Genomic DNA, 144179 nt, shown 5'->3' with positions numbered 1-144179 from the left:
GTTGGGAGTTTTTCCGAGTTTTGATCGTCATTTTTAGGAAAACCGTAAGTCCGATCAGTCTGAAAAGATATAGCAACTAACTTCAGATCAGTTTGAGTGTCTGAGCCGAGTTTGGAGTATGTAGAGTTAAAGCTCTAGGACGAGTTTGAGTCAACAGTTTTTAACAGAAGAATAATAATAAGAACTAGATGCGAAAGTTCGTCGAGACAAACTTTAAGTTGGCTTGAGAAAAATTTGGAGCAGAACGTTTTTTGCTAGGCAGTTGCTAGGATGTTATGGGTGGTTGCTATGGTGTTGCTATGGTATTTTGGGCGGTTTCTAGGGTGTTCTGGGTGGTTGCTAGGGTATTTTGGGTGGTTGCTAGGGTATTCTGGGTGGTTGCTAGGCGGTTGCTAGGGTTTTCTGGTTGGTTGCTAGGCTGTTTTGGGTGGTTGCTAGGGTATTCTGGGTGGTTGCTAGGCGGTTGCTAGGATATTTCTGATGGTTGCTAGGGTCTTTTGGGTGGTTGCTAGGCGGTTGCTAGGATATTTTAGGTGGTTGCTAGGGTCTTTTGGGTGGTTGCTAGGTGGTTGCTAGGGTCTTTTGGGTGGTTGCTAGGTGGTTGCTAGGATGTTTTGGGTGGTTGCTAGGGTCTTTTGGGTGGTTGCTAGGCGGTTGCTAGGGTGGTTTGGGTGGTTGCTAGGATATTTTGGGTGGTTGCTAGGGTCTTTTGGGTGGTTGCTAGGTGTTTTGGGTGGTTGCTAGGGTCTTTTGGGTGGTTGCTAGGGTATTTTGGGTGGTTGCTAGGGTGTTCTCGGTGGTTGCTAGGGTCTTTTGGGTGGTTGCTAGGCGTTGCTAGGGTGTTTTGGGTGGTTGCTAGGGTCTTTTGGGTGGTTGCTAGGGTGTTCTGGGTGGTTGCTAGGGTGTTCTGGGTGGTTGCTAGGGTCTTTTGGGTAGTTGCTAGGCAGTTGCTAGGATATTTTGGGTAGTTGCTAGGGTCTTTTGGATGGTTGCTAGGCAGTTGCTAGGATATTTCGGTGGTTGCTAGGGTCTTTTGGGTGGTTGCTAGGCGGTTGCTAGGGTATTTTGGGTGGTTGCTAGGGTCTTTTGGGTGGTTGCTAGGCGGTTGCTAGGGTCTTTTGGGTGGTTGCTAGGGTGGTTGCTAGGTGGTTGCTAGGGTGTTATGGGTGGTTGCTAGGCTGTTCTGGGTGGTTGCTAGGCGGTTGCTAAGGTATTCAGGGCGGTTGATATGGTGTTACTAGGTGGCTGGTAGTTGTCACAGATGGTTACTATGGAGTTTTTATAGAGTTCTTAGCATGATCTTGGCATTATTTAACACTTAACTAATCACTACTAGCATGTAGCTATTCACTGCTAGCATGTGTAGTATGTTGGAAGTGCTGTTTGCTAGCATGAGTCAAAAGAGCCAAACCTCATCTCTATACGATGTTCTGATACAGAGATATAGGTCTTACAAAACGGTTGCTAGGGTACTCGAGTTTGGTTGCTATGGAGTTGCTTGGGAGCTGGAAGATTTAAACTTAAGAAGTTTATAGTGGTTTGAAGTTTACAGTAGTTTACAGTAGTTTGAAGTTTGACAGATAGATAAATAAGTTAGATAAACACACACACACACACACACACACACACACACTCTAACTCGCTCACACACTCACTCATAAACTCAGTGTGTGTGTCTGAGTTTAGAGTTTATAAGTGTATAAATTGATGAGTTTATAAGTGTATGAGTTCTTGAGTTTTGAGTTTATAAGTTTAAATCAGTTTAGAGTTTATAAGTTTAAATGAGATTAAGAGTTCAGAGTTTATTAATTTTATGAGTTTGAGTTCATAAGTTTATGAATTCATGAGTTTATAAGTTAATTAGTTTATAAGTGTTTATAGTTTAGAGTTTTTTAGTTTAAATTAGTCTCAATGGCTCATATAGTATATAGAACGGCAGTTTGGTTTAGTCTTCAAGGTGTTTAGATTTAAATTTTTGTCGGTTTGAATTTTTTAGAACTCCCCAATGTAAGTCAATGGAGTTTTTGAATGAGTTTTTTCGAGTTTTGATCGTCATTTTTAGGAAAACCGTAAGTCCGATCAGTCTGAAAAGATATAGCATACCGAGTCAGATCAGTCTGAGTGTCCGAGCCGAGTTTGGAGTATGTAGAGTTAAAGCTCTAGGAGGAGTTTGATATAGATTTTTTTAGGGTCAGAAGAATAATAATAACTAGATGCGAAAGTTCGTCGAGACAAACTTTAAGTTGGCTTGAGAAAGTTTGGACCAGAAAGTTTTTTGCTAAGCGGTTGCTAGGGTATTCTGAGTGGTTGCTAGGCGGTTGCTAGGATATTTCTGGTGGTTGCTAGGGTCTTTTGGGTGGTTGCTAGGCGGTTGCTAGGGTATTTTGGGTGGTTGCTAAGGTGTTCTGGGTGGTTGCTAGGCGGTTGCTAGGGTGTTCTGGGTGGTTACTAGGGTGTTCTGGGTGGTTGCTAGGCGGTTGCTAGGATATTTTGGGTGGTTGCTAGGCGGTTGCTAGGGTATTTTGGGTGGTTGCTAGGGTGTTCTGGGTGGTTGCTAGGCGGTTGCTAGGGTGTTCTGCGTGGTTACTAGGGTGTTCTGGGTGGTTGCTAGGCGGTTGCTAGGATATTTTGGGTGGTTGCTAGGGTCTTTTGGGTGGTTGATAGGCGGTTGCTAGGGTATTTTAGGTGGTTGCTAGGGTATTTTAGGTGGTTGATAGGGTATTCTGGGTGGTTGCTAGGCGGTTGCTAGGGCATTTTGGGTGGTTGCTAGGGTCTTTTGGGTAGTTGCTAGGCGGTTTCTAAGATATTTTCGGTGGTTGCTAGGGTCTTTTGGGTGGTTGCTAGGCGGTTGCTAGGGTATTTTGGGTGGTTGCTAGGGTGTTCTGGGTGGTTGCTAGGGTGTTCTGGGTGGTTGCTAGGCGGTTGTAGGGTGTTCTGGGTGGTTGCTAGGCGGTTGCTAGGATATTTTGGGTGGTTGCTAGGGTGTTCTGGGTGGTTGTTAGGCAGTTGCTAGGGTGTTCTGAGTGGTTGCTATGGTGTTGCTAGGCGGTTGCTAAGGTATTCTGGGTGGTTGCTAGGCGGTTGCTAGGGTGTTCTGGGTGGTTGCTATGGTGTTGCTAGGCGGTTGCTAAGGTATTCTGGGTGGTTGCTAGGCGGTTGCTAGGGTGTTCTGGGTGGTTGCTATGGTGTTGCTAGGCGGTTGCTAGTGTGTTCTGGGTTGTTGCTAGGCAGTTGCTAGGTGTTCTGGGTGGTTGCTAGGCAGTTGCTAGGGTGTTCTGGCTGTTTGCTAGGTGTTCTGGGTGGTTGCTAGGCAGTTGCTAGGTGTTCTGGGGGGTTGCTAGGCAGTTGCTAGGGTGTTCTGGGTGGTTGCTAGGGTATATTTGGTGGTTACTAGAGCATTTCTAGATGTTGCTAGGGTGTTCAAGATGGTTGCTAAGGTATTTTTGGTAGTTGCTATGGTGTTACTAGGTGGTTGGTAGTTGTCAAAGATGGTTACTATGGAGTTTTTATAGAGTTCTTAAAATCTTTAATAACGAGTGCCTTCAGTACGGCACTCGGCCTGCGGCCTCGTGCCTATGGCCGAATAGGCACAAGCATGGAGCAATATCGCAAGGCCACGAGTGTAATATTGCGTTAAAAAATACAAAAAAATGTAAAAAAAAATTTTTTTTGGTTTAGGGTGGTTGCTAGGGAGCTCTTAGTGGTTGCTAGGGTGCTGAAACTGGTTGCTATGGTGTGGCTATGAAGATTTTAGGCCATTACTTATTGGTTGCTTGATAATATAAATCCTCTGAGGGAGAGAGAGAGGGAGAGACGCAGGGCTGTCAGGCCCTTTGGAGTCTGTGTGTGTGAAAACGGCAGTTTGGATTCAAATGTTTTTAGAACTCCCCAATGTAAGTCAATGGGAGTTTTTCCGAGTTTTGATCGTCATTTTTAGGAAAACCGTAAGTCCGATCAGTCTGAAAAGATATAGCAACGCGAGTCAGATCAGTTTGAGTGTCTGAGCCGAGTTTGGAGTATGTAGAGTTAAAGCTCTAGGAGGAGTTTCATATAGAAATTTTAGTCTCGGAATAATAATAATAATAATAATAAGTTTAAATAGGATTTCAATATGTTGGCTTTCTCAAGCCAACTTAATAAGTTTAAATAGGATTTCAATATGTTGGCTTTCTCAAGCCAACTTAATAATAAGTTTAAATTGGATTTCAATATGTTGGCTCTCTCAAGCCAACTTAACTAGAATGTACATTTCCTGAAGAAAATGTGAAGTGGTGCTTGCAGTGGCAAAACTCGCCACTGGGCAGATGCTAACACAATTAACATGTTGTGATACCATGATATACCACGTTTTAGCATTATTTACCAAGATTTACCATGTTTCTAAGATGATTTACTACGATTTACCACATTCCAGCATGATTTTCTATGATTATCATGTCGTTATAATGATGCTAGCAGGATTAGCATGTTGTTAGCATGATTAGCATGTTGGTTGGATGATGCTAGCATGATTAGCATGTTGCTAGCATGCTTTTAACAAGATGCTAGCATGATTAGCATTTTGATAGCATGTTTTTAGCTAGATGCTAACATGATTAGCATGTTGCTAGCATTATGCTAGCTTGATTAGCATGTTGCTAGCATAATGCTAGCATGAATAGCATGTTGCTAGCATGATGCTAGCATTATGCTAGCTTGATTAGCATGTTGGTAGCATGATGCTAGCATGATTAGCATGTTGCTAGCATGATGCTAGCTTGATTAGCATGTTGCTAGCATGATGCTAGCATGATGCTAGCATGATTAGCATGTTGCTAGCATGATGCTAGCTTGATTAGCATGTTGCTAGCATGATGCTAGCTTGATTAGCATGATGCTAGCTTGATTAGCATGTTGCTAGCATGATGATAGCATGATTAGCATGTTGCTAGCATGATGCTAACATTATGTTAGCTTGATTAGCATGTTGCTAGCATGATGCTAGCTTTATTAGCATGTTGGTAGCATGATGCTAGCTTGATTAGCATGATGCTAGCTTGATTAGCATGATGCTAGCATGATGCTAGCATGATAAGCATGTTGCTAGCATGTTTTTAGCAAGATGCTGTTGCCAGGTGGTTGCTAGGGTGTTCTGGGTGGTTGCTATGGTGTTGCTAGGCAGTTGCTAAGGTGTTCTGGGTGGTTGCTAGGCAGTTGCTAGGGTATTCTTGGTTGTTGCTAGGGCGTTGCTAGGGTGTTCTGGGTGGTTGCTATGGTGTTGCTAGGCAGTTGCTATGGTATTCTGGGTGGATGCTAGGGTGTTGCTAGGCAGTTGCTATGGTATTCTGGGTGGTTGCTATGGTGTTGCTAAGCAGTTGCTAAGGTGTTCTGGGTGGTTGCTAGGCAGTTGCTAGGGTATTATTGGTGGTTGCTAGGCAGTTGCTAGGGTATTCTTGGTGGTTGCTAGGGCGTTGCTAGGTGGTTGCTAGGGTGTTCTGGGTGCTTGCTAGAGTTTTTTGTGGTTACTAGAGCATTTCTAGACGTTGGTAGGGTGTTCAGGGTGGTTGCTAAGGTGTTTTTGTTAGTTGCTATGGTGTTACTAGGTGGTTGGTAGTTGTCAAATATGGTTACTATGGAGTTTTTATAGAGTTCTTAAAATCTTTAATAACGAGTGCCTTCAGTACGGCACTCGGCCTGCGGCCTCGTGCCTATGGCCGAATAGGCACAAGCATGGAGCGATATCGCAAGGCCACGAGAGTAAAATTGCTTTAAAAAATATAAAAAAAATAAAAAAATGTTTTTTTTTGGTTTAGGGTGGTTGCTAGGGAGCTCTTAGTGGTTGCTAGGGTGCTGAAACTGGTTGCTAGGGTGTGGCTATGAAGATTTTAGGCCATAACTTATTGGCTGCTTGATAATATAAATCCTCTGAGGGAGAGAGAGAGGGAGAGACGCAGGGGTGTCAGGCCCTTTGGAGTCTGTGTGTGTGAAAACGTCGGTTGGGATTCAAATATTTTTAGAACTCCCCATGTAAAGTCAATGGGACTTTTTTGGCCGCTTTTTCGTCCGCTGTGCGAACATCGTACACCCGATCGCTTAGAAAAGTCATAGCACACCTCTCCTCAATGAGGCGGTCGATTTGACACCTCACTCAGGGGTCTGAGACAAACGATGCGGGGCGCATTACGCGCCAAACTTTGTCCAGAATAATAATAAGAAGAACTAGAATGTACATTTCCTGAAGAAAATGTGAAGTGGTGCTTGCAGTGGCAAAACTCGCCACTCGGTTGCTAGGGTGTTATACATGATTGCATACGAGCCAACAACCATGTCTGTACGATGTTCTGGTGCTGAGATATGGCTTATTCATGTTGTTCTGGGTGGTTGCTATGGTGTTGCTAGGCGGTTGCTAGGGTATTCTGGGTGGTTGCTAGGCGGTTGCTAGGGTATTCTGGGTGGTTGCTAGGCGGTTGCTAGGGTGTTCTGGGTGGTTGCTATGGTGTTGCTAGGCGGTTGCTAGGGTATTCTGGGTGGTTGCTATGATGTTGCTAGGCGGTTGCTAGGGTATTATGGGTGGTTGCTAGGCGGTTGCTAGGGTATTCTTGGTGGTTGCTAGGCAGTTGCTAGGGTGTTCTGGGTGGTTGCTATGGTGTTGCTAGGCGGGTGCTAGGGTATTCTGGGCGGTTGCTATGGTGTTGCTAGGTGGTTGCTAGGGTGTTCTGGGTGGTTGCTAGGCAGTTGCTAGGGTATTCTTGGTGGTTGCTAGGCAGTTGCTAGGGTGTTCTGGGTGGTTGCTAGGTCGTTGCTAGGAAGTTGCTAGGGTGTTCTGGGTGGTTGCTATGGTGTTGCTAGGCAGTTGCTATGGTATTCTGGGTGGATGCTAGGGCGTTGCTAGGGTGTTCTGGGTGGTTGCTAGGGCGTTGCTAGGGTGTTCTGGGTGGTTACTAGGCAGTTGATAGGTGTTCTGGGTGGTTGCTAGGCAGTTGCTAGGATGTTCTGGGTGGTTGCTAGAGTTTTTTGGTGGTTACTAGAGCATTTCTAGACGTTGCTAGGGTGTTCAGGGTGGTTGCTAAGGTATTTTTGTTAGTTGCTATGGTGTTACTAGGTGGTTGGTAGTTGTCAAATATGGTTACTATGGAGTTTTTATAGAGTTGTTAAAATCTTGAATAACGAATGCCTTCAGTACGGCACTCGGCCTGCGGCCTCGTGCCTATGGCCGAATAGGCACAAGCATGGAGCGATATCGCAAGGCCACGAGAGTAAAATTGCTTTAAAAAATAAAAAAAATGTAAAAAAATGTTTTTTTTTGGTTTAGGGTGGTTGCTAGGGAGCTCTTAGTGGTTGCTAGGGTGCTGAAACTGGTTGCTAGGGTGTGGCTATGAAGATTTTAGGCCATTACTTATTGTCTGCTTGATAATATAAATCCTCTGAGGGAGAGAGAGAGGGAGAGACGCAGGGCTGTCAGGCCCTTTGGAGTCTGTGTGTGTGAAAACGTCGGTTGGGATTCAAATATTTTTAGAACTCCCAATGTAAAGTCAATGGGACTTTTTTGGCCGCTTTTTCGTCCGCTGTGCGAACATCGTACACCCGATCGCTTAGAAAAGTCATAGCACACCTCTCCTCAATGAGCCGGTCGATTTGACACCTCACTCAGGGGTCTGTGACAAACGGTGCGGGGCGAGTTACGCGCCAAACTTTTGTCCGGAATAATAAGAAAAAGAAGAAGAATAATAAGTATGAGCAATAACAATAGTGATGCTTTTAAAAAAGCACCACTAACTAGAATGTACATTTCCTGAAGAAAATGTGAAGTGGTGCTTGCAGTGGCAAAACTCGCCACTCGGTTGCTAGGGTGTTGTACTTGATTGCATACGAGCCAACAACCACGTCTGTACGATGTTGTGGAGCTGAAATATGGCTTCTATATGTTGCAATATGGTTGCTAGGTGGCTCTAAATGGTTGCTAGGGTGTGAATACACAGTTACCATGGTGATATTTACAGACTGTTTTCCAACCGAAACTAATGAGCCAACCCCCATCTCTATACAATATTCTGATGCAGAGATGTAGGTCTTGTAAAATGGTTGCTAGGGTACTCTGTTTGGTTGCTATGGAGGTGCTTGGCAGCTGCTAATGATGAAACTACAAAGGCTTCTTGTCAGTATGAATGATATAAACCAACTCCCATCTCTATACGATGTTCTGATGCAGAGATATACGTTTTGCTAAACGGTTGCTAGGGTACTCTATTTGGTTGCTAGCGAGTGGCTTGTCAGCTGCCAATCATGAAACTCTAAAGGCTTCTTGTCACTATGAATGATATAAACCAACTCCCATGTCTCTGCGACATTCAGAATGGAAGATATGCCTCTTTGGATTTTGGTTGCTAGGGTACTCTGTTTGGTTGCTATGTAGTTACTTGGCAGCTGCCAATGATGCAATTCCAAAGGCTTCTTGTCACTATGAATGATATAAACCAACTCCCATGCCTCTGTGACATTCAGAATGGAAGATATCCCTCTTTGGATTTTGGTTGCTAGGGTACTCTATTTGGTTGCTATGGAGTTGCTTGACAGCTGCCAATGATGAAACTGCAAAGGCTTCTTGTTATTATGAATGATATAAACCAACTCCCATGCTTCTGTGACATTCAGAATGGAAGATATCCCTCTTTGGATTTTGGTTGCTAGGGTACTCTGTTTGGTTGCTAGGGAGTGGCTTGGCAGCTGCTAATCATGAAACTCCAAAGGCTGCTTGTCAGTATGAATGATATAAACCAACTCCCATGTCTCTGTGACATTCAGAATGGAAGATATGCCTCTTTGGATTTTGGTTGCTAGGGTACTCTGTTTGGTTGCTATGGAGTTACTTGGCAGCTGCAAATGATGAAATTCCAAAGGCTTCTTGTCAGTATGAATGATATAAACCAACTCCCATGCCTCTGTGACATTCAGAATGGAAGATATCCCTCTTTGGATTTTGGTTGCTAGGGTACTCTGTTTGTTTGCTAGGGAGTGTCTTGTAAGCTGCCAATCATGAAACTCCAAAGGCTGCTTGTCAGTATGAATGATATAAACCAACTCCCATGCCTCTGCGACATTCAGAATGAAAGATATACCTCTTTGGATTTTGGTTGCTAGGGTACTCTGTTTGGTTGCTATGGGGTTACTTGGCAGCTGCTAATGATGAAACTGCAAAGGCTTCTTGTTAGTATAAATGATATAAACCAACTCCCATCTCTATACGATGTTCTGATACAGAGATATACGTTTTGCTAAACGGTTGCTAGGGTACTCTGTTTGGTTGCTAGGGAGTGGCTTGGCAGCTGCCAATGATGAAACTGCAAAGGCTTCTTGTCACTATGAATTATATAAACCAACTCCCATTTCTCTGTGACATTCAGAATGGAAGATATACCTCTTTGGATTTTGGTTGCTAGTGTACTCTGTTTGGTTGCTATGGAGTAGCTTGGCAGACACCAATCATGAAACTCCAAATGCTGCTTGTCAGTATGAATGAAATAAACCAACTCCCATGCCTCTGAGACATTCAGAATGGAAGATATGCCTCTTTGGATTTTGGTTGCTAGCGTAATCTGTTTGGTTGCTATGGAGTTGCTTGACAGCTGCCAATGATGAAACTGCAAAGGCTTCTTGTCACTATGAATGATATAAACCAACTCCCATGCCTCTGTGACATTCAGAATGGAAGATATCCCTCTTTGGATTTTGGTTGTTAAGGTGCTCGACATTGGTTGCTAGGGAGGGGCTAGGAAGTGTTGAGGTGATTCATGATTGGCTGTTTGCTGCCCCGAGTCAACTGAGACCACCCCCATGTTTCTATGACAATTCAGTCCGGAGATATCCCTTTGATCTCTTTCAATGGAAGTCTATGGGACTTGTTGCTAAGGTGCTCTAAATGGTTGCTAGGGCGTGGCTTGATAGCTTCACCATGATCCTGAGAGACTGATTGGTCGTCTGAGTAAAATGAGCCCGCCCCCTTGTCTCTATGACACTGTGATCCAGAGCTACGTTCAATACAAAATCCCTATGCAATGTGTAGGACGGCCCATGAAATGTACATGGGCCTACACCATTGTAAGTCAATGGGAAACTTTGGGACGCTCCTGCCCCCCAGGGGTGCAACTTTTACCCCATTGTGAGGTATGTTTTTACAGAGCCTGTCAGCCTCTTCAATTGTGGCAAATCACACGTTTCTCCGAAATCCTCGCTCAGAGCTACGAGTGGTCAAAGTTCGTTGCAATGTTAAGTCAATGGGACTTTTTTGGCTTTTCGTTCGCACCTGGGGCGAACACTGTACCCCCGATCTCTTAGAAAAGTCAGTGGACACTTCTCCTCAATAGGCCGCACGATTTGACGCCTCATTCATGGGTCTGTGACAAAAGCTGCGGGAGGAGGAGTGCCCCAAAATTTTTCCCGGAATAGTAAGAATGTAATACTAGAAAAATTTCAATGGGGAACCTTTGGGACGCTCCTGCCCCCCAGGGGTGCAACTTTTACCCCAATTGTGAGGTATGTTCTTACAGAGCCTGTCAGCCTCTTCAAATGTGGCAAATCACACGTTTCTCCGAAATCCTCGCTCAGAGCTACGAGTGGTCAAAGTTCGTCGCAATGTTAAGTCAATGGGACTTTTTTGGCCGCTTTTTCGCCCCTGGGGCGAACACCGCACCCCCGATCGCTTATAAAAGTCATAGCACACCTCTCCTTAATGAGCCGGTCGATTTGACACCTCACTCAGGGGTCTGTGACAAACGGTGCGGGGCGAGTTACGCGCCAAACTTTTGTCCGGAATAATAAGAAAAATAATAATAATAAGTATGAGCAATAACAATAGTGATGCCTTGCTTTCAGCAAGCACCACTAATAATAATAAGTATGAGCAATAACAATAGTGATGCCTTGCTTTCAGCAAGCACCACTAATAATAAGTATGAGCAATAACAATAGTGATGCTTTCAAAAAAGCACCACTAATAATCTGGGGAAAAGATCTCAGAGAAAGAGCATAGGACACCGCCGTGGCCAAACTTCTATCCAAAAATCTTTCTCTATGCCTTTTAATATTTGTAATTAGTGGTGCTTGCTGAAAGCAAGGCATCACTATTGTTCTCTTGCATACTTATTAAGTTGGCTTGAGAGAGCCAACATACTGATATTGTACTTAAACTTATTATTAAGTTGGCTTGAGAGAGCCAACTTACTGAAATCCTATTTAAACTTATTATTATTAGTGGTGCTTTTTTAAAAGCATCACTATTGTTATTGCTCATACTTATTAGTGGTGCTTTTTTGAAAGCATCACTATTGTTATTGCTCATACTTATTATTCTTATTATTATTATTATTCTGGACAAAGTTTGGCGCGAAACTCGCCCCGCATCGTTTGTCACAGACCCCTGAGTGAAGTGTCAAATCGACCGGCTCATTGAGGAGAGGTGTGCTATGACTTTTCTAAGCGATCGGGTGTACGATGTTCGCACAGCGGACGAAAAAGCGGCCAAAAAAGTCCCCATTGACTTTACATTGGGCATTCTAAAAAAATTCAAATCCCAACCGACGTTTTCACACACACACCACTCCAAAGGGCCTGACACCCCTGCATCTCTCCCTCTCTCTCTCCCTCAGAGGATTTATATTATCAAGCAGCCAATAAGTAATGGCCTAAAATCTTCATAGCCACACCCTAGCAACCAGTTTCAGCACCCTAGCAACCACTAAGAGCTCCCTAGCAACCACCCTAAACCAAAAAAAAACATTTTTTTACATTTTTTTTATTTTTTAAAGCAATTTTACTCTCGTGGCCTTGCGATATCGCTCCATGCTTGTGCCTATTCGGCTTGTGCCTAAAAACTCCATAGTAACCATATTTGACAACTACCAACCACCTAGTAACACCATAGCAACTAACAAAAACACCTTAGCAACCACCCTGAACACCCTAGCAACGTCTAGAAATGCTCTAGTAACCACAAAAATCTCTAGCAAGCACCCAGAACACCCTAGCAACTGCCTAGCAACCACCTAGAACACCTAGCAACTGCCTAGCAACCACCCAGAACACCTAGCAACCACCCAGAACACCCTAGCAACTGCCTAGCAATGCCCTAGTATCCACCCAGAATACCATAGCAACTGCCTAGCAACACCATAGCAACCACCCAGAACACCCTAGCAACCACCTAGCAACGCCCTAGCAACCACCAAGAATACCCTAGCAACTGCCTAGCAACCACCCAGAACACCTTAGCAACTGCCTAGCAACCACCCAGAACACCTTAGCAACTGCCTAGCAACACCATAGCAACCACCCAGAACACCCTAGCAACCACCTGGCAACAGCATCTTGCTAAAAACATGCTGGCAACATGCTAATCAAGCTAGCATCATGCTAGCAACATGCTAATCAAGTTAGCATCATGCTAGCAACATGCTAATCGAGCTAGCAACATGCTAATCATGCTAGCATTATGCTAACAACATGCTAATAAAGCTAGCATCATGCTAACAACATGCTAATCAAGCTAGCATAATGCTGGCAACATGCTAATCAAGCTAGCATCATGCTAGCATCATGCTAATCAAGCTAGCATCATGCTAGCAACATGCTAATCAAGCTAGCATAATGCTAAAAACATGCTAATCATGTTAGCATCTAGCTAAAAACATGCTAGCAACATGCTAATCATGCTAGCATCTTGTTAAAAGCATGCTAGCAACATGCTAATCATGCTAGCATCATCCAACCAACATGCTAATCATGCTAACAACATGCTAATCCTGCTAGCATCATTCTAACAGCATGTTAATCATAGTAAATCATGCTGGAATGTAGTAAATCGTAATAAATCATCTTAGAAACATGGTAAATCGTGGTAAATAATGCTAAAATGTGGTATATCATGGTATCACAACATGTTAATTGTGTTAGCATCTGCCCAGTGGTGAATTTTGCCACTGCAAGCACCACTTCACATTTTCTTCAGGAAATGTACATTCTAGTTAGTGGTGCTTGCTGAAAGCAAGGCATCACTATTGTTATTGCTCATACTTATTATTATTATTCTTCTTTTTATTATTCCACACAAAGTTTGGCGCGTAACTCGTCCCGCACCGTTTGTCACAGATCCATGAATGAGGTGTCAAATCGACCGGCTCATTAAGGAGAGGTGTGCTATGACTTTTATAAGCGATCGGGGGTGCGGTGTTCGCCCCAGGGGCGAAAAAGCGTCCGAAAAATCCCATAGACTTAACATTTCCACAAACTTTGACGAGTCATAACTCTGAGCGACGATTTCGCACAAACGTGTGATTTGCCACATTTGAAGAGGCTGACAGCCTCTGTAAGAACATACCTCTCAATGGGGTAAAAGTTGCACCCCTGGGGGGCAGGAGATGCCCAAAGTTGCCCCTTTGACTTACTATGGGGAAGGAACGTCCCGTGAAACACACATGCTTTTCCTACTATGGTAAATTGCATAGGGACTTTGTATTGAACGTAGCTCTGGATCACAGTGTCATAGAGACAAGGGGGAGGGCTCATTTTACTCAGACGACCAATCAGTCTCTCAGGATCATTGTGAAGCTATCAAGCCACGCCCTAGCAACCATTTAGAGCCCCTTAGCAACAAGTTCCATAGACTTCCATTGAAAGAGTTCAAAGAGATATCTCCAGACTGAATTGTCATAGAAACATGGGGGTGGTCTCATTTGACTCGGGGCAGCAAACAGCCAATCATGAATCACCTAAACACTTCCAAGCCCCTCCCTAGCAACCATTGTCGAGCACCTTAGCAACCAAAATCCAAAGAGGGATATCTTCCATTCTGAATGTCACAGAGGCATGGGAGTTGGTTTATATCATTTATACTGACAAGAAGCCTTTGGAGTTTCATGATTGGCAGCTGACAAGCCACTCCCTAGCAACCAAACAGAGTACCCTAGCAACCAAAATCCAAAGAGGGTTATCTTCCATTCTGAATGTCGCAGAGGCATGGGAGTTGGTTTATATCATTCATACTGACAAGCAGCCTTTGGAGTTTCATGATTGGCAGCTGACAAGCCACTCCCTAGCAACCAAACAGAGTACCCTAGCAACCAAAATCCAAAGAGGGATATCTTCCATTCTGAATGTCACAGAGGCATGGGAGTTGGTTTATATCATTCATAGTGACAAGAAGCCTTTGGAATTTCATCATTGGCAGCTGCTAAGTAACTCCATAGCAACCAAAAAGAGTACCCTAGCAACCGTTTAGCAAAACGTATATCTCTGCATCAAAACATAGTATAGAGATGGGACTTGGCTCTTTTGACTAAATCATGGTAAACTATGGTAAATCATCCTAGAATCATAGTAAATCATACTAAAACATGGTAAATCATGGTATACTATAGTAAATCATAGTAAACTATGGTAAATCGTGGTAAATCATGGTAAACTATGGTAAATCATGCTAGAATCATAGTAAATCATACTTGAACATGGTAAATCATGGTATACTATAGTAAATCATGGTAAACTATGGTAAATCATGGTAAACTATGGTAAATCATGGTAAACTATGATAAATCATGGTAAACTATGATAAATCATGCTAAAATCAGTAAATCATACTTGAACATGGTATATCATGGTATACTATAGTAAATCATGGTAAACTATGGTAAATCGTGGTAAATCATGGTAAACTATGGTAAATCATGGTAAACTATGGTAAATCATGCTAGAATCAGTAAATCATACTTCAACATGGTAAATCATGGTATACTATAGTAAATCATGGTAAACTATGGTAAACCATGGTAAACTATGGTAAATCATGGTAAACTATGATAAATCATGCTAGAATCAGTAAATCATACTTGAACATGGTATATCATGGTATACTATAGTAAATCATGGTAAACTATGGTAAATCGTGGTAAATCATGGTAAACTATGGTAAATCATGGTAAACTATGGTAAATCATGCTAGAATCATAGTAAATCATACTTGAACATGGTAAATCATGGTATACTATAGTAAATCATGGTAAATCATGGTAAACTATGGTAAATCATGGTAAACTATGATAAATCATGCTAAAATCAGTAAATCATACTTGAACATGGTATATCATGGTATACTATAGTAAATCATGGTAAACTATGGTAAATCGTGGTAAATCATGGTAAACTATGGTAAATCATGGTAAACTATGGTAAATCATGCTAGAATCAGTAAATCATACTTCAACATGGTAAATCATGGTATACTATAGTAAATCATGGTAAACTATGGTAAATCATGGTAAACTATGATAAATCATGCTAGAATCAGTAAATCATACTTGAACATGGTATATCATGGTATACTATAGTAAATCATGGTAAACTATGGTAAATCGTGGTAAATCATGGTAAACTATGGTAAATCATGGTAAACTATGGTAAATCATGCTAGAATCAGTAAATCATACTTCAACATGGTAAATCATGGTATACTATAGTAAATCGTGGTAAACTATGGTAAATCATGGTAAACTATGGTAAATCATGCTAGAATCAGTAAATCATACTTGAACATGGTAAATCATGGTATACTATAGTAAATCATGGTAAACTATAGTAAATTGTGGTAAATCATGTTAAACTATGGTAAATCATGGTAAACTATGGTAAATCATGCTAGAATCAGTAAATCATACTTGAACATGGTAAATCATGGTATACTATAGTAAATCTGGTAAACTATGGTAAATTGTGGTAAATCATGGTAAACTATGGTAAATCATGGTAAACCATGCTAGCAACATGGTAAAACAAGCTAGCATCATGCTAGCTACATGCTAATCATGCTAACATGATGCTAGCATGATGCTAATAATGCTAGCATGATGCTAGCAACATGCTAATAATGCTAGCATGATACTAGCTACATGCTAATCATGCTAGCTTCTTGCTACAAACATGCTAGCAAACGTGCTATTCATGTTAGCATCTTGTTAAAAAATGCTAGCATCATGCTAACAACATGCTAATCATGCTAGCTACATTCACGTTAGCTTTTGCTAAAAACATGCTAGCATGATGCTAGCAACATGCTAATCATATTAGCACCATGCTAGCAACATGCTAGCATTATGTTAGTCACATGCTTATAATGCTAGCATGATGATAATTTTGTTCTAATCTTGCTAAAAACTAGCTAAACGCACTTTAGCAACCGAGTGGTGAGTTTTGTCACTGCAAGCACCACTTCACATTTTCTTCAGGAAATGTACATTCTAGTTATTATTCTTTTTCTTATTATTATTCCGGACAAAAGTTTGGCGCGTAACTCGCCCCGCACCGTTTGTCACAGACCCCTGAGTGAAGTGTCAAATCGACCGGCTCATTGAGGAGAGGTGTGCTATGACTTTTATAAGCGATCGGGGGTGCGGTGTTCGCCCCAGGGGCGAAAAAGCGGCCAAAAAAGTCCCATTGACTTAACATTGCGACAAACTTTGAGCACTCATAGCTCTGAGCGAGGATTTCGCAGAAACATGTAATTTGCCACATTTAAAGAGGCTGACAGGCTCTGTAAGAGCATACCTCACAATGGGGTAAAAGTTGCACCCCTGGGGGGCAGGAGCGTCCCAAAGTTGCCCCATTGACTTACTATGGGGAAGGAACGTCCTGTGAAACACACATGCTTTTCCTACTATGGTAAATTGCATAGGGATTTTGTATTGAACGTAGCTCTGCATCACAGTGTCATAGAGACAAGGGGGCGGGCTCATTTTACTCAGACGACCAATCAGTCTCTCAGGATCATTGTAAAGCTATCAAGCCACGCCCTAGCAACCATTTAGAGCACCTTAGCAACAAGTCCCATAGACTTCCATTGAAAGATATCAAAGGGATATCTCCGGACTGAATTGTCATAGAAACATGGGGGTGGTCTCATTTGACTTGGGGCAGCAAACAGCCAATCATGAATCACCTCAACACTTCCTAGCCCCTCCCTAGCAACCATTGTCTAACACCTTAGAAACCAAAATCCAAAGAGGAATATCTTCCATTCTGAATGTCACAGAGGCATGGGAGTTGGTTTATATCATTCATAGTGACAAAAAGCCTTTGCAGTTTCATCATTGGCATCTGCCAAGCCACTCCATAGCAACCAAACAGAGTACCCTAGCAACCAAAATCCAAAGAGGGATATCTGCCATTCTGAATGTCACAGAGAAATGGGAGTTGGTTTATATCATTCATAGTGACAAGAATCCTTTGCAGTTTCATCATTGGCAACTGCCAAGCCACTCCATAGCAACCAAACAGAGTACCCTAGCAACCAAAATCCAAAGAGGCATATCTTCCATTCTGAATGTCACAGAGGCATGGGAGTTGGATTATATAATTCATACTGACAAGAAGCCTTTGGAATTTCATCATTGACAGCTGACAAGCCACTCCCTAGCAACCAAACAGAGTACCCTAGAAACCAAAATCCAAAGAGGCATATCTTCCATTCTGAATGTCGCAGAGGCATGGGAGTTGGTTTATATCATTCATAGTGACAAGAATCCTTTGGAGTTTCATGATTAGAAGCTGACAAGCCACTCGCTAGCAACCAAATAGAGTACCCTAGCAACTGTTTAGCAAAACGTATATCTCTGCATCAGAACATCGTATAGAGATGGGAGTTGGTTTATATCATTCATACTGACAAGAAGCCTTTGCAGTTTCATCATTAGCAGCTGACAAGCATCTCCATAGCAACCAAACAGAGTACCCTAGCAACCATTTTACAAGACCTACATCTCTGCATCAGAATATTGTATAGAGATGGGGGTTGGCTCATTAGTTTCAGTTGGAAAACAGTCTGTAAATATCACCATGGTAACTGTGTATTCACACCCTAGCAACCATTTAGAGCCACCTAGCAACCATATTGCAACATATAGAAGCCATATTTCAGCTCCACAACATCGTAGTGGCATGGTTGTTGGCTCGTATGCAATCATGTACAACACCCTAGCAACCGAGTGGCGAGTTTTGCCACTGCAAGCACCACTTCACATTTTCTTCAGGAAATGTACATTCTAGTTATTCTTCTTCTTATTATTCTGGACAAAGTTTGGCGCGTAATGCGCCCCGCATCGTTTGTCTCAGACCCCTGAGTGAGGTGTCAAATCGACCGCCTCATTGAGGAGAGGTGTGCTATGACTTTTCTAAGCGATCGGGTGTACGATGTTCGCACAGCGGACGAAAAAGCGGCCAAAAAAGTCCCATTGACTTTACATGGGGAGTTCTAAAAATATTTGAATCCCAACCGACGTTTTCACACACACAGACTCCAAAGGGCCTGACACCCCTGCGTCTCTCCCTCTCTCTCTCCCTCAGAGGATTTATATTATCAAGCAGCCAATAAGTTATGGCCTAAAATCTTCATAGCCACACCCTAGCAACCAGTTTCAGCACCCTAGCAACCACTAAGAGCTCCCTAGCAACCACCCTAAACCAAAAAAAAACATTTTTTTATTTTTTTTATATTTTTTAAAGCAATTTTACTCTCGTGGCCTTGCGATATCGCTCCATGCTTGTGCCTATTCGGCCATAGGCACGAGGCCGCAGGCCGAGTGCCGTACTGAAGGCACTCGTTATTAAAGATTTTAAGAACTCTATAAAAACTCCATAGTAACCATATTTGACAACTACCAACCACCTAGTAACACCATAGCAACTAACAAAAACACCTTAGCAACCACCCTGAACACCCTACCAACGTCTAGAAATGCTCTAGTAACCACAAAAAACTCTAGCAAGCACCCAGAACACCCTAGCAACCACCTAGCAACGCCCTAGCAACCACCAAGAATACCCTAGCAACTGCCTAGCAACCACCAATAATACCCTAGCAACTGCCTAGCAACCACCCAGAACACCTTAGCAACTGCTTAGCAACACCATAGCAACCACCCAGAATACCATAGCAACTGCCTAGCAACACCCTAGCATCCACCCAGAATACCATAGCAACTGCCTAGCAACACCATAGCAACCACCCAGAACACCCTAGCAACGCCCTAGCAACAACCAAGAATACCCTAGCAACTGCCTAGCAACCACCCAGAACACCTTAGCAACTGCCTAGCAACACCATAGCAACCACCCAGAACACCCTAGCAACCACCTGGCAACAGCATCTTGCTAAAAACATGCTAGCAACATGCTTATCATGCTAGCATCATGCTAGCATCATGCTAATCAAGCTAGCATCATGCTAATCAAGCTAGCATCATGCTACCAACATGCTAATAAAGCTAGCATCATGCTAGCAACATGCTAATCAAGCTAACATAATGTTAGCATCATGCTAGCAACATGCTAATCATGCTATCATCATGCTAGCAACATGCTAATCAAGCTAGCATCATGCTAATCAAGCTAGCATCATGCTAGCAACATGCTAATCAAGCTAGCATCATGCTAGCAACATGCTAATCATGCTAGCATCATGCTAGCATCATGCTAGCAACATGCTAATCAAGCTAGCATCATGCTAGCAACATGCTAATCATGCTAGCATCATGCTACCAACATGCTAATCAAGCTAGCATAATGCTAGCATCATGCTAGCAACATGCTATTCATGCTAGCATTATGCTAGCAACATGCTAATCAAGCTAGCATAATGCTAGCAACATGCTAATCATGTTAGCATCTAGCTAAAAACATGCTATCAAAATGCTAATCATGCTAGCATCTTGTTAAAAGCATGCTAGCAACATGCTAATCATGCTAGCATCATCCAACCAACATGCTAATCATGCTAACAACATGCTAATCCTGCTAGCATCATTATAACGACATGATAATCATAGAAAATCATGCTGGAATGTGGTAAATCGTAGTAAATCATCTTAGAAACATGGTAAATCTTGGTAAATAATGCTAAAACGTGGTATATCATGGTATCACAACATGTTAATTGTGTTAGCATCTGCCCAGTGGCGAGTTTTGCCACTGCAAGCACCACTTCACATTTTCTTCAGGAAATGTACATTCTAGTTAATGGTGCTTGCCAAAGGCAAGGCATCATTAGTGTTCTCTTGCATACTTATTATTAATGGTGCTTGCCAAAGGCAAGGCATCATTAGTGTTCTCTTGCATACTTATTAGTGGTGCTTTTTTAAAAGCATCACTATTGTTATTGCTCATACTTATTATTATTCTTTTTCTTATTATTATTCCGGACAAAAGTTTGGCGCGTAATGCGCCCCGCATCGTTTGTCACAGACCCCTGAGTGAGGTGTCAAATCGACCGGCTCATTGAGGAGAGGTGTGCTATGACTTTTCTAAGCGATCGGGTGTACGATGTTCGCACAGCGGACGAAAAAGCGGCCAAAAAAGTCCCATTGACTTTACATTGGGCATTCTAAAAAAATTCAAATCCAAACCGACGTTTTCACACACACACCACTCCAAAGGGCCTGACACCCCTGCGTCTCTCCCTCTCTCTCTCCCTCAGAGGATTTATATTATCAAGCAGCCAATAAGTTATGGCCTAAAATCTTCATAGCCACACCCTATCAACCAGTTTCAGCACCCTAGCAACCACTAAGAGCTCCCTAGCAACCACCCTAAACCAAAAAAAAACATTTTTTTTTTTTTTTTTTTTTTTTTAAAGCAATTTTACTCTCGTGGCCTTGCGATATCGCTCCATGCTTGTGCCTATTCGGCCATAGGCACGAGGCCGCAGGCCGAGTGCCGTACAGAAGGCACTCGTTATTAAATATTTTAAGAACTCTATAAAAACTCCATAGTAAACATATTTGACAACTACCAACCACCTAGTAACACCATAGCAACTAACAAAAACACCTTAGCAACCACCCTGAACACCCTAACAACATCTAGAAATGCTCTAGTAACCACAAAAAACTCTAGCAAGCACCCAGAACACCCTAGCAACTGCCTAGCAACCACCTAGAACACCTAGCAACTGCCTAGCAACCACCCAGAACACCTAGCAACCACCCAAAACACCCTAACAACTGCCTAGCAATGCCCTAGCATCCACCCAGAATACCATAGCAACTGCCTAGCAACACCATAGCAACCACCCAGAACACCCTAGCAACCACCTAGCAACGCCCTAGCAACCACCAAGAATACCCTAGCAACTGCCTAGCAACCACCAAGAATACCCTAGCAACCACCCAGAACACCTTAGCAACTGCCTAGCAACACCATAGCAACCACCCAGAACACCCTAGCAACCACCTGGCAACAGCATCTTGCTAAAAACATGCTGGCAACATGCTAATCAAGCTAGCATCATGCTAGCAACATGCTAATCATGCTAGCATTATGCTACCAACATGCTAATAAAGCTAGCATCATGCTAACAACATGCTAATCAAGCTAGCATAATGTTAGCATCATGCTAATCAAGCTAGCATCATGCTAGCAACATGCTAATCATGCTAGCATTATGATAGCAACATGCTAATCAAGCTAGCACCATGCTAGCAACACGCTAATCAAGCTAGCATCATGCTAGCAACATGCTAATCATGCTAGCATAATGCTAGCAACATGCTAATCAAGCTAGCATCATGCTAGCAACATGCTAATCATGCTAGCATAATGCTAGCAACATGCTAATAAAGCTAGCATCATGATAACGACATGCTAATCAAGCTAACATAATACTAGCATCATGCTAATCAAGCTAGCATAATGCTAGCAACATGCTAATCATGCTAGCATTATGCTAGCAACATGCTAATCAAGCTAGCATCATGCTAGCAACATGCTAATCATGTTAGCATCTAGCTAAAAACATGCTAGCAACATGCTAATCATGCTAGCATCTTGTTAAAAGCATGGTAGCAACATGCTAATCATGCTAGCATCATCCAACCAACATGTTAATAATGCTTACAACATGCTAATCCTGCTAGTATCATTCTAACAACATGTTAATCATAGTAAATCATGCTGGAATGTGGTAAATCGTAGTAAATCATCTTAGAAACATGGTAAATCGTGGTAAATAATGCTAAAACGTGGTATATCATGGTATCACAACATGTTAATTGTGTTAATTGCATGTTAATTGTGCATCTGCCCAGTGGTGAATTTTGCCACTGCAAGCACCACTTCACATTTTCTTCAGGAAATGTACATTCTAGTTATTAGTGGTGCTTGCTGAAAGCAAGGCATCACTATTGTTATTGCTCATACTTATTATTATTATTCTTCTTTTTATTATTATTCCACACAAAGTTTGGCGCGTAACTCGTCCCGCACCGTTTGTCACAGATCCATGAATGAGGTGTCAAATCGACCGGCTCATTGAGGAGAGGTGTGCTATGACTTTTATAAGCGATCGGGGGTGCGGTGTTCGCCCCAGGGGCGAAAAAGCGTCCGAAAAATCCCATAGACTTAACATTGCGACGAACTTTGAGCACTCATAGCTCTGAGCGAGGATTTCGCAGAAACATGTAATTTGCCACATTTGAAGAGGCTGACAGGCTCTGTAGGAACATACCTCACAATGGGGTAAAAGTTGCACCCCTGGGGGGCAGGAGCGTCCCAAAGTTGCCCCATTGACTTACTATGGGGAAGGAACGTCCCGTGAAAACACACATGCTTTTCCTACTATGGTAAATTGCATAGGGATTTTGTATTGAAGATAGCTCTGCATCACAGTGTCATAGAGACAAGGGGGCGGGCTCATTTTACTCAGGCGACCAATCAGTCTCTTAGGATCATTGTAAAGCTATCAAGCCACGCCCTAGCAACCATTTAGAGCACCTTAGCAACAAGTCCCATAGACTTCCATTGAAAGATATCAAAGGGATATCTCCGGACTGAATTGTCATAGAAACATGGGGGTGATCTCATTTGACTTGGGCCAGCAAACAGCCAATCATGAATCACCTCAACACTTCTTAGCCCCTCCCTAGCAACCATTGTCGAACACCTTAGCAACCAAAATCCAAAGAGGGATATCTTCCATTCTGAATGTCACAGAGGCATGGGAGTTGGTTTATATCATTCATAGTGACAAGAAGCCTTTGCAGTTTCATCATTGGCATCTGCCAAGCCACTCCATAGCAACCAAACAGAGTACCCTAGCAACCAAAATCCAAAGAGGTATATCTGCCATTCTGAATGTCACAGAGAAATGGGAGTTGGTTTATATTATTCATAGTGACAAGAAGCCTTTGCAGTTTTATCATTGGCAACTGCCAAGCCACTCCCTAGCAACCAAACAGAGTACCCTAGCAACCGTTTAGCAAAACGAATATCTCTGTATCAGAACATCGTATAGAGATGGGAGTTGGTTTATATCATTCATACTGACAAGCAGCCTTTGGAGTTTCATGATTTGCAGCTGCCAAGCCACTCCCTAGCAACCAAACAGAGTACCCTAGCAACCAAAATACAAAGAGGGATATCTTCCATTCTGAATGTCACAGAGGCATGGAAGTTGGTTTATATCATTTATAATGACAAGAAGCCTTTGCAGTTTCATCATTGGCAGCTGCCAAACCACTCCCTAGCAACCAAACAGAGTACCCTAGCAACCGTTTAGCAAGAACTATATCTCTGCATCAGAACATCGTATAGAGATGGGAGTTGGTTTATATCATTCATACTGACAAGAAGCCTTTGGAGTTTCATCATTGGCAGCTGCCTAGCAACTCCATAGCAACCAAATAGAGTACCCTAGCAACCATTTTACAAGACCTACATCTCTGCATCAGAATATTGTATAGAGATGGGGGTTGGCTCATTAGTTTCGGTTGGAAAACAGTCTGTAAATATCACCATGGTAACTGTGTATTCACACCCTAGCAACCGTTTAGACTCACCTAGCAACCCTATTGCAACATATAGAAGCCATATTTTAGCTCCACAACATCGTACAGACATGGTTGTTGGCTCGTATGCAATCATGTACAACACCCTAGCAACCGAGTGGCAAGTTTTGCCACTGCAAGCACCACTTCACATTTTCTTCAGGAAATGTACATTCTAGTTATTATTCTTATTTTTATTCTGGACAAAGTTTGGCGCGTAACTCGCCCCGCACCGTTTGTCTCAGACCCATGAATGAGGTGTCAAATCGACCGGCTCATTAAGGAGAGGTGTGCTATGACTTTTATAAGCGATCGGGGGTGCGGTGTTCACCCCAGGGGTGAAAAAGCGGCCAAAAAAGTCCCATTGACTTAACATTGCGACGAACTTTGACCACACGTAGCTCTGAGCGAGGATTTCGCAGAAACATGTGATTTGCCACATTTGAAGAGGCTGACAGGCTCTGTAACAACATACCTCACAATGGGGTAAAAGTTGCACCCCTGGGGGGCAGGAGATGCCGAAAGTTGCCCCATTGACTTACTATGGGGAAGGAACGTCCCGTGAAACACACATGCTTTTCCTACTATGGTAAATTGCATAGGGACTTTGTATTGAATGTAGCTCTGGATCACAGTGTCATAGAGACAAGGGGGAGGGCTCATTTTACTCAGACGACTAATCAGTCTCTCAGGATCATTGTGAAGCTATCAAGCCACGCCCTAGCAACCATTTAGAGCCCCTTAGCAACAAGTTCCATAGACTTCCATTGAAAGAGTTCAAAGAGATATCTCCGGACTGAATTGTCATAGAAACATGGGGGTGGTCTCATTTGACTCAGGGCAGCAAACAGCCAATCATGAATCACCTCAACACTTCCAAGCCCCTCCCTAGCAACCATTGTCGAGCACCTTAGCAACCAAAATCCAAAGAGGGATATCTTCCATTCTGAATGTCACAGAGGCATGGGAGTTGGTTTATATCATTCATAGTGACAAGAAGCCTTTGGACTTTAATGATTGGCAGCTGACAAGCCACTCCCTAGCAACCAAACAGAGTACCCTAGCAACCAAAATCCAAAGAGGGATATCTTCCATTCTGAATGTCGCAGAGGCATGGGAGTTGGTTTATATAATTCATAGTGACAAGAAGCCTTTGGAGTTTCATGATTGGGAGCTGACAAGCCACTCCCTAGCAACCAAACAGAGTACCCTAGCAACCAAAATCCAAAGAGGGATATCTTCCATTCTGAATGTCGCAGAGGCATGGGAGTTGGTTTATATCATTCATAGTGACAAGAAGCCTTTGGAGTTTCATGATTGGCAGCTGACAAGCCACTCCCTAGCAACCAAACAGAGTACCCTAGCAACCAAAATCCAAAGAGGGATATCTTCCATTCTGAATGTCGCAGAGGCATGGGAGTTGGTTTATATCATTCATACTGACAAGCAGCCTTTGGAGTTTCATGATTGGCAGCTGACAAGCCACTCCCTACCAACCAAACAGAGTACCCTAGCAACCAAAATCCAAAGAGGGATATCTTCCATTCTGAATGTCGCAGAGGCATGGGAGTTGGTTTATATCATTCATACTGACAAGCAGCCTTTGGAGTTTCATGATTGGGAGCTGACAAGCCACTCCCTAGCAACCAAACAGAGTACCCTAGCAACCAAAATCCAAAGAGGGATATCTTCCATTCTGAATGTCGCAGAGGCATGGGAGTTGGTTTATATCATTCATAGTGACAAGAAGCCTTTGGAGTTTCATGATTGGCAGCTGACAAGCCACTCCCTAGCAACCAAACAGAGTACCCTAGCAACCAAAATCCAAAGAGGGATATCTTCCATTCTGAATGTCGCAGAGGCATGGGAGTTGGTTTATATCATTCATACTGACAAGCAGCCTTTGGAGTTTCATGATTGGCAGCTGACAAGCCCTACCAACCAAACAGAGTACCCTAGCAACCAAAATCCAAAGAGGGATATCTTCCATTCTGAATGTCGCAGAGGCATGGGAGTTGGTTTATATCATTCATACTGACAAGCAGCCTTTGGAGTTTCATGATTGGCAGCTGACAAGCCACTCCCTACCAACCAAACAGAGTACCCTAGCAACCAAAATCCAAAGAGGGATATCTTCCATTCTGAACGTCACAGAGGCATGGGAGTTGGTTTATATCATTCATACTGACAAGAAGCCTTTGGACTTTCATCATTGGCAGCTGCCAAGTAACTCCATAGCAACCAAACAGACTACCCTAGCAACCAAAATCCAAAGAGGCATATCTTCCATTCTGAATGTCACAGAGACATGGGAGTTGGTTTATATCATTCACACTGACAAGCAGCCTTTGGAGTTTCATGATTGGCAGCTGCCAAGCCACTCCCTAGCAACCAAACAGAGTACCCTAGCAACTAACATCCAAAGAGGGATATCTTCCATTCTGAATGTCACAGAGGCATGGAAGTTGGTTTATATCATTCATAGTGACAAGAAGCCTTTGGAATTGCATCATTGGCAGCTGCTAAGTAACTCCATAGCAACCAAACAGAGTACCCTAGCAACCAAAATCCAAAGAGGCATATCTTCCATTCTGAATGTCGCAGAGGCATGGGAGTTGGTTTATATCATTCATAGTGACAAGAAGCCTTTGGAGTTTCATCATTGGCAGCTGACAAGCCACTCACTAGCAACCAAATAGAGTACCCTAGCAACCGTTTAGCAAAACGTATATCTCTGCATCAGAACATCGTATAGAGATGGGGGTTGGCTCATTAGTTTCAGTTGGAAAACAGTCTGTAAATATCACCATGGTAACTGTGTATTCACACCCTAGCAACCATTTAGAGCCACCTAGCAACCATATTGCAACATATAGAAGCCATATTTCAGCTCCACAACATCGTACAGACATGGTTGTTGGCTCGTATGCAATCATGTACAACACCCTAGCAACCGAGTGGCGAGTTTTGCCACTGCAAGCACCACTTCACATTTTCTTCAGGAAATGTACATTCTAGTTATTATTCTTATTTTTATTCTGGACAAAGTTTGGCGCGTAACTCGCCCCGCACCGTTTGTCTCAGACCCATGAATGAGGTGTCAAATCGACCGGCTCATTAAGGAGAGGTGTGCTATGACTTTTATAAGCGATCGGGGGTGCGGTGTTCACCCCAGGGGTGAAAAAGCGGCCAAAAAAGTCCCATTGACTTAACATTGCGACGAACTTTGACCACACGTAGCTCTGAGCGAGGATTTCGCAGAAACATGTGATTTGCCACATTTGAAGAGGCTGACAGGCTCTGTAACAACATACCTCACAATGGGGTAAAAGTTGCACCCCTGGGGGGCAGGAGATGCCGAAAGTTGCCCCATTGACTTACTATGGGGAAGGAACGTCCCGTGAAACACACATGCTTTTCCTACTATGGTAAATTGCATAGGGACTTTGTATTGAATGTAGCTCTGGATCACAGTGTCATAGAGACAAGGGGGAGGGCTCATTTTACTCAGACGACTAATCAGTCTCTCAGGATCATTGTGAAGCTATCAAGCCACGCCCTAGCAACCATTTAGAGCCCCTTAGCAACAAGTTCCATAGACTTCCATTGAAAGAGTTCAAAGAGATATCTCCGGACTGAATTGTCATAGAAACATGGGGGTGGTCTCATTTGACTCAGGGCAGCAAACAGCCAATCATGAATCACCTCAACACTTCCAAGCCCCTCCCTAGCAACCATTGTCGAGCACCTTAGCAACCAAAATCCAAAGAGGGATATCTTCCATTCTGAATGTCACAGAGGCATGGGAGTTGGTTTATATCATTCATAGTGACAAGAAGCCTTTGGACTTTAATGATTGGCAGCTGACAAGCCACTCCCTAGCAACCAAACAGAGTACCCTAGCAACCAAAATCCAAAGAGGGATATCTTCCATTCTGAATGTCGCAGAGGCATGGGAGTTGGTTTATATAATTCATAGTGACAAGAAGCCTTTGGAGTTTCATGATTGGGAGCTGACAAGCCACTCCCTAGCAACCAAACAGAGTACCCTAGCAACCAAAATCCAAAGAGGGATATCTTCCATTCTGAATGTCGCAGAGGCATGGGAGTTGGTTTATATCATTCATAGTGACAAGAAGCCTTTGGAGTTTCATGATTGGCAGCTGACAAGCCACTCCCTAGCAACCAAACAGAGTACCCTAGCAACCAAAATCCAAAGAGGGATATCTTCCATTCTGAATGTCGCAGAGGCATGGGAGTTGGTTTATATCATTCATACTGACAAGCAGCCTTTGGAGTTTCATGATTGGCAGCTGACAAGCCACTCCCTACCAACCAAACAGAGTACCCTAGCAACCAAAATCCAAAGAGGGATATCTTCCATTCTGAATGTCGCAGAGGCATGGGAGTTGGTTTATATCATTCATACTGACAAGCAGCCTTTGGAGTTTCATGATTGGGAGCTGACAAGCCACTCCCTAGCAACCAAACAGAGTACCCTAGCAACCAAAATCCAAAGAGGGATATCTTCCATTCTGAATGTCGCAGAGGCATGGGAGTTGGTTTATATCATTCATAGTGACAAGAAGCCTTTGGAGTTTCATGATTGGCAGCTGACAAGCCACTCCCTAGCAACCAAACAGAGTACCCTAGCAACCAAAATCCAAAGAGGGATATCTTCCATTCTGAATGTCGCAGAGGCATGGGAGTTGGTTTATATCATTCATACTGACAAGCAGCCTTTGGAGTTTCATGATTGGCAGCTGACAAGCCCTACCAACCAAACAGAGTACCCTAGCAACCAAAATCCAAAGAGGGATATCTTCCATTCTGAATGTCGCAGAGGCATGGGAGTTGGTTTATATCATTCATACTGACAAGCAGCCTTTGGAGTTTCATGATTGGCAGCTGACAAGCCACTCCCTACCAACCAAACAGAGTACCCTAGCAACCAAAATCCAAAGAGGGATATCTTCCATTCTGAACGTCACAGAGGCATGGGAGTTGGTTTATATCATTCATACTGACAAGAAGCCTTTGGACTTTCATCATTGGCAGCTGCCAAGTAACTCCATAGCAACCAAACAGACTACCCTAGCAACCAAAATCCAAAGAGGCATATCTTCCATTCTGAATGTCACAGAGACATGGGAGTTGGTTTATATCATTCACACTGACAAGCAGCCTTTGGAGTTTCATGATTGGCAGCTGCCAAGCCACTCCCTAGCAACCAAACAGAGTACCCTAGCAACTAACATCCAAAGAGGGATATCTTCCATTCTGAATGTCACAGAGGCATGGAAGTTGGTTTATATCATTCATAGTGACAAGAAGCCTTTGGAATTGCATCATTGGCAGCTGCTAAGTAACTCCATAGCAACCAAACAGAGTACCCTAGCAACCAAAATCCAAAGAGGCATATCTTCCATTCTGAATGTCGCAGAGGCATGGGAGTTGGTTTATATCATTCATAGTGACAAGAAGCCTTTGGAGTTTCATCATTGGCAGCTGACAAGCCACTCACTAGCAACCAAATAGAGTACCCTAGCAACCGTTTAGCAAAACGTATATCTCTGCATCAGAACATCGTATAGAGATGGGGGTTGGCTCATTAGTTTCAGTTGGAAAACAGTCTGTAAATATCACCATGGTAACTGTGTATTCACACCCTAGCAACCATTTAGAGCCACCTAGCAACCATATTGCAACATATAGAAGCCATATTTCAGCTCCACAACATCGTACAGACATGGTTGTTGGCTCGTATGCAATCATGTACAACACCCTAGCAACCGAGTGGCGAGTTTTGCCACTGCAAGCACCACTTCACATTTTCTTCAGGAAATGTACATTCTAGTTATTATTCTTATTTTTATTCTGGACAAAGTTTGGCGCGTAACTCGCCCCGCACCGTTTGTCTCAGACCCATGAATGAGGTGTCAAATCGACCGGCTCATTAAGGAGAGGTGTGCTATGACTTTTATAAGCGATCGGGGGTGCGGTGTTCACCCCAGGGGTGAAAAAGCGGCCAAAAAAGTCCCATTGACTTAACATTGCGACGAACTTTGACCACACGTAGCTCTGAGCGAGGATTTCGCAGAAACATGTGATTTGCCACATTTGAAGAGGCTGACAGGCTCTGTAACAACATACCTCACAATGGGGTAAAAGTTGCACCCCTGGGGGGCAGGAGATGCCGAAAGTTGCCCCATTGACTTACTATGGGGAAGGAACGTCCCGTGAAACACACATGCTTTTCCTACTATGGTAAATTGCATAGGGACTTTGTATTGAATGTAGCTCTGGATCACAGTGTCATAGAGACAAGGGGGAGGGCTCATTTTACTCAGACGACTAATCAGTCTCTCAGGATCATTGTGAAGCTATCAAGCCACGCCCTAGCAACCATTTAGAGCCCCTTAGCAACAAGTTCCATAGACTTCCATTGAAAGAGTTCAAAGAGATATCTCCGGACTGAATTGTCATAGAAACATGGGGGTGGTCTCATTTGACTCAGGGCAGCAAACAGCCAATCATGAATCACCTCAACACTTCCAAGCCCCTCCCTAGCAACCATTGTCGAGCACCTTAGCAACCAAAATCCAAAGAGGGATATCTTCCATTCTGAATGTCACAGAGGCATGGGAGTTGGTTTATATCATTCATAGTGACAAGAAGCCTTTGGACTTTAATGATTGGCAGCTGACAAGCCACTCCCTAGCAACCAAACAGAGTACCCTAGCAACCAAAATCCAAAGAGGGATATCTTCCATTCTGAATGTCGCAGAGGCATGGGAGTTGGTTTATATAATTCATAGTGACAAGAAGCCTTTGGAGTTTCATGATTGGGAGCTGACAAGCCACTCCCTAGCAACCAAACAGAGTACCCTAGCAACCAAAATCCAAAGAGGGATATCTTCCATTCTGAATGTCGCAGAGGCATGGGAGTTGGTTTATATCATTCATAGTGACAAGAAGCCTTTGGAGTTTCATGATTGGCAGCTGACAAGCCACTCCCTAGCAACCAAACAGAGTACCCTAGCAACCAAAATCCAAAGAGGGATATCTTCCATTCTGAATGTCGCAGAGGCATGGGAGTTGGTTTATATCATTCATACTGACAAGCAGCCTTTGGAGTTTCATGATTGGCAGCTGACAAGCCACTCCCTACCAACCAAACAGAGTACCCTAGCAACCAAAATCCAAAGAGGGATATCTTCCATTCTGAATGTCGCAGAGGCATGGGAGTTGGTTTATATCATTCATACTGACAAGCAGCCTTTGGAGTTTCATGATTGGGAGCTGACAAGCCACTCCCTAGCAACCAAACAGAGTACCCTAGCAACCAAAATCCAAAGAGGGATATCTTCCATTCTGAATGTCGCAGAGGCATGGGAGTTGGTTTATATCATTCATAGTGACAAGAAGCCTTTGGAGTTTCATGATTGGCAGCTGACAAGCCACTCCCTAGCAACCAAACAGAGTACCCTAGCAACCAAAATCCAAAGAGGGATATCTTCCATTCTGAATGTCGCAGAGGCATGGGAGTTGGTTTATATCATTCATACTGACAAGCAGCCTTTGGAGTTTCATGATTGGCAGCTGACAAGCCCTACCAACCAAACAGAGTACCCTAGCAACCAAAATCCAAAGAGGGATATCTTCCATTCTGAATGTCGCAGAGGCATGGGAGTTGGTTTATATCATTCATACTGACAAGCAGCCTTTGGAGTTTCATGATTGGCAGCTGACAAGCCACTCCCTACCAACCAAACAGAGTACCCTAGCAACCAAAATCCAAAGAGGGATATCTTCCATTCTGAACGTCACAGAGGCATGGGAGTTGGTTTATATCATTCATACTGACAAGAAGCCTTTGGACTTTCATCATTGGCAGCTGCCAAGTAACTCCATAGCAACCAAACAGACTACCCTAGCAACCAAAATCCAAAGAGGCATATCTTCCATTCTGAATGTCACAGAGACATGGGAGTTGGTTTATATCATTCACACTGACAAGCAGCCTTTGGAGTTTCATGATTGGCAGCTGCCAAGCCACTCCCTAGCAACCAAACAGAGTACCCTAGCAACTAACATCCAAAGAGGGATATCTTCCATTCTGAATGTCACAGAGGCATGGAAGTTGGTTTATATCATTCATAGTGACAAGAAGCCTTTGGAATTGCATCATTGGCAGCTGCTAAGTAACTCCATAGCAACCAAACAGAGTACCCTAGCAACCAAAATCCAAAGAGGCATATCTTCCATTCTGAATGTCGCAGAGGCATGGGAGTTGGTTTATATCATTCATAGTGACAAGAAGCCTTTGGAGTTTCATCATTGGCAGCTGACAAGCCACTCACTAGCAACCAAATAGAGTACCCTAGCAACCGTTTAGCAAAACGTATATCTCTGCATCAGAACATCGTATAGAGATGGGGGTTGGCTCATTAGTTTCAGTTGGAAAACAGTCTGTAAATATCACCATGGTAACTGTGTATTCACACCCTAGCAACCATTTAGAGCCACCTAGCAACCATATTGCAACATATAGAAGCCATATTTCAGCTCCACAACATCGTACAGACATGGTTGTTGGCTCGTATGCAATCATGTACAACACCCTAGCAACCGAGTGGCGAGTTTTGCCACTGCAAGCACCACTTCACATTTTCTTCAGGAAATGTACATTCTAGTTAGTGGTGCTTTTTTAAAAGCATCACTATTGTTATTGCTCATACTTATTATTCTTCTTCTTTTTCTTATTATTCCGGACAAAAGTTTGGCGCGTAACTCGCCCCGCACCGTTTGTCACAGACCTTTGAGTGAGGCATCAAATCGACCGGCTCATTGAGGAGAGGTGTGCTATGACTTTTCTAAGCGATCGGGTGTACGATGTTCGCACAGCGGACGAAAAAGCGGCCAAAAAAGTCCCATTGACTTTACATTGGGAGTTCTAAAAATATTTGAATCCCAACCGACGTTTTCACACACACACCACTCCAAAGGGCCTGACACCCCTGCGTCTCTCCCTCTCTCTCTCCCTCAGAGGATTTATATTATCAAGCAGCCAATAAGTTATGGCCTAAAATCTTCATAGCCACACCCTAGCAACCAGTTTCAGCACCCTAGCAACCACTAAGAGCTCCCTAGCAACCACCCTAAACCAAAAAAAAAATTTTTTTTTTTTTTTTTGTATTTTTTAATGCAATATTACACTCGTGGCCTTGCGATATTGCTCCATGCTTGTGCCTATTCGACCATAGGCACGAGGCCGCAGGCCGAGTGCCGTACAGAAGGCACTCGTTATTAAAGATTTTAATTACTCTATAAAAACTCCATAGTAACCATCTTTGACAACTACCAACCACCTAGTAACATCATAGCAACTAAAAAAATACCTTAGCAACCATCCTGAACACCCTAGCAACGTCTAGAAATGCTCTAGTAACCAGCAAAAAACTCTAGCAACCACCCAGAACATCCTAGCAACTGCCTAGCAACCACCCAGAACACCTAGCAACTGCCTAGTAACCACCCAGAACACCTAGCAACTGCCTAGCAACCACCCAGAACACCCTAGCAACGCCCTAGCATCCACCCAGAATACCATAGCAACTGCCTAACAACACCATAGCAACCACCCAGAACACCCTAGCAACTGCCTAGCAACGCCCTAGCAACCACCCAGAATACCCTAGCAACTGCCTAGCAACCACCAAGAATACCCTAGCAACCGCCTAGCAACACCATAGCAACCACCCAGAATACCCTAGCAACTGCCTAGCAACGCCCTAGCAACCACCAGAATACCCTAGCAACCGCCTAGCAACACCATAACAACCACCCAGAACACCCTAGCAACTGCCTAGCAACGCCCTAGCAACAACCCAGAATACCCTAGCAACACCATAGCAACCACCCAGAACACCCTAGCAACTGCCTAGCAACGCCCTAGCAACCACCAAGAATACCCTAGCAACCGCCTAGCAACCACCCAGAATACCCTAGCAACTGCCTAGCAACGCCCTAGCAACCACCCAGAACACCCTAGCAACCGCCTAGCAACACCATAGCAACCACCCAGAACACCCTAGCAACTGCCTAGCAACGCCGTAGCAACCACCTAGAATACCCTAGCACCCGCCTAGCAACACCATAGCAACCACCCAGAACACCCTAGCAACTGCCTAGCAACGCCCTAGCAACCACCAAGAATACCCTAGCAACCGCCTAGCAACCACCCAGAATACCCTAGCAACCGCCTAGCAACACCATAGCAACCACCCAGAATACCCTAGCAACCGCCTAGCAACACCATAGCAACCACCCAGAATACCCTAGCAACGCCCTAGCAACCACCCAGAATACCCTAGCAACCGCCTAGCAACACCATGCAACCACCCAGAACACCATAGCAACCACCCAGAATACCCTAGCAACCACACAGAACACCCTAGCAACCACCTGAACAACATGAATAAGCCATATCTCTGCACCAGAACATCGTACAGACATGGTTGTTGGCTCGTATGCAATCATGTACAACACCCTAGCAACCGAGTGGCGAGTTTTGCCACTGCAAGCACCACTTCACATTTTCTTCAGGAAATGTACATTCTAGTTCTTTTTATTATTATTCTGGACAAAGTTTGGCGCGTAACTCGCCCCGCACCGTTTGTCACAGACCCCTGAGTGAAGTGTCAAATCGAGCGGCTCATTGAGGAGAGGTGTGCTATGACATTTCTAAGCGATCGGGTGTACGATGTTCGCACAGCGGACGAAAAAGCGGCCAAAAAAGTCCCATTGACTTTACATGGGGAGTTCTAAAAACATTTGAATCCCAACTGCCGTTTTCACACACACAGACTCCAAAGGGCCTGACACCCCTGCGTCTCTCCCTCTCTCTCTCCCTCAGAGGATTTATATTATCAAGCAACCAATAAGTAATGGCCTAAAATCTTCATAGCCACACCATAGCAACCAGTTACAGCACCCTAGCAACCACTAAGAGCTCCCTAGCAACCACCTTAAACCAAAAAAAAACTTTTTTATTTTTTTTATATTTTTTAAAGCAATTTTACTCTCGTGGCCTTGCGATATCGCTCCATGCTTGTGCCTATTCGGCCATAGGCACGAGGCCGCAGGCCGAGTGCCGTACTGAAGGCACTCGCAACCACCCAAAACACCCTAGCAACTGCCTAGCAACCACCCAGAACACCCTAGCAACGTCTAGAAATGCTCTAGTAACCACCAAAAAACTCTAGCAACCAGCCAGAACACCCTAGCAACTGCCTAGCAACCACCCAGAACACCTAGCAACCACCTAGAACACCCTAGCAACTGCCTAGCAACCACCCAGAACACCTAGCAACGTCTAGAAATGCTCTAGTAACCACCCAGAACACCCTAGCAACTGCCTAGCAACCACCCAGAACACCTAGCAACCACCTAGAACACCCTAGCAACTGCCTAGCAACGCCCTAGCATCCACCCAGAATACCATAGCAACTGCCTAGCAACACCATAGCAACCACCCAGAACACCCTAGCAACCACCAAGAATACCCTAGCAACTGCCTAGCAACCACCAAGAATACCCTAGCAACTGCCTAGCAACACCATAGCAACCACCCAGAACACCCTAGCAACCACCTGGCAACAGCATCTTGCTAAAAACATGCTAGCAACATGCTAATCATGCTAGCATTATGCTACCAACATGCTAATCAAGCTAGCATCATGCTAATCAAGCTAGCATAATGCTAGCAACATGCTAATCATGTTAGCATCTAGCTAAAAACATGCTAGCAAAATGCTAATCATGCTAACATCTTGTTAAAAGCATGCTAGCAAAATGCTAATCATGTTAGCATCATGCTATCAACATGTTAATCAAGCTAGCATCATGTTAACATAATGCTAATCAAGCTAGCATCATGTTAATCATGCTAGCATCATGCTACCAACATGCTAATCAAGCTAGCATCATGCTAGCAACATGCTAATCAAGCTAGCATCATGTTAACAACATGTTATTCAAGCTAGCATAATGGTAGCAACATGCTAATCCTGTTAGCATCTAGCTAAAAACATGCTAGCAAAATGCTAATAATGCTAACATCTTGTTAAAAGCATGCTAACAATATGCTAATCATGCTAGCATCATGCTAATCATGTTAACAACATGCTAATCATGCTAGCATCATTCAAACAACATGTTAATCATAGTAAATCATGCTGGAATGTGGTAAATCGTAGTAAATCATCTTAGAAATATGGTAAATCGTGGTAAATAATGCTAAAACGTGGTATATGTGGCGTGGTGTATCACAACATGTTAATTGTGTTAGCATCTGCCCAGTGGCGAGTTTTGCCACTGCAAGCACCACTTCACATTTTCTTCAGGAAATGTACATTCTAGTTGAGTTTTATTGTTTTATTGCAGGGTGCTTGATTTCATGTTCTGTCTTAGTAGGAAAACCAATTCTAAACTCTTACAAATCTTTAACTAAAACTGCATATAATGGTTTACAAAAATCAAAAGGTGAGTTAATAAATAGTCAATGAGACTTGTGTGAGAGTTCAGAGGAAATTAATTTCATTGCTGATTTGCATGATTTGAAGACAGAAAAACTTTTATCACTGAATAATTTTTTTTTTCTCCTTTGGAATCTTTGGATAATTCAGATCAATTCTTTTCAATTGAAATACAGTAGCGATGTAAAATAAGCACTGCCAGTTTAAACTGGGAATTACATTTATGCATTTGTCAGACGCTTTTATCCTAAACGACTTACATTGCATTTCAAAGTACATATTTACATTCTTATCAGTTCTTGCTTTCCCTGGGAATCAAACCCATGACCTTGGTGTTGCAAGTGCCAGCGCTCTATTGTTTGAGCTACAGGAAAGCTTATCTTAGAAATTAAATGTTTTAGAAAAGGCTGGACTTAAATAACATGGACAATTCTGAAACAGATAATTTAATCTAAGGAGAATATTTATTTTTATAACATTAACTCTTCCAAGAAGGGAAGTTGGCAAAGAGGTCCACCTTTCAGGATTGTTTAAAAAAAATTAATTAGAGGAGAATAATTGGTGTCAAATAAGTTATTCAAATCGTGAGTGATAAAAATAGCCAAATATTTAAGACCTCTTTCTGAAACCTGAAAGGGAGATTGTATAGACAGATTACAAATATTAAAAGGCATAGAGAAAGATTTTTGGATAGACGTCTGTGGGTTCTCCAAGTACAAGAGAACATCATCTGCGAACAAAGAGATACATTTTTTTTTCAATAAATACAGTATACAATAACGGTGATAGAGGAGACCCCTGTCTACAACCTCTACATACTGGAAAACACTCAGACATCAGGCCATTTATATTGAAGTTGGGTACTGGATCTGCATAAAGATGTTTAATCACACTAATAAAGCTGAAAACTAACTCGAATTTGGTAACACTTTATTTCGATAGTCCACTTTAGACATTCTAGTAACTTTGCAGCTACATGTCAACTAACTGTTATTAGATTATTAGTAGACTGTCTGCTTTGACTATAAGTAACTTGCCAACTACAAATCAACTTATTCTCCTAACCCGAACCCTAACACCTAACCATAACCTAACAGTCTACTGACAGTCTACTACACTCTACTAATACTCTAATGACAGTTAGTTGATATGTAGATGAAAAGTTACTTATAGTTAGTAGAATGTCTGAAGTGGACTATCGAAATAAAGTGTAACCCCAAATTTTTCTAACATTGAAAACTAAAAAAAACATTCTACACTGTCAAAAGCCTTTTTGGCATCCAAAGATAAAATCATCGCTGTTTTTTTTTTTAAATATTGAAGTAATGTATAGCATTGAGAGCACGGCGTACATAATTCACACCACACCTGCAGAGATTTCATGAAACCTTCCTGATCGGAATTCATAACTTTGGAAAGGACCGTTTCAAGTCTGCAGGCCAGTACTTTTGCGACTATTTCATAGTCTGCATTGAGATGGTTAATGGATCTATAAGACGAACACTCCAAAGGATTTTTATCTTTTTTTAAAAGCAAACTAATAGAAGCATGTCTAGGATTGTCTTTCCATATGTTATTAATAGCCGGCATAAGAACTGGATGGATTTTCGACCAGAATCTTCCCAATGGAAAACCATCTGGGCCTGGACACTTCCAGTTCAGCATGGTCTGAATTGCCGCCCAAACCTCCTCCATTATAAATGGTGCATTTAAGCTAGAACGATCCTCTTCTGTAATAAAAGGTAATGAAATATCATTCAAATAGGCAGTAATATTCAAATACAATGCTTCTGAGCTATAAAGAAATTTATAAAAATCTCTGAAAATACTATTTGTAATCAAAGGGTCACTTGAGATGTCACCACCTGCATTCCAAATCATATTAATTGAACAATCATTATTTTGATTCTTTAGCTGGGGAGCAAGCAATCGACTGGATATTTTTGTTTGCAATAAAAGCAATAGCTTTTGAATATGGCCAGTGTGATCCATTTACAATTGGGACCTTGCATTAACCAACGCTTTCAGATTTTGAAACTATTTTGTGTATTTGCTCTAGCCTAGTGACTTCTTTTGGCAAGACTAAACTGCATGCACAAATTGTTTTGGAATAAAAAAATAGTCGAGCCTAGAATATGAATTATGCAGGTGTGAGTAAAATGTGTAGTCTCTCACACTAGGATACAACTGTCGCCATATATCTATCAAACCTGTATCCATGCTTAAATTATTGTCAGATATCCTTATCTGCATTATCAAAAGAAAAAACAACCTTTACAATGCCGTTCGGATTATACCAATTTATTACTCTTTCGTTTTGGGTTGTTCTGGGCCTCCGCCACTTTTCAGCGTCTCATAGACAAAATCCTCCGGCCCCCTTTCCGCAAATGACGCTGCCTACCTCAACGACATCATTATCTACTACAGTAATGATTGGCAACGGCATCTGGAACATGTGTGCACTGTCCTGAGTTCGCTGAGGGTGGCTGGACTCATGACGAACCTGCAGAAGTGTGCAATTGGGCATGTGGAGGTACAATATCTGTGTTTCCACTTGGGACATGGGCAGGTGCGTCCCCAAATTGATAAGACAGCTGCGATTGCAGCCTGCCCAAGTGCCAAGACCAAAAAGTAGGTGAGACAGTTCCTGGGGCTGGCAGGATATTATATGAGGTTTATTCCTAATTATTCGAAGCTCACCAGCCCACTTACTGATCTCACTAAAAGCAAGGAAGCAGCAGATCTGGTCCAGTGGATGGAGCTGTGCCAACAGGCCAATACCAAAGTAAAGGCTGCCCTGTGCGGTGGTACACTCCTAACTTTGATTTAAACTTTAACTTAAAACAGAGAAGCCAGATACAACACCTTTGAACAAGGGTCGTTCTTTCCCTCTGTTATTACCTCCTGGGATTGGAATTCAATCTCTGTTCGGATCATGGGCGCCTCAGTGGCTTCACCTTATGAAGGATACCAACGTGTGGATCCCCCATTGGTATTTAGCTTTACAGCCGTTTAAGTTGAAGGTGGTCCACAGATAGGGGGCGAGATGGCTGTAGCTGACTTCCTCTCTAGAAATGAGGGGGAGAGGCTGCAAGCCTTGGGCGAATCGTTACATTATGTGTCCTCAAGCCATAATAGTCAAACAGACGAGGGAGGGGGAAATATTAGATAGGAAAATATTATCTGTACCAGGAAATTACTGGAAAAAAAACATTTTCCATACTCTGGAGTTCAGGTTCATCGCCTCCACCTCCCACGTTGATATGTAAACTTTCAGAGTCCTATAAAAGAGGCTCTTCTGTCCGATCTGAGAGTTGACGGCTGCTGTGCTGCTATTGGTGAAGTCTCAGGATTTTTCAAAACTATACAAGAACAGTGAGTATATGTTTTAAACCTTCTGCAACAGGGCAAAGTTATTATATTTATAAGTGACAACAGTATATGAATGAATCCAGAATTTTTCAGTAAAGAGCTTTAATTCTTAATTAAAACTTCACCAAAACCAATGACCAGATGCAAACTAGTAAACATTATAACTTCCACTGTTAGCAACTTGCATTAAAAAACAAAAACAATGGCTTAATAATTGACATTTGAGGTAGTAGCCAATAACACATTTTTATCAAAAGATTTTATAATGATGTTCTCCATTAGTTTTGGAATGATAGATTTTAACTTTAATGTTGATCCTATTGTTTTATAGATGAGTGCATCCAAACCCCAGGAAAGGTAATTCTGCTCAGATTCCTATGAAAGCTGTGCACTTCATTATATCGCCCATAAGTACTGTACTGCATTATGTAATGTCTATTACAAACTGGATGATTCTGAAAATAATGTTCAAAATGCACTTAAGACTCATTTAAATCTATGAACAAACAAAATATATGAAATAGCAGTATGTGATGTTAAATTCATCACTGGTCTGTCTGTCTGTCTGTCTGTCTCCGCAGTGAGGTGAGAATCGAACACTCTCTGAATAAGAAGGAGAAGGAGTTTGTAGTCAAAAGGAGAAAAGATGTTCTACAAAGCCTGAAGAATCTTCAGATACACTGCTGTGAGGTAAAACGTAGCCGGTTACTAATGATAATGGGAACTAGAATTTCGTCGCTAAACACGATGGGGAAAAACTCCTTTTTCCTCGAATATTGAAGCCTTTTTATATAGTGTATGCCAGTGGCGGCTGCTGGTCTTTCAAAGAGGGGAAGCTCATTTTTGGCCTACATCATAAAAATTGTCCATTTATTTATACGTAAATTCTGCCCTACGTTCCTTTTCAAGAAAATGCTCTGTGACCCTGTCGTACTAACTAGGCATCTTTTCCATTAACTTGACCAGTGTCCTCTCAATGGCCAGCAGAGTTAAATATAATTGTATAAATGTAATAATATAATAAATGTATAAATAATAATATAATAAAGTATAATAATACTACTACTACTAATATTTTTTAAATTATTTTAATTTTTTTTTTTTTAATTATTACTAATAATAATATAAAAAATATAATAAGTTATAATATAATAAAGATATAAATGTATAATTGTGTGAAATGTATTATGAAAATTGGCTAGCAATTTCGACAAGCAAATACCAAGAAATAGGTTGCAGCAGTTTGTCTTTGAAAAATCCGCGATGGGACTGAGCTCGAACAGCTTCAACATCAGCGACTTTTTATTGTATGAAATCGCTGTCAATCAAAAGGAGACGCAGCCTTTCGACAGACCCTCCAATCATCACGCAGAAGCCCAGCGTCCAGGCCAGCCCACTTCTCATTCACCCCCAGAGACGCTGAGCGTCCGTGGGCGGGACATAATCGCAGCATTTATCCAATGACCGTCTAGTTTCGAAGCACTGAAAAAAACTGTTCGAAGCAGCCCCATTGAAGTCAATGGACGCTGGGCTTCAACAGGGAAATGCACTGTGACGCTACGGGAATGTATGAGAATCGAGTCAGCCGACCTGCTATATGCAGCTGATCCAGTGGTGTAGTCTAGTTTTTTGTAGTGAGTATACTGTAATATTTCTTTGAGTTAGACCGAACTTTTATTTTGGTGGGTTGTAGACATTTGAGTTTCTGTGTGTTTTAATAAACTATTATTATTATTATTAGGCCTACTTGAAAGTATAGCCTACTCTACTGTGCAATAGTAATATATTTCTGTTATAATTTCTTCAAGTTATACCGAACTTTTATTTTGACAGGTTGTCGTATGTTTGTATATGAAACGAATGAATGACTTTTATCAAATGAAATGGTGAAATTCTCGTGAAGTGACTCTCATAGCAGCTCTGCGATGAAGTGCACATGTAGTAGCTCATGTCTCAATACAGTGAAACGCTGAAAACACCACGAGCGTGATCACGCGTGCTTCAGTGTGTGTGTGTGTGTGTGTGTGTGTGTGTGTAGTGGAGCACACATTGAGCGCTCATTCATTCCCAGAGACGCGTAGAACAATTGCAGTCTCTTTTAACTTTAATATTCACAGACACTAGTCCATATCGAGATTTGATTCATTGTACAGCCCTACTTTTGATTTATTCATTCAAAAATAGCCAAATTCGGTGACGTTCTGCTTAGCAAGCTCCATTTGTGACTGGATTCCGCGATTCGGTGTCACTTCGCAAACACAGACGGGGTGAATTTATGAATGAAAGTGAAAGTTCTGACACAAAACGAAGTTGTTACGTATCCTCACTATTTTTTAAGTAGGTATACGGAAATCCTTGGCCTTTTCTAGTGGGTATACGGCGTATACCTGCGTATCACGTAGACTACACCACTGAGCTGATCAGGCACGTGCACACATAGACATCAAAGGGGGCTTGAGCACCTGCCCTTTTTATTCCTGGAAAGAAAGTGCCCTTTTTTCTGGGGTGCTTTTTTTTATTTTTGAAAAATAATATATATTTCTGTTTGCGCACAGCTTCCCTGTCAAACAAATATATTTATTGAAGAATAGTATATCTAAATATCAGGTCAGGAGTTCTGAAGCGCTCCCTCTCCCCCGATTGTTAAACCCGATTGTATTGCTTCCGCTAAAGAAAATAGTACGCTCCGTCTCTACGGTTAGAATCCTGTGAGTCCATAGCAACGCTCTGTTTATCATGGCAACGGTCTGTTATACTCCGCACAGCGGTCTGTTATCAAGAAATAACAGACCGCATTCTACATTGGAATTCAACCAAGCCATGTAATAAAATAAGTTAATAAAATAAGCATATATCACCACCAGGTGATATGCTTTAGTTATTTTGTTTATCCTATTTACCTGCATTGCCCTGTCAATTAGATGCAAATGTGCACATTTTAACTAGTTGACGCCTAATTTGCATACAGAACGTCCTCAGTTAATGACTTACATCAAGAGTCTTTCCCCCTGAAATTTAGAAATCAAAATTGGTGAATTTAGAAGAAATCTACAGATGCAAACAGATGGAGGATACACTCTAAAAAATTTAGTAAATCTGAGTAACTGCATCTGGTACATTAATAAATAAAACTGAGTAGAAATAAGTTAACATTAAACTTTAAAAATAACAATATTTATAAATTAACTTTTTATTTATGAGTAATTTAACTTTTTTATTTCCTCTAAACCTTTATAAAATAGTATTCCATACAACCACAAATACATACATGACATTGGCTTTTATTGAATTTTTACTCAATTATTTTGGTAAGTTTAATTTTAAAGTGTTATGTATTCTGATAACACCAAAATAATTAAAATGATGTAGTGCCTTGTGCAAAAATAAACAAATTATTAGTAAAACACACCCCTCTGCTTGATGCAGTTATTTAGGTTATTCTAAATATGAAGAGTTCAGATGAAAAAGCCTTCTGCCATCTGAAATTTCCTTCTATAATGATCATTTTTATCAAGCTTGTATGTTTATGTTCACTTATTTCACATTACTGGCAATGAAAATTACCTATTAATTGTCATTTAAGTTAAATTACTGAACTTAAATATACGAGCTTGAAAAAAAATGCTCATTTTAGAAGAAAATTTCAGATGGCACTAAGAGGCTTTTGCATCTGAACTCTTCATACTTGAAACTAGTAGCATAGAAAATGTTTTCAAAACATGCACATTGTGGAATGGTTTCCTTTGCTGCTCTATAAACCTAATGAATACTAAGGAGACCATGGTTTCTGTGTGAACTGATTATTTTGTAGACATCTTTTGAAAATGAAACAATTGCGTGAGTTTGAGGAAGATAAAATTAATTAACTTTTTTAATTATTTTTTTAAAAAGGAAGTCAGAGTTGCGTTAATATATATACTTTTTTGTTAAAAAAAAAAAAATTAATTATGAGAAGTGCCCTTTATTTCACTTGAGCCCCTGCCCCTCAAAATGTCTGTGCACGTTCCTGCAGCTGATTCTGAACGAACTCGTCTTTGAGATGAACGCATTTTTAGTTAATAAAATGTTAACACAATAGTACATATTTGACCATTAATTTTTTTGACATTATAGGGGAAGCCGAGCTTCCCTTGCAGTCTTAAAGAAATCCCCACTGGTGTATGCGTGCGAACCAATCGACAGGCTGCCCGCAAGAATGGGCGGAGCATCCCTCTATAAAACAGGGCTCATCTCGCCATAACTCGACTGAAGCAACAAACGCCTAGTCGTGTAGCATAATAGCACGGCAAGCTACGCAATACTTGTTCCCGTTATCTTAGGGAACCGAGGTTACATTAGTAACGAGTACATTCCTTATCGATACTGTATTGCTTACCTAGTGTGATTGGGATACAATTCAATCACGCCGTGCTATGATTGCAGAAACTTGAACCTTGGGCCTTGAGTGCAGGGCAGACTATTCACCCAACAGAGAAGGGGCTCGGAGCCTCCAGGGAGATATCAGCGGGTTGAGCTCACTCTGAGCCTCCTAGTCCCTTTTAGAAAGCGAACAACCAGGTTGTTCCTGCCAAAGGGGTGCGACCCGTGTCCATTATCTCTTGCAGAAAAGACAGTACTAGCGGTACGTCACAGGAGGTTGGGCCTTGGTTCCGAACTGTACACCAGTTGGAGAAAACAGACCACTTAAGAGTGTAGAGGCGTCTCGTGGATGGGGCTCTAGCCTCAGATACAGTGTTTAGGACTCCAGCTTTAGGACTCCCACTGGTACCAAATTGCCCTGGCCTTCCAAGATCAGGATCTGTGAGTATTTAACTCGGCCTCTGACTGGGCTAAGACGTGCCAGTTGTTGAGGTAATCCAGGATGCGCACTCCCTTCTGTCTCAGAAGGCTGCATCCATGCACTTGGTGAAAGTGCGCGGTGCCAGAGACAGTCCGAATGGAAGGACAGTGTACTGGTAGATCACCCCCTTGAATGCGAAATGCGGAGGAGGTGAGCAACATTGCTCCTTTCCGATGTGTTGACCATGCCCCTGAAGCGGGGGGTCAAATGTTGAGCATCAAATGTTTGCAAAATCAAACTGTGTGTGTTTCAGACTGAAGTGCCAAACATTGCATTACTGGGATCTGGAGGAGGAGAAAGAGCCATGGTGGGTTTGATGGGATCCCTGGATCAACTCCAGAAAACAGGTCTTCTGGACTGTGTGCTTTATCTGAGCGGAGTCTCTGGATCCACCTGGTACAAACAACACACACACACACACACACACACACACACACACACACACACACACACACACACACACAGAGATGGGTTGAATGTCATAAATGAGAGCTTATGTTGTTACTCTGAAGGTGCATGGCCTCCTTATATCAGGAGCAAGACTGGTCCACCAAACTAGAGACTGTGAAAGAAAAGATCATCAAGAAACTCAACAATCCTGGAGTCAGTTTGAAAGATGCATTTGCCAAACTGAAGAAATATTACTATGAGAAAGACATATTCAGCTTGACTGACATCTGGGCAGCGATGTTTGTGACGGATTATGTGAAAGAGGTCTGTACCACAGACCACAACAACCCCTCAATGATGTATACAATCTTAATGAAGTGCTCACAGTCTTAGAAAGTGCTATATTTTTAGTGGTATATTGATATGTACGCCACACTTGGTTAAAAAATATGATTTTGTAAGTCATAATAATAAGAAACTTTCTCATAATTATGAGGTGAAGTGTTTTCAACCCATACTTGTTTTGTTTTTTTCATCTGCATTTAACTCATTCAAATTAGTGCACACACATTAGGAGCAGTGAGTAGTGGAACTGCAATTGCAAACTGTGGGCACACACACATACACACACACAGCCATTCACCTCGACGCCCGGGGAGGTTAGGTGCCTTGCTCAAGGGCACCTCGGTCATTTCCTTCAGGTGTTAAGAATCAAACACACGACCTTCATATGACTGCCCTAGTTTAGTATCTCATTATAGACTTTTAGTTTCTGATTATATTGAGAAACTTCCTCATAATAATGACTGTCATAATAATGAGAAACTTTCTCGTGTAATCTGTTATTTTCTCGTAATAAAAGAAACTATATCGGAATAATGGGAAACGTTCTTGTAATTATTAGCATACTTACACACCCTGAAAGTAACCCCGTTTTTGGACCCGAAAGTTGAGGTTATCTGCTTACTTACCCTTAAACATACCTGGGTATGTCACATATCCTGCTTTCTGGAATACCCCCCAGGTCTCCCCTACACTAACATAATAAACAACAGCTGCAAAAAAATTTTCTCTTCAGATAGATGAACAAAAACTCACAGATCAGTGGGACCAGCAGAGTAAAGATCCGTTTCCCATCTATACCGTGATCGACAAGCACTGCAAACAGCACAAAGATGCAGGTCTGTGTGTGTGTGTGTGTGTGTGAGAGAGAGAGAGAGAAAGAAAGACAGACGGTTAATGTGTTTGTGTCAGCTGTTATATGGATGTGTTTCTGTCTGCAGACCCCTGGTTTGAGTTCACTCCATATGAAGCCGGTTATTCCCTCACTGGAGCGTTTGTGGAAACATCCAACTTTGGCAGCAAGTTTGTAAATGGCCGTAAGATCAAGAACCAGCCTGAGATTGACATGCTGTACCTGCAAGGTAACAAACTCTGTTTTTTTTAATTTAGGGGTTCAAGCATGTAGCGCAAAATCCGTATTATAATTGTTAGAATTTCCAAGGATCAGCATTCTCCCCTAAAAGTAATTGGGCAGACCAAACTGTATGTTGTAGAGACTTGAAACTTTCAGGGACGGCAATACTCACACAGTCTACAACGTCAATCGGACTGACGGTTGCGCCACAGCAGTCAAAAGTACGTAATGGCTCATAACTCTTAACTCCGTTTGTCGCAGGCTCGTGTCTTATATCAGAGGAATCCTTGGTTCAAGACGAACAAAACACATGTCTCAGATTCGATCGTTATCTGCAAAATTTTAGTGTATTTTAGATTTTTGAATCTTAGGTTTTTCGCCCTATCGGAACCAAACCAGTGCAGAAAGATTATCTGGAGCCTGATTGTCAATAATTGTCACAAAAAAAAATTCTAAATTTTGATAAACGTCTGTGACGGGATGCCAAAACGTTTGAAGTGGGCGGAGCCACTTTTACTAAAATGGCTAGCCCTCTTGTACGGAATCAGATAATTTCACCAAAAATTACACCTCTGTACGGGCTCGGTCTGTGGTCGCGAGAAAAAGGACGTGGCGACTGGCCACTTGGTGGCACTATAAAACGAATAAAACAAGAAAACGATTGACTTGAAAACTGGCAAGTCTATGAGGACATTCACGTATCTTGAAATAGACGGCCAATGAAGTTCGAGCAGCTATCAGACAAGGTTAAAGGAGGCCGATCGGAATGAAACTCGCTGGGCCTGTTTGACTCACGGCCCTTGAGGCCTGTGAGAAATTCAAAAGAAATAGGCCTTCGCGTTTTTCACTTGCGTAAAAGACTGGATATCACGCAGGGTTTTTTTGATGCCCACAACATTCGTATGGTGGAACTCCTCATTCTGAGCAACTTTATCTCTAGGACCGATTGGAATCCTCATCTCAAGACGAACATATATATCTCTGATTTCATTTCCATCATTAAAATTTTCTACCATTTTTCTGCCATTTTAAATTGTCCGAAAATTTTTCTTTTTCGAACTCCTCATAGGCCGTTTGTCTGATTATTTTGAAACTTCACATGCAAAATGTTGCCAAAATAATTTAGATCAGTGAATCATGCTCACGACAGGACGCCAAAACGTTCGATGTAGGCAGGACCACTTTCACTGAAATGGCTATAACTCTTCAACGCAATCAGTTATTTTTTCACCAAACTTGTTATTCTCATGTAGCTCATTCTGTGGTCACACACACAAAAAAATCCTGTGGCGATTCACCATTTGGTGGCGCTATAATATGAAAAAAAGAAACTCCCCGTAAAAACAGCTCTAACTACACAACCTTTAGTCCAATTTACTTGGAAAATTGACATGCAGTGTCTTTTTCCAAGTTGCCATGAAGTGGAGTCGACGTTTTTTAATCAGTTTTATTTTGATAAACATGACACAATACAACATTGCGACTACATGAAAAGAGTGTTTACTGTTATAAAAACCTGATTTGTGAGCTTTAGAGGAACTAAAGGTGTGAGAATAAACACGAAACACACGTGATCGTTGTCATGCGGTGAATCCGGCCAATCGTGGAACAGCTGTGTCGTCATCAGCCCTCATGCAGCCGCTCTTGAGAAGCTGCGCTGGCTGAGTTCTCCGGATACTCTCGAATCGCACTCGCGGTACTTTGATGGCATACGTCACAGTCACGTGGCGTCGGCGCTGTATCAAGTCGAACAAAATTTCTAACCAGCATGCACTGCTTCAAGTCAGCCGCCGATCGGTCTGTGCAGAGCTGCATGAAGTCGAACAAGCCTATTAGCTGCGCGTTTTGTGTGAGCACATGGCTTGTGATTTGTTTTACTGGCCATGTGCTTGTGCTCAAGTCATGTTTGGTGTGAGTACATGGCTTGTCATGTGTTTCCTTGTGCCATGTGCTCTCCTGGGCTGCGTTCAGCCCCGACAAAACATTGCACAACGTTTTTAAAACAGAAACGGTGATGCGTTGAACACACTGTTCTGATGTCGCAAGAGTTGCAACTATGGCAGCTGAGAAGGCCATTCTTTGTGTTCTTTGTGAAGAATTTTCTGAGCCTGATGAAGTCGGTATAAATATGTGTTTAATACTACAAAATATGCCCGATGTTACAGTAACTGCACTTGCTGCCCAGAACAAAAGAGAACATCCCAATCGAGTGAAGGGATTGCTGAAACTGAAATGGAAGCACACATCTTACCTAATTCAGACTAAAACACATCTATTTAGCCTCACATACTGACTTTATTTGTAGTTCATACTGTTTTAATACCCTGTATTTTCTTTCTCATTTTTAGGAAAAGCACTTAATTACCATTGTTTATTTCTATACCAAATGTCATACAGTTGCAATGAAGCTAAAAATATAAACAACTACATCATTATGTTGATATCCTATATTTTTACAATAAAACTTATGGCAAACATGTCTTCTAATATCCTCAATTGTTGCGTACCGAGCTGCATCAAACACATTTGTAAATTACTTTCCTTGAAGCCATTGTGCGAGTTCACTTTAATACCGCGTGCTTTATATACATGTTGCTGCTGATTGGACTGCAGTTCTGACACACCCACCAAACAAGAGAAAACGTATCTCAAACCCCGTTGCACACCGGTGCACGCCATTTCCAGGAAACATGACGTTCAACCCGGAAACCGTAGCAAAACGTTGCGCACCGTTTTGAACTTGAACGTGCCCCTGTTGATTGTCTAGCCCTTCCCATCTTGTTACCTGATTATTGATTAATTTGCCCCACCTTGAGTGTTTCCCTGCTCTAGTCGTGCCGTGTCAAGTCTTTCTGTCCTGTTGTCCCCCACAGGGCAGTTTTTGTTTGTATTTTCAGTTTTATTAATAAAGCCCTTTATTTCTCCTGCAATTGAGTCCTTGCTCCCTTCACTCAACCTGACACTTTTAAACTTAAATGTGTTTTCTGCAGCTCTGTGTGGCAGCGCTTTAGCTGATGGAGTCGAGATCCGTAAATTCATCTGGAACAGAATAAAAGGTGCAACTATATTGTTCTCAAGATGCAGCTCTGTCTAAAGCTGAGAGTCATTATCATGTGAACTTTACTTACATTTGATTTTTCCACCAGAGTTATTAAAACATTTACTACTAATCGAATTGGAGTTGAGGAAAGGTAAAGCTTTTTTTACAGCTTTTATAGCTTTTAAGTTGATCAGTCTTGTGTCTAATGATCTGTTCATGCTACCTGCTGATGAATAAAAAGTTAAACTCTTTAATGATGAAAAATAAAAAGTGAGCTATAATAATGATTATCACCTGAAAACACCTGGTATCTGAATGTCATAAATCTGGGGATGGAAAGACATTTTGCACTGTGTTCAGTGTGTGTTTTCAGAAGATCCACACTCCCCACCTGTAGACGAATGTCACCAGGTGCTCATGGATCTCGTGGACATGAATCTCTCGGTTTTGAATGGCAAAGATCCGTCTGCTCATGATAAATCCATCAGAACTAAGCTGAACGGTAAGATTTTCCTAAAGTGTGCTAGAAAATGTATCTTTAATGGCTTTTCAGCAACATTTAAACAGTAAGACAAACTACTGTAATACTGTAACAAAAACTGTAATTAACACAAGACACACAAACTAGTTTTATCTGCGTCAGATAAAAATAACTCAATCTGCACTTTACACTTTTTTCACAGAGATCTCTGGAGGCAAACATCAGCTGATTTTTCTGGAGAGAAAACTGAGTCTCACTGATAAAGTAGCTGCAAAACAGTATATGAAACAATACACTGAGGATGTGTGTAATGGTTTGAATCATTGCTTCAGTTTCAAGCAACATAAAGGTAGGTTGAACTGTCTTTACAATGTTGATTTGTATAATGTACTTAATTTTTTGATTTTCAAGCCAGATTAATGCATAAACCGAAATGTGCTTAAAGTCCCACTGTAGTCAATAATTGTAGGCTATCCCTTAAAACTCATCTTTGATCACCAAAATTACATATTTAAGCGTTTTCTTTAAAAAAAAAAATATTGTCATGCCTTTAAATAGCTTGAATGTAACTCGACACCCTTGCCTCATTTAGTATACACGGTTCTATGAATATGCAAATGAGCCCCGCCTCCACTCACTCACTCAGCTCAGAGATCCAATGGTTGACGATCACACGTTGATCTGATTGGTTACAAGGTAGGTTGTGACGTCAGAAACACCAGCGATTTCAAAGCGTGTTTTTGAGACTGTCTTTGGTTCACTGCAGTTTTAAGGAGAAAATACTCAGCAATGGTGTTTGACTTTTTGTGTTATGACAATGAATGGTGTTATAAATTTGCTCATGGTCTGTTTAAAGCATATTAAAAACACAGCATAGACATATAAACAACATTAAAAGCTTGATTTTCCCCACAGTGGGACTAACATTAGTACTAGGGATGCATTAAAGGCCCGATACTGAGCTCATGTACTCGTACTCATAAAAATGCTCCAATACCAGGCAGCGTGTGTACAGTGTTTGTGTCCAGACAAAGAAACACTGACAACAGAGAGTATAATGGGGATAAAAATGGAAAACCAGCGTCTCAGACAGCGCGTGAATACTGAATTGAATTGTCTTTAACGTCTTGAGCTTGTACGGACGAATTCACACAAAATTATGTAAAAACGCCTGTCTTGACGAGTATCCTAGTAAACAAAGTCGGTTATATCTCAAGTGAACGAAGACGATATATTCAAATGGGGCCGTGCGTTCGGTCTTAAAGGTGCAGCAACTTATAAACCTGCTGCTGTGTTTTAATGTTAATCAAACAAAGGACAAATAAATTACTCGCTGCTCTTGACTGAATAGGCTACCTTTTGTAACTTTACAAAAAGATCCATCTATATTTAATTTATGCAGTGTTTTTCACATTTGATTGATTACTGTAGTTTTTGTTGTAGTATCAAAATTGGAATAAAGAATTGATATTTCAGTGGTGTCTAAACATTTGAACCATTGACCCAATCCTCAACACTGAGCCCTGCTGGAGCTGCTCTAAATATGTGCTGTACTATTTAATTAAAGATAAAATATGATAGAGCAATAGAATGAACAGTAAAAGTAACAGAAGCTCATACCATGCATTTTAGCAGGCTTAATTAAGCATGAAAATAACTGAAACAAATATATAATTGATGAACAAATTGAGCCAACTAATATGATTTATATACTTTTGGTTTCACTACCAATACACATTTCTCCACAATAAAAATTACAAATGCAGTGAAAATACAGGTATTCGGTTACGGTAACGGTATCAGCGAGTGGCAAAACTGAAAGTATCGGACTCGTTCTGGAAAAAGTGGTATCGGTGCATCTCTAATTAGTACTAATAAAAAAGGTTTTAACAGACTGATGCCAATAACCTTTAGACATCCAATAAGGTACTTTAAAGATTAAAAATGAATAAACTATAATGAAACATCAAAAGCTTATTCATATTGCTAAAGAAACATATTGTCAACTAAAAATATATACAGAATATAAAACAACATAAGAATATTTACTGAATTTAAAGCTATATTTACTGAATTTAAAGCATTTACTGAATTTAAAACAACATAAGAATATTTACTGAATTTCAAGAATATTTACTGAATTTAAAGCTTATCACTGTGTGATATTTTCCCCCATCTAGCGGTGAAATTGTATATGACTACCCAGTGAATATTAGTTTCTGTTCCTTTCAATTCCGAGGGCGTTTTAACTCCTACGGTGGCCGTATTATTCCAAGATTAACATGACTTTTTTACCATTGACGCGAGGAAAAGTAACGCAAGTTATACTAGAGGTCGTTCTGGCGTTAAATCTTTGCTCCTCATGAGCTCTTTCCATCTGGGAAAAGTTACTCCAGTATTGACTTAGGTCTTGCTGATTTGCCTGTCGCGTTGACGTTTTAATTCTCTCTTACGCTTCCTTGGCAACTCTGCTACATGTCCTCAAAAATAGGCGTAATCCTCCATCTTCAGCAATCTTTCAAATCTGCCAGCTGTCGTGAGTAATCTCCCCCTCGCATTCGTCACGGTGTCACTGAGTATAAAACGCGAAAGGCGAAGCTTGAATTTCCAGGTATGTCCGTCTTTGGCGAATGTATTTTCAAGATGGAGGCGCAACATGGCTGCCGCCATTCGAGCGACTCGCTCGTATGTATTCTAAATGGCAGATTTTACGCTTACGAGAATACTTTATTAGTTGGTGGAAGTAATTACACATGAATGAGCACATATACTTTTGATAGAACAAAGTGTTTTTTGCTAAGAATCAACTTAAAAAGTTACACAGTGTAGCTTTGAGAACCACTGTATTTGTTTTACAGATCTTTGGGCAAGTATTTTTAAATGCATGGCTCAGTGGATCTGGGGCAGGAAATATGACTTTCTTCACAACATGAAAGGTGAGAACAGAAACTCATAGACAGATGCTAACTGGAAATTCATTGTGAATAATATAATAATGCTGTGATCCCTCAGATAAAGCAGTGCCCTCCACTCTTCTGAAAAGTGAGACGAGAGACTATGAAGATGCTGGACTGTTGCTGAACTCCCCCTATTTCTCAGTGCTGAGAGAAGAGAGAAACGTTGACCTCATCATTTCATTGGATTTCAGTGGAACTGAACCTTTCACGGTATTATATATACACATCATGTCATTCCAAACCAATGTCTTGTTTCTTCTGTAGAACACAACAAGAGATTTTTTTTATAATAATAATCTTGCTGCTTTTTTTCATTCTTATTGACCACCAGAATTCACACTAACCTAAAATGTACAGGATTTTAAACACATTAACAGATAATTAAAAATGCTGTACATATGTACTGGTCTTGTTCTGTTTTGATTTAATTTTCAATCATTGCCATGTTCAGTGTTGTCTGAGAAAAGAAAAGCAGCACATTCATTTCAGTGAATGGCTACCTAAATTTAAATGGTCTAACCCTTTCAAACAATAATGTGCTGCTTTTCTACTGCAGACAGTGAGGGAAGTTGCCAAGACGTGCAAGACACTAAAGATCCCTTTCCCTGAGGTCAACATTCCCAATGAAGACATAAAGAAACCGAAGGACTTCTATGTGTTCAACGGCCAAAACACTCCAACCGTGATACACATCCCTCTCTTTAATGAGGTCAACTGTGGAGGCAAGTGATGATCTTACAATGTCCTGAATAAAACTGAAATATCAACTGTGTTCTGATTTAAGTGTGTTAATGTTTCTTCAGATAAAATTGAGGCCTGGAGAAAAAAATATAAGACCTATCAAGGTCCTTACAGCGCTGAGATGATCACTGATCTTATGGAGGTCGCTGGAAAAAACATCACAAACAACAAAGACAATCTGCTGGAGCAGATTCATCTGGCCATAAAAATGCACAAATAATGAAAGATAAATATCAGAGGTGTGCAGCATTCTGAAAAAAGGCAGTCATTTCCAAAGTCCTGTTTTTTTTTTTCATGTGTAAATTAATGTTCCAATTGCACTTAATGTTGACACATTTTTGACACACGTAGAATGTGAATGAACACGAAAAGCGGGATTTATTGTGTGAACGGAGCAATAGGCCAATCATGTTACTTTTCTGCTTTATATTTTAAAAATGTTTCTGCATGTTTTAGTCAGTTCATTAAGCAATAAATTGCTGATCATTAATTATTAAATCGTCAATAACACAGATTGATTTACAACTATGTTTGCTGAATAAAATATTGTATTACTTTGCTTCTGTTCCAATTTAATGAATAAAAATTCACGACCCACCAGTTGAGAAACATGATGTAAAGTTAAAGTTCATAAAGTACAAAAATTCCCCCGTGCTGAAAATCCAGCTTTTAATATTGTTTATGTCTATGTGCTGTTTTTAATATGCTTTAAGACAAACCATGTGTAAATTCATAAGTCGACACCATTGCTGAGTATTTTCTCCTTAAAACTGCAGTGAACCAAAGACAGTCTCAAAAACACGCTTTGAAATCGCTGGTGTTTCTGACGTCACAAACTACCTTGTAACCAATCAGATCAACGTGTGATCGTCAACCAGTGGATCTCTGAGCTGAGTGAGTGAGTGGAGGCGGGGCTCATTTGCATATTCATAGAACCACGCATACTAAATGAGGCAAGGGTGTCGAGTTACATTCAAGATATTTTAAAGGGTGGTTGATTATGATTTCACTTTTCTAACTTTAGTTAGTGTGTAATGTTGCTGTTTGAGCATAAACAACATCTGCAAAGTTACAACGCTCAGAGTTCAAAGCAAAGGGAGATATTTGCTTTTAAAGAAATCGCTTTTTAAGGACTACAACAAACGGCTGGTAGAGACTACACGACATGCCTCCCGGTTAGGGTTAGTGACATCACTAACCCTAAAATTTGCATAAACCCCGCCCCTGTAACACATTTATAGATTGTCAAGACAGAATATGCTAATCAATGACTAGAAGATAACTACACATCAGCTTCATAAATTCATCAACTAACCATTCAGAAATGTCCTGTTGCTTTTACATGTTGTCACTTCTTCTTGAGTCTCTCCATCATTGTCTGACTCCAGTTTGAACATAAAAGGCTAAAAGTTTTTTAAATTTTCAGTGCATGTCTGTGTGTAATTGAAGCTCCGCCCCCTGTGCCGGGAGCAGCAGCTCATTTGCATTTAAAGGGACAGACACAAAATCGGTACGTTTTTGCTCACCCTTAAAAAGTGACAATATATATCTGTAATGGCCTTCCCCTTTAATTTGTTTTGCTTGGCGTCACCACTAGATGGCGAAATACATTTATTGGATATAAGGGAAAGGATACAGAGCAAGAGTATTTCACATTTGTTCTTGAGCTAACAAGCTTGAGAAAATGGTTCAAGCTTTAGTATCCCTTTGGCAAGCAGAGCGAGGTATGTTTAGTTTGTTTTCTATGTATTTCTTTGGTAGCATTTGTTGATTAATTTGAACAATGTTAAATATGTGTAGTGAATGTTTGTTTATATTGTGAATGTTGTTTGAGTTTATTTTGCTTTGATATTTATGTATTGTTTCTTTTATGGTTTCTTTGTAGTTTTATGGTGCCACCGTGCTGTGATGCAATTGTTATGGTGCTATGAAGTCAATGTGTAAACACAGTGTTGTGATGCATGGAGAACATTTGCAACAAAGAATTGAGACAACGAATACTTCAGCAATGAAGTTTATTGCATCTTAAAAATAAATCGAAGGCACCCGTCGAAAACTCTCTGTTTCTTTTCTTTGAAGCTGATGGGCCCCTACAGTGTGATTTATAACAGATTTATCTGATTTGCACGAGCTGTTTTCTGCAGATGTGGTTTGTTACACAATGTCTTTTCTGCAGAATGTGTGTTCACAAGGTTAAAGGCACTACTGAAAACCACAAAATAACAGCCACAGCACTGCAAAAATACTGATCCATGTGCAAAGGAATGGATTTGAGGTCATTTGACATTAGATTTATGCAGCTAATAAGAGTTATGTACGTTTTGTTCAAGGTGATAAGCATGTGTGTTTGCTGTTTGACATTAAATTACCAGGACAAAACAGTATTTTTAGAGAAGAGTTTATTTAATTGGAACAGAAGCAAAGTAATACAATATTTTAATCGACAAATATGGTTCTAATCCAATCTGAGTTATTGTTGATTTAATTGTTAATAATCAGCTATTGTGATTGCTTAATGAAATTCAAGCATGAAGGAACAAATCAAAACATACAGAAATTGTGAAGCGCAAACATAACTAACCTCTGATGACACACAAATCACATTTTGCAGTAGTAATGCTGATTGATGCTAAGTGATTAAGACAGAAAAAGAAATTAAATATTGTAAAAAGACTCAGTTTAGACTTAATTAGGTGTGTATTAAGTTTAGTCACAGTGTTGGATTTTGTCGTGCCATTGCCTGGACCAATTTAGCTTTAGTGGCCGCACGGATCTGATCCAGAAGTTTCACTCTGTTGTTTGTGATGTTTTTTCCAGCGACCTCCATCAGTTTAGTGATCATCTCAGCGCTGTAAGGACCTTGAAAAGTGGTATATTTGTTCCTCCAGGCCTCAATTTTATCTGAAGAAACATTAACACACTTAAATCAGAACACAGTTGATATTTCAGTTTTATTCAGGACATTAAGACTTTAACTTGCCTCCACAGTTGACCTCATTAAAGAGAGGGATGTGGATCACGGTTGGAGTGTTTTGGCCTTTGAACACATAGAAGTCCTTCGGTTTCTCTGAGAGTTCACTGGTTATGTTGGCCTCAGGGAAAGGGATCTTTAGTTTCCTGCACGTCTCGGCAGCTTCCCTCACTGTCTGTGGTAGAAAAGCATTAAGCAGCATCACAAAAGTGTTAGATATTTCAGTGGACATTAAAGTTGTTATTCACTCAGAACTTCCAGGGGTTCATGTGTGCCATCCAAGAAACTGCCGCTGAGATTAATGCGAATGCTCTCTCCTGTAATGATGTTACGTTTGTGAACAAATCAGTGTTTTTGAACTAACCTTTTTTTTCTGTGGTTTCCGGCATTAAACAGTTTTATTGCACACCTTCCAGCCAATCAGAATCGAGTATTCAGACAGACCATGGTTTAAAATGCATAGGTAGCTCCAAGTCAGTTTAATCACCGTTCTATATTAATGAATTAACTGCACTTCTGAATCGCTACATTATATTATTTAGAAAGGAGGTGGTCCTAAAAAACCTATGCCAAAATGTATCTAACATGCATTTATTTCATAAGTATACTACAAATCCATTAACATTTACTGACATATTGCTTGAGAATTACTGATATAAATATTATAATTAAACTTTATTTGGAGTACTTTCGATATTGCACATTTCTTAAAATTAAGCCTAAACTGTGTTTTAATATCATTATTAGTAAGGATAGTATGATTTCTGTGTAATATGAGCTTTTATGAGCTTTTATGAGAGTATGTGTGCATTATTTCGAGAGATTATATCTGATTATTATAATACCGTGAAAGGATCTTCGCCATCACTGAAATCCAGGGAAATGATGAGGTCGATGTCTCTCTCTTTTCTCAGCACTGAGAAGTAGGGTGAGTTCAGCAACAGTCCAGCGTCTATATAGTCTCTCGTCTCAATTTCCAGAAGAGTGGCGGGCACTGCTTCATCTGATAGTATTGGAGTGAGTGTGAAATGAGTCTGTTTATTATGCATATTGAAGTGCCAGAAAACAGCAGGTCTGTTCTCACCTGTCATGTTGTGGAGGAAGTTATGTTTCCTACCCCAGATCCACTGAACCAAACACCTGCAAATGCTCAAGCAAACATCTGTACAAATACACCATCCAAAATTATTATTTTTCTAATATTATTTTCGAAAGTTCTTACGTTTTTATGTCAGTAATTGATTCTTATGTTCTTATCAATGACAATTTTGGCTCTATAGACTTCTTGACGTGACTGCATGGTAGATTTAAAAATTTTCATTAAAGGATCTTCAGATCAATGTTTTTCAGCTTTAAAGAACTAGTACATATCTTGTTTTCTAAATAACTAGAATACAAAATTATTTTAATCATTATGGATATAGTGTCAAAGCACATCTCAGTTGCAGCTACTAAAAATATAAAATCCAGTGGTTTACATATTAATCTGGCTATAAGTTTAAACGTGAAGTACAATTTATCTACACTGTCCGTTACAGTGTTTTTATAGGCGCCAGCATCAAATATAAGAGGCAGTTCGACGTACCAAACGGCCAGAAATTGAACCGACCACTCAAAAAGTTGCATACATCCATTGTGTATTGCTCCATGTACAGTTTTGCTGCTTTTTTATCAGCCATTTTTTCAGCATTCAGTTTTTCCACTTGAAAAACTAGCTGACTTTTTCCTCCAGCGAGGTCTAGAAAAAGAGGAGCACATGTACATTAGTGAGTTATTCTTATTCTACAAAATATGTTGTTCACCTAACAAAAAACTACATCTTTCCTTCACAGCATCAATTCAATGAGAACAAGTCTGTTCACTGTGAAGAGACACTCTTTCTTGGACAGTAATGGTGTTAATGTTTACCTGTCAGCTTTGCTCTGATGTCTTTATCATAAGCAGAAGGATCAACGTCTTTTAACATCGCAAGATTCATGTTCACAAGGTTCAAAAGCACCTGGTGACATTCGTCTATAGGTGGGGAGTTTGGATCTTTTGTAGTAAGCACACATACAAGAACACACTGTAAAAATGTCAATCAGATTTATCATGTTCACACTGTAAAGGTGGCTCAGATTATTCAATTGTGTTCTCACTTAACTTTCAAGTATATGTAAATTTCAACAAAACCCTTTACCTTAGTAGGGTTAATGATGGGACCACTGACAGTCTTTGCAGTTGTTCATATTCTTTTCGCACAACCAAAACTATGATCTTCCGCATAATTTGTCAGCGTGTATCTTGAACATTTGCTTGGCCATGAAAGATAAATGCAACCAAAAAATAAATGCAATAAAATTCTTTACCTTGCCTCATTTTCTCACATTTCTTTTTCATTTCAGGTAGTAAAAGAGCTGAAAACAAAATCAAATGGAACTGTGAGTTCACATGATATAATGAAATAACTCGAAGCAGTCTTAAATCCTCAGAACAAGTGCAAGTTGTACCTTTTATCCATTTCCAGATCTCCTCTTCATCCGCTAAAACGCTGCTACACAGAGCTGCAGAAAACACATGATGAAGCAAACAGAACGCTAAAACTAATTTTGTCTCTGCAACTTTGTGAAAGCTCACGGCAGAGAGTCTGTACTGTATTTTTGACTATTCTTTAATTTAGGTCAATTTAAAGTACTGTTTACTAGTAAGCTGATATTACAAATAATAATAATAAACTCTCCATTGATACCTTGCAGGTACAGCATGTCAATCTCAGGCTGGTTCTTGATCTTACAGCCATTTTCAAACTTGCTGCCAAAGTTGGATGTTTCCACAAACGCTCCAGTGAGGGAATAACCGGCTTCATATGGAGTGAACTCAAACCAGGGGTCTGCAGACAGAAACACGTCCATATAACAGCTGACACAAACACATTAACTCTGTCTGTCTTTCTCTCACACAAACACAAACCTGCATCTTTGTGCTGTTTGCATTGCTTGTCGATCGCTGTGTAGATCGGAAATGGGTCTTTATTGTGCTGATCCCTCTGATCTGTTAGTGTGTGTTCATCTACCTGAAGAGAATTTGTTTTACATCATAATGTTGTTGTAGAGACTGCCAGGACAATCACAAAAAAGTTTGAGTGATGACATTTTTCGTTAGTCTGGCTATCACCAGATCAAGCTCAATCTTTTAAGATTGAACATTGGTTGGGGAGTCTGCTCTGTATTTTCGACTGCACAAGAGTTGTGAACAACGGGCATAGTTCAAATGACTCTGTACGCACTTGGATAGTCCTTAAACCAATCAGACCAATGATCCGGGTGATGTACTTTGCAGAGCGCCACGAAAAACGTGTTGGTTTGGAGCATTGATCAGCGGTTTGCAGAAGCAGCAATGGCATCAAGCAATTATTGCAGGTTGTGCAAAAAAAACATGAAAGTGAGTGGTATTTACACCCATTCGAGCGATTTGTTTGCTAAAGAAGCCATTGAGCATCATCGAGAGGTTAAAAGGAATTGGATTGACGGTCGTGTGATAGAGCTTCTCTATAGTCATCATGTTAAACCTGCCAATAGCGCCAGGTGGATAAGCCAGTTTGTGATTTACGATAGAGTTTGGTGCAAAACAAACTGAAATTTAATGTACTATTTAAAAAAATTCTCGACCTTGGCCTTTGGTCTTCTGTGCTTGACTGTGTTCATGAGTCTCTATTACTCAGTTCACTCTCACTCGCCCAGAAAAACACACAGAAAAAAGTTGTGAGAAATTAAGACGCGACATGAAATACAATCCATTTCTTCTTTGTGTTCATTGTAACAAGAAGTTATCGCGTTCACATCCGTCATTCTAACTGTCATCAGACAGACGGAGTTCCTGTCTGGAGATGTTCAACTCAGTAAAGAAAGTACACAGATACTTTTTTGGGGGATTTCTAAGTGTTGTATTTCAAGTCGTAACCCGAGACGTTCCCTTTCGAGGGAACTCGCTCTGCATCGGAGCGACACTTTGGGGAACGAATACCCACTATGCCACAATGAACCCCGCCTATCCTAGTGTGAGGCTGAAACAGGCACAACTTAGGATGAGAGCACTTGTGCACCTGGCATCGAAGGAAGGTTTCCAGACTATAAAATCTTGTAAAAGTATGAGGGGTGGCCCATCCAGCCGCATCACACATTTCTTGGATAGGGGCCCCTGAGAGGAGGGCTCTAGAGGACGCCATGACTCTGGTTGAGTAAGATCTCACGGCCAAAGGTAAAGGCAAACTGTGCACCTGACAGGCCAGAGAAACAGCCTGAACTATCCAGTTGCTGATGGACTTTTTGGATGCGGGGAGCCCCTTCTTGGGTGACCTGAAACACACCAGCAACTGGTCTTACTTCCGCCAATGAGAAGATCTCTGAACATAAATATTGAGGGCTCTGACAGGGCAAAGCAAATGGAGTCTCTCATTTTCTGCCGTCACGTGAGATGGAGGATGAAAAGGCTTAGTCACATAGCCTGGCCTGGGATGCAAGATAGCCTTTCAGGAGCAAACCTCAGGCACTCAGGAGATATAGAGAGGGCCTGAAGATCTCCTACTCTTTTAAGATTACTAAGAGAAAAGCTACCTTGAGAGAAAGGTTCTTGGACTCAGCCGACTCTAAGGGTTCGAAGGGGGCCTCGAGCAGTCCTTTGAGAACCACTGCCAGATCCCATGTGGGAACTCTGAGTCGCGAGTCTCATCCTCCAAGCTCCTCGAAGGAATCGTATTACCAGAGTCGAAACGACTTTCCAGCGACATGGTGCTCCCAGCATAGGACCTTGGGACAGTTGGTGAGTTTCTTCCACATAGATAGGGAACGAAGGCATCTGCGCGTAACCCTGATCATGCAGAACGGGTTCATGTGAAACGTGGAGTGGAATCGGGGAAATCCCCTTGGTTTTTAACCACCATTGCAGGGCCCCTTTTGTACAGCAGGCCAAATGGTATCACATTGGATGCAGCTGCCATGAGGCCTAACAACCTTTGAAATGTTTCACAGTGATGGCCTGGCCTAGCTTTATCCTGGACACCGTGGCTAGGATGGACTCGATTCTTGCGATTGTGTGTGTGAGTGAGTCAGTGAGTGTGTGAATGAATGTGTATATGTACAGTATGTGTGTGAGTGAGTGAGTGTGTGAGTATGTATGTGTGTGAGTGAGGGAGTGTATGAGTGAGGGAGTGTGTGTGTTGTTTGTACCAGGTGGATCCAGAGACTCCGCTCAGATAAAGCACACAGTCCAGAAGACCTGCTTTCTGGAGTTGATCCAGGGATCCCAGCAAACCCACCATGGCTCTTGCTCCTCCTCCAGATCCCAGTAATGCAATGTTTGGCACCTCATTCTGAAACATTAAGCATGTGTCATTTTCACAATCTAGAGCAGGGGTGTCCAGACTCGGCCCTGGAGCGTCACTGTCCTGCAGAGTTTAGCTCCAACTCGCCTCAACACACCTGTCTGGAAGTTTCTAGTATAAGACCTTGTTTAGCTGGTTCAGGAGTGTTTACTTAGCTAAACTCGGAAAGACAGTGGGTGGCCCTCCACTGTTCTAGAGAGTGAAGCTGATGTTTAACATCTGATGCTCATCAGCCAGTCAGAAATATGTAACAGAAAATGTTTCACCTGGCCACAGTTTATCTGAAGCTTCTTCAGGCTTTGTTGAACAGCATTTCTCCTTTTGACCTCAAACTCCTCCTCGTTTTTATTCAGAGAGTGTTTGATTCTCACCTCACTGAGACAGACAGACCAGTAATGAAGTTAACATGACTTATTTGATATATTTAGATATCAGATATTCTAGATTTGTATACACTTTAGTCTGCAGTTCATTTTAAACAGTTATTGTCTGAATGTTATAGACTTTGTAATGCAGTATCACTAAGTAATGAAGTGTAAAGCCTCCATAATTCTAGGAATCTGAGCAGAATTACCTTTCCTTGGGTTTAGATGCGCTCATCTATAAAACAATAGAGTCAATATTAATGTAAATTTCTATTATTTGAAAACTATAAACACATTTTTTAATTGTTAGAAATATAAACTAATCCCTGCAGTAGTTTTTACATTGATATACTCAATTTATTTGATTGCTTTATGTCCTAATTATTGGATTAAAAATACAATTATTTATAGTATTTAAATAACATTGTACAGATTTTGGTGTATGGAAAATAGAAAACTGTATCACACTGAAATACAAATCCCCCAAATATTTTTTCACCATAATGATTGTGTATTTATGCACTTTTAGTTTAACTCTTTTTATTGATGCTTTTCAATCAGAGAGTTAGCCTACTAAAAGAAAGAAAATACAGCATTTATTTCGACATATGGACTAAGAAATCAGGATGAGATTAAACAAAAGTATTCCTTCAGTTACAAAAGAAAGAGAAAAAAAAAGAGAAAGAAAATAATTATAAATGCAAGCTCTAAAATATACTAGTATATTACAATACAATATAAGTAAAATAATATTTAATTACAATATATTCGTACCACTTATATCCATAGTGTAGTAACAATATATACAAAATACAGCAAAAATGTAAACATTACTAAGAAAAAGGAAAGGAAAATTATAATCTTACATAAAGGAAAATTATAATCTTTTTTAAAGTACAGAAGGAAAGGTTGTCAAATCATATGAAATAGTTCTGTTCTGCCAAGAATTGTACATATAAATTTTTTCTATGTATTTATTCACTTTTGGTAGTGTGCAGGTCATTGTTATTGGTCATGTTTAAATTGGTTTTACATAATGCTAGATTAATTCTATTGCCTTGCTTTTGCTGAATTATTATTTTCTTTTACATAAAAGCTTTAAACATATACTCACTATTCCTGTAAATCCTGTAAGTCTTCACTAATAACAAGACAGCAGCCTTTGTGTCTCGGACCAGCAGAAGATGCACTTTTATTGGGCTCTGAAACGAAACTGTAAGTCTAGATGCACGATCATGAGGGGTGGAGATGATAAATATTAAGCTATATAATCATATACATCATACAGGAAACCTATTGTCCTGATTGAATGTTCATAGAAGGTATTTTTCTCTTAGAAAAAGTGAAAGGCTTCATGCACATTTACAGTAAAAGGCGTGGTACATTTTTGCACAGGGAAAGGCTTGCATGTTAATTTAAACATGGGAATTTTTCACCCATTCTTTTTATTATTATTTTATTATGTATTATGTATTATTTATTATTTACGGCCACATTGATTTTCCAGTGTCATTTTGATTTAAACTAGGTAATGAGTTTAATTTCCAGGGAATTCCTGAACTGATCAAATCTATACCTTGAATGGAATATAAGATGCTTTGGATAAATGCATGTACAGTAATGTAAATGTAAAAGTTGGTACTTGTTTACCAATCAGTGCAGTGAAGAGCCTGAGATGAAACATGAGTTGTGAAGTAAACAAACTTTGCAAACAAATTATGCAAAATGTGTGAAAGTGTATTTATAGGACACACAGTTATTGATTTAATCACCTTGAACAAAACGGAAAATCACAAACAAGTTTTTAATTTTGAAATATATGTCATGATTTCAGGGATTCTTATTAGCAAAATAATTGTACAACATTTAAACCATTTTTTTAACATCCATTGAAACCACTTGTCCTAGGGTCACGGGGATGCTGGAGCCCAATGTCTCGGGCCGAAGGCAGGGAAACACCTTGCAATGATGGACAATTTAATGCCACCAGCATGTCTTTGGATTGTTGGGGAAACTGGAGTGCCTGGAGAAAACCCACGCCAACATGGGGAGAACATGCAAACTCCAAGAAGAAAGGCCTCCGGGCTCAACCGGGACTCAAACCAGGGACCTTCTCGCTGTCAGGAGACTGTACATGTACATGTGCAAGAAGCAGGATAATGTACATCTATGTTACATCGAACTACCTTCAATGTTTTGCTCTGGATTCATGGTTCTAAGGACAAATTTTGTTTCTGGAAGGTAAGTATCTCAAATTTAACCAATAATTACACTACATAACTTGCAGAAGACTTGGCTAACGAATCTGAGGAAGTTTTTGCGATAGTTTCATTTGTAGATGTTCCTAGCCTGAAAGAACGCAGCTGTGTACATGTTTACCAAAACTGCCACACAAAAAAAGACCTATAATAATGCTCAAATGTCAAATTAGTATCACTCAACAAGAACAGTGTATCATAGATATTTGGTAGTATTTTCAAAGCTCCTGTATCTTTTCCTAAGTTGCTTAAAATGTGGAGGTGGAAAATTTGGAGGAAGATCTGAAGGCCAGAGCAGGGAAATTGGTGTCAAATAAAATAAATTTAATAAAATAAAATAAACAAAAAATGAATTTCTAAGCTATATTAGCCAAGAAGCGTAAGTTTATTTATTACATGGCTCTGAGTCTGTGGAATACTTGATGCTGATTGGTCAAAATGCTAGGAAAGTTGTTGTTTTTTTCGTGAAAGTTTTGCATTTGGTGAGCTGATAAAATATTAAAACTCAATCAAATCAATATTTTGTGTACAGTTATTTAATTATGCCATCCAGTATCGAGGCCTCGCTCTCTCTAGGTTCATGCAAACGCAGCGGCGGCCATTTTGTGATTATTGTTTTGTACACTGTTGGATTATAAGAAACAAACAGGTATGATTTTAAAACGGTTTAATCTGAAATCAATATCTCTTATCTTCATAATTATTTATGTGGCGAAATTCTGTGTAATAAGTGATATGACTGTATACCGTATCTCTTAAATGTCCGTCTAGTTTGAACTTGTTGCGCAAGCAACGGCTCTCTCCGCAGAAGCTTTGGATTTAAAGACCTAACAAAATATTTAAATTCAGATCAATATTTCATGTCTAATTATTTACTTATGTGGCAAGTAGCTGTGTAATAAGCAGGATAATGTACATCTAGCCGTTGTTATCTCAGAATAAACCCCCGACAGGTGATGAGGACCCCGACGCGAAGCTGGATGAACATTATCTCTTACATATTACAGCTGCCAGTAAGTCATTTATATCTCATACTCGGGAAACAAACACAAAATTATGTAGTTATGTTTTTAATGAAGATATTACAATGATATTCATATAAATAAGTGTGTGTGTGTGTGTGTGTGTGTGTGTGTATGTATTTGAGTGGTCAAACCAGCTTGCATGTTTCAAAACACAGTTTGAGCTGGCCAAGCTGGTTTTTCCAGCAGTCGTTGTCAAAAGTATTCATGTCTAATACAAACACACTTTCAGTGTGAACAGCCCTGTATTCACATGACACAGCACTAGTTGAAGTTTCTCAAAGTTAAAGTTAAAAGTAGGTAACAGTGCCAGGTTTGTTTTCCAAAGTCCACAGGTGCTAAACTAAAGACCCCCTGTGCAGGTCTCAGCCTCAAAGTGCCACGAAGGAAACGCGTAACCAGAGGATCTGTTCCCAAAGATATACCGCCCAAAGGAGTGTGAAAAGCAGATATGGCCGCCACATAAACATTCAAGGTGGAGAGAGATAGACCTGCAGAGAAACGCTCTTGCAATAATTCCAGAACCGTACCAACAGGGCAGTTACATGGATCTTGCTGGCGCTCTAATGCACTCTCCAATTTAGGGCGTACAGTTTCCTCATGGAGGGAGCTCTGGATTGGAGTATGGTCTCAAGTTTAGAGACCTGAATCTATGAGCTGAACCCCCTCAGGGGCCAGGCCCACAGTTTCCATAACTCTGTACAAGGGTGAAAGATTGAGCCCCCCACTTGGGACAACAGGTCCCTCCTGACTGGAATCTCGAGTGGAGAGCCATCGAGGAGAGACACTCTGGCTGGCCAGTAAGGGGCTACTAGCAATAGACAGGCCCCGTCCCGGCGAACCCTCTCCAGAACTCCCAGGAGCAGAGCGATCAGGGGAAAATGCGAACAGACGTAGCTCCCACGGGATCTCCACCACCTTGGGGTGGAGTCTCCATTCCTCGGGCCCATTCCTTCAAGCCACCACTGCAGGGGTCACATGTACAGCTGGCCAAAAGGTACCAGAGAATTGAAGTGATACAAGCAGGAGACAGATGTGCCTGCATGATCGTCGAGTTCCAAACTATGCCTAGAAAGGTGGTTCTCTGAGCTGGAAACAGCACACTTTTCTTGACGTTGAGCCTTAACCCCAACCTCTTCATATGCATGAGAACAACATCTCTATGTTGAACCGCCATTTCAATATAATTGGTAAATGGACTGCATTTATATAGTGCTTTCAACAGACCCGGTGTCAGCCATGCAAGGTGCCATCCAGCTCGTCGGGAGCAGCTGGGGTTAGGTGTCTTGCTCATGAGCAGGGCAGGGAGAAGCACACTGTGTGAACTGTTGCTAGTTCGCCATTATTTATATATGTCATGCTTGTAATGGTGATAACTCCTAACAGAGGAGATGCTGTTCTAAAAAGACACAGTACAACACCAAATAGACAGACACAACGATAGACAGAGAGCGCTAGCTGAAGTATCAGAAGCTAGCGCGGTTTGAGTCTGGGTCTCCTGTTCAATGACGTCACCCGCCTAAGACTTTCCGTCATGCCATTGGACTGATTTCACACGTGCCTCACAACGTAAATTCTGGCATAATTTACTCAACCCACGTTCTTCTGTGAAACACAAAAGTGAATTTTTAGAAAATTATTTTTTTCCCCATACAACTAAACCTAGAAACTACAGAATAAAAAAAAAATTGATCGATTTTTAATAGATTAGAAATTTTGAATAGATAAAACAAGAAAAACTAAACTTTTAAATGGTTTAATTTTAACGATCTTCATTATACTGTATGTAAGGAATAATCCACAGCTAGTTGTGGATTAAACGATTTTAATGTATGACAAGGAGGCAAAGAACCAGAGTGCATTCATATAGTCTCATGCATTAACAGTAGCTAGCCATGGATTATCCCACTTGCATGGTAATTTGCCAGCATTTACAAGATAAAAATCTGTCATCGATGTTTGTCGTACTAAATTTGACTAGAAGGGTTAAAATGATGGTTATTTTCATCAGTTACACTCATTCTGCCTGCTTTAAATCAGACACAGAGATAAAGTTGGGCGGTAGGTTACATTTATTTGTTTGAATTGTAATATTTATTTGAATGAATTAGCCTATCGAGAGAGGGCGTTGTGAATTACCTGTGTCTACTAACAAAGCAATGAAGCTGTGAGTTTATTTACTTAAAAAAAGAAGAGATGTTACCCCTTATTTTATGCTAAGTATACTACAAATACATTACCATATTTATCTACTTAATATAAATACCCTGCAATTGTTCTTTTGGTATACTAAATTGATATACAGCTAATTTTGTACCTAATTAATTAATTAATTATCCAGAAATAGTGCTGAGGTCCAGCTGAAGATATACTTATTTGATTGTGGTTAAGTGGAACTATTGCAAGTTTACTTTAAATATCTTGCATTTAAAGACTGATATTATACAGAGATCATACTATCCTTACTTATTATATATAAAACACAAATATATATTAAAACACATTTTAGGCTTAATTTTAAGAAATGTGCATTATGCAATATCGAAAGTACTCCAAATAAAGTTTAATTATAATGTGATATATCATTAAATATGTTAATGGTTTTGTAGTATACATGAAATAAATGTATGTAAAATACATTTTGGCATAGTTTGTTTCAATAGTGACCACCTCCATTCTAAATAATCTAATGTAGTGATTATTCATTTTGATAACTCAATCTTCACTCTCAATGAACGAGAGCATATTTAAACACTGATAAATCAACTCATCAACTTGCCTACTAGCTGTCATTCTTTACATACTGCACCTTTAAGAGGCATATTGATAATTAGTTCCCGAACTGATCAACACTAATAGGTATAAATTAGCTATTGAGCTATTGAGCTGAACAGAAACTACTGCTGGCGTCGTCGCTGACTCTCACTACTACTTCAGTTAAAACATTAATTATCTCCTTTAACTGTTTTTCTTTAGCGACCTCACGAATCACTTTCAGCAGATTCTCTTTGTTGTTTGTGATGTTTTTTCCAGCGACCTCCATCAGTTTACTGATCATCTCAGCGCTGTAAGAACCTTGAAAGGTCTTATATTTCTTCCTCCATTCCTCAATTTTATCTGATGAAACATTAACACACTTAAATCAGAACACAGTTGATATTTCAGTTTTATTCAGGATATTGTAATATTATAACTTGCCTCCACAGTTGACCTCATTAAAGAGAGGGATGTGGATCACGGTTGGAGCGTTTTGGCCTTTGAACACATAGAAGTCCTTCGGTTTCTCACAATGTCCATTGGGAACGTTGACCTCAAGGGAATGGATCTTTAGTTTCCTGCACATCTTGGCAGCTTCCTTCACTGTCTGCAGTGGGAGAATATTGCAGTATAACTTCATTAAAAGGGTTAGAGGAAGACTTCACTTCAAATTAAAGTTGTGTGAACTGGTTGTCAATCCCAAAAAATAGACAGTGTGAATGTAGCCTTTGGGATTGATTGACAAGCGCATTTGCTTACAGGTGTCAATGTCCGAAATGTCCTGTTCACACAAAAACTTACAGTAGCGCCTCAAATACTTTTTGTATGAATGTGCAACAAGAGTCAAGCCCGTATTCTCTTACCAGTAACAAAGAGACAGTGACCAAAGTAATATCAAAGTTGGCAATGTACATAAACCTGAAAAGTCTTGAGTTGTGCATAGAACCCAAAACGGACAGGAGCAGCTCCGGTAGAAAATTGTCATCATATACTCACTCTCAAGTTTTTCCAAACCTGGATTTCTTTCTTCTGCTGAACACAAAGGAAGGTATTTTGAAGAATATGACAGTTGTTGGACTCCATTCACGTCCATAGTATGGGGTCCATCAACTGTTTGATGATGTTGTACTGTTTGACAAATTGTAATGATGTTCTTCAAAATATCTTATTTTGAGTTCAGCAGAAGAAAGAAATTGATACAGGTTTGGAGCAACATGAGGGTGAGTAAATGATGACAGATTTTTCATTTCTAGTGGATCCATTCCTTTTAATGAGCTTTTATGAGAGTATGTGAGCATTATTATATATAGAGAGTATTATATAATACCATGAAAGGATCACCGTCACTGAAATCTAGGGAAATGATGAGGTCGATGTCTCTCTCTTCTCTCAGCACTGATAAGTAGGGGGAGTTCAGCAACAGTCCAGCGTCTATATAGTCTCTCGTCTCACTTTTCAGAAGAGCGGCGGGCACTGCTTTATCTGACAGTATTGGAGTGAGAGATCACAGTGTGAAATTAGTCCATTTGTTATTCATGTTGAATTGCCAGTTAACAAACGGTTCTGTTCTCACCTTTCATGTTGTAGAGAAAGTTATTATTCCTGCCCCAGATCCACTGACTTATACACTTCGCAATGTTGCAGAAAAGACCTGTAGAGGCTACAACAAATGCAAAATGATTTCTGTTGTTTTTTCACAGTAATATTACTGTATTCTTAACAATTTCCTACTGTAACATACTGTATACTGTTGTTACTGTACTGTACTGTTACTAAGGTTGTTTCAATGCATTCTGGGAAAATATTAGCCTACTGTAAATCTAAATACAGTACTTAATGACAATGAAAAACATGTTTCCATAACAATATCTGAGCCAGCGTTCATTTTCTGGCCGTTTCTTCCTACAGTGCCGTGAAGATAAAAGTCCTAGGAGTACGTTAAATTGGTAGGTATACTTTTTTTATAAACTACATTTATTTTCCACTTGCACAATGTGTTACTGTGTATGGCTAGTTGGTTTTTGTTCATTGATGAAATATGGTCAATATTGGTAAATCTGTATCTTCTTCTGAAGTTCCGCTATGAAATGTGAAAAAATGAAACCCGAATAAAGCTGTTGATGTGAAGCAATAACTTGTCAGTGACTACGTTTATAAGCTGTCAATATTCGGGTTAAGGTCACTATTTGGGTTTCTGAAACATTCGGAATAACCCGTTTACATGCGTGAGCAGAGAGAGTTACTCCTGTATACATGGAATTTGTAATCAATTGGCAATAGGCTTGTTTGAGATGCGCCTGGCCTCGCCTGAAATGTATGCGAGAGTAGGCGGCTGCAGTGAGAGGAGGAGTGAAAAAAGCGCAGGCAAGCCGGACAGTTCTCTATTCTCGTAGTGGATCTGACACCTGCGAGATCAAAGATGGATATCGCGGGATTCACCGGATTCACGCTCGTGCACAGTGTTGCTAATAAACTGGATGGAATTTGAGTTCTGTTGCTTTTATATGAAAATAAATATAATGAAGACACCCAAAGTAGCCTACTTATTTAATTCCATTCCAAATACATGTTTATCAATCTTTTTTTCTTTAATACAGATATGTGTTTTTTTGTTGTTGTTGTTTTTTAATAAAAATTAAATTGCATAACCCATAGAGATCGCACTGTTAGATAGTTTGGGAATATTCACACATAACGTATAAACATAAAACATGATATCAGAGTTTTAAAATAAAACATTTTAAAAGAGAACAATACATCACGGTTGTTTAAACCAATGAACATTAAGCTGTGTCGTCAGCAAGTCGTTTCCCATCATGCTTTTGATCAGCGCAGTCGGTGGAGAGCAACTGCGCTCGACTGCAGAATCCGACAGGTGTGCCTTGCGCTCGCGAGAGATTTTTGACATACGTCAGCATGACATCAGAGCAAGGCGGACCGCACTTGGACACATTTCTAACCAGCATGCATCTCGCGCTGATCACCGGTGATCGATTCTGCGCAGATTTTGCTCATCTCAAACAAGCCTAATATCCCGATGTAAACGGCAACGCACGGTTAGCGTCTAGACGTATGGACAACCAAGACGCAATATGCGTCATTTCCGATTCTTCTTCCTGTATCCAAAGACAACAACAACAGCTGCAGCACGCGGATAATGAATAGTTCGGGGCAGATAGCGATCGCGTTTGTTTGCGCTTTCCTCCTCGCTCCAAAAGTGTGGTGCTGTGCTGCGTCTCGCCATGTTTACCTCTACTTCTTGTTTACTTCCGGTATACTGCACGCGGGTTTCTGTATGCGCCGTCTCTACTCAAAAGACCAAGATTCCTTGCGAATAGAACATGCGCAGAACACAAATCAATGTTCCTTTTGATGGGGATATGCCGATACGCGTTTACATGACCAAATATCCGGGTTAGAAAAGGGGTATCCCAGGGATCATATCCGGGTTTTTAAAAACCGGGATATTAGCATATTCGGGTTTTTGCCGGTGTTTACATGGCCGTGCGCGACCGGGTTATTGGCTGCATGTAAATGTAGTCACTGAATATAACAGTACATTTAAGATAATAAAAACAACCGTATAACGGTGTAATTTATTTTACAGTATACTTAAAACTACGGTAATTTAATTTTACTGTGGTATAATACAGCATTTTCTGGATAATTGTTACCATTTGAACGCGAAACGCAGGAATGGACTGTGTCGCGGCAGGATGGAGGCATGAAAGTAAGCGTCTTTCAGGTCGATCGCTGCGAACCAATCTCCAGGATGAATGTTTTTGAAAATGCATTTCTGCGTTAGCATCTTGAATGAAATCTTGTAAAGGGTCTGATTCAAGACATTGGTCTCAACCCACCCCCTTTCTTTGGTCCAATGAAGTAGGGGCTGTAGAAGCCGCACTTCATTTCGGCTAGTGGAACCGGTGTTACAATATATTCGGTTCCTGAAATATTTGGTTCCAATGGGTGGAGCTATCATGAATATTTACGATACCTTAGCGTGGGTGGGGCGACAAATACAAGCGAGTGGAACGGAAATTATTAGCGTGAGCGCCTCGTTTTGTTTTATGTCTCATTTATTTCAAACAGGTAATAAAGTTGAACGAAGTTAATCTTAAACTACTCGTATATATTTTATAAATAATTCATAGTTTTGTAGCATGTGTTTCAGTACTCTGAGTTTACCTGAACTGAACTGATTCTGTAGGAAGCGTTGCAAGACCTACAATAAAGGCATATTTCTCCAAATTTTCCCAGATTAGTTCTAGAGATTCTATGGTATAAAACTGTTCGTTTCTCATGAGTGACTGAGATTAGGATTTTTAAAGGTGTGTGATTGCTGTTTAAATAAATATTTACAAATATATTCTTGTGTCTTTATTCTGTCTCCAAAAGTTGTCTGCATAAAATAGCCTTTAAATTATAGGCTGGTAGCACAAGACAACATAAGAATTTGGAGTTGCATGCTGCATGCTTTGGATGTTGCTTTATACTGACTCAACTGAAAATCTTTTTGATACACAACCTTTACTTTATCAAAGGTTATCGTAAATGTTAAGCTTCAGATGCATTAACAGTTGTTTTCTCTAGCAATGCCTTAGAACAGTGGTCAAATTAATTGATAATAATGACTAACCATTAATCATAAAAATTACATCTTATCAGTTTAGTAATGTTATCATTCTTATGTAATCTTTTTGTAAACAAGTGAACACACTGGTGTAGAAGGCATGGGTATACCAAAATATTAAGGTAAGGTATATTTATATTTGAATAATATAGTCAATATTTTATTAGTCGTGCTGTATTAATTTTGTCCTTGATCCTATGTTTTTTTCTTGTCTAACATTCTCGTTTTTACAGATGAATATTAATAAAATATGTAATTTTAAGACACTGTATCTTATGGGATGATTATAGTCTCAAAAAGATTAACACGTGTAAGCACACTTATTAATGAACTTGATACATGTTGCAGAAATGTTTTATCCATGCCTTTCAACTTGCGTGTGCAAAATTCAAAATTGAATGAATGTGAAGCAATTTGTACAAATAGAGACATTTTTGTGAATACATGTTTTCCTTTGTATTAGTGTATCATAGTTTGCGCATGCAACACAGAAGATGTGCATGTGTGGATCAGGTGACGCGCGTGCATTCATTGACATCTTTTCTGAGTCGATCTCATTTGATTCATTTGGATTTTGAGACTTTCTTTTCGCGGTTTTTAAGCATTTCACAACCCACACACAAACAACTACAAATGAATAGGTCTGGTGCTAATTATTAATGTGTGCACAACTACCCATCTATTTGACAAATTCACAAATGTGCGTCACTACATTTAAACTAATACAATACAACTTGTGTGCGCAAAATCCAAAATCACATGAATGTGCAGCATTTTGTACAAATAGAGACATAGATGTTAATACAAAACCTCGATTTTGTATTAATGTAGGCCAGAATTTGTGCATGCAACAAGTAAGATGTGCATTTGTGGATGAGGTGACACGCGTGCATTCATTGACTCGTTTCTGAGTCGATCCTATTTGATTCATTTGGATTTTGAGACTTTCATTCCGCGGTTTCGCTTGCACGATCCACACACAGCTGTCTGAGAAAACCTGCTACCACTAGATGGCAGTATTCTGCTAAAACAGACAAAGGCAGCGTAATCAAGCGTTCTTCCTCATTTAAGACGCTTAATGAGAGTGATATTGAAGCACCACATTTAGTACACAATATTGGCCTACCTTATTAATAAAGCATACTTTATAGAGGCAAACAGATTACATCAGATTATGAACAACACCCATAGAAAACCACTATAAAACGCTTAACGTGCAATCGCGCGATGCATGTTCAATAAGGTGTATAGGCTACTGAGTTTAAATATCACCGTCTTACTGCACTGACGTTAAGCTTTTTCTTTATAATATGCGCTATGGGAGGAAAACTATAGAGCCTACAGACAAGCGCCTATGAACGCGACGCGCGGCGTTTCATGTTAATGGCATTTTCCTTCCTGAGCCTGTAAAAAGAAGCTTAACATGAAATTCTGCAGTTGCGTTTAACTTTGCATGTGTATGGGAGAGAAACCGTCCGAGAGCGCAGTGAAGTAAGTTTTAGGTTTGATATTCGCCGCATTTTCTAAAGGGACCATCTGCAAATTCCACTCACAGTCAAAAAATATAAACGTCCAGTCATTCATTCAAATTAATACTTCCAAGGTTGTGGTAAATGCCTAGTGGGCAGACTGACTTAGCCTACTGTATGTCCAGCCAATATCCCGATTGAACAGTACGATTTTTTAAATTAGCCTACTGTAAATTGTTTTTCTATTCATGTTCCAAAGGTTGTATTGATAGTCAGGTGAAATGTTGCATTATTCACCTTTAGTAAGTCACCAAAAACCTGTTTGGTTAATTACAGTAATTTTTGTTTAAAAAAAATATTGTTTACTGTAAATAGGCAAGGGCGGTATTTGGACAATTTCACCTGTAGTAAGCCAGTCTAGTCACTAGGAACATACTACAGCCATTTTGAACATGAAAAAACCCTTTTAGTGAATTACAGTATTTTTCTGCAGAATACAGGCTACATACAGCACATGAAGTAAAGTAAGAAAGTAATTAAGTACATTTTATTTATAAAGCACATTTAAACATAGCAGGGCTATCCAAAGTGCTGAACAAAGTAAAAACAAGAATAAAGCATAGAAACAACCAAACAGAACAGGCAGAAACAGCATCAGGAGATCATTAAAATGCCAGGGAATAAAAATAAGTTTTCAATTTAGATTTAAAAATAGCAATTTAAAAATGAAGGGAAGACTTGTCCAAATTTTACTTGTAAATCCGTCTTACAGGAACCTTCTACAAGCTTTGGAATTTGAAAATGTCTGTTTTTAAATATTAAAAGTAGCCTAATTTGAATGAAAACAAATTATACGTTTTAACGCAGTGGAATTGGCCGACGTTCCCTTGTGCATCACGAGCCGTGGTTAGCGCGTCAAAGCATTCTCATATACAAATATGCAGCTACACACGTAGGGCCAGTTGATTTTCAATTAATATTTCATGTCGATATACAATGGTTGCATATAGTTAAAACTAATCGTGCTATAGTAAGACTAGCCTATAACAATGGCTTAAGGGTCAAGGGAAAACAAATGTACTGTGAAAATCGTCTTTAACATTTAAAAACAGACATTTTCAAATTCCAAAGCTTGTATACTATGTATATTATGTGTAGTCAGATAAAAATAAGCATAATATGAACGCAACTACGAAACATTTTTTTTTAACAGGAAGGAAAATGCCATTAACATGAAACGCCGCGCGTCGCGTTCATAGGCGCTTGTCTGTAGGCTCTATAGTTTTCCTCCCATAAAGCATATTATAAAGAAAAAGCTTAACGTCAGTGCAGTAAGACGGTGATATTTAAACTCAGTAGCCTATACACCTTATTGAACATTCAACGCGCGATTGCAAGCGTTTTATAGTGGTTTTCTATGGGTGTTGTTCATAATCTGATGTAATCTGTTTGCCTCTATAAAGTATGCTTTATTAATAAGGTAGGCCAATATTGTGTACTAAATGTGGTGCTTCAATATCACTCTCATTAAGCGTCTTAAATGAGGAAGAACGCTTTATTATGCTGCCGTTGTCTGTTTTAGCAGAATACTGCCATCTAGTGGTAGCAGGTTTTCTCAGACATCTGTGTGTGGATCGTGCAAGCGAAACCTGCGAAATGAAAGTCTCAAAATCCAAATGAATCAAATAGGATCGACTCAGAAACGAGTCAATGAATGCACGCGTGTCACCTCATCCACAAATGCACATCTTACTTGTTGCATGCGCAAATTCTGGCCTACATTAATACAAAATCGAGGTTTTGTATTAACAACTATGTCTCTATTTGTACAAAATGCTGCACATTCGTGTGATTTTGGATTTTGCACACACAAGTTGTATTGTATTAGTTTAAATGTAGTGACGCACATTTGTGAATTTGTCAAATAGATGGGTAGTTGTGCACACATTAATAATTAGCACCAGGCCTATTCATTTGTAGTTGTTTGTGTGTGGGTTGTGAAATGCTTAAAAACCGCGAAAAGAAAGTCTCAAAATCCAAATGAATCAAATGAGATCGACTCAGAAAAGATGTCAATGAATGCACGCGCGTCACCTGATCCACACATGCACATCTTCTGTGTTGCATGCGCAAACTATGATACACTAATACAAAGGAAAACATTTGTATTCACAAAAATGTCTCTATTTGTACAAATTGCTTCACATTCATTCAATTTTGAATTTTGCACACGCAAGTTGAAAGGCATGGATAAAACATTTCTGCAACATGTATCAAGTTCATTAATAAGTGTGCTTACACGTGTTAATCTTTTTGAGACTATAATCATCCCATATGATGCTCCCTGAATCTCCCGGAATCGCGAGCGAGCGAGCAAGAGTGCGCAGCTCCAAACCGTGTAGAACACACGGCAGAAAGGGAAGGTGTGTGTGCTAGTGTGTGCCTCAACAAGCTCATTTTTTGAGATATCAACCTAAAATGTGGAACACAACTTGTTCAGATTTTTTGCTTTCATTTTCTTGCAGTTATAGAGTAAAATATATTTTGTAATGTATATATTTTATAATATATATAAATGATTATATTTTTAAATTTGTACATTTTAATAAACTCAAACTTATATAACTTTTTTTCTGTTTCACTTTAATAATTTATTTCAACAATAATCTGGCAAATGTCTTCTTTAATACAAGACCAACAATAGGTCTATATTCCAAAGCATTCTTGAATTACAACCATTTAAAGCTGCAAGTCTGGCTGATTGGGTCGACTTAGCCAAAATTTTGAATGTTTACAACTCCCATGCCCCTCCCCCACTACCAGCGAGCACCCTCCCACAGAGGTCGTGATCGTCAGTGCGTGTGTACCTGATTTTCTGTGACCGCGTCCGTCTCTTCAGCATCGATCAACACCATGGACTCGGAGGTATATGGGATTAATATCCTGCCATGATTCAAAACTGAAAATAAAGTTCTGAAAGGTTGAAACTAAGTGTTCGAAAACTCAAAATCTTACAAAAAACAGTTTTGCAAGATCGAAAAATAAGATTTGCAAGCTTGCAAAATGTAAAAAAATAAAAATATCTCTGCAAACATTGTTGTTTTTGAGATTTCCTTCTTCAGAACTGCAACATTTTTTTTTACGATGTTGCGCAAACAATTTTTCAGAGTTTCAGATTTGTCAGTGTTCTCCCACTGTATTAGTTTGTTTTCCAGAGTTGAAACCTTGTAAATGGTGATCTGAAAACTGGTGTGCGAATGTGTGAAAAAAAAGTTTTGAAACTCTGAAAACTGAGGTTCGAAAGGGCGAAACTTATTACATTACATTACATTTGCACTCCTATTGCATACTATTTTTTCAGAGCTGAGTTTACAACACCCACTTTGCGGAGATACGCCCACACAGTTGCGAGCTTGCGACTCACGTGATTTGTGGCAGCGTTGTCACGCAGCTCTGCTCTGAAACTCTGAAACTCAGACTGAGCGAAAATGAAGCTTCGCAACTTCGCAACTTCAAAAAAAGCCTGGAGGGAGGGCCGTCTGCTTTTGGTCAATGCTTTGCTGTCTGCTGACGTACAGTCCAATCACAAGTCGTATTTACTGGAAAGGTGGGATTGACCGACTACTCCGCCAATGACGAAAGCCAAAGTATTCATAAACTGATTGCACACTGGCACGTCAAAAGCGTGCGTTTCATTTCTTAAAGGAGAAGTTCACTTTCAAAAAAACTTTTGCTGATAATTTACTCACCCCCATGTCATCCAAGATGTCCATGTCTTTCTTTCTTCAGTCGCAAAGAAATTAAGGTTTTTGATGAAAACATTCCAGGATTTCCCCCCATGTAATGGATTCTATTGGGACCCAAACGGTAGAAGGTCCAAATGACAGTTTAAGTGCAGCTTCAAAGGGCTTTAAACGATACCAGACGATGAATAAGGGTCTTATCTAGCGAAACGATCGGTCATTTCCAAAATAAATAAAAAAGTTTAAGTTTTATAAGCACAAACGCTCGCCTTGCTCTGTTCTGTGATGCGCGTTGAAGACGTCACGTAATACGCAATTACGTTGAAAAGGTCACACTTGACGTGTTTACAAATGTGCGGAAGGAGGACCATATACACATTTTCAAATGTATTTGTGTCAGTTTATCGTTTAAAATGCCCATTTCGTGTGCGTATCCTGGGTGTTTTAATATTAAAAAGCCAAAAAGAACATTTTCTTCAGGACAGAAATTTTTCAAGCGTGACCTTTTCAACGTAATTGCGTATTACGTGACATCACGAACGCGCATCACAGAACAGAGCAAGGCGAACATTTGTGCTTATAAAACTTAAACTTTTTTATTTATTTTGGAAATGACCGATCGTTTCGCTAGATAAGACCCTTATTCATCGTCTGGTATCGTTTAAAGCCCTTTGAAGCTGCACTTAAACTGTCATTTGGACCTTCTACCGTTTGGGTCCCAATAGAATCCATTACATGGGGGGAAATCCTGGAATGTTTTCATCAAAAACCTTAATTTCTTTGCGACTGAAGAAAGAAAGACATGGACATCTTGGATGACATGGGGGTGAGTAAATTATCAGCAAAAGTTTTTTTGAAAGTGAACTTCTCCTTTAATGTGCGCTTTGTGGCCACGGAAACGTGTGATCTGCTATTTAAAACGATCTGCTATTTTATGATTAATAAAAATGTTTTTAACCACTATTTTTAAGACTGCTCCTCCCTGACACCCGTGGGACACTTGCCATTCTACATTTATAACAATAACATCTTAGTCTAAACCTAAAGTAATCTTGAAAAACTACATATAATTTAAAAGCTTTCAGACTCTATTATTCATATTTGAAGACTAATTATCAAAAGAAATGACAGCAGTAGTAGCCTGGCTAACGTCAGACCACACGTTATGAACGCGTAAACAGGTAAACCAAACAGGCAGTGCAAACGTGTGTGAAGTGTCCAAACAGGCGAAAAGAATGTGCTCGTTCCCTGTTCTCCTATCGCACGTCGAAGGCGTCATTGCTTGAGTCTGTCATGCTTTTGTCCCTATATGTGGTTTAGGACTCTTGTATTATCATTAAACCCAAGCAAAACAGCATGGAATTATCGATGGCAAATTTGACAGAGGAGAGGATTATAATCGGTGAGTTATTATAATCCAATAGTTATCATTTAGGTAAAAAGAAAAGAAAAAAAAAAGAAGAAAGAAAGAAAACAGACAGTTTTTTATTTCAGCACCTCGGACAATCCCCTAATCCCTTCGTTCGAGACACATCTCGCAAATTTTCCAGTTGTAATTTCGGTAACAATTTAAAATAAGGTTTCATATATTATTGATTTTTGTTAATGTTTACAACGTTTACTAATTATTAAAATAAAAAGTTGTATTTGTTAACATTACTTAATGCACTGCGAACAGGGTACTAAAAGGGTACACTTCTCAGATTAGTAAAGTAAAACAAAGTTGTTAAATTAAAGTTTAAAAAAGTTATGAAGTTTAAGTTTATGAACATTTTAAATATATAAAATACATGTTGTTTTTTACATATATTTACAAACCATTTTCAACCCTAAAACTTCAAGAAAATCAATGCTAAATATCTGGACAAGTTCTGGGCCAGATTTTAGGTTGATGTCTCAATAAATGAGCTTTAGGAAAGATTTTATTGTGCGCAGTACCAAACTTTTCCACTAGATGACATCCAGACTCCACCGATGACTCTTCGATTTCCATATACGTTTTTAGTGATCTGAACCTTATATTTCCATACTATTCCAAATATTTATGAAGTAGACATCCTATTCAGAAATAGTTTGGGCAGAAATGTTAATATTTGATTTGAATTTAATCTCTAAAACACATATAAAAATGTACGGAAAGAATCAAAGCGCGTTATAGTTTGCCTCCACATCACAAATGAAGAATCTATAGGTATTTATCTACTGCTGTAGCCTGGGTTCCCCATGCTGCCTTGTTTTTCACGCTGCTAGGCAGCCTGGACACCATGGACCAGATTTTGAGAATGAGACAAGGTCTGACGGTAGCCAGGCTACTACTGCTGTCATTTCTTTTGATAATTAGTCTTCAAATATGAATAATAGAGTCTAAAAGCTTTTAAATTATATGTAGTTTTTCAAGATTACTTTAGGTTTAGACTAAGATATTATTGTTATAAATGTAGAATGGCAAGTGTCCCACGGGTGTCAGGGAGGGGCAGTCTTAAAAATAGTGGTTAAAAACATTTTTATTAATCATAAAATAGCAGATCGTTTTAAATAGCAGATCACACGTTTCCGTGGCCACAAAGCGCACATTAAGAACTGAAACGCACGCTTTTGACGTGCCAGTGTGCAATCAGTTTATGAATACTTTGGCTTTCGTCATTGGCGGAGTAGTCGGTCAATCCCACCTTTCCAGTAAATACGACTTGTGATTGGACTGTACGTCAGCAGACAGCAAAGCATTGACCAAGAGCAGACTATGAGGTGCCCCTAGGGACATTATTCAGAATTACCATGCATATACATGTACTTTTCCTCTCACATACACATATGAAACCAAATTCATTCACATACTATAATGAAATGCTCACACACATACAAGTGAAATGCTTTTACAAACACAACTGAAACGCTCTCATACATACAACTGAAAATGTTACGCTCACACACACAACTGAAACACTCACACACACACAACTGAAATGCTCTCATACATACAACTGAAAATATTACGCTCTCACACACACAACTCAAACGCTCACACACACACACAACTGAAATGCTCTCATACATACAACTGAAAATATTACGCTCACACATACAACTGAAACACTCACACACACACAACTGAAATGCTCTCATAAATACAAGTGAAATGCTTTTACAAACACAACTGAAACGCTCTCATACATACAACTGAAAATATTACGCACACACATACAAGTGAAATGCTTTTACAAACACAACTGAAACGCTCACACACACACAACTGAAATGCTCTCACACACACAACTGAAATGCTCACACACATACAAGTGAAATGCTTTTACAAACACAACTGAAACGCTCTCACTCACACAACTGAAAAGCATTTCAGTATGTTGTATGCAAGCATTTCAGTTGTGTGTGTGAGAGCATTTCAGTATGTTGTATGCAAGCATTTCAGTTGAAACGAAAGGTGGTTAAAGTCCCACTCCAGTCCAGTTGGTGGCAGTAGTGCACCTCAAGACGAAGAACTAGAAGCTGTTGAAAGGAAGCATGCGCAGTAAAGTTGGCAATAAATTCACTGATTCGAACTTCACGGGTCAATAACTCATGAGTTAACATTGTTACTACACAAATAACACCTCTTTTTAATCGTAGTAATGTAGACAAGCAGCTACAACCTAATTTTCCTCAAAACGAGCTTTCCCTCGCAGTGGACAAAATACATTGAACTCTATGCGCACAGACGGCAGAGGGGCAGATCCGAAGGGACCGTCTGCAAAGTGCAAAACCTGAAAAGCGTTACTACGAAAACAGTCAATAACTTCACTGTCACACACTAGGGCTGGTCCGAAAACCATTTTTTGAGACATCGAATATTCGAAGCTTCAGAGAGCGGGGGCTGAACATATTCTTCTCTCTAATAAAGGCAGTATTCTCGATGTGTCTGTCTGTCCGTCCGTTTGCATTTTTATTATTTCGAGAACCGTTCATCCGACTTCACAAGGGAGTGCAGTGTCGCATTTGGTGCAATATAGACACGTGAGACGCCACAGGCAACACGTTCAGAATTAAACTTTTAATAAACTACAGAACAGCGCGAGCGGGAAGCGGCGCACCTCACACGGGCAGGGCTTATATACGCTGCATCTTCCCCATGAACAACACAAAATAAATACACTTGCATGTAACAGACACACACAGGTCTGTTAACTTAAGCAATAGGCTACTTTTAATAAGGTATAGTCTAATATTTTTCTGACTAACAATACTGACACATTAAAGGGTAGATTTAAATAAAGAAAAACGAAATTTAAATAAAGAAAAAACGAAATTTAAATAAAGAAAAATGAAATTTTTTGAAGTTGCGAAGCTTCATTTTCGCTCAGTCTGAGTTTCAGAGTTTCAGAGCAGAGCTGCGTGACAACGCTGCCACAAATCACGTGAGTCGCAAGCTCGCAACTGTGTGGGCGTATCTCCGCAAAGTGGGTGTTGTAAACTCAGCTCTGAAAAAATAGTATGCAATAGGAGTGCAAATATAATGTAATGTAATAAGTTTCGCCCTTTCGAACCTCAGTTTTCAGAGTTTCAAAACTTTTTTTCACCTATTCGCACACCAGTTTTCAGATCACCATTTACAAGGTTTCAAATCTGGAAAACAAACTATACACTGGGAGAACAGTGACAAATTCGAAACTCTGAAAAAATGATTGCACAACACCGTAAAAAAGAGTGTTGCACTTCTGAAGAAGGAAAACTCAAAAACAAAATTATGTTTGCAGAGATTTTATTTTTTTTACCACTTTGCAAGCCTGCAAAACTCTGTTTTCAGAGTTTCAAAACTTTTTTTTCACACATTCGCACACCAGTTTTCAGATCACCATTTACAAGGTTTCAACCCTGGAAAACAAACTAATACAGTGGGAGAACACTGACAAATTTGAAACTCTGAAAAATTGTTTGCGCAACATCGTAAAAAAAAAATGTTGCAGTTCTGAAGAAGGAAATCTCAAAAACAACATATGTTTGCAGAGATATTTTTATTTTTTTACATTTTGCAAGCTTGCAAATCTTATTTTTCGATCTTGCAAAACTGTTTTTTGTAAGATTTTGAGTTTTCGAACACTTAGTTTCAACCTTTCAGAACTTTATTTTCAGTTTTGAATCATGGCAGGATATTAATCCCATAGAGGTAGGCTGCCCTGGCTAATCTATCCATAGATAGCAATAACCGAGGAATTGGAAGCTTGTTAGTAGATTTTCTCTCCGCCATCACGCTTTGTACAATCTCCAGGCGAACTTCAGGCGTGTCGTGTGCATGTGATATTGTAACGTGCGCGAGGAGGGGATCTGTGGCATGTGCACGACCTGTGATTGACAGTCAGATCTCACACCCCCCTGCACTGATTGGACCCGATGATCCGGGAGCGGTGGATTTTTGCAAAACAAATAACACGCTCCAGGTGGAGTTAGAAGCTCGGTTTTTTTTTTCTAAAACCACCTTATTTATGTTGTTCTGTCGGATTATAGTGTCGATTTCACTGAATATGATTAAAAAAATGTTGCCGACGGCAGCTTTAAGTTTGTATAGTGATTTTCATGTTAATGTGATGGGTTAATTTAGTGATAACAATGAATTAATAAGCGCGGGCATTTGCCAGGTTAGGTGCCAATATATCTCTGAAAATATGCGATTTAAAAAGCCCATCTCGAGTCTTCTTGACTCAATTTCGACCAAATACATAACATTAGCAAACTGTTACTGCGGTTATGGGATAGCTTACATTAACATTACAGCACCTGTTATCGTTGACGTTAGCTCACTTTAACGTTAATTAAAACCTTTTCTACTTTACCTCTCTTGATCTTTGGGGAATCTATTAAAAGCTAGTTGATTGGTTGTACACTGGTAGTTGTTGCAGTTGATGGCAGAACACTTTTTTCTTTGTTTCCAATTATGTCCAGACCAGGGTTTCCGTTGTCCGGTAATTGCCGGACATTGGCCGGAAAAAAAATGAAATGTCCGACAAAATTAAATCTCTCCGGTCAAATTGTCCGATTAAAATTGCCTTATAATCCCGCCCCCCTAACACAATCTGAATTTGAGAATAAGCCTAAAATGTATAAAGCAAAAATACACCGACCTTTGGCTATGTTATAAAGGAACAGGCTCTACCGTTTGAGTATATTTTATGTGGGGAAGGGGGATTGGTTTGTTAAACTATGAATGTGAAACCATAAAAAAAACAATTGAAAGTTAGGCTAATAAACATGTTGCGTTTGGCCTGATTATGTCATTTTTTAAGTTATAGCCTTCCTCCAGTTTTCCTCAACTTGACAAATTAAGAGGCGATATTTGACCGGCATATCTTCAAAATGTCCGGAAAACGAAACCTCTGCCGGTCACTTTGACCGGCACCATTTTTTTCTAGCGGAAACTCTGGTCCAGACATAATGTTAATGCTGTGTATGGTAGTTGAGCTAACGGTAAAGCCGTTGGTTCAGTCCAAAATGGCGACAGCGCGACATCTAGCGATTGCTGTCAAAACTGCAACGGAGTTTCGCCTCTTTGGTTTTGCGTCAGCCATCCCTAGTGTTAAGTGATCTTGGTCTCACTTCAACTGAAAATTAAGCAGAAGGTATTGTGTTCCTGGTAATCTGTTTAATAATTACTATTGTGAGTTGCGGGAGCAGTTTTACGGAAACTTAGACTAAAGTACACCTCAGTTGCTTAGAAGACAAAAATTATTGGTTGTCAAAAGTGAATTACTAAATCAAAAGTGAAGTACAATGTAGGAAATTACTTTTGACTTTACTAAACAATGAGTCATCTGTGGTGTAACTCATATGTGGAGCTGTAGCTTCTTTATCAGAGAGATCCAGCATTTTCAGCTGACTTTTGCCTCCAGAGGACTCTGTAAAAGAAGGAAACATAATTGCTTAAAGGGTTAGTTCACCCAAAAATTAAAATTCTGTCAGTAATTACTCACCCTGTTTCAACCCCGTAAGACTTTCGTTCATCTTCGGAACACAAATTAAGATATTTTTGATGAAATCTGAGAGCTGGATCACTCCTCCATAGGCTTCTTAAGGGATTGAAACGTGCTGGCCCAGAATAGTTATTAAAGACATCGTTAAAATAGTCCAAGTGACTCCAGTGGCTCAACCATATGTTTATCAAGCAACGAGAATACGCAGTTTTACTAAGTAAACACTCAGGACCACGGAGAACATAATGAATAGTGGAATAAAGTCGTTAGTTTTGTTCGTTTTTTTGCGCACAAAAAGTATTCTCGTCGCTTGATAAACATATGGTTGAGCCACTGGAGTCACTTGGACTATTTTAACAATGTCTTTAATAACTATTCTGGGCCAGCACGTTTCAATCCCTTAAGAAGCCTATGGAGGAGTGAGACAGCTCTCAGATTTCATCAAAAATATCTTAATTTGTGTTACGAAGATGAACGAAAGTCTTACTTGGTTGGAACAACATGAGGGAGAGTAAGTACTGACAGAATTTTCATTTTTGGGTGAACTATCCCTTTAATTAGTGCTTCTTGCCTTATTGCTTACCATTAGTTTTTCTTATACAACAACAACAAAGAAATATAGTTTGTGTTTTTGTATTAATTTTTGTTGTTGTCCAAAACTGAAATAATTGCACATTACCTTATCCATTTTACGGTTTCATTAAATACCGTATATACCCGACTATAAGACGACCCTGAATATAAGACTACCCCCCATTTTCCAGACTTATTTTTGGGACAAAAAGAGATTTTTGTGGAAAAAATCTGGTTTTCAAAAGAAAATAATATTATTTGAAAATTGCTGTGATAATTCATTCTCTCTCTTCCAGCACGCGCACCTTTCTCTCTCTCTCTCTCTCTCTCTCTCTCTCTCTCTCTCTCGTGCGGCAGAGAGGAGCAGCGTTTTAATTCAGTTAACGGTTCGATTATCAGGATTTTTGTGCAGATTAACATCTTGGAAGGGAGAGCTGGTTTTGTCTTAATGGGTCGCGTTTCAGTCACTATTTCATGTTAATTCTGTTGTTCTTTCTCCCTTTCCCCCCGTGATTTTGTCTATATCGCGAATATAAGACGACCCCCCATTTTTCAGCCTATTTTTAGGACAAAAACATTGTCTTATATTCGGGTATATACGGTAGTTTTTCACAACTGTTATACTGCTTAAAATCGTGTGTGAAAAGGGGTTGTACGTTTTAAAATATAGATAGGTCTGAAATATGCCCTTTGATAGTATATTTTATATAAAAAACAAATAAAAGGTATTCTTCTCAGATCAGTGCCCAGAACACCTTCCCGGGAAGGCGTCCAGGAGGCATCCGGAAAAGATGCCCAAGCCACCTCAGCTGACCCCTCTCGATGTGGAAGAGCAGCAGCTCTACTCTGAGCTCCTCCCGAGTGACCGAGCTTCTCACCCTATCTCTAAGGGATCGCCCAGCCACCCTGCAGAGAAAGCTCATTTCGCCCTCCTGTATCCGGGATCTTGTCCTTTCGGTCATGACCCACAACTCATGACCATAGGTGAGAGTAGGAACGTAGATTGACCGGTAAATCGAGAGTTTCGCCTTGCGGCTCAGCTCCTTCTGTACGACAAACCGGTACAGCGACCGCATTACTGCAGAAGCTGCACCGATCCGTCTGTCAATCTCCCGTTCCATCCTTCCCTCACTCCTTATTTATTTATTATTATTATTTTCTTTTTAACTTCTTTGGTTTGCTTTACTGAAAGGGTGGGTATGGTTGTGTGCCCTGTGTTTTTGTCTGCTCTCAGGCAAAATCATCACCACCTGTAACTCGTTTGTAAGAGTGTGCCTGAGGGCGCTTTCACACTTGGTTCGACTGCCTGTTCCGAACCAGAGTTCGATTGCTCCCCCCTCCCCCTGCCCCCGATGGACTGTGTTCGCATATTATTTATATCCGAACCGCGATACGCTTGCGTCATCAGGCTGCAGCTGGCTTAATGGAGTTGCTTGGTAACCGCGAATGAAAAGGCGCCCAAATGGATAGACTTGCTCGGTTGAGATTTGTTCTTCTTTTTTTTAACCTTTGGTTTTGTTTTCAACATAGACATACAGAAACACACTTGCGTCTGTCTGCCACAAAATTTCTGAAAACGTTTCAAAGACAGCAGGCTGTCCGCTGAAGACACATTATACGTCATCAATAGCGGTTCACTTCCGCGGTTTGGTTCGTTTGCGTTCATATCAGCAGCGAACCGTACCCGAGATTACATGAACCGTACCCCAGACCACCTTTTTAATCGGACTCGAGTACGGTTCGTGGGTGCGCACCCGAGTTCGGAAGACAGCGTTCACATCATCCAAACAAACTGAACTCTGACGTCATTCGAACTCGGGTCAGGGTGCGCACCAAAAGTGCTAGTGTGAAAGCGCCCTGAGATGGAGAGTATAATGGGGCAGTCCAGTGTTTGCAGCAGTGAGACACACTTCTCCTCTGCTCCAGATTGATCTCTGTTGTGGAATGTGTTTGCTTCTGACATTCAGAGACAGTAGTTGTGGGTTTGCAGTGGCTAACTGAGTTTAGCAGTGACCTGTGTTAACAGAAAGTGTTGATCTTGGTCTCACTTCAACTGAAAATTAAGCAGAAGGTATTGTGTTCCTTTTATGGAAACTTAGACTAAAGTACACCTCAGTTGCTTAGAAGACAAAAAATATTGGTTGGTAAAAGTGGTTTACTAAATCAAAAGTGAAGTACAATGTACAGTGTGTATTATATTAGAGACAGTTCAACCTACCAAATGGCTCCCGACTTTTGACTGTATTATACCATGAGTCGAGTACATCTGTGGTGTAACTCATCAAATTTAGAGCTGTAGCTTCTTTATCAGAGAGATCCAGCTTTTTCAGCTGACTTTTGCCTCCAGAGATCTCTGTAAAAGAAGGAAACATTATTAAGTGCTTCTTATACAACAACAAAGAAATATAGTTTGTGTTTTTTTGTATTAATTTTTGTTGTTGTCCAAAACTCCATTTTTCTGTTTCATTAAATAGTTTTTCACAACTGTTATACTGCTTAAAATCGTGTTGAAAAGGCGTTGTACGTTTTAAAATATAGATAGGTGTGAAATATGGCCTTTGATAGTATATTTTATATAAAAAATAAACTAGATGTACCGCATGGTGGTACAAAATATGACCGCCGCTCAGGCCTGCACTGGCTTTCCACAAAAATAAATGACGTGGAGCAATTTGGCTGTATTGCGTGTTTATGTATATACCTAAAAAAAGTAGTAGTATGTGCATGTCTGTCTGTGTGTGTGTATGTATGTGTGTGTTTGTGTATGTGTGTGTCTGTGTGTGTGTCTGTGCGTGTATGTATGCGTGCGTACATGTGTGTGCGCGTGTGTGTTTGTGTGTCTGTGCATGTGGATTTGTATGTGTGTGTATGGGTGTGTGTCTGTGTGTGTGGATGTCAGTGTGTGTGCATGCTTGCGTTTGTTTGTATTCCTGCATGTGTGTGTGTGACAGTATCATCCTAAACCAGCAACCCTTCGCTCAACACCACCATCTACAGGCCGATGAGTGTACAGTCACTAAATGTGCACATAAATGAATTTATTTTACACCCTCCCTCCCTAATACTTAATACTGTGAAGCTGCTTTGATACAATCTGTATTGTGAAAAGCGCTATCTAAATAAAGTTGACTTGACTTGACTTGACCTTACGCAATACTCGTTCCCTCATCTCAGGGAACTGAGGTTACGTTAGTAACCAAGTAGTTCCCTTTCGAGAGGTCTCTCGTATTGCGTAAGGTCAAGTCAAGTCAACTTTATTTATATAGCGCTTTTCACAATACAGATTGTATCAAAGCAGCTTCACAGTATTAAATAAAAATAGTACATCAGTGTTTGTTTCTAGTGTAAAACATCCACGTTTGGTAATGATGATCAATAGTATTGTTGATTGATTAATTAAATTAAGTATCCCCAACTGAGCAAGCCAAAGGCAACAGTGGCAAGGAACCGAAAAACTCCATCAGGTGACCTAATGGAGAAAAAAAAACCTTGGGAGAACCCAGGCTCAGTCGGGGGCCAGTTCTCCTCTGGCGTTTATGAACTAGAGACCGGATTTAACTGTAAGATTAAAAATATTATATAAATGCCTGGCTGAAGAGATGCGTCTTTAATCTAGTTTTAAACTGGGAGAGCGAGTCTGTAAGCTAGTAAGGCTAGCTTACGCTATGGGAACCCCCTTCAAAATGCTGTGCGTGCTAACTTCACCCTACCGTGACCCAAGGCATATGTATGAATCACAAGGGAAGCATGATCCTAATATAAGCCAGTTCTTAGACGGGCTTCATATACTGGATAACTAGGAACTGTAGTTCATGGTCATAAGGGATACATAGTAACCAGTTAAGGCAGAGCTGCTTAACACTTTTACACTGAGAGAACCTTGGCCTGTAAGGCAGGTACCTCCAAGTTATAAAACTTCGCAGATGTGGGCAGCGAGGCCCAGCCAGCTGCCGCACAAATGTCCTCAATGGGTATTCCACTGGACCAGGCCCACGAAGAGGCCATGCCTCTCGTGGAGTGAGCTCTGACACCCAAGGGGCAAAGAAGGCCTTCGGACTTATAAGCTAGCGCGATAGCATCCACTATCCAGCGCGACAGTCTCTGCTTTGTGACGGCCAGTGGTTAAATTGGGCCGGGGCTCTCCGGGGCTCAGCCCCGGCACATAAGCCTGCTCGTTTGCAGTCAGTTGCCTATAGGAAATTATGTCACATAAAATTTGATAAAAGTGATGCTTTTGAAAACATATTTCTGATTATAAATGAAAGATTTTGAAATGGCATGTCTATTTTGTCTCGGCGGAGCTGAGATGAGAACAATCGGAACACGGCCGTGCCCGTACTCTTGTTCAGCTGCTTAATCTCGTTGTCAGTCGACCATGATCGCGCACCGCTCGCGCATGCCATGCGCATCTAGGTAGGCTCAGAACTCCGACATGGATAAATGTACGCAGCAATAATGAATGTTCCTGGGAGATCCGTAGTTGCGCGGGATGTGGAAGCGCGCAAAAGTTCCAGAACCTTCTACTGCCTTGAAAAAAAAAAAAAAAAAAAAACCCGAGCTGCTGGCCGCCGCTGCAGCAACAGATCAGTTTTGTCAAGTTCAGCACAACGTTGGTTGTACAAAAAGTGCCCTGGCCTTGAATAACAAGGTAAGGAAAAAATGTTTGGCACATTGTATGGGTCACTATATCATAACAAGGTAATACAATGTGTAATCAAGCGTTTTATATTTAATATGAGGGAAATAGGCTACACATGCCGTGGACGTGACACAAAAAATCTTTAACTTTTAGGTGGCAAAATATTTTTTTGTAATTCTGTGAATTACACTGCAAACCAAAGTACTACCCACCGGATGAAGAAGGGTTGGCTCTCCACAGAACATAACATATTCATTTTATTTTATTTTTCATGTTCGCATTTATGAGGAAAAAAACATGTTACGGACGGGACCGCTCTGAATGTGGCACTAAAAGACTGTTTAAAACTTTCACTGAGACCTCAAACAGAAAGCACAAAGCCTTTCTTTAAAATTAATTTCGTTTTGTATTAATTGTATCTTAATTTTAATCAATGTTTCATTTCAAAAATAAGAAGTAAATATAGTATATAGACAATAGATAGGCTAATCACGACACGGACGCGCCGGCGAGTGAACTGGACTCTCGTCTCATAAATGAACCAAAACTCAGCGTATAAGGGAGCCTACTTGCCTGACAGACCTGATAAATATATCTATAGAAAGCTTGGAAGGTCTTCTTTTCAAAACGAAAGAAAACAGACCGCTGCTTGTGTAGCCTAATCCGTATGAAATGTGCATTTCTCTCTGGCGAGTTTACTACTGCGAAGATTGCATCGTCAACTTCATCTATGCAGGGCACTGACACAGAAAACACTTGTTTATTAATAAACAATTAAAATGTCTCCTTGCTATATTTTACATATTCATAATCATTACTTTTGATGGTTCTTTGTGACAGCTTTTAGGTGCTTTATTGGCAGCGCCACCCTTACATGAACGCGTCACCACCGCATCAGCACCGAAAACAGGACATTTTTTTCAATCCCTGTTTTGGCAGGGGGAAAACTGATCAGAAAATGTAACGAAACGTTGTAGAAATGTAGTGGAGTAGAAAGTATAATAATTGCTGCAAAATGTAACGAAGTAAAAGTCAAACGTATGCACTATTGATTCTACTTAAGTAAAGCCTACAGAAACGAAGTATTTGTACTTCGTTACATTCCACCACTGCTGATTAACAGTAATGTAAATGCTAAATGTCCTAATACCTGTTGATACTACAACAATGCAAATATGCTCTTAACCTTGCAGTTTTTCACATATCATGTAAGACTCAATTTCTCCATTTCTTTGCACAAAACTCTCCAGAAAATGCCATTTAATAGTTTATTTTTCAAAAAAAAATTCCGGGGGGGCATACCCCCGGACCCCCCTAGGGAGAGCCCCCCCGCATAATAAATCCCAATTTAACCCCTGGTGACGGCTAAACCTTTAGTGCAGCCACCAAGGCATACAAGGAGCTGCTCTGACTGCCTAAACGAGGCAGAACGCTCCAGATAAATCCTGAGAGCCCTTTCGAGTAAATACGCATAACTCTCATCATCTGGCGAGGAGAGAGCCGTCAGGGAAATGACCTGTGCTCTGAATGGAGTGGAGAGCACTTTAGGAACATAACCGTGCCTTGGTTTAAGGATGACCTTGGAGTCGTTTGGCCCAAATTCCAGGCAGGAGGTGTTCATAGATAGCGCTTGTAAATCACCCACTCGCTTGACTGAGGTAAGCGCCAGCAGAAAAGCAGTTTTGAGCAAGAGCGACTTCAGGTCCACAGACCGAAGCGTCTCGAATGGGGCTTCATGGCCTCTAGGACTTTAGAGAGGTCCCAGATAGGCACAGACGGGGGGCGCGGAGGTCTGCGAGCAAACTGGAGCAAGTAACCTCATTTTATTATGTTCAACACCCATTTCGACATTTCGGGGACAGCCTCCCAGGCTTCGGCCCTCATAGCTAGGGGTTGGTAGGAAGCGTCGTGATGTAGAACGAACACGACAGCACAGCCAGAGAGCAGAGCAAAACAAAACTCCACTCAGGATTTCCGCGATTTAAAAAATGTGTATTTAAAAGAAAATGTCGGAGGATTTTGATATCAGAGAAGAGGATATTGAGTTTTTGGCCCAGTTTTTTTTGTTTTTGGCCTACGTCACGACGCTTCCTACGCTACGTCCTATGCCGGCATCCATCTCCCGTGAACGCGCATCGATCGTTGCCAGAAGCTAGTTATTTTCATTTATAAAGTTTTAAATATGTATATTTTTATGACAAAACCACACGGATTACCCTCAGAAGGCCTTTGTTTATCCCCCTGGAGCCGGATGGATTACTTTTGTGAAGGATGCATGCACATTTTTGGGACTTGAAGGAGGTGGACCCCATAACTTGACATTATAACCACTGAAATATCTAAGACATTTTCTAAAATAACTGAAAATGTGTTTGTCTGAAAAATGATTGACATATGCATCTCGAACGGTTTGAGGGTGAGTAAATCATGGGTTTAATATAATTTTTGGCCGAACTATCCCTTTAAGGGTTCTCCTCAAATTCTATTACTGATCATCTACAGACCACCAAAGCATTCCCCTAGAGTTTTTCTTAATGAACTAGGTGAACTATTTTCTTTTATTTGTTTAGAGTTTGACTGTGTTTTAATATCTGGGGATTTCAATTTGCATGTTGACAATCCAGATAACAACTATGTCAGTGAACTACTCTCACTGCTTAACACATTTAACCTAACTCAACATGTACAGGAAAAAACACATTCCCTTGGTCACACACTTGACCTGGTGATCACAAGGGGGATTTATATTTCTGTGACTGTAAAGGATTTAGCATTGTCTGATCATTCCTGCATTTTCTTTGATGTTTCCATGTCTCCTCATAAGTCTAACAGCTCTGTGATGATAGAAAATTTGGTTCTCGGACCTAGTGTCTCTCCTCGACGGCTCTCCCCTGGAGATTCTGATCAGGAGGGACCTTCTGTCTCAGGCGGGGGGCACAATCCTTCGCCCCGGTCCAGAAAAATGGAACCTGTGGCTTTGGCCTCTCAGGGGGCTCAACTCATAGATGCTGGTCTCTCAACTGAGGTTGTAGAGACCATACTTCACTCCAGAGTGTATAGAAAACTATACGCCTTGAAGTGGAGGGTCTTCACTTCTTGATGCAATGGGTGACAGTGGGATCCAGTTAACTGCCCAGTTGGTTCAGTACTTGAGTTTCTGCAAGATCGCTTTTCAGCAGGGCTATATCCCTCTACCCTGAAAGTATACATGGCGGCCATTGTGGCTTTTCACGCATCCCTAGGAAGGGACCCTCTGACAACTCGCTTCCTCCGTGGTACACTGAGGCTGAGGCCTGCAACTCGAACTAGGGTTCATGCCTAATTTTAAAAGCTAAAGGGATTTTTAACTTTCATTATCTAAACGTTCAGGTTAAATCTTACATTTTCCAATCAGTTCTAAGAAAGACTTTTACCTTTAAAGAATAAGAGGTTAAAGAATAACAACATCTTAAATGGAGTCAGATTAATGATATTGGAGTCAGATAAATAACTGAATTATGCACGTCATCCTTCAACTGCTTTTTGTTCTGATTGTTGGTTCAAAATACCAGCGTAAGCTTCTAGCCTTACACCTCTAAATGAAGTCTAGCACACTTTAAGAAAATCTTACCGTTCAGCTTTGTTCTGATGGATTCATCAAGAGCAGAAGGATCTTTGCCATTCAACACAGCAATATTAAGGTCCACAAGATTCATGAACACCTGATCACATTCGTCTGCAAGATCTTTTCCCAACCAGTGATCTGAGCTGAATGGTGACATCAGTGTTTTCATCAGAGCTGAGTATAGATAAATGAACTAAATTAATAACTTTTTTTACAACAGAAATGCATCAACACTGGACTTACTTAAACATAAAAGACAGATCAATTTATCAGTAAATAAAAGCAATAAGAAATATTTTATTGTAAAGAAATCTGGAAAACAAAAATCAAATGAATCATTTCAGAGTTCACATGATAATGTAATGACTGTCAACTTTAGGCAGAACTGAATCTTCAGAACAAATGCAATTGCACCTTTTAGTGTTTCCCACATGAATTTCTTATTCTCATCTCCGTCAGCAACAGCACTGCCACACAGACCTGCAGAAAACACATTTACGTGTTTAAAATAATTGGGGGAAAAACAGCCTCTGATTTTTAAAAGTAGGCTAATATAATCTAATGTCAGTGGAGACGGGTGGGACGTATCCTCACCGCATTTTGCCATGGCTTATTTTGACCCCACTATTTTTATTGCACCGCTCAAGAAAAGGATTTGAACTGAGGAGGATTCTCATATTCTTTGAACTGGACATTTATTTCATTCATGTTTGTCTCATAATGAGAAGCAGACTGATGCATAAATTATGCAATTTGAGCCCTTAATTTTCAGGAGGAATAATTGCTTTTTTAACTGAATTTCGGACATCTCTAATTGTAATGTTTTAGTTTATATTTAAGTTTTGACTTGAAAATAAGAAAATACAGACCTGGGGCCTCATTTATAAAACTTTGCGTATGATTTGCGTCAGAAGTGGCGTACGGATGAAACACAGGACGTGCATACGCACAGAAATATCTGGATTTATAAAACCGTGCGCACGCACATCATACGCAGTTTTCCCTTAATAAATCACAATCAATTCTAAATGTAGCGCAGCTTTTGCGGCTTCATGTCACGCCCATAGTTGCCCATAAATGGTCCGGGAAACGCCCACAAGTTAATATTCATCGCTTGCGGAATCATGGCAAACACAGAGAGGAAAACCAAGAAACTTAATGCAAGATCAGCCTTAATGCAAGATCATTGTATATATATATATATACAAACACACATATACATATATATATATATATACACGTATACATACAATTTTTTTTTTTTTTTTTTTTGTAAAGGCAATATATATATATATATATATATATATATATATTTTTATTTTTTTTTTTTGTCTGTTTTTCAGTCTGACTGCAGGACACTGATCTGGTCCACAGACTGGCAACGGACTTGTGCTGACTGCAGACTGCTGGGCCGAAATACAAACTGGTAACTGGATTGTGCTGACTGCAGACTGCTGGGCTGGTCCACAGACTGGTAACGGACTTGTGCTGACTACAGGCTACTGAACTGGTCCACAGACTGGTAACGGGCTTGTGTTGACTGCGGACTGATGGGCCGGGACACAGACTGGTAACGGGCTTGTGCTGACTGCAGACTGCTGGGCTGGGACACAGACTGGTAGAGGGCTTGTGCTGACTGTAGGCTGCTGGGCTGGAACACAGAGTGGTAACGGGCTGGAACACAGAGTGGTAACGGGCTGGAACACAGAGTGGTAACGGTCTTGTACTGCCTGCAGACTATTGAGCTAGGACACAGACTATTAACGGAATTGTGCTGACTGCAGGCCAGTGGGCTGGTCCACAGACTGATAACGGGCTTATGCTAATTGCAGACTGCTTAGCCAGGACACCGATTGGTAACAGGCTTGTGCTGACAGCAGACCACTGGGCTGGTCCACAGATTGTGAACTGGCTTGGGCTGGTTGTTTGGATGCCAGACTGGTCCACAGACTGTGAGCTGGCTTGGGCTGGCAGCATGCTACCTGACAGTTCAACAGATTGTGAGCTGACTTAGGCTGGTTGTTGGATGCCAGACTGGTCCACAGACTTTGAACTGACTTGGGCTGACAGCAGGCTACCTGACAGCTCAACAGATTGTGAGATGACTTGGGCTGGTTGTTGAATACCAGACTGGTCCACAGATTGTGAGCTGGCTTGGGCTGGTTGTTTGGTAACGGGCTTGTGCTGACAACCGACCACTGGACTGGTCCACAGACTGTGAACTGGCTTGGGCTGGTAGTTGGATGCCAGATTGGTCCACAGATTGTGAGCTGGCTTGGGCTGGTTGTTGGATGCCAGACTGGTCCACAGACTGTGAGCTGGCTTGGGCTGGTTGTTGGATGCCAGACTGGTCCATAGACTGTGAGCTGGCTTGGGCTGGTTGTTGGATGCCAGACTGGTCCGTAGACTGTGAACTGACTTGGGCTGGTTGTTGGATGCCAGATTGGTCCACAGATTGTGAGCTGGCTTGGGCTGGTTGTTGGATGCCAGACTGGTCCATAGACTGTGAGCTGGCTTGGGCTGGTTGTTGGATGCCAGACTGGTCCACAGATTGTGAGCTGGCTTGGGCTGGTTGTTGGATGCCAGATTGGTCCACAGATTGTGAGCTGGCTTGGGCTGGTTGTTGGATGCCAGACTGGTCCACAGACTGTGAACTGACTTGGGCTGGTTGTTGGATGCCAGACTGGTCCACAGATTGTGAGCTGGCTTGGGCTGGTTGTTGGATGCCAGATTGGTCCACAGATTGTGAGCTGGCTTGGGCTGGTTGTTGGATGCCAGACTGGTCCATAGACTGTGAGCTGGCTTGGGCTGGTTGTTGGATGCCAGACTGGTCCGTAGACTGTGAACTGACTTGGGCTGGTTGTTGGATGCCAGACTGGTCCACAGATTGTGAGCTGGCTTGGGCTGGTTGTTGGATGCCAGACTGGTCCATAGACTGTGAACTGACTTGGGCTGGTTGTTGGATGCCAGACTGGTCCAGAGATTGTGAGCTGGCTTGGGCTGGTTGTTGGATGCCAGATTGGTCCACAGATTGTGAGCTGGCTTGGGCTGGTTGTTGGATGCCAGACTGGTCCATAGACTGTGAGCTGGCTTGGGCTGGTTGTTGGATGCCAGACTAGTCCGCAGACTGTGAACTGACTTGAGCTGGTTGTTGGATGCCAGACTGGTCCACAGATTGTGAGCTGGCTTGGGCTGGTTGTTGGATGCCAGATTGGTCCACAGATTGTGAGCTGGCTTGGGCTGGTTGTTGGATGCCAGACTGGTCCGTAGACTGTGAACTGACTTGGGCTGGTTGTTGGATGCCAGACTGGTCCACAGATTGTGAGCTGGCTTGGGCTGGTTGTTGGATGCCAGATTGGTCCACAGATTGTGAGCTGGCTTGGGCTGGTTGTTGGATGCCAGACTGGTCCACAGACTGTGAACTGGCTTGGGCTGGTTGTTGGATGCCAGACTGATCCACAGATTGTGAGCTGGCTTGGGCTGGTTGTTGGATGCCAGATTGGTCCACAGATTGTGAGCTGGCTTGGGCTGGTTGTTGGATGCCAGACTGGTCCGTAGACTGTGAACTGACTTGGGCTGGTTGTTGGATGCCAGACTGGTCCACAGATTGTGAGCTGGCTTGGGCTGGTTGTTGGATGCCAGATTGGTCCACAGATTGTGAGCTGGCTTGGGCTGGTTGTTGGATGCCAGACTGGTCCACAGACTGTGAACTGGCTTGGGCTGGTTGTTGGATGCCAGACTAGTCCGCAGACTGTGAACTGACTTGGGCTGGTTGTTGGATGCCAGACTGGTCCACAGATTGTGAGCTGGCTTGGGCTGGTTGTTGGATGCCAGATTGGTCCACAGATTGTGAGCTGGCTTGGGCTGGTTGTTGGATGCCAGACTGGTCCATAGACTGTGAGCTGGCTTGGGCTGGTTGTTGGATGCCAGACTGGTCCGTAGACTGTGAGCGGGCTTGGGCTGGTTGTTGGATGCCAGACTGGTCCGTAGACTGTGAGCTGACTTGGGCTGGTTGTTAATTTACATTTCTGTTTTAATCTTCGTTTGATTTTGTTTGTTTTACACTGCAGATCGATCAAACGGGTGTGCGTGTAGGCTGTTAATTGTAAAACTTGCTTTGTGAAGTCTTCATGTTATTTATGAGAGGCATATTGCAATTTCTTTTACACAACGGTCTACAGTTTCACACACTTTCATGTGTTTCTTCCCTCTGCCGACAGTGTCGCCATTTCTCATTTCACCCGTTTTTGTGCGTACGCCTGGGTCAGAGCTTGTGTGAAGGACCACACATTTTCCCGTCAAGTTTGCTTTTTATAAATACCAATTATTGCGTAGAGAGCGGCGTACGCCTTCTTTTGTGCGTACGCAACGTTTATAAATGAGGCCCCTGATCTCCAGATCAATACATCACAGAGACCATTGATCTATTTTATACTATTCTCTAATTCAGTTCAACGTACAGTGTACTAGAGAATCTGTAGAATCTAATATTGAGAATAAGAATATAATAGGAATTAACTCTCCTTTAACCCCCTGAGGTCGGCTATCGCGCCGGCTCGTTTTTTTCCGTATGAGTGCAAAAAAATAATAAAATAAAAATATTATTTTTTTTCTTATATGCTTGTGCTATACATCAATCTATCCTGTTAAGTGTGTATTATTTTTGTGTACACTCACAATAAAAACAAAGTGTTGTGCTTTTCGCCAAATAAAGAAAAATAAACACGAAGCGAGTTCTGCCTTCTCTCTGTCGGTGTAGTCCATTCTGAAACGCGTCCGAAAATTAATCATAACTCAGCGAATACTTCTCACACAGGCACGTGAGATATGTCTTTATGAAGCTTGAAATCTCCTCTTTTAAATGAAGTAATTTATATAAAAAACAAATGTTTTCAACTCATGTAATCCGTTTGAAAGCAAGGAGAGGTACCGTTTTTCCTTCTGCCTCATTATCTCTATAATCAGCTGCGGCCGCCCCGCCCCCGGCGCGATTCACATGTAAATAGTTAGGTGATCTATATGCATCGCATACGCCCCCCGATCAATGCCATAAAAACACAGTTTCTATCAGACTTACTGATAGTTCATCGCGTTTTGAGTATGGCACGCTTCTCCGGTAATAAAGACGCCATTCAGATGATTCTGGACAGCGAGGAAGAATGCACGATACCGGGTTGTTTCCTCAGAGGAAGATTGTAACAGACGACGAACGGCAGCATATTGAAGAGCGAATTCCGTCGAGGACACACTTCCGGAGTAGGTTTTACTTAAAAGTCTTTTGTCTTTTATTTTTCGTGTTTGCATTTATGAGGAAAAAAACAATATTACATGACAGTTCTCCATTATGGACGCGAGCGCTCTAAGCACTAACCCAGCAAACACATTTACGTTGTGGCAACGTCTCTGGCACGTTGTATTTCTGCTATGGCAACGTCGCTGTCTACGTGCTCGCAACATTGTAACAACGTAGAATTGTAAGACGTGACAGGGCTGTAGCAACGTTGCTGCGCGACATTCAGCAACTGAGAGACGACATTCTGACAATATTTTTATATGGTGTATTTTGTTAGATAATTATACTTTTTATCGTTTATTGTTTATCTATATTATTATTTAATGGGGCTATCAACACCTGCAAGTGTAGCCTACACTTTGAAGAGTAAAAATGACAGAAGGTTTCGTTAATTCAACTTTATTAAAACTGCATATAATCAAATTGCACTTCCAAAAGTCATACATTTGTGAAAAAAAAGAAAAAAAAGAAATAAAGGAATATACAAATTTATTTTAAGTATAATAAATAAAACATAAAAAGAAAAGGCAGATCAGAACATTTAAAGAACAAAACCGGGTCTGTATGGCGGACAGTAGCCGAAAGCAGGTGTCACCGGGGAAACATCCACAAATTCAGAGGAGCAAAGAAACGAATGAGACTAAATAGCGGAAAAATCAAACGAAAAACTAAACAGTGCGAGCGATGCTACATTAATCACATTATAATTAAAGTTGTAGGTTGTGTTTGATAGCTGAGGTAGGCTAAACGCAATACTCACGTATCCTTGCTCGATGATGAATGAGAACACAATGAGCCCAACAACAGGTGGTTGGAATTTAAAAGGCTGATTTTCGCGCTTCAGGGCAGTGACGAGTACATTATGTAGTCCAGTGGTTGTCAAGACAGCGTTGGTACAACCTTAAGCAATGGCCCTGAACGGTGGTTTAATACCAACATTGTGACAACGCTGTAACAACCTTCACCACACAACGTAGTTATAGCAACCTTTTGGCCATGTTGTTAAAACGTTGTTAGAAGGTTGGCTACGTTGTGCCAACGTTCTGTGTTTGCTGGGAAAAGACTTTCAAACATTCACAGAGACCTCAAAACAGAAAGCACAAATCCTTTCTTTAAAACGAATTTCGTTTTGTATCAACTGTATCTTAATTTTAATAATTTTTTCATTAACAAATTTCCTGGATTTAAAGTAAATATAGGCTAGCAACACAACATAAGGTCTGGGGTGCGTTTCCCGAAAGCATCGTTGGCCAACTATTGTCGCAAGTTCCGTCGTTACCAATAGAGTTCAATGGACATTGCGATGAACTTGCGACCATAGTTGGCCAACGATGCTTTCGGGAAACGCACCCCTGAACTGGAGATCATCATGAAAAAATTTAAATATATTTACAGAAAGCTGGTTCTAAACAAAACCATCCAAAACAAAAAAACTATGTAGCCTAATAAATGTGCATTTCTCCGGTGCGTTCACTAGCCTACTGCGAAGATCGCGAGTCAAGCCTATATCGTCAACTTCATCTTTGCCAGAAGTTAAATTTAAATCGCGTGTGTGAATGAATGATGTTTTAGCAAACTGTATTGCTACTGAGATGAGTAAAAATCGACTGAAATATGTTGAAATAAAATGTAGGCTATTTGTATAAGCAACGTATTAAACGGCAAATTAACAATATGCACTAATATTTCATGAAAACAACGTTACAGTCAGGCGAAATATGAAAGACAACATTTTGTTTAGTAGATTTGGGTACAGTTTTTACTGTAGAATATACTGCCACGTCAAATAAGCTTTTGTTTAGCTATTTCTATATAAAATAGCCTACTATTTTTGTCAAAAATAAAGTCATCAACTAAGATGTTAGCTGTTCCAATGTTGGCTATATTCAAAGTAATGAATACATAGATAAAATTTAGGCCTATAATCTTTTTTTTTTTTCACAAAGAAAGAGTACACTTGAAATAATTTTTTTGTAATTATTGTTGTTGTAACCTTTTTAATAAAATAGCAAAACATATTTACAAGATAGATGTAAGCAAAATCTTAAATGGTCAATATAAGTCTTCTTCTAAATATATGTTTTGTCCTTGCATTGTGGCTCAGTCAGTTTCACACCTGAGTGAATGGCTCATCATTATGCAGAGTGGGTGGGACATTGTATTCTCAGGTGTAAACCACTCCTCGTTCACGCCCCCCTCGCATATTGGCTTTCCAAGCAAAACCTGTTTTACATCAATTTAAATCAATGTATGGTTTTATGTGAACGATAAAGCAAGACTATTTTCACATAATTTAGAAGAAAAAACTATAGGCGATGACATCCATTAGTCAAAAGTCTTATTGCCACATATTTAGTATGTGTTTTGTGGCCTTATTTCAGCAACTTTCGTTTTTATTTTTTCCAATAACCACGCATAAACATTATTCTCTTAAAAATTCAAACATATACATGCATGTTGATCAGATATTTTGGTAGCCCTGTTTGTGCTATATAGAGTGAATTTACACCTTTGCCATTAACATGTTTATAAATAACTGAAAAAAGCACAAATGTCAGAGCATGTCAGAACACCTCCAGGGCCCAGAAAACAGCTCAGACTCCAGAGGGTTAAAACAGAGTTTGTTACCTTGCAGGTACAGCATGTCCATCTCAGGCTGGTTCTCGATTTTACGGCCATTTTCAAACTTGCTGCCAAAGTTGGATGTTTCCACAAACGCTCCAGTGAGGGAATAACCAGCTTCATATGGAGTGATCTCAAACCAGGGGTCTGCAGACAGAAACACATCCATATAACAGCTGACACAAACACTGACAACATAAGTCATTTAAATTTCTGTCTCTTTCACACAAACACAGACCTCCTTTTCTGGTCTGTTTGCATTGCTTGTCGATCACTGTGTAGATAGGAAACGGGTCTTTACTCTTCTGGTTCCACTGACCTGAGAGTGTGTGTTCATTTATCTGAAGAAAACATTTTTTGTAGCATCATTTTATTGTAAGACAACTTCAATTTCTTCAGTTATCAACAACTTCAAGTGATAAAACCTACTCATAAAACCTAACATGTTCTCTTTATAAAGTACCATTGTGGCAATCTGAGGAACCCAAAAATTATTTTATTTTTACTCTATTTTACTTTTATTCAGTTAGATTTTATATAGAGAATTTTCTATGGGATGATTATAGTCTCAAAAAGATTAACACGTGTAAGCACACTTATTAATGAACTTGATACATGTTGCAGAAATGTTTTATCCATGCCTTTCAACTTGCGTGTGCAAAATTCAAAATTGAATGAATGTGAAGCAATTTGTACAAATAGAGACATTTTTGTGAATACAAATGTTTTCCTTTGTATTAGTGTATCATAGTTTGCGCATGCAACACAGAAGATGTGCATGTGTGGATCAGGTGACGCGCGTGCATTCATTCTTTTCTGAGTCGATCTCATTTGATTCATTTGGATTTTGAGACTTTCTTTTCGCGGTTTTTAAGCATTTCACAACCCACACACAAACAACTACAAATGAATAGGTCTGGTGCTAATTATTAATGTGTGCACAACTACCCATCTATTTGACAAATTCACAAATGTGCGTCACTACATTTAAACTAATACAATACAACTTGTGTGTGCAAAATCCAAAATCACATGAATGTGCAGCATTTTGTACAAATAGAGACATAGTTGTTAATACAAAACCTCGATCTTGTATTAATGTAGGCCAGAATTTGTGCATGCAACAAGTAAGATGTGCATTTGTGGATCAGGTGACACGCGTGCATTCATTGACTCGTTTATGAGTCGATCCTATTTGATTCATTTGGATTTTGAGACTTTCATTTCGCAGGTTTCGCTTGCACGATCCACACACAGCTGTCTGAGAAAACCTGCTACCACTAGATGGCAGTATTCTGCTAAAACAGACAACGGCAGCATAATAAAGCGTTCTTCCCCATTTAAGACGCTTAATGAGAGTGATATTGAAGCACCACATTTAGTACACAATATAGTCCTACCTTATTAATAAAGCATACTTTATAGAGGCAAACAGATAACATCAGATTATGAACAACACCCATGGAAAAACATTATAAAACGCTTAACGTGCAATCGCGCGTTGAATGTTCAATAAGGTGTATTGGCTACTGAGTTTAAATATCACCGTCTTACTGCACTGACGTTAAGCTTTTTCTTTATAATATGCTCTATGGGAGGAAAACTATAGAGCCTACAGACAAGCGCCTATGAACGCGACGCGCGGCGTTTCATGTTAATGGCATTTTCCTTCCTGAGCCTGTAAAAAGAAGCTTAACATGAAATTCTGCAGTTGCGTTTAACTTTGCATGTGTATGGGAGAGAAACCGTCCGAGAGCGCAGTGAAGTAAGTTTTAGGTTTGATATTCGCCGCATTTTCTAAAGGGACCATCTGCAAATTCCACTCACAGTCAAAAAATATAAACGTCCAGTCATTCATTCAAATTAATACTTCCAAGGTTGTGGTAAATGCCTAGTGGGCAGACTGACTTAGCCTACTGTATGTCCAGCTAATATCCCGATTGAACAGTACGATTTTTTAAATTAGCCTACTGTAAATTGTTTTTCTATTCATGTTCCAAAGGTTGTATTGATAGTCAGGTGAAATGTTGCATTATTCACCTTTAGTAGGCTAAGTCACCAAAAACCTGTTTGGTTAATTACAGTAATTTTTGTTAAAAAAAATATTGTTTACTGTAAATAGGCAAGGGCGGTATTTGGACAATTTCACCTGTAGTAAGCCAGTCTAGTCACTAGGAACATACTACAGCCATTTTGAAAATGAAAAAACCCTTTTAGTGAATTACAGTATTTTTCTGCAGAATACAGGCTACATACAGCACATGAAGTAAAGTAAGAAAGTAATTAAGTAAATTTTATTTATAAAGCACATTTAAACATAGCAGGGCTATCCAAAGTGCTGAACAAAGTAAAAACAAGAATAAAGCATAGAAACAACCAAACAGAACAGGCAGAAACAGCATCAGGAGATCATTAAAATGCCAGGGAATAAAAATAAGTTTTCAATTTAGCAATTTAAAAATGAAGGGAAGACTTGTCCAAATTTTACTTGTAAATCCGTCTTACAGGAACCTTCTACAAGCTTTGGAATTTGAAAATGTCTGTTTTTAAATATTAAAAGTAATTTGAATGAAAACAAATTATACGTTTTAACGCAGTGGAATTGGCCGACGTTCCCTTGTGCATCACGAGCCGTGGTTAGCGCGTCAAAGCATTCTCATATACAAATATGCAGCTACACACGTAGGGCCAGTTGATTTTCAATTAATATTTCATGTCGATATACAATGGTTGCATATAGTTAAAACTAATCGTGCTATAGTAAGACTAGCCTATAACAATGGCTTAAGGGTCAAGGGAAAACAAATGTACTGTGAAAATCGTCTTTAACATTTAAAAACAGACATTTTCAAATTCCAAAGCTTGTATACTATGTATATTATGTGTAGTCAGATAAAAATAAGCATAATATGAACGCAACTGCGAAACATTTTTTTTTAACAGGAAGGAAAATGCCATTAACATGAAACGCCGCGCGTCGCGTTCATAGGCGCTTGTCTGTAGGCTCTATAGTTTTCCTCCCATAGAGCATATTATAAAGAAAAAGCTTAACGTCAATGCAGTAAGACGGTGATATTTAAACTCAGTAGCCTATACACCTTATTGAACATGCAACGCGCGATTGCACGTTAAGCGTTTTATAGTGGTTTTCTATGGGTGTTGTTCATAATCTGATGTTATCTGTTTGCCTCTATAAAGTATGCTTTATTAATAAGGTAGGCCTATATTGTGTACTAAATGTGGTGCTTCAATATCACTCTCATTAAGCGTCTTAAATGGGGAAGAACGCTTTATTATGCTGCCGTTGTCTGTTTTAGCAGAATACTGCCATCTAGTGGTAGCAGGTTTTCTCAGACAGCTGTGTGTGGATCGTGCAAGCGAAACCTGCGAAATGAAAGTCTCAAAATCCAAATGAATCAAATAGGATCGACTCAGAAACGAGTCAATGAATGCACGCGTGTCACCTGATCCACAAATGCACATCTTACTTGTTGCATGCACAAATTCTGGCCTACATTAATACAAGATCGAGGTTTTGTATTAACAACTATGTCTCTATTTGTACAAAATGCTGCACATTCATGTGATTTTGGATTTTGCACACACAAGTTGTATTGTATTAGTTTAAATGTAGTGACGCACATTTGTGAATTTGTCAAATAGATGGGTAGTTGTGCACACATTAATAATTAGCACCAGACCTATTCATTTGTAGTTGTTTGTGTGTGGGTTGTGAAATGCTTAAAAACCGCGAAAAGAAAGTCTCAAAATCCAAATGAATCAAATGAGATCGACTCAGAAAAGAATGAATGCACGCGTGTCACCTGATCCACACATGCACATCTTCTGTGTTGCATGCGCAAACTATGATACACTAATACAAAGGAAAACATTTGTATTCACAAAAATGTCTCTATTTGTACAAATTGCTTCACATTCATTCAATTTTGAATTTTGCACACGCAAGTTGAAAGGCATGGATAAAACATTTCTGCAACATGTATCAAGTTCATTAATAAGTGTGCTTACACGTGTTAATCTTTTTGAGACTATAATCATCCCATAATTTTCCTAATCAAAAATCAAGTAAATTTGATCACCATTTCATTCCCAGATAGAGAAAAAGATATATGATTGTTTGACTTAAGTATTATCTATAAAGTTTGGAATTTTTAACTCTCGACTTTCAATAGGTTATTGGTTAAAAGTGAACATGCATGATATTGTTCACACTATCAATAGTATCTTTAGTCATAGTTGGGGCTGTGAGTTGAAACATTGTTTATTTCCAGGATAAAAAAGTTTATAAATCTCAGATTTTAATAAGATCATAAAGGGCATAAAGTCACGAAGAGCTGTGTAATTAATTGTCACAGACCTCTTTCACATATGTTGTGACGACCATCGCTGCCCAGAAGTCAGTCAAGCTGAATTTGTCTTTCTCTTTCTCATTGTAATATTTCTTCAGTTTGGCATAAGCATCTCCCCAGCTGACTTTAGGACCCTTGAGTCTCCGGACGATCTTGTCTTTCACAGTCTTTAGTTTGGTGGACCAGTCTGGCTCCTGATATAAGGAGGCCATGCACCTTCAGAGGAACCAAATTATCAACAAGCAGAAAGAAAACTATATTGAATACTGGAAAGAAACGACCAAAACACAAAGTAAATTACAATGTTATCTGACCCTAAAAAGAGAATTCACACTGGCAAATTACCTGAGTACAATAAAATGTCCTAAACTAAGAAAAATGTTGACAACATACAGACTGAGTGAACACAGCCTGGCCATAGAGAAGGGTCGCCACAGACAGAGCTGGCTCCCACAAGAGGAGAGACTCCGCTCCCAGTGTGACAGGAGACAGGTAGAGACAGAGCTGTGTGTGTGTGTGTGTGTGTGTGTGTGTGTGTGTGTGTGTGAGAGAGAGAGACTTTGCTCCCAGTGTGACAGGGGACAGGCAGAGACAGAGCTGCACTTTCTGACCTCATGCCCCAAATATAAGACACCAAGACAAAGACACTTTGCAAACATTTCCCAAATGTTTTCCCAATGTGTGTGTGTGTGTGTGTGTGTGTGTGTGTGTGTGTGTGTGTGTGTGTGTGTGTGTGTGTGTGTGTGTGAGAGAGAGAGAGAGAGAGAAAGAGAAAGTAAGAGTATGAGTATGAGAGAAAGAGAAAGTAAGAGTATGAGAGTGTGTGAGAGTAAGAGAATATGAGAGAGTGTGTGTGTGTGTGTGTGTGTGTGTGTGTGTGTGTGTGTGTGTGTGTGTGTGTGTGTGAGAAAGAAAGTAAGAGTGTGAGAAAGTAAGAGAGTATGAGAGTGTGTGTGTGTGTGTGTGAGAGAAAGAGAAAGTAAGAGTATGAGAGTGTGTGAAAGTAAGAGAATATGAGAGTGTGTGTGTGTGTGTGTGTGTGTGTGTGTGTGTGTGTGTGTGTGTGAGAGAGAGAGAGAGAGAGAGAAAGTACGAGAGTATGAGAGTGTGTGAAATAAGAGAGTATGAGTGAGTGTGTGTGTGTGTGTGTGTGTGTGTGTGAGAGAGAGAGAGAGAGAGAGAGAAAGATAAAGTAAGAGTATGAGAGTGTGTGAAAGTAAGAGAATATGAGTGTGTGTGTGTTCAAGTTCAAGTTTCAAGTTTCACTTTATTTATCCTTAGAAAGGAAATTTAGTGTGCAGCAGGATATCTAAAAAACAAAAACAGGATAAAGAGCACCACCAGATGCCAACAACATTATAAACACAACACAGGATACACATCAACATCAACAATGGAGACATTCCTTCTCCAGAACCAATGACAGAAACCAATACAATACACAATCAGTGTGTCATAGTGAACAATGACAAAAAAATATACTATATAAAAAAAATTCATAAGATATCACCTAAGGGAATTCAGAGTCCTAATAGCCACAGGAATAAAAGAAGCCCTGGCACGTCTGGTTCTTAACATGGGTAGCCTAAAACGGCGACCTGAGGGGAGCAAATCAAACTCCCCAAAAAGTGGGTGATCAGAACAATTTAAAATGTGGTTAGCCTTACCCCGGACCCGTTTATCATATATATGTTGCAGCTGTGGTAGCTGTACCCCAACCACCTTAGAGGCAACATTTACCAGCCTAGCTAGCTTATGCTTGTTGATCATTGAAAGGCCACTGTATCACACCACAATGCAAAATGTCAAGACTGATTGAATAAAACACTGGTAAAACAAAGTCATCAGAGTCCTACACACGCTAAATGATTTCATCTTCCTCAAGAAGAAAAGTCTCTGTTGGGCCTTTTTACAGGCAGCAACTGTGTTGCTCTCAAAAGATAATTTGCTGTCAATGATGGTTCCTAAATATTTATATTCATCTACTGTCTCAACATTCATATTCTGAATAACAGTTTCTGAAATATTGTGCTGTAATCTACGAAAATCAATAATCATGTCCTTTGTCTTGGAAACGTTAATAGACAGATAGAAGTTGTCACACCACTCAATAAAATCATCAACTACAGGGCCATGCCCATCCTCATCATTATTCAAAAGGCTCACTATAACAGTATCATCTGCAAATTTCACACAGTGCCTATTCTCATACTTGCTCCTACAGTCATTCGTATATAGAATAAAAAGCAAAGGTGAAAGAACACATCCCTGCGGAGAGCCTGTGGAGGTAAGGGCTTTTGAGGATGAAACACCATTTACTCTAACACACTGCGACCTGTTCGACAGAAAATCCAGAATCCAGCCAATTAAATTAGAGTTCAAGTTAAAAAGAGACTGAAGTTTCTCAGCCAACAAGAAGGGCTGAATAGTATTAAATGCTGAAGAGAAATCAATAAAAAGGAGCCTCGCATGAGTTTTTGAGGATTCCAGATGTTGATAAAGGAAATTTAACAATGTAAGTATTGCATCCTCAACACCTCTACTAGGCCTGTAAGCAAACTGGAGAGGATCTAACTGCTCCTCTACCTGCTTCAGTAACTCCTGCTTAATCAACTTCTCAAAAGTCTTCATCACCAATGAGGTGAGAGCTACAGGTCGAAAGTCATTTAAGACCTTAGGGTTCTTACACTTAGCTACAGGAATGATTGTAGAATGTTTCCAAATCTTTGGCACTGTTTGCGTCTGAAGTGATTGAGTAAAAATGACTTTAAAGATCTCACTTAACTGACCAGCACAAGACTTAAGGACTCGACCACTGATGTTGTCAGGGCCAGGACTTTTCCTAACATTAGTTTGTTTAAATAATGATTTGACCTTAACTTCATCAATATCAAAATCAAGAATACAATCACTGACCAAATTATCACACATGTGACTGATTTGTTCACTAAAATCACTGTTAGAAAATCTCATATAAAAACTATTTAATTCATTTGCTAGCTGCTCATCATAATCAAAACCATTTAATGACACAGTGCTAGTGCCTTTGTGTAGACCTGTCATGAGCTTCATTCCATTCCACACAGATCTGAGATCAGACTCACTGAATTTAGACTCAATTTTCCTTTTATACTGGAGTTTAGCCTTTACTATTTCAGCTCGCACAACCTTCCTAATTGCAGCATATGCACTTTTATCACCACTATTAAAAATAGACCTCTTTTCCCTTAACAGATGTTTCAGTTCTTTAGATATCCAGGGCTTGTTATTAGGATAAGAAGTTCATCAATGTTGTTGGAAGAGTCTTGAAAAACAGACCAATCGGTACAGTCAAAACAGCCCTGCAGGGCCAAAGTGCTCTCCTCATTCCACACCTGTACCACACGTGCCTGCACTTTGTCTCTATATAGCACAGGTCTGTATGTGGGCAAAAGATGCACCACATTATGGTCAGAAAAACCTATAGGAGGACCTGCAACAGACTTATAGGCTCCCTTGATAGAGCCATAGCAGAGATCCAATAGTCTGTTCCCCCGAGTGGGACAGGTGACATACTGGGTGAAACTGCTCAGCGACTTTTTACAGTTAACATGATTAAAATCACCAAGGAAGAAGCACGGGGCATCAGGAGAGATAGATTGTAGTTTTTGAGCTACATCAGAAGCGGATTTTATATCTGCTCTTGGGTGGATGTACACTACTGTCAAAAATATTTGGGGAAATTCCCTAGGCAGATAAAATGGTCTAACAGACACCGACAACAGCTCGATGTCCGGTAAACAAATCCGTTTGCGCACAGTGGCGCCGTTGCACCACTTTGGATGTACAGGCAAACACCTCCGCCGTGCCCCTTCCCCGTCGTCTCCAGGTCACGGTCCAAACGGATAGGAACCCCATAACCATCACGGTAGAATCCAGGTCAGTGTCAGACAGCCACGTCTCAGTGAAAGCCATCACACAAGCGTCCCTGAACTCGCGCAAAGAGGCCACACACGTTTGCAGTTCATCAGTCTTATTCCTTAAGGACTGGACATTAGCCAGCAGTATCGTTGGTAGGGGAAGACGTTTCTTTAGCAGCTACCATTAGTTTTCTTAGTCGTTGCCGCACTCCGCCCCGTTTCCCTCTTTTCCTGATTTGTTTACCAGGTGTAACCGGACGCCTAAAACTTTGTGTGGGAGCATTGTCACTGACTACAAAGTCAAAACAATCAAACTCCCCGCGACTCAATAGCCGAGTTGCATCTTCACCACATAATTGCTTGATTTAAATCCCAGGAGAAAGTCCCTTGTGTATTGGATCCTGTCGGGCTTCACAAACAAACCCCGAGTGATGTTCAGCACGATTGTCAAAAGTAGGAAGAAGAATATCTCCATTGTTGGGCCCGATAAGCACGGCAGAACACCCGTACACAAACTGAAGTAATAAATAAATAAATAAATAAATAAATAACGTTGTAGTTTAAACATAAAAACGTAAACAATATATGCTACGGACAACAAACAAACGCAGACACCTGCTACCGGGTCGCCTGCAATTGAGCCGCGCCCCACCCACCACCTGTGTGTGTGTGAGAGAGAGAGAGAGAGAGAGAGAGAGAGAGAGAGAGAAAGAGAAAGTAAGAGTATGAGAATGTGTGAAAATAAGAGAGTATGAGAGTGAGAGAGTTAGAGAGTGTGTGTGTGTGTGTGTGTGTGTGTGAGAGAGAGAGAGAGAGAGAGAGAAAGAGAAAGTAAGAGTATGAGAGTGTGTAAAAGTAAGAGAATATGAGTGTGTGTGTGTGTGTGTGTGTGTGTGTGTGTGTGTGTGTGCGTGCGTGCATGTGTGTGTGAGAGAGAGAGAAAGAGAAAGTAAGAGTATGAGAGTGTGTGAAAATAAGAGAGTATGAGAGTGAGAGAGTTAGTGTGTGTGTGTGTGTGTGTGTGTGTGTGTACCAGGTGGATCCAGAGACTCCGCTCAGATAAAGCACACAGTCCAGAAGACCTGCTTTCTGGAGTTGATCCAGGGATCCCAGCAAACCCACCATGGCTCTTGCTCCTCCTCCAGATCCCAGTAATGCAATGTTTGGCACTGTCCTCTGAAACGCACACAGATTGTTTTGCAAACATTTGATGTTCATTTGTTACGTCATTTCGAGAAGACGCTGACAGATATATGAAATATACGATTTTTTACCAAATCAGAGTTTATCTGAAGCTTCTGCAGGCTTTGTTGAACAGTTTTTCTCCTCATGGCTACAAACTCCTCCTCCTCCTTATTCAGAGAGTGTTCGATTCTCACTTTACGGTTTCTGCAGCGACACAGACAGACAGACTGAATTTAACATCACATTCTATTGTTTCATACATTTTTGATTTCAGATTAAAAATACAATTTAGCCAGCAGTTCATTTACATCAGTTATTCTGAGATTTTTTTCCAGTTTTGTAGCTATATAAACTTTTTGGTAACACTTTATATTACGACCCGCAAACAACTGCGTAAGTAAACCGAAACTACGGTGTACGTTTCTGTAATTATAGTGTACTTCCGTGTAGGTATAAGGGAACAATATGTTAAGTTTTGGGTAATAAAGGGGTAACAAGCAGATATACAACCTGCAAAGAACTTCGTAAGTAAACCGAAATTACGGTGTATGTTTCTGTAATTATAGTGTACCTCCGTGTAGGTATAAGGGAACAATATGTTAAGTTTTGGGTAATAAAGGTGTACAACCAGATATACAAGCAAATTATTTATAATGTAATTATTTTAAAACTAACAGGTACCTATTCTGTTAATATATTCCAGGCAAAAATTGTACGTCTGTTGTATAAACGTTTTTATCACATTTCTGGAAAAATATGTTCTTGTGCAGGGTAATTTTGACATCTGTGGGTTGTAAATTAAACTTTTTGGCAATGCTATTTATTGGCTTTTCTTACTAAACTACTTAACGTTAAGCCAAAAAAAATAATAGTTTTTGCTATGTTTTTAATTTAAAACGTACCATGTAGTACTTAGTACTACTACTTACCTTATCACATTGTATTGCAATGACACTTAAATGTCAGGGCAAATATACTGTGTAATTAAAAAAAAAATTGTTTTGTTTTTTTAATAAGAGTACCTTTCTCTGTAATTACTGTGCAAATAGTGTTGTTTCGTATTGTTACATAGTAAGTAGTGTTTGTTACCCATTTCAACTGTGTAGTTACAGGGTAAGTGTAACTCCTGCGGGCTGTAAATTAAAGTGGAGCTTGTTACCCCCTTGTTCTGTGTAGTTACAGGGTAAGTGTAACTCCTGCGGGGTGTAAATTAAAGTGGAGCTTGTTACCCCCTTGTTCTGTGTAGTTACAGGGTAAGTGTAACTCCTGCGGGCTGTAAATTAAAGTGGCGCTTGTTACCCCCTTGTTCTGTGTAGTTACAGGGTAAGTGTAACTCCTGCGGGCTGTAAATTAAAGTGGCGCTTGTTACCCCCTTGTTCTGTGTAGTTACAGGGTAAGTGTAACTCCTGCAGGCTGTAAATTAAAGTGGAGCTTGTTACCCCCTTGTTCTGTGTAGTTACAGGGTAAGTGCAGTAAATATACAATAAAGGATCCAATTTAATTTCTGACTTTTATTTTACAAAAAAATGTCAAAACACTTTTTCATCTTAATAAAACATGATCTTTTCTACAGTATACTCAAACAACAAAGTAACACATTATCCCCCCCCCCCCCCCCCCCTTATTTGCGTCCCTTGCTTTTCTTCTTCTTTCTTTTCTTGCTCTTCTTTTTCTTAACTTCCACTGGGGACTCTGAAGTTGAGGAGTTGATGGAGTCCCATTGGTCTTGCTGCACTGCAAAAATATGAATATACAGTATACATGCTCTTAGCAAGCTACACCTTCAATTTTAAGTTGTCGAACAATCCTCCACTCTAAACATTTTGTGCCACCTGATATTACTGTAGTAACTGTAATTTTGAAGAAAACACATTTTGGTGAAGTTTGAGTCAGATCATGGGGGGGTTGTGATATTTTATAGTGATAATGACTGTAGTGCAGTAGAAAATGTTTTTAAAAAAGGCATAGTTGTTCTGACAGCAACAAAAAACAAACAAAAAAAGCATGAAACACAAACCTGAGGGCTGTGGCAATAGTTCAATAGTTCGGATTGAGCTGATCAACAAACGGACAGGGAACTACGTCATCACGTTGAAAGGTCACGCCTGCGCCGGCCGAAGTACCGCCCCACTGTTTACAATGCGACCGTACGTAGGAGGATAATTCAAATAGTATTGTTTGCGATTATATATAGAAATAGTATTCAGTGAATATGAATATGAATAGTATATGAATAACATTCTGATGAATATGAATAGTAGTTCAAATAGTATTGCCGGCGCAGGCGTGACCTTTCAACGTGATGACGTAGTTCCCTGTCCGTTTGTTGATCAGCTCAATCCGAACTATTGAAGGTAAAAAGTCTATAAATTATATATTTCTTTTTTTTAAATGACCTATCGTTTCGCTAGATAACAACCTATTCTTCAGCTGTGATCGCGTACAGCCCGTTTAAACACTTAAAAGACTTTTGAAACTGCATTGATTTGGACTTAACGATGGTGACCAATGAAGTCCGTTGTAAATTTTCATTTTGGGGTGAACTAATCCTTTAATAAGTGCATTTATAATGTACAGTACCAGTGATGTTTAGTTCTTCAATTTGATGTTTTAAAAAATAGGAAAGTGGTCACAAGTATAAGCCCTGGAGTAGGGCAGGAGTAAAATTTAAACGTCAAACCTTTCTTTCTTTCTTTCTTTCTTTCTTTCTTTCTTTCTTTCTTTCTTTCTTTCTTTCTTTCTTTCTTTCTTTCAAAGATAAGATTATCACTCTTAAAGCAGAGATCACCTTGCTCAAAGATGAGTGTGATTTTTTGAAAAAGGAAACTGAAAAGATGAAGTCTGCTGTCCCATCTGCAATGGCACAGAGATATACTGTTACTATAGTGCCACAGCCCTCATGTTTATGTTTAATGCTTTTTTGTTTTTTTTGTTGCTGTCAGAACAACTATGCCTTTTTTAAAAACATTTTCTGCTGCACTACAGTCATTATCACTATAAAATATCACAACCCCCCCATGATCTGCCTCAAACTTCACCAAAATGTGTTTTCTTCAAAATTACAGTTACTACAATAATATCAGGTGGCACAAAATGTTTTAGAGTGGAGGATTGTTCGACAACTTAAAATTGAAAGTGTAGCTTGCTAAGAGCATGTATACTGTATATTCATATTTTTGCAGTGCAGCAAGACCAATGGGACTCCATCAACTCCTCAACTTCAGAGTCCCCAGTGGAAGTTAAGAAAAAGAAGAGCAAGAAAAGAAAGAAGAAGAAAAGCAAGAGAAGCAAATAAAAGGGGGGGGGGGGGTATAATGTGTTACTTTGTTGTTTGAGTATACTGTAGAAAAGACAATGTTTTATTAAGATGAAAAAGTGTTTTGAAATGTTTTTGTAAAATAAAAGTCAGAAATTAAATCGGATCCTTTATTGTATATTTACTGCACTTACCCTGTAACTACACAGAACAAGGGGGTAACAAGCGCCACTTTAATTTACAGCCCGCAGGAGTTACACTTACCCTGTAACTACACAGAACAAGGGGGTAACAAGCTCCACTTTAATTTACAGCCCACAGGAGTTACACTTACCCTGTAAATACACAGAACAAGGGGGTAACAAGCGCCACTTTAATTTACAGCCCGCAGGAGTTACACTTACCCTGTAACTACACAGAACAAGGGGATAACAAGCTCCACTTTAATTTACAGCCCGCAGGAGTTACACTTACCCTGTAACTACACAGAACAAGGGGATAACAAGCTCCACTTTAATTTACAGCCCGCAGGAGTTACACTTACCCTGTAAATACACAGAACAAGGGGGTAACAAGCACCACTTTAATTTACAGCCCGCAGGAGTTACACTTACCCTGTAACTACACAGAACAAGGGGGTAACAAGCGCCACTTTAATTTACAGCCCGCAGGAGTTACACTTACCCTGTAACTACACAGAACAAGGGGGTAACAAGCTCCACTTTAATTTACAGCCCACAGGAGTTACACTTACCCTGTAACTACACAGAACAAGGGGGTAACAAGCGCCACTTTAATTTACAGCCCGCAGGAGTTACACTTACCCTGTAACTACACAGAACAAGGGGATAACAAGCTCCACTTTAATTTACAGCCCGCAGGAGTTACACTTACCCTGTAACTACACAGAACAAGGGGATAACAAGCTCCACTTTAATTTACAGCCCGCAGGAGTTACACTTACCCTGTAAATACACAGAACAAGGGGGTAACAAGCTCCACTTTAATTTACAGCCCGCAGGAGTTACACTTAGCCTGTAAATTCACAGTTGAAACGGGTAACAAACACTACTTACTATGTAACAATACGAAACAACACTATTTGCACAGTAATTACAGAGAAAGGTAGGCTACTCTTATAAAAAAAATTAAAAAAAACTTTTAATTACACAGTATATTTGCCCTGACATTTAAGTGTCATTGCAATACAATGTGATAAGGTAAGTACTAAGTACTACATGGTACGTTCTAAATTAAAATCATAGCAGAAACTATTTTTTTTGGCTTAACGTTAAGTAGTTTAGTAAGAAAAGCCAATAAATAGCATTGCCAATGTTTTTCGAAATCAGCTGTTTATAAAATTGTTTCAGATAAATTTTTTATCATACTGTGCTTACATACAGCCATATATATATATATATATATATATATATATATATATATATATATTAATTTACAACCCACAGATGTCAAAATTACCCTGTAACTACATTGCACAAGAACATATTTTTCCAGAAATGTGATAAAAACGTTTATACAACAGACGTACAATTTTTGCCTGGAATATATTAACAGAATAGGTACCTGTTTTAAAATAATTACATTATAAATAATTTGCTTGTATATCTGGTTGTACACCTTTATTACCCAAAACTTAACATATTGTTCCCTTATACCTACACGGAGGTACACTATAATTGCAGAAACATACACCGTAATTTCGGTTTACTTACGAAGTTCTTTGCAGGTTGTATATCTGCTTGTTACCCCTTTATTACCCAAAACTTAACATATTGTTCCCTTATACCTACACGGAAGTACACTATAATTACAGAAACGTACACCGTAGTTTCGGTTTACTTACGCAGTTGTTTGCGGGTCGTAATATAAAGTGTTACCAACTTTTTTCTATAAACTTTAAGAGACATTTAATTATGTAAGTATGGTCTGCTACCCGACCCGAGCCCGACGGGTCCCGAAAAATGTGCGGGTTTCGGGTCGGGTTCGGGTTAATGTTTATTGAACAGCCTCGGGTTCGGGTTTGTAACTAAGAAAAACTAAATAGGCTATAAGTTATATAGTTTGCGTGCCGTGTGCTTTGCCTGCTTGCTGTGTTGTGGTGACCGGCACGCGCGAGAGAGAAAGTTGCGTGAGCAGATGTGCAATGTGTGCATAGGCTACACAGACCACAGACACACAGGCTCTCTCTCTCTCAAATTTGATATATATATATATAAACGAAATGTTTTTTTAAGCACTTTTATTTAAGTTATTGCTGTTGTTCATTTAATTTGTTTAAAAATTCACCCAGAGCGGTTTCTTCTCGCTAATAGCCTATTTTGGGATTCACCTGCACGCCAAAGAAAAGGAATTCTGTCAGCTGCCTACCGAGTTTGAATTTGATATAAAATGGTTTTTATTTGCTGTGAGAAATAGAGTGGACCTCGGGTCGGGTTCGGGCTTAACATGTAAATGTAATTGTCGGGTCGGGTTAAATGATCGCGGGTACGGGCCGGGTTCGGGCTTCAGTTTAAAGCCCGTGCAGACCTCTAGCACTTATTTTACTGCTTCTATGAATCTGAGCAGAATTACCTTGAATTGGATCCAGCCATCTATAAAACAATTGACATTAGTTAAAATTTATAAATAATTTGATTCGAACTCATGAAAGTTTCACTTTTTCATAAAAGCTTCTTTTAAGGATGTTGTAAAAGCTTTAAAACATATACTCGCTGTTCTTGTATAGTTTAGTAAATCCTGAGACTTCACCGATAGCAGCACAGCAGCCGTCGTCTCTCAGAACAGACTGAGGAAGTGCTCTAAAACCACTCTCAAATATAGACATGATAAGATAATGTACTTTAACCCTTTATGGGGCAAGTAACCATATTTAGTCACTTCCGCACACATTCAAAATGCCCTCCCCCTGCCTCCATTTGGAGTTGTAGAGTCATGTGGTTTTCTCTCAGTCAATCATGGGAGATCAAGCTATCTGACAGATATTGACATCAAGGCATCTGACCAATCAGCACCTCAAACACAGCCATCTTGCAGAAATCATAAATGTTGCTTTTTTGAACCTGGCTTCTCCCACGGCTATAGTAATAACATCATAACTAAACATGGTAAGTTGATTTAACTCATAAATTATTTGGTTGAATAGTTGTGTTAAAGATTAACATTGTTGTTATTTGCATAGCATTTGTAAAAATTAGCTTAATGTTTGGCTGAAAACTAAATGGACCATATTTGATCATATGCCCCGTTCACCTAAGACTAGCAAGTGTCCATTTTTAGACATATGCCTTATGAATGTATGTTTTTTTTTTTTTATTATAGTTAAATGGCACGCACACACAAATAAAAACAGGGACACTCTTAGGTATTAAAATGTTTTGGCTCAGGGGGACTGCTGTGGTCCCCCATATGTGTGCACAGTCACACACACACTTACTGTGGTTCTGGCTGTATGGAAATTTAAAAATGTATGTAAAACAACTATTTATACAATAATCATTCAATTAAAAAGCCCTTGTAGCAGCTGCCACAGCTTTTTTGTGTTAACTGCATATTTTATTTGCAAAAAAAGGCACAGATTTACCACCACTTGATTTTTTTTTAATATAAGAACTTTTTTCTTTTTTTTGTTATGTCCTGTAACATCTCCCTTTAGCTTTCTGAGGTTATCAATATCATTATCAGTCAACTTTTACTAACAGGATCGAGCTACATTTACTATGGTAAAATCACATTAGTTTAGTGGCATTCGCAACTGATTTGTAAAGAAAACATCAAACTGCACTTACTTACACATGAATGACCGACAATCAGAACGATAGCTTAAAAAGAACATTAAATAAAATAAAAACCCACCTGGATTGACGGTCAGGGTCACTCTTTCCTCTCACCGCATTTTTTTTTTTTTTTTTTTTTTTTGGCAACGACGTTCAAAGGTCATTTGATGACGATACACCTGATAAACGGCACTGTCGTTATTTATAAGACCACTAGATGTTGCCTAATTTTAAAATGTAACTATAGGTCGTAATACGCAGTGTGTACAAACGACTTATACGGTCGTTTTTCGCAGGAGGACAGTCTCCATCAACAGCCACTTTTATGTCACAGTCCCAGGGGATCATTTTGATTTTAACTTACAGAAACGTTTATCTTTATGCCCACATAATTTATTTCTGCTACTGTACATTTATGTATAGATCATATTGTTTGACCCTTTCAATTGTAAAAGATCTCGATGAAATTTATTGCAGTGCAACAGTAACAAAGTACTGTTGTGGAAATTATTTATTTAATGGTGACTCCATTAACCAAATCACTCAGGAAATGCCTTTAAGTATTTTATTCTTGCAGGAATGGTCTTTCACAGACAGACAGAGTTTTTCTGCAGAGAAGGACAGCCTCCCATCGTGAGCTTTTTCTGTTTGCAGGGCCTTTGCCACTGCTGCGCTGTCTTGTTTTGATGTGGGGAACGCCTCTACACACTTTGACTTCAACACAAGAAAAAAAAAAAAAATCCCTAGACTTGGTGTTAACGAATGAAATCGATCATCAAATGGTTTCTCTGGTGGTGGGTGTGTGGCTATTCCCCTGCCAACATTGAGTGTGGAACAGATTATTCATGATCGGCAAAAAATGTCAGCGTAAGTAGTGAACCCCATAGTGAACCAATGTTTGTTATGTCAATTATCATTCCCTGTTTTGATTCATAGTCTTCCACATGTATTAATTTAGCATAGTGCTGGACAAAAATGTTTTGGAAGGCAGGGTTTGCCATCAGGGTCCCACCAAACGCCATTCTTTAAAGCACAGCCTGCTTTTCTCCATTGTTGCTTCTCTGCCGTAGAGGAAAATGACTGCATCTCTAGAATAGATTCAGAAGGGGAAGTGGTTATAGGGTTATCATGGGGACAGAGCAATATAGTGGTTTAGAAGCTGCAGTTTTTGCAGTTACTTCTCGCTCTGCTGAGTAAGCCGTGCACCTGCAGACTGCTACAGTTTTGGGCGGAAGAACGGCATGCAATAAGTCAGATTTCAGTACAGAGTAACAAGAGGTGCAATTAGAGCGGATTGTATAATTCCACGTAGGAGAACTTCCTTTGGTCAAGCTATTTTTTCATTCAGACCACACTCAATTAGAGAATGCTCATCGTTTAACTCATTTAAGCATCATTTTAAGAAATGGCTTCTTCATAATAAACAATGTGAACATTAATGCTGAACATTTAGGCCAAATAACATCACACTATTAATGTACACTGTCCCTTTTCTAAATAAATACAAATAAATAGATATTTGAGAATGGTTCAGAACTGGAATTCCATCGGATTTCAAAAATGTCCTGTGCTTCCATAAAGCTCCAAAGTCCCCAAAAGCCCAAAAGCAGAATATAGGCTATATAGTAGAGGTCTTCACGGGTCAAAAAATTCGTGCCCGAACCCGAAAGAGACCCGTAATGTGCTAAACCGAACCGACCCGGACCCGTCTATTATTTCAAAAGCTGGACCGGGACCCGTGCAGATCCGAGAAATGCCAAACCGGACACGACCTGGACCCGTCTATTATTTGAAAGCTGGACCCGAAACCGCCGGGAAGACACAGACCCGACTGGACCCGATTGTCACATATTCCACCTTAAACTGCTATTACAAGTCAATAAACCTGTTGCTAAAAATACAACTTTTTGTCTTACCTAATTTAAGGAGCCGTGGTAGCGTAGTAGTCTCCTCTCCCTTCCTTGTAACGTTAATGTTACCTGGGACATTCTACCCGTACATTTGCTGTCCTGGCACTACTATTGTTTTATAAAACTGGTGTAATCCACATATTTCCCAAAACTGTCATACAGTGAATTAATTTAGAGGGTTTTACAACAGAATATGTTATGTATTTGATTAAATAGTTTTTTATTTTTGTTTAAAAAACAGTTTTTAAAATTAAGAACCCCTAAAATGTACTGTCCCAGGTCAAATCTCAATTCTATACATCATATAAATAATAATTATACATTTGAAATTCATAGAAAAAACAATACCATAGCACATTTAAGATGTTATAATTTGTATTATTCGATTAAAATCTTCAGTAAAATGAATTAATAATAAATAAATTGATTTTTTAGAAGTGTCCCCGGGTTTCTGTCATGCCCTGTCACACTTGCATAAAAGATTCCAAGAAAAGTGTGTGATATGTCTTTAAGGTCCCAAATCACAGGAAGTGACCTCATTTGCCTCTCATCACACACTGACACCAACCAGAGGTAAGTTCTGTCCTTGAATTTTGCATTTTGTAAGGTAAAATGTTTTTACCTGAGGTCGAGCTACTACGTCAGTTCCTGTCACGCAATAATGTCCCAGAAAATGTATGTCAATAGGTTTAGATTTGGAACAAATTAAATCTTTTGTGTAAATACTCTCTGAAATGTTGTCAGTTTTTATGCTAGCATGCTAAATAGCTGAGTCATAGCTGTTAAAATGTCTGACTGTCAGGCCCTGTCACGTCAGGCTCTGTCACATTTCACTGTGACAGGGCCTGACATTCTGTGACGGGGCCTGATACATTGCTTGTTTGTAGTGAATACCACAGGTAAACTTCTTGTTTCTTTGCAGATGAATATGTTGACTACTGCTAACATTTGTTTATTTATTTATTTTGAATAAACGCCTAATTTCAATTCAAATTAAATTTAATTTTGATGCTGCAAACGCTCATAAATGATAGATACAAATCTCTCTTTTGTCTGCGACAAAGATGAGCTGCATTTTAAGTTGTGTTTTGTTTATAAAAAAAAAAAGAACAAATGTTTATAACTGTATATTTGCATAATAATGAGTAATCAATGAAATTCAAACAGATTCCAATGGCACCAGTTAGTGCAGCGGAGAGGCAAAGACAGTGTCGGGCCCGTCGAAATACTGATCCAGATAGGAAGGAGAGGCATCTTCAGAAAGAGAGGGACAGATGGATGTAAGGATTTAATCATTAATGTTTGTAAAAATACATGTTTAGCTGTTTTAGTGACTGTTTTTAAATGTCTTTTTCTTGTTAGTGCTGATACAAAAAATGAAATACATCAATTTGTTATGTGTTTTTTAAAAGCTTACATAACTGAATCAGTTTAGTTTTACCTGTAAGGATTTAATAGTTAATGATTTAAAGAATATATCTTGAACTCGTTTAAAAATGTGTTTTATGTGTTGCTACTTAATTGTTCATCATTATTCAATTTTTAAATAAAAAAGATTCAACTGTTAAAAAATGGTTTTGTACAACAATATTAATTAATACAATAATACCAAAGACAAGTGTGCTGTGTGTATTGTTTCTTCTATTATACAGCTCTTAAGTTACTGATTCAATAAGGAATCTGGGTAAAGATATATGATAACATATATAGGATATATTAATGAATTTTACTTGTAGCCTACACAGGTTTAAAGTGGCTGATAATAGACCTAGAGAATTAAAATACTGTTTACTTTTTAAAATCGAGACTATCTTTTCCCATTGTTAATTGTGTTTGATTAATTTTATTAATAAAGACTTATCCACTATTTAAATACAGATTTTTAGTATATTACTACAAATTATAAAGCAGTTTATTGATATAAATATCAAAAATCTAAAAGGCGTGCATCATACATGAGACCTGGGTGAACAATGTACAGTTGGTTTTATGACTGTAAGTCATTGTCTTCAAATGCTATTGAAGTTAGAAACGTTTATGCCAATGTCGCATGTAATTTTGAGACGGTCCCTAAATATGCGTGCGACAAAAAAGTCTAAGAATGTATTCATGTGTCTTTCACTTATAACGTACCCATGTCTTAATGCCAAAGACCGCACTATATCTTTATATGACATTCCTAATTTAAAGTAAAATGTTATTTCTTCTGTCATCTCCATCTGTAGCCCAGTCTATGCTATGGTACGGTTACAGTATTGGCCGCTGTGGCTCCCTCAACTCGTGGCCACGACAAATAGATGTCATTCTCTCAAAATATGAAGTCGTGGCCACGAGAAAAATATATCGTTCCCTCAACATATGATCTCGAGGCCACGACTTTGCATCGCGTGGCCACGACATAATGATGTCGTTACCTCAACAAAATGATCTCGTGGCCACGACTTAATATCATGTTCCCACGAGTTTATATGTTGTGGCCACGACAAAAATAAGTGAACCGAACATGTCCCCTCCCGGTCACCGTACTTTTGGGGTTATTCATGTTCTGTTGAAAGTAGGCCTACTTTGTTGATGCTTTTATACTTCTAAATTTAGGTTACTTTTAATGTTAGATGGTTGAACGGTGAGTAAAATAAGTAGCCTTTTTCACATGGAATATAAACTATGTCACGCAGGGTAAAGTTAGTTCCGCTATAAAACATTATACTAGTATGCTCTTTTCTTAAATAACGTTTCTTACCTTTTGTGTTTTGTCTGTTTTCCAAGTTGTTGTTATATAACCTACAACTGAAATAAGGTTTTACTTGTTCGTAACTTATACGGCCACTCAGACTGCTGACTCTTTGAAATAGCCTATTACGCTCAAATGTACCGTGGTTTGGTGTGTATTCACCGGCTGCCGTGCCATTAACTGAAATATTAATTCAGTAATTTCCCTCGCGTAACCACACCATGAGAAATTATTTAAAAACACATATTCCGACTTCAGATGCACATTTATTCCCCCAAGGATAAATTAAACACAATCAATTCTATGGGTTCAATTTAAGCATGTATTAAACTCAGAACAATGCTAATCCCAATAGAATAAATCAAATCAAGTCAGCTCTTATTTATAATTTATTTTGCGAGGCATATTAATAGTGCAAAGGAGAATATGGTTGATTATGATTTCACTTTTCTAACTTTAGTTAGTGTGTAGGCTAATGTTTGCAAAGTTACGATGCTCAAAGTTCAAAGCAAAGGGAGATATTTTATTTTAAAGAAATCGCGTTTTAAGGACTACAACAAACGGCTGGTAGAGACTACACCACATTCCTCCCGGGTTAGTGACATCACCAACCCTAGAATTTACATAAACCCCGCCCCCTGAACACAATTTATAGATTATCAAGACAGAATATGCTAATCAATGACTAGAAGATAACTACACATAATCTACATAAATTCATCAACTAACCATTCATAAATATCAAGCGTATAGTGTCAGTTCTGGCAGGTCACGTTAGTCAAGCTCGCATCAGTGACTCTCAGCTCATACACGTCTACCTATAGGAATACGACGCCTATATCACTGTATTCATATATAAGCTCCTTCAGTATTATCAGCAGCTATCGCATTTCTCAGGAGCGAATTACCCTCCTCCCTCCCCAGCTCCTCCTCTCGTCAGTCAGGATTTGGCATTCTGATTCCCCTTGAATCAGAATAAATTCTCTAATCATGTTGTACTTTAAAATCTTGAATTAATGGTATCTGCAATACATTCATGTTGGTTCTGTTCTGTTTACCTTAAGGAGGGTTATTGCTGTTCGTATCTATGCTAGGCTGCATGGATGCGCAGGGAGTTTTTGCCCAGAACAGAACCATACCGCCAATCCAAACTGTATGCTAATTGTCAATCGTATTGAACGATAGTGGTCCTGACAGAAGTCCTGTTGCCTCTACATGTCACTTCTTCTTGAGTCTCTCCATCTTTCTGACTTTTTGAATTTGCATTTATGCTCCTCTGGAGCAGAAGGTAATTTCATGGACTTCAAGCTCGCTCACAGACTCCAGATTCCTATCACCTCACTCATGCACAAGATATCTGTCAACGCTCTCAATGGTCAAGAACTTCCCAACATTTCTCACACCACAGAACCCATCACACTCATCACATCTGGCAATCACACTGAGACAATATCATTTCTCCTCATGGACTCCCCACTTGCACCCTTAGTTCTTGGTCACCCCTGGCTCACTCAACACAACCCCAGAGTCGACTGGGGTCACAATTCCATATCCACATGGAGTAACAAATGTCATGAGTCCTGTTTAGTGTCTGCTTGTTCGTCTGTGTCTGGTTCTGTGTTTCAGGAGGAGGCAGTGGATTTGTCTAACATGCCCGCAGAGTACCTCGACCTGAAGGAGGTGTTCAGTAAGTCCCGTGCTGCTTCTCTTCCTCCGCATCGTCCCTATGACTGTGCTATAGAGTTACTGCCAGGTGAGTCTCCGCCTAAGGGCAAGTTATATTCGCTTTCTGTCCCAGAAAGGGAGGCTATGGTGAAATATATTTCTGATTCTCTGGCATCCGGGTTCATCCGGCCTTCCTCTTCTCCAGCGGGGACGGGGTTCTTTTTTGTGGGGAAGAAGGATGGTTCCCTGCGACCTTGCATTGATTACCGAAGGTTGAACAACATCACGGTAAAGAATACTTATCCTTTGCCGTTGATGTCTTCAGCTTTCGAGAGGGCATCTGTGTACACAAAATTGGATTTACGTAATGCCTATCATTTGGTTCGCATAAGGAAGGGGGATGAATGGAAAACCGCGTTTAACACCCCCAGGGGGTACTTTGAATATTTGGTCATGCCGTTCGGGCTGTCCAACTCCCCAACGGTTTTCCAGGCTCTCGTCAATGACGTGCTGAGAGATATGGTTGATCAGTTCATATATGTCTACCTGGATGACATATTGATTTTTTCGTCTTCTCTCCAGGAACACGTCAGGCGAGTGCTTCAGAGATTGCTAGAGAATGGGCTTTTTGTCAAGGCGGAGAAATGCGTTTTTCATGCACAGTCTGTTCCTTTCTTAGGTTGCATCATCTCATCTGAGGGAGTTCGTATGGATCCTGTCAAGGTTAAGGCTGTGATAGATTGGCCAAGTCCAGATTCCCGTAAGGCCCTACAGAGGTTTATGGGATTCGCCAATTTTTACAGGAGTTTCATTCGCAACTTCAGCCAACTTAGCCGCGCCTCTGACCGCCTTAACCTCCCCCAGAACGACATTCAGGTGGTCCGACACAGCTAAGGCTGTATTCGCCAAACTCAAGAACCGCTTTGTTTCGGGCTCCCATCCTCATAGCCCCTGATCCTTCACGTCAGTTCGTGGTGGAGGTTGATGCGTCAGAGGTGGGGGTAGGTGCAGTTCTCTCCCAACGTTCTTCCACAGACGACAAGATGCACCCTTGCGCGTTTTTGTCCCATCATTAACACCTGCCGAACGTAACTATGACATTGGTAACAGAGAGTTGTTGGCAGTCAAGTTAGCATTGGAGGAGTGGCGTCATTGGTTAGAGGGGTCGGGGGTACCTTTTATCGTTTGGACTGATCACAAGAATCTAGAGTATATCAGAACCGCCAAAAGACTCAACTCTAGGCAGGCTCGGTGGGCACTTTTTTTCGGACGTTTTAACTTTTCTCTCTCGTACCGCCCAGGTTTCCAAGAACATCAAACCTGATTCTTTATCTCATATTTTTGACCTATCCGAACGCCCGTCCACTCCCGAGTGCATTTTACCCGAGACCCTATTTGTCTCCACACTCACATGGGAGGTCGAATCGAAGGTCAAAACGGCCTTAGAAGGGGTAATGCCTCCGCCCCGTTGGCCCACCAAATCGATTGTTTGTGACGGAGGGATTACGGTCTGACGTCATTCAGTGGGGGCATTGTTCCAACGTGGCTTGTCATCCAGGAGTTAACCGCACCAGCTTTTTGGTCAAGCAACGATTCTGGTGGCCACTTATGGCTCATAACATTCACAGTTTTGTCTTGGCTTGCTCGGTTTGTGCCACTGGTAAGACTTCAAATCGACCCCCAGATGGGTTACTCCAACCGCTGTCTCACCGTCTGCAGTGGAAAAACAGCACAGCATCATTTGATAAAAATGATTAGACTGAAATCTCAAGTTCAAATTTGTTATTGACTGTCAGGTTGTGTAGTTCATGCACCAGCCAAGAAACCCCAAATGAGATGAATGAGAATGCTAATGGATAGTTCCCTATAGGTATAATGGACTATATATATATATTATATTAAATTACATATTGTATAATAAATGTCACACGCTACTGACACCTGCTGGTCAAAACAGTGTAATGCAATGTGTAATCTATGCAATTAACAAATTATCTAATGTCATTAAATATGAAGTGTCTGTACAATATGTGTTATTTCACCTTATGTTCCATTTTACACTGTGTGTCAGCGGAGCACTTCCGATTGTCTTCGAACTTCCGGTTTATGCGGCTAATCACCGGAAAATGCTAAGTAAGAGTTAGTTAGATGCGAGTGTTCTGTTATATTCATTTATTTTGCTATTCATTTCGGCAATGTCAAGTGTCATGTGTTCAGTTAGAGAGTGCCATAATAATTGGAAGAAACGAGGGAAGTTTTTAAAGCAGGAATGTTTTGAACATCAACCTCAACTACGATGTGATTGTACCTGTGGAGCCATGTACAACCTGCATCCACCTCCGAAGGAGAAAGAAGCGCTGCGACTCTGGTTGAAGGCTTTGAACCTGAAAACCCCACCCAAACGTGCTTTTGTTTGTTCCTTCCACTTTGTGGATGGAAAGCCAACTGAAGAACATCCCTACCCTGAAAAGTGGCTTGGCTATGAAGCTCTGAAGAAGCCACGTCGGGTGCTAACTTAAGGCCAATTTATACTTCTGCGTCGAGTGTACGCCGTAGTGTACGTCGTAGGCTACGCATGTAGGCGACGCCGTCGTGAGCATTTATACTTCTGCGTTATGTCTGTGTTGCTCTGCAGTTACACCGCCGAAACACTAGTTGGCAGTGCAGAAGAGCACGGCGGAAATGCGTAGGAGGAAATGCGATGCTACCAAGCCGACCAATCACAGATCTTGTGGTCTGCGTCGTCGCAACGTGTAGTTACATTCAGAGCCCGTCTACGGAGAGCCTGCCCACTCCCTATTAAGTCCTATTGTACCGAATTTTGGTTGTAGTTCCACCAGAGTTCCACTGGGGGCGATCGCCCGGAGTGCAAAATGAATGGAAGTCTATGGGGCTAGACGGCTAAATTTGTCTCTTTCACCCAATTGCCGTTGAGAAATCTTAGATTTGAGTGTAGGTTTTGCAAGTTCAACATGGGTTATACTGTAGGTCGAAAGTTGAATGAACGAGTACTTATGTCCTTTCGATTTCTTACAGGTTGAGTTGTTGTTGCCCATAACACGATAGCATTCTGCTAATGAACGCTGATTGGTCAGTGAAGGACTGATTACGACCAGAGATACCGCTTGATGGCATCGTGGCATCCGAAGCAGGACCAGAAACAAACAAAACAAAAACTCATCTAGCACGTGTATTTACCTGTGTCAGCTGTGTTGTCGATGCCTCGAGAGAAAACAAAGTGCAGAGCGCGAAAGCACCAGAGTGACTGAAGGATTGCCGTAAAGCAGTATCTCTGGTCGTATGAAGTGTATGATGTCATTGACACTTTAAAAGACTTTTTAAAGCAAATAAGTGACTCTAAAAAATCTAACACCCAGCAATGTGTAATTTCTTTGCATCTCCTTTCGAATACAACATTCAAATTACTAGACAAAAATTATACCCTGAGAAAAGTGGATTTTGATTGGTACAGCGCCATAGACCTCCATTCATTCTGCACTCGTCCTGTGAGCACCCTCATGTGGAATCAGAGTGGAACTGCAACTAGTTCAGAAGCCGGAAGTTTACTGAGAGTGAAACTTCTCGCCTTATTAGACATTCTCTGTTACATTTTTGAGGAGGTGCACGTCAGGGTACGGTGAAGGGTACGACGTATGATATACGTTTATGCGTATGCTACGCCGTACCTACTGTGCGCACCCGACGCAGAAGTATAAATTGGCCTTTAGTTAGGCAGCCAGGTACGTCGTAGTTATGTCATTTGCGAACGAGCCGGCTGGGGCGGGACTTTATTTGGATGGGCACACTATGTGGCCAATCACATGGGAATACAGACTAGGATCAAACCATTATGTGAAAGAACTGGGACACACACACGCTCCGAAGATACAGAGCGACAGAGAGGGGCGGGGAGCCGGATTTAAATGCTAATGTTAAGACTTTTGCCTTTATTTATTTGATTTGTTTGCTGTGGTTCTGCGTTTAATTGTTCAATTAAAGTTTTATTAAAATGTTAAATAATAGTAACTGTGTATTTATTTATTTTTTGTATTGAAAAAGTGCATAAAAATAAGGCTTTAATGAAAACACTGAATAAAATATGGCTTACCAACATACAAATCATTCACAATTGAGCTCCGAGTGATACTAAATGAAGAGCCATTTTATTATTTTACTAGATGACAATGAAATACTCAGCATGGAGTATGAGGCCACTGATCTAGTGGATGTGCCACTGGATGACTCCCATAAAGATGTTGGAACCCAGTGGGAGGACCGCTCACTTGGTGACCATAACTACTGTTCAAGTCACCCCCTGATGCCTTTGACCACCACTACTGACCAGGGAACACAATGTGTCAAACTTCTCCACAAGACTGCTTAGGACCGAAGCTCTCTCTTTCCTCCATACGGGCTTGTCACGTGCTGCCTTTTATTCAGTGGCTGAACACCTCATACCTTTCTACAAAGGTAACTTCAAGCTCGACCCAACAGACCAGCTTCTGTTGGCTTTGATGAAGCTGAAGCTTAATCTGCTCCAGGATGACTTGGCTGAAAGATTCAGTGTGTCCCAGAGCATCATCAGCCGAGTGTTAAGCTACTGGATTGACCTCATGGAAGAGAATATGAGGGAATACATTCCTTGGCTTCCAAAGGAAACAATATGTGCTACAATGCTTCAGTCCTTTAAAGAAAACTACCCAGGCACAACTGCTCTGAGACCCCCCTCCAAAGGGCCAGGAATCTTGATTCCCGTGCAGAGTCTTTTACCCATTACTATGCCCAGAACACAATAAAATACCTAGTGGCAATTGCACCCTGTGGCCTAATAATGTTCATCTCCCCAGTTTATGGAGGTAGATGTAGTGACAAATTCATAACATGCAGCTCAGGGTTCCTGGAGTACCTGCGTCCAGGAGATGAGGTCATGGCTGACCGAGGCTTCACCATCCGCAGGCCCGGGGTGGGTAATCGGGAGAATCGGGAGAATTCCTGGGGGGCCGCTTCACTTTTGGGCCGGTCGAGGAAATTATTATTTTTTTTTTCCACATTTGTCACGTTAGTTACAATAGGCTACACACGTTCCGCATTCTGACACCGTAGCGTGCAGCCTCTGCATGGGTTGTACCATGAGAAGGAGTTCTCCCCTCCCATAGAGTTGGTTGGGTCCATAGCCCGTCTTTTCCGCGGCACCGCCGGCGCCTACCGATAGCTACCGTAATGGTACGCATCAGGGAGGATGGATGGGAGGAAGAGGCCAGAGGTGACATTAACCATGAAGATGTTGAGTGAGATAGATTGACGTAGTCAACAAAGCAACGTAATGCTTATGCGTAAAGTGGCAAGTAATGCCATTGGAAGGGTTTACTTGTGTTTTATACATAGGCCTAACAAGAAATGTACAATGAAATGTTCAGTTGTAACAAAGTTTATTAAATATATTAATTTAAACAACATTACACAATAAAATTGCCTTTTTAAAATAGAACTAGCCACTTAAAGGGACAGTTCACCCAAAAATGAAAATGGTCATTTATTCACCCTCAGGTTGTTCCAAACCTGTATGAGTTACTTTCTTCTGCTGAACAGAAAAGAAGATATTTTAAAGAAAGTTGGTAACCAGACAGTCGCCATTGACTTCCATAGTATTTTTTTTCCTACTATGGAAGTCAATGGGGTCCATCCATTGTCTGGTTATCAACTTTCTTTAAAATATCTTCTTTTCTTTTAAAATAATTCACTTTCTTAGACCTGTTAATTTAAACTCTCTAGACGTACAGACGACCCAAAGCACTGCATTGCACCCTAAATTAGAGAAGATTTCTAACTTTCACAAAGCTGCTTGTACCCATCACTTAATGACAACATGCCTGCCTGAAACTCATTGGCAATGTGAGGCAGCATGTATTTAAAATAAAAAGCCTTAAGCCTTAGCACAATGTCAGCACAAATCTGCATCATATTTAACACTGATCAAGGCTTGCTGGGATGGGGTCCAGATGAGCAGCTTCGAAGTGGTCAGTCCAGTACAGAACATGCCCAGCTGCACCTGCATGTAATAGCCACGTGGACCAAGTCGTTGAAGTTGATGTGCCCCATCCACTATCTTCACATCTGAGGTCTTGCTGCTGAAGAGGTCTTCCAGAGACTCAAAAGACTGGACATTTGATCTCTAACAGTTCTTCTGTGTTCAACACTCCATCAGGGCTTGCCGACAGCCATGGCTCTTCTGTGCTGACCACAGTGCCTCTGTGAATGACAGAGTAGCCGCAGCCTTTGAGCCACTGGCAAGCTTTGAGCTCACTCTCGTTCCCATAGCGTGTAGCTGCATTTCCGTGGAACCTTGGGTAGAGATGCTCATTAAGGAACTTCTCAGGACTGGCTCTGACTGGAACCCTCTTGGCAGAGCTAGCAGTGATGCGAATCTTACGAGCTTCATGCCATATGTGTGAGGAACTCTGCTCATTGGTGATGCGCTCCAGTGATGCAGATTTGGTCAGGTCAAGCGCAATGAAGGTATTGCAAAATAACAAACATTTCTGGCAGGTGGCTGGAGCATCATGTACCCCATGTGGGAGGAAATCTGGCTGGGATGGCTCTTCGTTTGGTTGAGCATTACGACATTTGTAAAGCAGGCTTCCTGCAGCTTCAGGTGGCTCAAGCTCTCCCTCAGCTTTACATGGGATTGAAATGCAGGGGTGGGAGGCAGAGGTGGGCATTGTGACCTTGCTTCTATGTGCTGAAATTGGTCAGTGTCTCTATGGTGTGCAAACCTGATGGGTTCCTCTGGGTTCCAGCATTCCAGTAGCATTGCTCATCAGTGAACGCTATACCAGTGAGTCCCTGGGACACAGCATTCTGAACCTAACGCAGAGACAATTACAGTCGGAATTTTAAATATATAAAGATGTAGGGCCCTATTTTAATGATCTAAGAGCATGGTCTAAAAAATATTTATATATATATATATATATATATATATATATATATATATATATATATATATTATATTATACTTTTTTATATATAATATAAATATATAATATACATTTTAAATATAATATAAAGAAAATATTGTGTGTAAGATAGGGCCCATAAAGATATTCATTTCAAGCAACAATGGAGCAATTGGATCAATATACTGTACAGCAATTAAATGCAGACATCTGAATATACTACTAATAAACTTACTTTAAATTCCAAGTTATATAATTAGACTTGTACTTACTGTGACATATCCAGCCAATTACTGTATGTCTAGAGAAACTGACTCCAAAACTGCGATTAATTAGACTATTATCATTTTGAAAAGTGACAACAGTAGATATTAAATATTACAGATTATGAGAATCTGAGTCCAAGAGCTGATTTTTTCACCATGTACGATTTGAGTAAAATATACTGAATGTATCATGCTTTGGTGTAGACAAGATTTGTTGCTAACCTTGACTCCATACTATGTACTTACCTTCTTCCTCAAATATGAGATTTGACTAGATACTTACATATTCTCCAAGTCTGTTAGTATACTGTTAGTATAATCCACATTACCCATAAGGCTACATTTTATTCTATTAATATGAACGTACTGATATACTAATGGTATGAATTTGTAAAGCTGCACACAATTCATGTTACATCACGTTTCCCTATATATATATATATATATATATATATATATATATATATATATAGACGCAGCACAGAAATAGTGTGCTCCCATATGTTGGCCATGTCAGCTAATTACTGCAAACTAATGAAATAATGTATATAACAAAAGTTTGCTTGCCCTTTTTACTGACAAATTAGCTTTGTCTTGTAGCGCTGTTTACACTTCCCCTTTCTGTGGCGTTTGAGGCGGAAGTCGAAAGACAATCGCGTTCGACCGGAAACGGGTAAAGTGGGCAGGGCTACTAAGGTCTATAGTTCATAAAAACCAACCAACCATTTCATATATTCAGTCTATAGAAAAGGTCAAACATTTTATTTTATAAAAGATAATACACAGTAGCTGGTGTGTTTTAAACTGGAACTCTGGATTTGATCAATCAGCATCCAGCATCAATACTAGTTCTATTACAATCAGCATTTTAGGATAAAATATTTTTTTTAGAGGAACAGTTTATTAATTAATTCCAACAGAAGCAATGTAATATAGTAGTTTAATAAGCAGCCTACCAAACTATGGTATTGAATAAATGTTGAGCATGAAGAAATAGCAGAAACATTTAACAATTTAAACAGAAATATAATGAAAACAGCATCTCAAGCTCTTCTAATGCCACACAAATCACACTTTGTAGAAAAAAAAAAAAAAAAAATGCTGATTTATATTAAGTGATGATTAAGACAAAAAAAGAAAGAAATTATTGTAAAATCACTGATATGAAGATCAGATTAGTTTGTATTCAGATTCCCAGTCTTCGTTAAATTTCTTCATGTTGGCGTCTGGATCTTTTTTCCCAATGGCCGCACGGATCTTCTCCAGAAGTTTCACTCTGTTGTTAAATTTCTTCATATTGGCGTCTGGATCTTTTTGCCCAATGGCCGCACGGATCTGCTCCAGAAGTTTCACTCTGTTGTTTGTGATGTTTTTTCCAGCGACTTCCATCAGTTCAGTGATCATCGCACGGCTGTAAGAACGTTGAAAAGTGGTATATTTTTTCCTCATCTCCTCAAGTTTAGCTGAAGAAACATTAACACACTTAAATCAGAACACAGTTGATATTTCAGCTTTATTCAGGACATTGTAAGATCATAACTTGCCTCCACAGTTGACCACATTAAAGAGAGGGATGTGGATCACGGTTGGAGCGTTTTTGCCTTTGAACACATAGAAGTCCTTCGGTTTCTCTGCGTGTCCATTGGGAATGCGGACCTCGGGGAAAGGGATGTTTTTTTTCCTGCATGTTTTAGCAGCTTCCCTCACCGTCTGCAGTGGAAAAACAGCACAGCATCATTTGATAAAAATGGTTAGACTGAGCTTCATTTACAGTCTGAGGGAGTACGCTGTAAAGAAAACAATCTTTGCAAACATGTCTAAGGATTTAACAATGTAAAATAGCTTGAATACAGCGTGTGTCTCCCTCAGACTGTAAACGAAGCTCGGGCGCACCAGATCATCAGCAGCGTCACTGCGGAGTCGTGAACCCGGATTGACAACAGACCCGGGAGAGAATACAATGCTGAATAAAGTCGTAGTTTTTGTTATTTTTCGACCAAAATGTATTTTCGATGCTTCAAAAACGCCTCGGTTACGACTGTAACCTCGGTTCCCTGAAGAGGGAACAAGCGTTGCGTCGAGTTTGACGCTATGGGAACGCTTTGCGTGATGACGTCTTGAAGCACATGTAAAATCAGTCCAATGGTGTGGCGGAACGTCAGAGGCGGGTGACGTCACGTACCAGGAAGCTATAAAAGCCGGCCCGAAACAGAAAACGAAAGCTTCGTAAAGTCTGAAGTCGTGTTGACAGGCATGAAGGAGATATGGCAAGGTGACGCAACGCTCGTTCCCTCTTCAGGGAACCGAGGTTACAGTCGTAACCGAGGCGTTCCCTTTCAAGGGAACTCGCGTTGCGTCGAGTTTGACGCTATGGGAACGTCTATACCAACGCCTCCATAGCTACAAATGTCTGTCCTGTGTGAAATCTGGTGAGCATCACTAGGAAGACAAAACATGAGACCCTGGAGCAGAGTCTAGATCCAGAGAGTAGAACCTGACGAAAGTGTGCGGTGAGGACCAGCCTGCCGCATCACAAACGTCCTGTAACGAAACTCCTGATATAAGGGCCTTAGAGGCCGCCATACTCCTCGTAGAGTGCGACCGGACAGCCAAAGGAGAAGGCTGTCCAGCCGCCTCATAAGCAAGTGAGATAGTCTCAACCACCCACTGCTCATCCTTTGCTTAGACACTGGACCTCCCTTGTTAGGGGAGCAAATGTCACTTTTACGCCACAGGGCAGCTCTGTGGACATACGCGTCTAACGCCCGAACAGGGCAAAGCAAATTATTCGCCTCCTGGTCCGATTTCGAAAGGGAGGAGGACCTCCAAGTGCCACGAGGGAAACGAGATACCAAAGGGGTCTTTCCCCACAGACATTCCACCCAAAGGACTGTGGTAAGCACCTACGGCCGCCACATAAACCTTTAAAGTGGACGGGGTCAGACCTGCAGTGAACCGGTCCTGCAGGAACTCCAGAACTGTACCAATTGGGCAGTTGACTGGATCCAACCGACGGTCACTACACAAAGAGGTGAATACTCTCCAGTTCAGGGCATAAAGTTTCCTCGTGGAGGGAGCTCTGGACTGTAGAATGGTCTCAACAACCTCAGTTGAGAGACCTGACTCTATGAGCTGGGCCCCCTCAGAGGCCAAGCCCACAGGTTCCACAGTTCTGGTCGGGGGTGAAAAATCGAGCCCCCTGCTTGGGACAGAAGGTCCCTCCTGACGGGTAGCTCCAGAGGAGGCCCGTCGAGGAGGGACACAAGATCGGGAAACCATACTCTGCCCGGCCAGCGCGGGGCTATAAGAAGCAGGCAAACCCGGTCCCTGCGAACTCTTTCCAGAACTCCCGGGAGCAGAGCCTCGGCCACGTCTGTACCATAGCATCCAGTCCCAGAGGAGCTGGATGCATGAGGGAGAACCAAAGTGGACAGTGAGACGTCTCTCGAGACGCAAACAGATCCACTTATAATTTCCATATCAGCTCCACCACCTCGGGGGTGGAGCCACCATTCCCCGGGCCTCGGCCCCTGTCTCGACAGAGTGTCTGCTCCTATATTCTGGACCCCGGGGATGTAGGCTGCCTTGAGTGACAGCAACTTCCCCTGGGACCACAAGAGGATATGGCGTGCCAGCGCAAACCCCCTTGATATAGGCGACTACCGACGTGTTGTCCGTATGTACTACACATGGTGTCCCCTGAGACCTGTGATAAAGCTCCTCAGAGCCCGGAAGACAGCTAACATCTCTAGGCTATAGAATGCCAGGAACGATGATGGTCTTCCCACAGACCTTGAGATGAGCGACCCTCAGGATCGCTCCCCAACCCGTGAGGGAAGCATCCGTCGTTAGCAGTTTGCGACGACAAGGAGCTCCCAGCACTGGGCCCTGGGACAGGAACCAAGGTTTCTTCCACATAACCAAGGCACGTAGGCATCACCGCGTGACCTTGATTGTGCGAAATGGGTTGCCCCTCGGGGAAAAACCCTCTGGTCCTGAGCCACCACTGCAGGGGCCTCATGTGCAGCAGTCCAAAAGGTATCCCGTTGGAAGCTGCTGCCATGAGACCCAACAGTCTCTGGAACTGTTTGACAGTGAGTAGCTGGCCTAGCTTTACACTTCTCACAGCTGCCAGGATCGAAGCGTGGCGATGACAGGCGCGCCTGCATCGACACTGAATCCCAAACCACGCCTAAAAAAGTGGTCCTCTAAAATAGAGAAGCACACTCTTCTTGGCGTTCAGCCGTAACCCCAACTCTTTCATATGGGCGAGAACAACATCTCGATGTTGAACCGCCATCTAATGCGACTGAGCTAAAATCAACCAATTGTCGATGTAGTTCATGATGCGAATACCCCGGAGGCGCAGAGGCGCCAGAGCTGCATCCACGCATTTGGTGAAAGTGCGGGGTGATAAAGCCAGGCCGAATGGAAGAACTCGATATTGGTATGCTTTGCCCCCGAAAGCAAACCTCAGGAACTTCCAATGACACGGACGGATGGAAATATGCGTCCTTGAGGTCTATCGTGACAAACCAGTCCTCGGACTAATCTGTGGCACGATTGTCTCAATGTTAACATTTTGAACTTGAGCTGCATGACAACTCGAAGACCTAAAATGGGACGCAATCCCCCGTCCTACTTTGGAACTATGAAGTACCGGCTGTAAAACCCGGTTTCCCTGTTGGAGGGAGGTACATATTCTATGGCCCCTTTCTCTAACAGAGTGTTTACTTCCTGTTCCATAACCAGAACCTGCTCGGGGCCCACCATAGTGGGCAGGACCCCCATAAACCGCGGTGGGCGTTACTAGAATTGTATCTAATACCCTTTTTCCACGGTCTGCAGGACCCAACGAGAAACATTTGACAGTAGCTTCCACGCTGTCAAAGATTCTACTAGAGGTACCAGTCTCTCGAGACTGGTTTCTGGATTTTGTTGCTGTTGAGTAGTCGGTTCGTCGCCCTGTAACGGCGCACCGGCAGGGAACGACCAAACAGACTGCTCTAGCACCCTCCTCAGAGGGGGCGGGCATCCCGAGGCCACTACGTTTCCGGGTGGACCTTGAGATATGTGCTCGCCGGAGACCGCTGCGCCCTGTAACGCCGGAGGCGGCAGGGTTGGCAGAACGGTCCCCTGAGGGCACCGAAGAGAGACGGCACCGTATTTTTCTCCTGCTGTTGAGCAGTCGGTTCGTCGCCCTGTAACGGCGCACCGGCAGGGAACGACCAAACAGACTGCTCTAGCACCCTCCTCAGAGGGGGCGGGCATGCCGAGGCCACTACGTTTCCGGGTGGACCTTGAGATATGTGCTCGCCGGAGACCGCTGCGCCCTGTAACGCCGGAGGCGGCAGGGTTGGCAGAACGGTCCCCTGAGGGCACCGAAGGGAGACGGGCACCGTGAAAAGAGGTGTTAACCGCTCTGCTTCGGGGGGACTACCCTCATTTGTCCTGAGCCCTCAGACATCAGGACTTTTTCCCAGCAGCCTTCTTGGCGGTAATAACGGTCCGCAGATCCGTTTTACCCCTCGAAGACTGCTGGGTTTGAGAGCGCCCTCCGTGTCCCCGAGATTTTTGTGGGGGAGCACGGGAGGAAACGCTCTGTTTCTGAGTGGCGCGGTGCTCAGCGCTCTTTTTAGAGGAGTGAGGCTGCTCCCGCTCAGCAGCCTCATAGAAAGAACGGCGGGGGAGAAGTTTCTGAAGTGCAGCTGCCTGTTTTGAAGCTTCTTGTGACTTCGCTACAGCACTATTAACTGCGTCTCCAAATAACCCTTGCGTGGATACTGGTGCATCTAAAAGAACATGTTTTTCTTTGTCCTTTATGTCACTTAAGTTGAGCCACAGATGCCTCTCAGTGGCCACCAGGGCTGCCATAGAGCGGCCGATGGATTTAGCCGTCTCCTTGGTGGCCCTGAGAGACAAATCCGTGGCTCTACGCAGTTCAGACACCGTATCAGCACTAATACCCCCGCCCTCCTCAAAATCACCCAATAACTCAGCCTGGTAAGCCTGCATTATGGACATTGTATGTAAACACGCTGCAGCTTGACCGGCGGCGGCATAAGCTTTATGAACCAGGGAAGAAGTAACTTTTACTGGCTTGGATGGAAGTGCAGGAGCCTTCAGAGAAGATGCCGTTGCTGGAGAGAGATAGCTCGCGAGCGTCTCTTCCACCTTCGGCATCTCCCCATAACCATGCTCTTTATAATTGTGAATGGATGAATAGTGTGATGTTTGTGCAGTATACACTCGATATGACACTGGTTTCGCCCACGATCTCGACACCTCGGTGTGGAGATCGGGGAAAAACGGCAGGCTCCTGCGCTGGGGCTGCGCACGAGATGGCAGGAAGCGTTCGTCGAGCTTACTTTTCGAACGAACGTCCTGCCTATCTTCTGGCCACTCAATAGACAGTCTGTCAACAGCTCTAGTAATGACATCGAGCAGTTCCTCAAACGCATGAGACTGAGGTGGCGAATCCTCAGACTCAGCTACAATACTCACAACATCCAACTCCTCAGAGCTGGATAGTTGCAGTACTGGTACCTCTATCGGGGGGGAAGAAACCGCAGCGCGTGCTTCCACACCCTGATAAGAGGCACTGGATCTATCAGACGGATGCTGAGATAAGGCAGAGCCCGTCTCAACATCCACTGATAAATCCATCTGTGAACCCCAGGTCTGAGATCGACGCCGTGCCTCGGCAGCGGCGGGACCCGAGCCCTGGGGAGCGTGGTCGGGATTGAACCGAGCCAAGCGGGATCGGAGCGTACGCAATGGAAGCGCACAGCAATGCACACAGTCACCACCCTCGAGTGCTGACTGGGCATGCTCCTCTCCCAAACAAACAACACAAAGAGTGTGTGTGTCACCTCCCGTTAAATAACGCGGGCAGGGATGGACACACACTCTAAACTGCTGCTCGCTCGCCATACTGAATATATATATATATGATATAGACAGACAACACCAAATATACAGACAGATTTCACACAGAGCGCAACTGAAGACTCAGAAAGCTTTCGTTTTCTGTTTCGGGCCGGCTTTTATAGCTTCCTGGTACGTGACGTCACCCGCCTCTGACGTTCCGCCACACCATTGGACTGATTTTACATGTGCTTCAAGACGTCATCACGCAAAGCGTTCCCATAGCGTCAAACTCGACGCAACGCGAGTTCCCTTGAAAGGGAACTTCTAACTAACCCACTGACGTCACATGGACTACTTTGATGATGTCTTTATTGCCTTTCTGGACATGGACAGTATACCGTACATACATTTTCAATGGAGGGACAGAAAGCTCTCGGACTAAATCTAAAATATCTTAAACTGTGTTCCGAAGATGAACGGAGGTCTTACGGGCTTGGAACGTCATGAGGGTGAGTCATTAATGACATCATTTTCATTTTTGGGTGAACTAACCCTTTAAGTTATTGACTGTCAGGTTGTGTAGTTCATGCACCAGCCAAGAAACCCCAAAAGAGATGAATGAGAATGCTAATGGATAGGTCCCTATAGGTATAATAGACTATATATATTCTATTTAATTATATATTGTATAATAGACGTCACGCGCTACTGACACCTGCTGGTCAAAACAGTGTAATGCAATGTGTAATCTATGCAATTAACAAACGATATGATGTCATTAAATATGAAGTGTCTGTACAATATGTGTTATTTTATCAAATTTGCAGGTCTCATACAGTAACGAAGCCTTGTTTACTGAAATCACATGACTTTAGCAATTACCATCACTGGTTCAAAACAAATGAGTCGGAAAGGTTTCAAAGCTTCACAAAATAACTTTTTGAAATTACCCATCATAAACTTTATGCTCAGTGGGACCTCTATGAATGTAATGAGGAAAAAATATCAACCCAGCAAACAGGGATTGTCTCAGGACTTTAGCTAATGTTCTGGTAAGGTTCTCTCAGTTATGAACTAACATTATTCCAGTAACATTCAAGGTTGCACAAGATTCAAAGTGATTCAAGGCTCTTTGCAGTGATTTACAGTTAACGAACATCCCGACGCCGTCCACTGCTGAGAGCGACGTTTAGATGAATATGTGAATATGTGCTGCTCTTTCCTCTCAATAACACAATAAACACACAACAGAAATGAGAAACATCAGTTCAGAAAGCATCTGATCATAGAGATGTGGAGATGTTCTCGACAGATGAACTCATTAAAAATCACACTGTTATGATAGTTTGATTATAAAGTATATTTGAGACTATAGACTATATAGATCTGACTCTGTGAGAATATAGTTTGAATGAATCTCTTTTCTTTGCACGACACATTGACATTACAGTCCAGAACGGCTCTTTTATCCTGAACATTGTATAAGCATTAGTTTCATGTGTCACATCTGCGATTTTCCCATCAAAAACATCCCGAGTCCTTCACATAAAAATCAGTCGACAGGCTTTTAGAGACAAACTAAGAAGTCGGGAAACGTCGTTTAAGTTGTTACAAGCTGTTCATACATTGGCAATTAAAAAGCAATTAATAGCGCAACTTCTTACATATAGCCCCTAACCACTATAAGACAATGCATAATACCTCGAAAGGATCACCCTCACTGAAATCCAGTGAAATGATGAGGTCGATGTCTCTCTCTTGTCTCAGCACTGAGAAGTAGGGAGAGTTCAGCAACACTCCAGCATCTATATAGTCTCTCGTCTCACTTTTCAGAAGAGCGGAGGGCACTGCTTTATCTGATAGCATTGGAGTGAGTGATCACAGCATTAAATTAGGCCATTAATTATTCATATTGAATTGCCAGTTATCAAATGGGTCTGTTTTCACCTTTCATGTTGTGAAGAAAGTTGTATTTCCTGCCCCAGGTCCAAAGAGCCGCACACTCGCAAACGCTCAAGCAAACGTCTGTAATAATGAAGGTTGTTGGAACATGAAAAGTTTTGTATGGCATAATGTTGTAAAACACTTTATGATTCTGACTGGAAGCTTTATGGCTAGAAAATCAAATGTGAAGTACATATTAGAGACCATTCAACTTACGGACTGGCCGGAAGTTGAGAAATGCACCCAAACATTTGCATATATCCAAGGTGTATTTCCTCATAATCAGTTTTGCAGCTTCTTTATCAGCGACATTCAGTTTTTCCATTTGAAAAGTCAGCTGAAAATTGCCTCCAGAGATCTCTGTGGTGGAAGAAGGGAACACTATTGAGCTCTTATCCGACAACATAGAAGTCTACATTGCATATATTGTTTTATTATGTTGGCCAAATGGTGTTGTGAATAGTGAATAGGCTGGCAGAGTTTAATGTTTATTCAAATGACTCTGCATCTTTACTTTGGTCATTCAGAATCAAAGCTTCCTGCTAACCGGGAATGTTCTCAGAACTTCAGCTTATGTTCTGGCAAGATTCTCTCAAAGTTATGGTGCAGTTATGAATGTCTGTTCAAAGTTATATGGTCTTTAATCATTTTCTCAAATGTTAGCACAATAACACCAATCGTTCATGTTCATGTAGGCGTAATGTTTTATTTATTAAACTCTTTAGTTGGATGTTCCTCTAACATTTTTAAAAATGTTGCTACTTGTTTCACAATGTTTAGAGAACATTCAAAAGTAACGTTCCCATTCCTACCCTAGTGAAAAAAGCACCCTATACCCTAGTACCCTATACTTTATTGTATTTGAAATATATTCCCTTTTTCAATAGTACATTGCAAATATACTAACAAATTTTACTATCTATAAATATATTAAAAGTATATTGCATCACGCTTATGCCTATTTTCACAATACAAATTTCAACACACTTTAAAATATTTGTACTTTAGTATATTTTTAGAAAATATAATAGAGTGAAAATTCAGTTTATTTTATAAAAAGTATTTATTTGCACTTTATTAAAAATATATTTTAGGTATTTTAACTGTGTGCTGGAAATGATCATTGTAACAATGCATTGAAAGTATACTTTCAAAATACATTATAATAATAACAATAGTATTTTGTGGCAAGTATAGTATTGTGGCAAGTATAGTATTATTTGTCTATTAATGTCCATTTGTTATTGAAGACAGTGTGCAATTTCTAATATACATTTAGGGTTGGTTCTATTAGCCTTGTGGGCAAGTGCGCAGACATGTAGCGCTGGTGTGCTTCAGGAGATCCGAGTTCGAGTCCTCGACTTCCCGGGCTTTTCCCGATCCCCATTAACACACTTTAAGTATACTGAATTAGTCTGGCTGGAAGTATACTTAGCATTTTTTTTTTCACCAGGGTATAAATGATAAAATGATAAAATGGAATGTTCTCTTAATGTTTGCATTTGGTGAAATATCGCAGGCAAATTGTCTATTGTCAATAGTGTAGCGATGTGTGAACCAAACCAAACAGCTGTCCGTTGATAACTGCAGCAGATTCACGTGACCAACTGGACCTGATGCCTAATCTGCATCGGAAGGAAATCTTTTGCCCCAAGCACAAAAAAACCTGGGATTTTGCCCGGGAAAATTCGCGGAACTTTATACAATTTAAATTGTGATGAAAAGCCTCTGAAGAGATATATTTGATATATTTTAAAAATATGTTAAATGTTTTTCATTTGAAATAATATTACATTTTCTCTTTTTTTAATCAAAACAATGTCGGTAAACAGCAGGTTCCCAAAATCTCTGTAAAGGAAAAAATTAAATATGGATGTTTTCCCTAATTTTTAATGGACAACAACATTGGAAGTTTTTCTTTTTGTATATTCTCCCCCTGAAAAATATTTACTGGATTAAGTGTGACAACTAGCCTGATATATTACACTTGGCATTAACATGTGACCTGTATCTGGATGTTGTCCACATTCACAATGAAAAGACAAGTGTAAACGCGCTTCTGATCGGAATGTTATCCAATCAGCGTGTCCAGGTTCGAAGGTAGTCGAGGACGCATTGTGATTGGATCTCAGTGTAATGTAAATGCAATCCAGTCATCGTGTCTGCATTCACAGGTGGACGTCATATAAATCCTCGCCCAGTCTACCCACGTGGCTGTCAGAAAACAATGGCCAGATGCAGTTTAAACAAGAAATTAAACTTATCTGAACCTTACAATAAACGTCAATCGTTTTAGACTTACATGATAGCCTAATATGTGTGATTTTTTTATTTTAACTGTGCAAAATTATCTGAACGAGGCGATCGCCTGTATACAAATCACAGTCAGTCATGATATCTTAATGAAGAGCTGCACGCTGCTTTGCCAGAGGAATAATCAGAATTTTTTAATGTTTTAAATCTTGAATGTTTTTGTTTCAGCAGGTTCATCAATCTCCCATTTCTGTCAATATAGTCATTGCACGCTATAACCTTAAACTCAGATGAGATCGATGATGTGACTTGTTTAACATGATCAACCCAGTTATTTTTTTTTTTATGATCAACCCAGTTATTTTTTTATGATCAACTCTGGAAGTATTCCTTCGCTCAAAAAACTTAATTTGTTCTAAGACTGGAGATTGAGGGAAAGCAATTTGGACATTGTTCAATTTGTATCATCGTTAGGCTACTCTTAATCTGCATCTGGTGTTGTGCCACAGACCTAATTTAAATATTACGTAGGAAACAGAAATCCGATCATTTTTCCACATACAGAGGCTACTTAATGGGGCGGTTTACATCTGACCACTTCATACATTTTCTGTGATGGGATAGCTATCCGATCGTGAAAAGACCAGGTGTAAACGCAGCCCATATGACATCTTACCGTCCAGCTTTGTTCTGATGGATTCATCGAGATCAGACGGATCAATGCCTTTCAAAACCATGATATTCATGTCCGCGACATCCATGAGCACCTGGAGACCTTCATCTTCAGCTGTGGGGTGTGGTGGATCTGTTGAAGAAAACACACATTGAACAAACCACACTGTTAAATGTTTGCAATGCAATGATTTGATAAATCTCTTCCCCCATCAGATTGATTATTTTCAGAGCCTGACCCGCTGAGGAAACCCAAAACCCATTTAAGATGCTCTGACTCACAAAAGCAATAAGAAATGCTTTACCTTTCTCCATTCCTTCAAACAACACTGTTTCAATCCCAAACAATAAATAACGAATTAAATCTGGAGGAGAAAATAAAATGGAATCAGACTTATGGTAATGAAATGACTGTCAGCTTTAGGCTGAGTCTTCAGAACAAATGCAATCGCACCTTTTATTGCTTTCCAGATGAAGATTCCAATGACTTCAAGGTTCTTTTGCATATCAGCAAGAGCACTGCCACACAGAGC

General features: G+C 40.6%; 4 protein-coding genes and 1 long non-coding RNA gene across 5 annotated transcripts in view; 2 read left to right on the top strand and 3 right to left on the bottom strand.

The window, feature by feature from the left end:
- The first annotated feature begins 39691 nt into the window (after positions 1 to 39691).
- Positions 39692 to 54142, top strand: LOC311083042 (cytosolic phospholipase A2 gamma-like). Its single transcript, XM_084114292.1, has 15 exons — positions 39692 to 39748; positions 40077 to 40102; positions 40327 to 40435; positions 44839 to 44981; positions 45098 to 45299; positions 46054 to 46156; positions 46259 to 46399; positions 49383 to 49448; positions 49539 to 49583; positions 49806 to 49934; positions 50116 to 50262; positions 52772 to 52849; positions 52926 to 53080; positions 53427 to 53592; positions 53674 to 54142. The coding sequence occupies exons 2-15, from the start codon at positions 40077 to 40079 to the stop codon at positions 53829 to 53831; spliced, it is 1668 nt and encodes a 555-aa protein (XP_083970418.1). The 5' UTR covers positions 39692 to 39748; the 3' UTR covers positions 53832 to 54142.
- A 1901-nt stretch (positions 54143 to 56043) lies between these two features.
- Positions 56044 to 58838, bottom strand: LOC311083529 (cytosolic phospholipase A2 gamma-like). Its single transcript, XM_084115119.1, has 6 exons — positions 58491 to 58838; positions 58168 to 58320; positions 57667 to 57744; positions 57428 to 57585; positions 56592 to 56757; positions 56044 to 56512 (listed from the first exon to the last, which is right to left on the bottom strand). Exons 1-6 carry the CDS (start codon positions 58558 to 58560, stop codon positions 56322 to 56324), a joined length of 816 nt encoding a protein of 271 aa, XP_083971245.1. The 5' UTR covers positions 58561 to 58838; the 3' UTR covers positions 56044 to 56321.
- Positions 58839 to 59322: 484 nt separating this feature from the next.
- On the bottom strand, positions 59323 to 117378 carry LOC311083520 (cytosolic phospholipase A2 gamma-like). Its single transcript, XM_084115106.1, has 20 exons — positions 117355 to 117378; positions 117178 to 117197; positions 111419 to 111533; positions 111178 to 111320; positions 106254 to 106461; positions 102114 to 102216; positions 101882 to 102022; positions 94375 to 94440; positions 93967 to 94134; positions 87936 to 88070; positions 84959 to 85069; positions 69917 to 70003; positions 69671 to 69825; positions 68785 to 68950; positions 63421 to 68703; positions 62516 to 62541; positions 62208 to 62316; positions 61787 to 61929; positions 59532 to 59634; positions 59323 to 59451 (listed from the first exon to the last, which is right to left on the bottom strand). The coding sequence occupies exons 2-15, from the start codon at positions 117195 to 117197 to the stop codon at positions 68465 to 68467; spliced, it is 1857 nt and encodes a 618-aa protein (XP_083971232.1). The 5' UTR covers positions 117355 to 117378; the 3' UTR covers positions 59323 to 59451; positions 59532 to 59634; positions 61787 to 61929; positions 62208 to 62316; positions 62516 to 62541; positions 63421 to 68464.
- On the top strand, positions 112966 to 114613 carry LOC311082372. The gene is made up of 3 exons (XR_014606123.1): positions 112966 to 113683; positions 114087 to 114230; positions 114512 to 114613. It is a non-coding gene; the product is annotated as an uncharacterized lncRNA (long non-coding RNA).
- A 15409-nt stretch (positions 117379 to 132787) lies between the features above and the next one.
- LOC311083521 (cytosolic phospholipase A2 gamma-like) overlaps positions 132788 to 144179 on the bottom strand; it is a 15929-nt gene continuing 4537 nt past the window's right edge. The window contains exons 8-15 of the mRNA XM_084115107.1: positions 144101 to 144178; positions 143952 to 144011; positions 143651 to 143779; positions 140938 to 141081; positions 140725 to 140802; positions 140479 to 140633; positions 133452 to 133617; positions 132788 to 133370 (exon numbers count right to left, since the gene is read on the bottom strand). Of these exons, the coding sequence (XP_083971233.1) occupies positions 133078 to 133370; positions 133452 to 133617; positions 140479 to 140633; positions 140725 to 140802; positions 140938 to 141081; positions 143651 to 143779; positions 143952 to 144011; positions 144101 to 144178 (1103 nt within the window). The 3' untranslated portion in view covers positions 132788 to 133077. The remainder of the gene's footprint in view (positions 133371 to 133451; positions 133618 to 140478; positions 140634 to 140724; positions 140803 to 140937; positions 141082 to 143650; positions 143780 to 143951; positions 144012 to 144100; position 144179) is intronic.

Source organism: Abramis brama, assembly GCF_963993115.1.
Source record: "Abramis brama genome assembly, chromosome: 5".
Classification (NCBI taxonomy): Eukaryota; Metazoa; Chordata; class Actinopteri; order Cypriniformes; family Leuciscidae; genus Abramis; species Abramis brama.
This window is presented reverse-complemented; position numbering and strand designations above follow the sequence as displayed.

What these genes read in the sequence shown, in the direction of transcription:
- LOC311083042 (XM_084114292.1), top strand. Translation starts at nt 40,077, where the DNA reads ATGAGTGCATCCAAACCCCAGGAAAG. An exon ending in CATCAGAACTAAGCTGAACG is followed by an intron (nt 49,935 to 50,115) that starts GTAAGATTTTCC and finishes CTTTTTTCACAG; the next exon opens with AGATCTCTGGAGGCAAACAT. An exon ending in TAATGAGGTCAACTGTGGAG is followed by an intron (nt 53,593 to 53,673) that starts GCAAGTGATGAT and finishes ATGTTTCTTCAG; the next exon opens with ATAAAATTGAGGCCTGGAGA.
- LOC311083520 (XM_084115106.1), bottom strand. Translation starts at nt 117,197, where the DNA reads ATGGCTGGATCCAATTCAAG. An exon ending in GGAGTCTCTGGATCCACCTG is followed by an intron (nt 106,462 to 111,177) that starts GTACACACACAC and finishes GTTCCTCTGAAG; the next exon opens with GTGCATGGCCTCCTTATATC. An exon ending in ATTGTTTAGTAAAGTCAAAA is followed by an intron (nt 70,004 to 84,958) that starts GTAATTTCCTAC and finishes CATTTGTTGTAG; the next exon opens with CCTCTACAGGTCTTTTCTGC.
- LOC311083529 (XM_084115119.1), bottom strand. Translation starts at nt 58,560, where the DNA reads ATGAATCTTGCGATGTTAAAAGACGTTGATCCTTCTGCTTATGATAAA. An exon ending in CATCAGAGCAAAGCTGACAG is followed by an intron (nt 58,321 to 58,490) that starts GTAAACATTAAC and finishes CTCTTTTTCTAG; the next exon opens with ACCTCGCTGGAGGAAAAAGT. An exon ending in ATGGCGAAGATCCTTTCACG is followed by an intron (nt 56,758 to 57,427) that starts GTATTATAATAA and finishes TTTCTACCACAG; the next exon opens with ACAGTGAGGGAAGCTGCCGA.